This window comes from Argentina anserina, chromosome 4 (genome assembly GCF_933775445.1).
Source record: "Argentina anserina chromosome 4, drPotAnse1.1, whole genome shotgun sequence".
Taxonomy (NCBI): Eukaryota; Viridiplantae; Streptophyta; class Magnoliopsida; order Rosales; family Rosaceae; genus Argentina; species Argentina anserina.
Genome location: NC_065875.1, coordinates 10,361,287 through 10,501,815, shown reverse-complemented (window position 1 = coordinate 10,501,815; position 140,529 = coordinate 10,361,287). Strand labels below are relative to the sequence as shown.

At 37.7% G+C, this 140,529-nt stretch overlaps 14 protein-coding genes, 1 long non-coding RNA gene and 1 pseudogene across 28 annotated transcripts in view; 8 read left to right on the top strand and 8 right to left on the bottom strand.

The window, feature by feature from the left end:
* The first annotated feature begins 578 nt into the window (after nt 1-578).
* Nucleotides 579-2,310, top strand: LOC126791429 (probable peroxidase 26). Its single transcript, XM_050517885.1, has 4 exons — nt 579-869; nt 1,106-1,285; nt 1,434-1,593; nt 1,865-2,310. Exons 1-4 carry the CDS (start codon nt 609-611, stop codon nt 2,287-2,289), a joined length of 1,026 nt encoding a protein of 341 aa, XP_050373842.1. The 5' UTR covers nt 579-608; the 3' UTR covers nt 2,290-2,310.
* A 689-nt stretch (nt 2,311-2,999) lies between these two features.
* Nucleotides 3,000-8,686, bottom strand: LOC126791425 (cyclin-dependent kinase C-2-like). 2 transcript variants are annotated; one of them, XM_050517878.1, is made up of 12 exons: nt 8,320-8,686; nt 7,736-7,817; nt 7,532-7,622; nt 7,347-7,376; nt 7,000-7,109; nt 6,818-6,890; nt 6,617-6,737; nt 6,410-6,527; nt 5,432-5,571; nt 5,262-5,319; nt 4,218-4,288; nt 3,000-4,090 (listed from the first exon to the last, which is right to left on the bottom strand). In XM_050517878.1, exons 1-12 carry the CDS (start codon nt 8,427-8,429, stop codon nt 3,544-3,546), a joined length of 1,551 nt encoding a protein of 516 aa, XP_050373835.1. In that variant the 5' UTR covers nt 8,430-8,686; the 3' UTR covers nt 3,000-3,543. The 2 variants fall into 2 exon arrangements, with proteins under 2 accessions (XP_050373835.1, XP_050373836.1); XM_050517879.1 differs by having other exon boundaries at nt 7,356-7,376.
* A 5,532-nt stretch (nt 8,687-14,218) lies between these two features.
* LOC126792153 (uncharacterized) lies at nt 14,219-15,201 on the top strand. Its single transcript, XM_050518636.1, has 3 exons — nt 14,219-14,311; nt 14,411-14,559; nt 15,039-15,201. The coding sequence occupies exons 1-3, from the start codon at nt 14,219-14,221 to the stop codon at nt 15,199-15,201; spliced, it is 405 nt and encodes a 134-aa protein (XP_050374593.1).
* A 2,475-nt stretch (nt 15,202-17,676) lies between these two features.
* Nucleotides 17,677-25,926, top strand: LOC126790828 (CMP-sialic acid transporter 2). The gene is made up of 16 exons (XM_050517180.1): nt 17,677-17,874; nt 18,365-18,574; nt 19,137-19,253; nt 20,673-20,729; nt 21,084-21,161; nt 21,623-21,667; nt 21,953-22,012; nt 22,281-22,403; nt 22,699-22,776; nt 23,784-23,853; nt 24,167-24,274; nt 24,452-24,585; nt 24,737-24,816; nt 25,132-25,177; nt 25,281-25,341; nt 25,472-25,926. Exons 2-15 carry the CDS (start codon nt 18,407-18,409, stop codon nt 25,329-25,331), a joined length of 1,215 nt encoding a protein of 404 aa, XP_050373137.1. The 5' UTR covers nt 17,677-17,874; nt 18,365-18,406; the 3' UTR covers nt 25,332-25,341; nt 25,472-25,926.
* Nucleotides 25,927-27,695: 1,769 nt separating this feature from the next.
* On the bottom strand, nt 27,696-31,031 carry LOC126790730 (putative disease resistance protein At1g50180). Its single transcript, XM_050517075.1, is given in 2 exon segments — nt 27,696-29,447; nt 29,922-31,031. Coding segments are annotated over 2 exon segments (2,772 nt in total). The 5' UTR covers nt 30,943-31,031; the 3' UTR covers nt 27,696.
* Nucleotides 31,032-35,532: 4,501 nt separating this feature from the next.
* Nucleotides 35,533-37,165, top strand: LOC126791792 (uncharacterized). 3 transcript variants are annotated; one of them, XM_050518273.1, is made up of 3 exons: nt 35,533-35,640; nt 36,330-36,668; nt 36,864-37,165. In XM_050518273.1, exons 2-3 carry the CDS (start codon nt 36,358-36,360, stop codon nt 36,955-36,957), a joined length of 405 nt encoding a protein of 134 aa, XP_050374230.1. In that variant the 5' UTR covers nt 35,533-35,640; nt 36,330-36,357; the 3' UTR covers nt 36,958-37,165. The 3 variants fall into 3 exon arrangements, with proteins under 3 accessions (XP_050374230.1, XP_050374228.1, XP_050374229.1); XM_050518271.1 differs by having other exon boundaries at nt 36,781-37,165; XM_050518272.1 differs by lacking the exon at nt 35,533-35,640 and adding an exon at nt 35,661-35,730 and having other exon boundaries at nt 36,781-37,165.
* Nucleotides 37,166-50,910: 13,745 nt separating this feature from the next.
* Nucleotides 50,911-55,527, top strand: LOC126791079 (uncharacterized). Its single transcript, XM_050517482.1, has 7 exons — nt 50,911-51,714; nt 51,865-51,920; nt 52,119-52,228; nt 52,350-52,509; nt 54,291-54,383; nt 54,820-54,951; nt 55,368-55,527. Exons 1-7 carry the CDS (start codon nt 50,946-50,948, stop codon nt 55,401-55,403), a joined length of 1,356 nt encoding a protein of 451 aa, XP_050373439.1. The 5' UTR covers nt 50,911-50,945; the 3' UTR covers nt 55,404-55,527.
* Nucleotides 55,528-56,556: 1,029 nt separating this feature from the next.
* LOC126790640 (vesicle transport protein GOT1-like) lies at nt 56,557-59,793 on the top strand. Its single transcript, XM_050516963.1, has 8 exons — nt 56,557-56,579; nt 56,721-56,777; nt 56,909-56,956; nt 57,548-57,639; nt 57,749-57,829; nt 57,915-58,012; nt 58,096-58,177; nt 59,496-59,793. Exons 3-8 carry the CDS (start codon nt 56,926-56,928, stop codon nt 59,532-59,534), a joined length of 423 nt encoding a protein of 140 aa, XP_050372920.1. The 5' UTR covers nt 56,557-56,579; nt 56,721-56,777; nt 56,909-56,925; the 3' UTR covers nt 59,535-59,793.
* Nucleotides 59,794-60,016: 223 nt separating this feature from the next.
* LOC126791601 (protein EMBRYO DEFECTIVE 1674-like) lies at nt 60,017-62,096 on the bottom strand. Its single transcript, XM_050518079.1, has 5 exons — nt 62,020-62,096; nt 61,864-61,985; nt 61,691-61,764; nt 61,122-61,266; nt 60,017-60,866 (listed from the first exon to the last, which is right to left on the bottom strand). Exons 2-5 carry the CDS (start codon nt 61,969-61,971, stop codon nt 60,330-60,332), a joined length of 864 nt encoding a protein of 287 aa, XP_050374036.1. The 5' UTR covers nt 61,972-61,985; nt 62,020-62,096; the 3' UTR covers nt 60,017-60,329.
* A 22,398-nt stretch (nt 62,097-84,494) lies between these two features.
* On the bottom strand, nt 84,495-85,797 carry LOC126791673 (zinc finger CCCH domain-containing protein 14-like; annotated as a pseudogene).
* Nucleotides 85,798-86,253: 456 nt separating this feature from the next.
* On the bottom strand, nt 86,254-92,470 carry LOC126790611 (uncharacterized). Its single transcript, XM_050516922.1, has 4 exons — nt 91,620-92,470; nt 90,007-90,244; nt 87,456-87,633; nt 86,254-87,080 (listed from the first exon to the last, which is right to left on the bottom strand). Exons 1-4 carry the CDS (start codon nt 92,452-92,454, stop codon nt 86,526-86,528), a joined length of 1,806 nt encoding a protein of 601 aa, XP_050372879.1. The 5' UTR covers nt 92,455-92,470; the 3' UTR covers nt 86,254-86,525.
* Nucleotides 92,471-93,132: 662 nt separating this feature from the next.
* Nucleotides 93,133-95,519, bottom strand: LOC126791435 (uncharacterized). Its single transcript, XR_007671817.1, has 2 exons — nt 94,999-95,519; nt 93,133-94,140 (listed from the first exon to the last, which is right to left on the bottom strand). It is a non-coding gene; the product is annotated as an uncharacterized LOC126791435 (long non-coding RNA).
* A 1,045-nt stretch (nt 95,520-96,564) lies between these two features.
* Nucleotides 96,565-107,635, top strand: LOC126789887 (MADS-box protein SVP-like). 8 transcript variants are annotated; one of them, XM_050515956.1, is made up of 11 exons: nt 96,567-96,730; nt 97,067-97,258; nt 97,449-97,571; nt 102,353-102,568; nt 105,840-105,918; nt 106,302-106,354; nt 106,445-106,550; nt 106,691-106,732; nt 106,867-106,908; nt 107,025-107,203; nt 107,320-107,635. In XM_050515956.1, exons 4-11 carry the CDS (start codon nt 102,381-102,383, stop codon nt 107,336-107,338), a joined length of 708 nt encoding a protein of 235 aa, XP_050371913.1. In that variant the 5' UTR covers nt 96,567-96,730; nt 97,067-97,258; nt 97,449-97,571; nt 102,353-102,380; the 3' UTR covers nt 107,339-107,635. The 8 variants fall into 8 exon arrangements, with proteins under 8 accessions (XP_050371911.1, XP_050371913.1, XP_050371914.1 ...); XM_050515957.1 differs by having other exon boundaries at nt 97,449-97,596; nt 102,357-102,568; XM_050515955.1 differs by having other exon boundaries at nt 97,449-97,596.
* Nucleotides 107,636-111,463: 3,828 nt separating this feature from the next.
* Nucleotides 111,464-112,466, bottom strand: LOC126791810 (probable helicase MAGATAMA 3). The gene is made up of 4 exons (XM_050518298.1): nt 112,327-112,466; nt 112,062-112,218; nt 111,824-111,987; nt 111,464-111,689 (listed from the first exon to the last, which is right to left on the bottom strand). Exons 1-4 carry the CDS (start codon nt 112,432-112,434, stop codon nt 111,630-111,632), a joined length of 489 nt encoding a protein of 162 aa, XP_050374255.1. The 5' UTR covers nt 112,435-112,466; the 3' UTR covers nt 111,464-111,629.
* Nucleotides 112,467-130,909: 18,443 nt separating this feature from the next.
* LOC126792791 (PTI1-like tyrosine-protein kinase 3) lies at nt 130,910-136,546 on the top strand. Of its 3 annotated transcripts, none has more exons than XM_050519268.1 (8): nt 130,910-131,045; nt 132,115-132,292; nt 133,250-133,503; nt 133,607-133,733; nt 133,823-134,096; nt 135,747-135,879; nt 135,976-136,062; nt 136,203-136,546. In XM_050519268.1, exons 2-8 carry the CDS (start codon nt 132,199-132,201, stop codon nt 136,320-136,322), a joined length of 1,089 nt encoding a protein of 362 aa, XP_050375225.1. In that variant the 5' UTR covers nt 130,910-131,045; nt 132,115-132,198; the 3' UTR covers nt 136,323-136,546. The 3 variants fall into 3 exon arrangements, with proteins under 3 accessions (XP_050375225.1, XP_050375224.1, XP_050375226.1); XM_050519267.1 differs by lacking the exon at nt 130,910-131,045 and adding an exon at nt 131,125-131,439; XM_050519269.1 differs by lacking the exon at nt 130,910-131,045 and adding an exon at nt 131,125-131,453.
* Nucleotides 136,547-138,564: 2,018 nt separating this feature from the next.
* Nucleotides 138,565-140,529, bottom strand: part of LOC126791234 (plant UBX domain-containing protein 11) — a 6,861-nt gene continuing 4,896 nt past the window's right edge. Inside the window, exons 8-11 of one of the 2 annotated variants that reach the window (XM_050517655.1) lie at nt 140,458-140,529; nt 139,617-139,892; nt 138,895-139,113; nt 138,565-138,843 (exon numbers count right to left, since the gene is read on the bottom strand). The exon at nt 140,458-140,529 is cut by the window's right edge and continues 574 nt beyond it. In XM_050517655.1, the coding sequence (XP_050373612.1) occupies nt 138,905-139,113; nt 139,617-139,892; nt 140,458-140,529 (557 nt within the window). In that variant the 3' untranslated portion in view covers nt 138,565-138,843; nt 138,895-138,904. Of the gene's footprint in view, nt 139,114-139,616; nt 139,893-140,457 lie in introns of both variants that reach the window. The other variant, XM_050517654.1, reaches the window with a different exon arrangement.

The following is a 140,529-nucleotide window of genomic DNA, read 5'->3' as shown; positions in this document are numbered from 1 at the left end:
TACAGCTCCTATATAAAAACATAATACAATACATTCACTTCACTTCAGATTCAAGGTCCCAGATCGATCGATCGAAAAACAAGTCTGGGTTGGGGCCGGCCTGTAATATATGGGGTGGCGTGTCTCCTGCCTGTAATTTATAATGCACTTGGCACTTGGGGCGTGTGAATTGCTTTGACGGGGATCACAAAAGTTGTCATTGCAAGACTGAAAATGTATGCCCCAATAAAGGCCAGGAAGGAAGGCCAGCTGCTCAGCTCACTCTCCCATGCAGACTTGCCTATTCCTTGCTCTCTACGTTTGATTAAGTTTGAATTTGGGTTAGGGCACAGCACACAAGTTGAGAAAGAGGAAATCGATGGCGTAGAGTAGAATGAATGCAAGTTCCACAGGCCATGTGCTTCCTCAAAACTCTTCGTTCACACCGTGCCGGCCTTAATTAACAAGACTAGGATGGCAGCATTGGTCGATTTAGGTTCTTGTTCGATATGGTGTGTGTATATATATGAGCTATCGAGTAAGGGGTAGTACAGACTTGTTTGTGTTAAGATACATAGCAGTTCGCAGGAGTAAGTACGTTGCTAGGTTTTTGGTGGGAGAAGAAGAAAATGGCAATGAGAAACCAAAGAATATTGGTGTTTCTTGTGGTCGTCGTCCTTCCACTTCTAGTGTCTGTGTGTTCGTCCGCTCCTTCTCCGCCACCACCACCACCACAGCAAAAGAAGTTGATGTGGCATTACTACAAAGTCACTAACACATGCCGCGACGCTGAACTTTATGTCCGGCACCAAGTCAAGTTGCATTGGGACAAAGATAAAAGCATCACCGCTAAGCTTCTCCGGTTGCTCTACTCTGATTGCTTCGTAACTGTACGTACCCATCAACTCTTTCTTTCCTTCTCCATCGCTCAAGTTATATGTTCATATTCATCATCCCATCATAACTTGTAGAGTCTCACCAAGCTGTGGACCGTAGTGCTCGTGTTCTGTGAACGTTGGTCAAAATATAACGCACTTCCCGCTTCTCTCTTCTTTGAAAAAGAAATTTTATGTAAACAATAAGAGTTTGCTGGTCAATTAATTACTTCAAATTAATTTGAATGCAGGGTTGTGATGCATCAGTGCTGCTAGATGGTCCAAACTCGGAGAAAACTGCACCACAGAATTCGGGACTGGGAGGTTTTGTTTTCATCGACCGGATCAAAAAGGTTCTTGAACAACGGTGCCCCGGTGCCGTCTCTTGTGCTGATCTTCTCAACCTTGCCACCAGAGATGCTGTTGCTTTGGTACTTAATCTAGGGCTAGCTAGTTTCAATTTAATTTTGATTATTTATTTATTTGCAAGTTTAATTATTTGCATTAAACTTCATAAAAAATTCTGGGAATTACGTACAATAAACTATATATAATATATCCATCCATCCATATCTACAGGCAGGTGCACCATCTTATCCTGTGTTTACGGGACGAAGGGACGGGCTAACATCAAGCAAGTCATCAGTCGACCTTCCCTTACCCTCCATTTCATGGCAAGCTTCACTTGAATACTTCAAATCCAGAGGGTTGAATGTGTTGGATATGACTACCCTACTAGGTGAGACAGACTTTTTCTTCGATCAACTATACCTCGACCTCCTACGTTCTAATCATTCCATGCATGCTCTTGTTAGCCATGCAGATGGATACTCCTTTGTTCTTATATACATTCGAAAACATGCATTTGTTACTAATCGTACATGCTAGCAATAAAAAACTAAAGAGGGGCAAACGGAACAAACGAAAACGAAGAACAAATCCGAATGATGAATAAGACTACAGTATATTTACACAGTTTTAAAATTTATGGTTTTGTGTTTAACGTTCAGGTTCACATTCAATGGGCAAAACTCATTGTCGCTACATTTTGGATCGGCTCTACAATTTTAAGGGAACAAAAAAGCCAGACCCAAACATGGATCCCTCATTCTTATCCTCCATGAGAAAGCTATGTCCACCAAAAACACAAAAGGGACAGACCGACCCGCTGGTGTACTTAAACCCTCAATCAGGATCCCATTATAATTTCACAGAATCCTACTACTCCAGAGTTCTATCCAAGAAAGCTGTGCTGGGAATCGACCAGCAGCTACTGTTTGGTGAAGATACAAAAGATATCACCGATGAGTTTGCTGCTACTTTCGAAGATTTTCGAAGGTCATTTGCTTACTCAATGAGCAGAATGGGAGCTATCAAGGTTTTGACAGGTGACCAGGGAGAGATACGCCAGAATTGCCGAGTTCCAAACCACTAAGATGAAGTTGGCATCTGATAAGTTGACAAGAGCAAGGGCAATACTCGTATATTGTGTTGTTGTTTTAGTCAAGCATAAATAATTCATAATGGCATGAAGATCAAAAATATTACATTTCCAATTTTACAAAATAAATTCATCTCAAATTTCAATTTTGGATACCTTCGATCTGTGAAGTACAAGCTTTGTACACGAAATATCACATCCCTTGGCAGCCATTTTGCTCTTACTCTTAACATGCATGAATGGAATGACACAATTGAGAAATAACGTCCTTATGTCAAAAGCTAACCAGGCGTCCATGCACGAAAACATGGAAATTCCTCAACGTCTATTGAACACAAAAACAAAGGTAAAACAGGAGAAAATCTGACTTCCGGCAATGACCAAATAAATGACGGTAAAAACAGAAAAGTGTACTTTATCTTCATGCGGTTGCCAATGTTATTGGGCTAATTATTTTAGGTCTTATTTACAAATGAAACCTATTTACCACATCAATGCATTTTGTCCTAGTTACCACATCAATGCTGAAAGTGATAACAGAAGGCTTATCTATCTACAACCAGACTAAATAAGACGAGCATGATAAATTTAACAAAGCATAACATTACTCCCAAGTGTAGATTCCAACTCACAAATATCAAGTTGAACTGTTAAACGTATTCTTAGAAGTTAGAACTGCTAAAAGCCTAAAATTGAGAAAAATCAACTGGACAAAATGGCACTTGCCTTGAGATATGGCTGAAATATGAGTTCTTTACATTATATAAAGTGCTCTAACAATGTCAGAGTGTGGATATATCGGATTCATCTCCGGTCACAGTTCATCACAAAAAGCAACACGGAGAATAATTGGTTCACTTGATAAATACAACATACTTTCTCATCAGCACCTCATCATCCAAGAACTCCTCACAGATGGTACAGACACAAAATCAGATATGCAAATGTACAATCTTACAATAAACATGACCACTCCTGCATGATTGCCCTAGTACAAACAGAATCCATAAAACAACAGCGACAAGGACTATATTTCCGAACTCAATAACAACCTGATTACAGGTAACAAGTCCAGCAACTCTGACTTTAATATATTTTACATATAAATCAGATATATGTTGTGGCAATCATATAACAGTTGGTCTCTACCGCATCTGTAAATAACATTTCCCGAGCCATTCTGGCTCATACCCCTTGCATCAAGGGTTCAAGTCATGATAGCATAACATCTAATAACCACATCGACAGTTATGGCTGCCAACCATACTGTTGATTGCGGTTTCCACCCATCATATTAGACCCCCGACCAGAACCGGAACCACCATATGGACCATTCTGAGGATAGTTTGGACCACCAACTCCGTACCCACTGCCTCCACCACGTGGACCAGCACCAGGCAGACCACTAGAACCATACGGTGCACCACCCCGTCCTTGTGCAGGATATGGGCCACTGCCGTAGCCACCTCCACCACCTTGACCACCCCGATTGGGGTGGTTGTATCCCCCACCAGGGTTTCCACCAGGTTGATATCTGTTTGCTCCTCCAGAGGGCCCGCGAGGCTTTGCATAATGGTGGCTAGGCCCTCCAGCAACTACAGGCTGCGTACCATGAAGGGGCTGGTTAGGTCCAGGCCGTATTTGGGAATGTGCTTGTCCAGATTGCTGATTGGGTGGAATACGATGTTGCTGTGGGTGTTGCAGTTTCTGACGTTTTGCATTTTCTTCATGTTGCCGTTGTTGCTGACGCTTTTTCTTTGTTTGGAACTCGTGTGATGATTCATATTTAGGTAGACTGAGCCACAGTATAATAAATTATTTGGTTTAGCAAACACAATACATGCAGGACTGAAGTTCTTTCTTTCTTTAAAACAAAAATTGAATTACAGAAGTTATACGCTTGGTAAGTAGAAATAACCAACCTCTTGGGATCACACGGTAATGGATCAGTCCAAAAATACTCAGCATCTAGAGCGTCCTTAGCAGATATTCTCTATTATCAATCACAAGATAATGAGCAGTATGTTAGTACCCATCTTCAATCACAAGAACCTAGCCATATAAATTTTTCTTATTCCACAAAATATATCATTCGATTACGATAGAGGACTGGTAAATTATAGAATTCCAGAGACACATCTCTGAAAATGCACGCAATAGTAATGCAACACGACGACTGGCCATGCGTAGAGAGTTTTAGAAGAAACCTCAATTTGCTCTGTTTTCTAGGCTGTGCATAGAGAGCTTCCACCAAAATTGTTGACGTTCATAAGAAGGTATACAATTATTAACAATAAAAAGGCTATGCCTTGCCAATAATAAGGCCACTCGACCCAAAGTATCGACTTATTGCCATATAACATATAACTGGTTACTGGTTTATTATAATCTAAGTAATCCTAGTTGGGAAGGCATTATATTTAAAGTAAACATTCAGTTAAGCTTCACTGGCTCATTCCTAGTAAGTTAAAACAACTTTTCTCTGTAAGAATAAGAGTTGAACCTAGACGTTACACACTATGTAATCCATGGCTTAAGACATAACTTCACTTAATGCCACCTTTTTTTCATGTAACATGTGGACCAGTTATCCCACTATGTCCATGACTGGACAGCCAAATAAAAAATCATCACATCGATAACAACTGAAATAATTGCTTGAAGAAAATTTATCGTTGAGCAAACTTACCTTTTACGTGTTTATCAATAAATAAACTGTAACTTCCATTCAGGAAAGTACGCGCTAGATATATTTACAATCCAACAATCTACCTCACATAATTCTAGTACAATGCTGAAAACTGAAACACGATGAAATAGTAGGAGTTCACATGATAAGGCATAGCAAAGAACAATCTACGTATGTTTTATAAAACCCACATGATGCTAGTAAAATGCCAGAGCCAAACAAAAGTGAGAAACAAAGACGATAATTTATTTACAAATAAACATCTCAAAGCATGTACCTGAGAAGGATCAAGTGTGAGCATCTTCTCCAACAACTCCAATGCATGGCGGTCAAAACTACAAAGCAAAGAAAACGAGATATAAGGTATGATAAAGAAAAGATATCAGAAATGATAAGGCTCGACTTATAGTGCTGACAATAGATAACAATCGCATTGGAGGTACTCACTGTCTGAAAACCTCCCTGAGTCGTCTCTTCATCGGCCTTGTTGGCTTGAAGTTGTTATACCAAGGAATCTTTGTAACTCCAGGCCAGTTGACCTCATCTGGAGCTCCACACAGCTCAAAAATTTTGTTTAATTGCTCTGGCTGCAATAATTGAATCCAAAGACAAGTTCATTGTCGTCACTACAATAGCATCCATAGGAACACTTTTATTACTAGTGTTTAACAACATATGCCTCATGTGACTTCTTCAGGACCAAAGAGAATTGACAAAACAGGTGAATCCAGAACAATATAGGGCACATCTTTCATCCAGACACAATAAGGCGCACCTGTTCTGTCTACCATAGCAAATGCAGTTAGGTGCCTTTTTTTTATAAGAGTAAATTAATTTACCCAGGATCCACAAAACGCTTTCCATCAAATATCCAGGATGGCAAACATTAGAAATCACAAACCAAAACTTTCATTGCAGGACACAGGGTGATACATAGATTTACATTTACTACCCAAAAAATGAAATAGGAGTTTTTGTAAGCCAGACCTTATAACCATGAGTTTAAACCGGCTGTTCCTAGAAATCAAAACTAAACCATATTTTTGGTGTGCCCTTATATAACCCCCCCCCCCCCCCCCCATGTTACATAAAGGTTAATGAATATCTTATAATATTTATAGCCATTTCCTTGTCGGATGAAATTGCAATAAGCTTCATGGTATTGATGAAAATATATCTTCATGAGTTATTATCAACAACTAACTTACTTTCAAACTCGTCTGATGACAAATTATCATGAGGCATTCCATACTCATTAATTTTCTTGCCAACTAAGAACCAAATGGAAACAATAAAACCTCAATTGAATAGTAATACACATATTATGTACAAACTCAATAAACCCATATGGAAGAATATGAGCCCCAAAAATCAAAACAAGTTAGATCAACTTAAATTATACCAGAGAATGTTCTTTTGATTTACCTCATCTTTACCAGGGAAAATTGGCTTGCCGTGCAGAAGCTCAGCAAATATACATCCAACAGACCACATATCAACAGCTGGACCATATTTGGTGGCCCCAAGAAGTAACTCTGGAGGTCTGTTCAAATGCAATCAGAGTTTGCCTAATACTATAAAATTAATTGAGAGAGAAATGTGCTTCTTGTGATCATGGCGTTAAATGCTCACCTATACCAAAGTGTAATGACACGATTTGTGAGATTGGCGTTGTGATCATTTGAAAATGAACGAGCAAGCCCAAAATCTGCGAGCTTCAGATTTCCCTCATTGTCTATGAGAAGATTAGAGCCTGTGGAACAGATACAGAACATAAGGTAGGCTTCAAAATATCAACCACTAAAAATGGTAATGAAATATGTGTGTAGAAACCTTTAATATCCCGATGAAGTACTTGATTCACATGACAGTAGTGAAGCCCCGTCAATAGTTGTCGCATGTAGCACTGACAAACAGAGGATAGGAAAAGAAGGAGGATATTTCTATTTCAATTTACCAAATACCAATATAATTTTGTTACCAAGTACATTGAAATATCTTGTTATTTGTGATACCTTAATTTGGGGGACCGAAAATCTCATCTCAGGTCGATCAGCTAGACCTGTCAAATCATGGTCCATGTATTCAAAGACCATATAGATGCCCCCCTTATACTTGTTACCATCTGCAACTTCGAGAAAAAAAAAAGGTTTAGTCAGAAAGTTGCTGATATCAGATAAGATAAACGAATCTGAAAATTTTAGTTGATCAAAGTAGCTTTAGGCCTCAAGCCAACCAAAATTAATTACTTCATTTTTCTCATTAATTTTCAATAAGAAAAGATCGTCTATGACCAGCTCTAACCAAGAAAATGTAGATAATCAGAATATGCTAAAACCAGATACAGAGAAAGGTTTCTTGCCTGGCCTGCCTTGCTCATCCTTCTCCGGCCCTGCAAAACAACAGAATTACACATAGCCGTGTGGAACTTGATAATGAATGAAACTATTTCTAAGAACCAAAGCACATTACATATGCATGTACATAGTTGTACACATGAAGATGACATCATTAGTTTCAACTAATACTACTACAAGTCTACACTACCTGGAGATGTAACAATCTCTTTCAACTTGATGACGTTGTCATGGTGCAGCTTCTTTAAAATTTTGATTTCCCGTATGGCGGTTATGGGGAACTGGACAAAAATGTTTACACAAGGTTGCATGTTTGATTATAATTCACTACTTGATGGCATATTTCGTAATCAAGTATAGTAAACAAGTAAGCTGTAAGTGAAGAATGACATACCCCCTCTCTCTCATTGTCCATCCGTATTTTCTTCAAAGCTACAATCTCACCCGTCTTTATTTCTTTAGCCATGTAAACTTGTCTGCATTTATAGATTAATTCCATAAGGACAAACATGCACATAGGCAATACCATAAAAATTAAATGAAAACACCGATACAGAAAGGAAGAAGAAGAAGAAGAAGAAGAGGTATCCTCCTAATATAAAAGAGGGCCAAACATATTGCATGCATTTTCAAAATTTCAGGTACGAAAAGATATCAACCACGACTAATGAAGGCACTGGAGCACCAACGGCTAACATGCGAGTTTAAACGCCATCACAACAATTTGTCATATGAAGAGAATCTACTGCATAACCCATGTAAACAATGCATGCGGCGTTCCCAGTTAACACCCATGCCGAATTCAAACTCTTTCCGACAAATCAATCCTTAACAGCACTTGTGTTCTGTCTCCTCAATTCTTCCATATCTACTCTTCCCTAATAAGACTGATTCTTTTGCTCAGCATTGGGGTTCTCAAACTAAATTGTAAGCCGAAAACAATATATAAAATGCAATTGAAGATGATAGGAGACTGACCCATAGGTACCCTCGCCAATCTGTTCCAATTTCTCGAAGCAGTCGACGCCTCTGGATCCCCATGAAGGGACTTCGCTGAGGTTCAGCTGCCCAGGGGATGCTATTGCCATTTCGCCCCCTTCTTCTTCTTCTTCTTCTTCAGTGTTATTGAAATATCTCTCTAAAACTAAGACCTCCGATGGAGAAAAAGAAGAGCCACGCGAGTATAGGAATCTTGTAGTGAGCTACAGTAGCTGCTTTCTGAGATTGCAGATTTGGGGTGTTGAGCTGAAGAAGGAGAATCGGAGAAAACCCTAGAGGTGCTTGCTTCTTCAGGTTGAGGAAGACAAGGAGAGAATACGCAGCTCTCTCTCTCTCTCTCTCTCTCTCTTAATAATTCCAATCTCAAACCAACAATGTTGATTTCGACTCTACTACCCGACCCGGTTCATACCAAGTCGGAGTCTCGGACCTTTTGACAATTACATATTGGGGTTTCTATTTGGTTACTATGTGTACGGTGTACCTCTGTTACTTAATACACTTCCTTTTTTATTTTAATTTTCAAGAAAACCTAAGCATGCCTCCTCTTTTTTACTTTGATAACCTCCACCTATCGTAGTCGTTTCGTAAGTCAAACTCTCTCATTCTTTCTCTCTGACAATAGCTATTAGAACCATCATCAAACTCTCTTTCAATCTACAAAGATTTCTTTCTCCTCTTAATTAGCTCTCTACACAACATACATGATTAATTTTGTTTCTCTGGGTAGTTTGAATACGAGCCGAACATAGTGAGACTCCTCGCTTTCTACTCTTCAATTCAATACCATTGAATCGACGATTCTACATTTTAAATTGATTTAGATTTTTTGGGTTTTTTTTTTTACAATGAACTCCAAATGGGTATCATGCATTCTCTGGGCATATATTATTTTGGTAACAATTGCAAAATTTTCTAATGAAATAAGAGCGAATCAAAGTGAATTGGTGGAAGAGAGGTGGCCGTGTTACCATATGGAACATCTACAAATATTCTCATATGAAGAATTACAGTGAAGGGAGATCTATAACCTAATTTTGTAATACCGCTCCGTAGACAAACATGGTGATTAAACATTAGTTCAATTTTGATGATGTTTCTTCACTTCAAAACTTGTGAATAACTCAGACTTGATTCAATGGATTGATTAATTTATTCATCATCATTCCCTTTTTAATTCTTCATTCTTGAATAATTTCAAGTCTTCCTTCTTAATCGGATTTAGGTTTTCTGGGTTTTTGGGCTGTTTTAAAGAGTACTCTTGTGGTGAGGCCGTGAGGTACAAATAGTAAAAGAAAAAAACAATTCTTTCTATTTATACATTTGTCCTTATTGGTCTTTTCATATGAGTTTAACAATTCAAACAAAAACAGAAAAATAGTGGAGGTACACATAGTAATTTGAGAGGTGCAAATAGAACCCTTTTTACATATTTTTATATTTACATACCTTTTTTTAGAATAATAAATAACTTCTTTAGCCATCAAATCACGACCAAATATTCCTAAATCCTGCCGGAGCAAGCTCCACTACAAAGACCAAGCTCATTATTACCTACAAACTATGAAGGAAAACAAACCAAAATAAACAAGCAAAACTTGAGTCCAACGAAAAAACAAATTAATCCGCCTCCAATTTAAAGGACATCACCAACCTATCAGAACACCCCCAAAATGCTATGCTCACATCTCCTTTCAACTTCCAAATCCTCTTCAAAGTATTGATCAAAGCATCTATATTAAAATCCTTCGCCGTTACCAATCTTCTGACCATCCAAAATCGCTTCACAGTCACATGTTCGAGATCCTCCAATTTGATTACTTTTAAGTCTTCTGCATTTAAAATAATCAACTTAGAGGCCAAGTCCTCCACAACTCCTTCCATTGCAGTAGAAGCTTTTCAATACATTTCCCAACACCACTCTAATAGGGCCAAGTACCACCACATACAACGACATATCTAGAAAAGACTGAAGATGACGACTAAGAAACCCTAGTGTCCTTTAACCCTTACTCGAGAGCGAGAATGGACTTTTATTCTTCCTTTTTTTATTTTATTTTTCATTTTTTGTTATTCACAATCTTAACCCTTACAACATATGTTTTCTCTCCATCTATTTTTGTCTTAATAATGGGCATTTTGGGAAGAATTATTTATTAGTGAAGTTGTTGACACCAAACTCATGCTTCCCACTATAGTAGTGGACATTAGTTTGGGAAGGAAAATAATTCATTTTCATGTCTTGACATCTTGTTAACCAAAAGGGGCCATACAATTTTGCCCCTTGTAGCTAGCTATTACTATTTACAAGTTCACCCTTTTACCAATTAACTTGTTTTACCAAATTATTCTTGTGGTTTTACAAAATTACTTTACAAAGTCTACTTTGTAATATCTATTTTCTAAATTGACAACAAATTTCGTAGCGTTTACCTTTAGTTATGACATTTACCTTGTTTGGAAATCAAAAACTCGTAAAGTTAAAATTGTGTTTGATAGTATAAATTAAAGCGAATCACCATCTCAATCATGAGTGCATTTGAATCCAAAACGCAGAAATTTACGAGTTGAACTCTTAATGTTTGACTTTTTATTTAAATAATTCCAAACAACATTAAATAACAATTACTGTCATCAATGTAGTAATATTGTTCTAAAGGTTGTAAATAGGTTCTTAAAGTTGTAAATTTTACAACTTGAGTCATTAATTTAGTATATTAGTGTTGATAATAGTAATTTTGCTCGTAAAGTATTACAGTTATAAGTTTGATGACTCGCACTTTGAGGACTAATATTACTTCTTTCACGTTTCAATTGGTAATGTAAAATTTAAATTTAAGGACTTAATTACAACTTTGAGGACAATATTACTAATTGAGTGACTCATTCTACAAGTTTAGGATAAAATTGATGCATAGCATGCATTAGGTCATACTAGAATTTCCTTGATATGTCATTAAAGGCCAGTTTGGCACGGCTTCTGTGGCTGCTTTTGTGCATGCTTGAGCTTTTGGAGATAATTGATAATATTTGGTAAACTTTTCTAAAGCTACTTTTGACCCGGTTTGATTTTCAGAACAGCCAAAATTAAAAAACTAGTGAAATGTGGCTTTTGAAAATAGCTTTTAGCAAAAACACGGAGCAAAACACGGAGCTACAGTATTTTTAAATGAAATTTTACGAGTAGCCCATTTTATCCTCAGTGTTTCTTAAATATCACATGTCATTAAAACTCTACCTTAAATAACGCCGCACACTTTTTCTTCTTCTCCATTTCTCTCTTCATTCTCCACAAATCTCATTTTTCACATATCAGATTCGTCTCTTCCTTTACGTTGAACACCCTAGAGACAAGAACCAGTTCGAAGCTTCTTATTCTCCAAGAAGTTTTGGCGCGAGGCCCCTTGTAATCACCTTCGAATTATAGCCTTCTCTTGAAATCAACACTTGCTTGTCAGGTATTCTTCTTACCATTTTCCGGCTGTTTTGTTGTGGGTTTTGTTCATAGATGAGTGAAATGCTTATTTTAATCTTTGGGGTTAATTATTTCTGCATTCATCGATGTTTCTTTTTTCCCACTTTGATTTTGAGATAATTGTTTACTTGATGTCTTGATTCATGAATGGAGAACATGATACCTGAGAGTAGCCCCACGCTTGACCTATTTCTCAAAAATTGAATCATGTGTTATGATTATTCCTTTTGTATGCAGAGGACACCATCATTAGGTTTTTGCATGCGTCTTTCTCGATTTCAATTTCAAAAAACAACCCCGCCATACAAAAAAAACTAATATACATCATCACCCTTTTTTCTATTTATCTATCATTATTCCATTTTTGCCAACCTTGCTAAAATTTGACAACCTTGCTAAAATCAATTGCATTTTGAATGTAACAGATGATCAACAAGTTAAGATTATGGATTAAAGATCTCGTCAATTACCATATAATTATTTACTTGATGAATCATGAACGGGAGTGCCACTCTGTTGGTTCTCCATTTTTTGTTATTCTAGTGTAGATACTCTTATGTCATTTGATCTGCATTTTGTTTAAACAACTAAGTGGATTATAAAGTGAGAGAACTAAGCATGTCTTATCCTTAGATGGGGAAGAAGAAATCCACCACATCTAAAATCAATGGAAATTGAAAACCAAAGGCTACATGGCATGATGATATAGTACATATATTTTGTTCTTTAGCTGCTAAGGAAGTGGACAAGGGAAACCGGGTTAGATAAAACTGGATGGGAAAATGTTGTCAAAGCCTTTAAGGAGATAACCGGGAGGGATTATGATAAAAAAAACAATTGAAAAACAAGTGGGATTTGCTTAAGAATGACTACAAATTGTGGAACACACTACTGCAAAAGGAAACTGGTATTGGTTGGGATCCCTCTAAGAAGACTATTGATGCGACTTTGGAATGGTGGTCAAAATAGGCGTGTTTTTAACTTCTGGTTGTATCTTGGGTTATTTTTATCTAAGCATGATTTTATAATGTTCATTACTTTGTGATCTATATTATGACATGGATGATTTCATTTTTAATTTGCAGAAAAATTCACAATACAGAAAATTTCGTAATGGAGGAATTAGCCCTGAAATGATGGAACTTTATAATAAAATATTCAAGGGTTGCACAGCTCTAGGTCATTTTGTCATGATTCCATCATCTACTATTGATGTTGCAGAGGTGTTGAGGATTCTGATGATATAATTTCAGTCAATGATGATATGGAACTTGAGCCCGAGCAAAATACTGAAGTTAAGGAAAAAAAACTGTGGAGAGGCCCACCGAGGCTAAAAAAGACAAAGGAGTTTTTAGAGAGGGGAAGAAATGAAGGGTGGGAGGTGCAGCGAAATTATCTATGCAGATTGATCGTATTGTTGAGGTAGTTGAGAGTAGGAGTACTGTGACATCAGTCCATACAAGTTCTCAAGGGACTAGTATTCAAGAGGTGATGCGAGTAGTCGCAACTTTACCCAGAGCTGAAACTGGTACCCATTTGTGGGGGTTTGCAATGGAGCTCTTTTGCTCTCAAGAGAAGAGAGAGATGTTCTCTGTGATGACAGATGTTGATCTTAAGCTTCAGTTTTTGCTTCTTAATAAAAAGAAGGCCGACCCTTCATTTGTAATATGAAATTTGTTGCATTTCATTAGTTAAAACAAAGACTAGGGTACCAAAAACCTTGTAGAATTGATAATGTTTGCTGATGGTACTTCCCTTTATTTGTTTATTCATGGTACTGTTTTTATTGAGGTTGTGCTTTCAAATAAACATGATTTGTTTACTGATGGTACTTCCCTCATGTTTTTATTGAGGTTGTGCTTCCAAATAAACTCGATTCATTGTTTACTGATTACTGTTTTTAGTTTTTATTGAGATTGTTTACTTATTATTGTTTTTTGTTGATACATTGGCTTCTGTTAAAGATATTGATTATATATGTTTTTGTTAATGTCATTGCAGATTTGTTATATGATGGACAGTTCTGCAGAGGAGGAGGAGATGGATCAAATTATATGTGTAGTCGGTCGCCTTATGCAAGTGTATCTCGAAAAATATATTATGAAAACTCCATGTATGACAAGCTCTCATACATAGTACATTTGGTTATTATAAGTGTTAGAAGGCAATGAAACAAGATGTTATAATGCATTTAGGATGGAGAAGTCATGCTTTTATATGTTATTGAAAGATGTTGAAAATGTGTTCAAGGGTTCAAAGCATATTGGTACAGTTGAAACTTTAGCAATGTTTTTTTATATTTTGGGAGGTGGTGAGACAAATAGACACACACAAGAACGTTTTCAACGTTCCAGAGAGATAGTGAGCAGATATTTTGGTATAATGCTGGATATATTCTATAATATGGCGAATGAGCTTATAAAACAATTGGATCCCGAATTTAGGAGCACTCCGAAAGAGATTGAGAGTGATGGAAGGTACATGCCTCATTTTAAGGTATGTATATTGTTATATCTAATACTTGTCACTTTATTATTTATATATATATATATATATTTGTTTAAATCAAGATAACACACTAATACAAATTTGTAGGACTGCATTGGGGCAATTGATGGGGTTCATGTGCAAGCTGTGGTTTCTCCAAAAGATGTAGTGCCATATATTGGTAGAAAAGGGTCACTCACCCAAAATGTGATGGCTGAATGCAACTTTGACATGCAATTCACATTTGTATGTGCAGGGTGGGAAGACACTGCTCATGATAGTAGAGTATTTTCATATGCTACACAAGACCCTCGATCAAATTTTCCACATCCTCCAAACGGTAATTTCTAACTTAGGTCTCGAGTTGTTAGTCATAAACTATAAACTATAGACTATATGTATATATATATATATATATATATATATATATTTAGTCTTACTCTTTTATTTCAGGAAAATACTATTTAGTGGATGCCGGTTATCCACAACGAAAGGGTTATTTTATGACCGTATAAAGGTGAGCGATATGACCTTCCACATTTTCGTAGAGGTGATGAACCTACGGGTCATAAAGAAGTATTTAATCATGCACATTCTTCCCTTAGGAGTATAATTGAGCGCACATTTGGGGTTTGAAAAACAAATTGAGTATTTTACATGATATGCCAAGTTTTTCTTATGAAAAACAAGTAAAAATAGTTATTGCTACTATGTCTATTCATAATTATATAAGAAGGTATGCTCAACAAGATCAAGATTTTGATGAAGATGATGATTACCCAAATGAAGAAATTGGTGATGATATGGAGGATAATGAGTATGAAGAAGATGGTGCGGGGAGACAACAAATGGTGGTGCTAAGAAATATGATTGCACAAAGTCTAATGGATGCATTGTAGTTGCAATTTAAATCGACTCTAATATATTTTGTTTAGTTATTCTATTTAATTATGGTGGATATATATTTTGTGTAATATTTTGGATGAATTTTATTGAAAATTTAAGAGTTTTAACGTAAATTTTTTTATTTGGTATAACCAAAACAATTGCAAACAATTATACTAACAATTGGAATGTCCCATAGTGTATAATTCATATAATTAATACACAAATTAAAAGTGAATGAATCATTTTGTCTATTTTGATAAAACTTTCAACATTTATTAACATTTTGGTAATTATACATACTAAAAGCCATTTTTATTTACAATTTACCAAACACAAATAATAGTTTTTCGCTCCCACAACAGTTTTGAAAACAATTTACCAAACGCCTCAACTGCTTTCTCTCACAACAGATTCAAAAGTCATTTTACTCACAACAGCTGTACCAAACTTGGCCTAAGTCATGCATTAACATCTTCCAAGATTTTATTTTTTCAATGTCTAAGGTTTATTTTCCCCTTTTTGTAAGAGAAAACAAATCACAATGAATTGCCTCAAAAGTGACCTAAATTGGAGTAATCTAAAACCAACGCGATATGACTCGGATACGAACTTCATTAGAGCAAATGCAGCAATGAGTTAATTTCTTGGATTTAGAGTGAGGTGTGCACCAAAATTTACATCCACCGGTGCTAAATTAGTCTAGATTAGGCATGAGTTCCATGTGGGGACATGAGTCCCACCTAACTGGGCTAATGTGCACATTAATCCTTACCCCCATGGATTGGTCCAAAAGTGGCCCACCAAATGTAAAACAATAATATATAACCATCTTATGCACACCTATGTGTGATAAAAAATATTTTTCTTAAATGTGAATATTGATTAGTCTTGAGATTGGTCTCATTATTGCATTGTTGAATCAATGATAAAGACTAATTTGGGCGAATAATGTATTAACCTGGTTGAGAATTGGTCTAACCCACCCAAAATAGGTGCATTTGCTCTTACACCAATGTTGAGTTCGATATGTGAAAGCCTAATGAAGCTTTGCCATCAACTGAGAAAAATTTGTTTATTTGAAGACCTAAGCAAACTTTATGTCTTTGAAGGAATTGGCAAGGGAATGGGATAGCCCTTACACGTTTGATCATGAGAGCAAAGTCATCTTCCACTTTTACAATGAGCGAAAATTCACGATATACATTCGACTTTATTTATTTATTGACGATTCACAATGTATATTGTGATTAAATTTAGGCATAAATACCGATTTGCACCCCAAATTTGGCTGAAATTGTCAATTTGCACTCCGAACTTGCATTTGAGTCAATTTACCTCATAAACTTGGTAAAAATTGCCGATTTACACCCCTAACTTGTATTTGAATCAATTTACCTCCTAAACTTGATAAAAATTGCCGATTTGCACCACATCCGTTAAATTTAACTGTTTCTATCCAATTTTGCGTCATATGTCATGCATTTAAGGGGTAGTATTGTCATTATATATTTAAATTTTTCTTAAAAACAAATAAAAATATTTTTTAAAATGAGGATTATTTTGTTAATCAAATTATTTATTTACATCTTTTTTTCTACCTACTTAACCTTACTTTGAATTATATATTCAATATACACACCCATTCAAATATAGTGTGTTGTGTATAAATATATTTTTATATGTACACATTGTTGGAGGATGAACAAAACGAGAATAATAATGACGTAATAGAACATAACGTAACGTGCATACACCCACGTTTCCCGCTTCCGAAGCGGAACCACTCCGGAAACTCTCGGAAACGCACCGGAAACGCCCGGAAACGTGTTTCCAGAAAAATGAGTTTTTGAAACGCGGTGGAAACGCGAGTTTTTGAATTGGAAACGCGGTGGAAACGCGAGTTTCCAAAAAATAAAGGTTTTTTTTATGTTTTTTTATTTGAGATTTTGAGTTACTTAAACTAAAAATTTGTTATTATATTTATTTTTTTGTATAATTTATATATATTTATATTTTTTTTATTTCGACGTTTCCAAAACGTACCCGCTTCCTAAATTTTTTGAAAAACACGCTTCCGCGTTTCCAAACGTTTCACTTCCACGTACCCGTATCCGATTCCGTGCTGCCTAACTCAGGTACACGGGGCACAAGCTAGTAGCTCCCTCTCGAGTGCGATCGAAATCTAAGAAGCCTAGAACTCCAAAAGGTCTATTTTATTCACATGGATTTTATGACGCCGACCTTTTTCATTTTGGCTTTACTTTCAAAGCCTGATAGAAACACCCAACCTCAAACCGTCCCTCACCCAATCGAACGCTTCAACAACACTCATTGACTCACCCCTTTTTCCACCCAAATCTCACTCCCCATTGGCCCGTCACCGTACATCTGTCACAGCCAATTGTGTAAACTCCAAGCAAAAAAAGAAAAGAAAAGGAAAAGGGTGACAAACTCAGAAGCTGGTTTCATTTCTTCTCTCTAAATAAAGCTCTCTGCATATTCGAATTCCATTGGAATTGATTCGAATTTGAATCCCCACATTCTCGGAATCCGAAGCTCTTTCTCAGCTTCAATCCGACTGTTTGTAATTCGGTGGTGAAATTTGAGCTGTGGCGACTGTGGATCTGAATCGAGCTCTCTCAGATCAATGCTTTGTTCTGAGGCTACATCCTTGTTGTGATTCGGTTAGTTTTCTCCGTTTCTTTTACTTTTTTTCTAGCTCAAACTTATGGTGGATGATGATTTTTACTAAGATCTGAGCTTCCTCTGCTTTTTTTATTTGATTCGGTTCAGAAATTAGGGTTCTTACGAGTCTCGTGATCGGGTTCTGTCAGTTTCTTTGTGATTTTGTTTCGAAGCATTGCAAGATCTGCTTGAATTGTACTGATCTGTGATTGGTGCATGAGTTTTTCAAGGTGTTTGTTGTAATTCAGCTGGAATTTGCTTTCATTGTTATCAGTCCAAGTTATACGATATGATTTAGGATCAGATTACTACGGTTTGGCTAGGTATTGACTATTGAGGTTTGGAGACTTTTTTCTGTAAGGTTTTAGGTGTTCTAAGTATGCTGGATTAGAATATTTTGTGATCATGTGTTGTGTTTATATCGAGTTGTGATAATATTTAGCTGCAATGTGTATAATGTATGAAAGGCCTTTTTTTTAAAATGTGTAGATTCGACTTTGTGTTGAGTGCGACAGAGGGTAGGGCAATTTGATGAACAACGGGATGATAGAATGCAGCGTTTGCCATTCGAAGTTGGTTCCCTCAAATAGTAAAGCTTTCTCCAAGGCATACGACCGACACAAGAGTAGGCTATCGTCCAAGCAGCGTGCTCTCAATGTCCTCTTGGTTGTTGGTGATTGTATGTTAGTTGGTTTGCAGGTTTGTTTTTTCAATCTAGAGCTTGTTTTTCTTTCTATTGCATCACATTCAGCATTTCGAAACCAAGTAGAAAAGCTGAGGTGCATATATTTGTTACTCAGAGTTGTATATGCTCTGGTACATAAATGATGTTTTATATCAGCATTGTTAGCATCAAGACCACCACTAGTCCACTACTAACACTCTTTTTGTCTGCCATTGCTGTATGTGTCTAATGTAATCACCATTGCCGTGCTGATTGCGATAATGCTAACAGTTTGCGCTGCTTCAGCTTTTGCCAATCTTCTTACCATCCCACTACCATCTTTTCTGACCTCATAAGCTCCAGTGGTGTTGTTGATTTGTCTATTGATTTGCCCTATCACTTATATTCTTAGTTTTTGACTCTTAAGAGATTTTGGTCATCAAACTTATATGGAAGTATAGGAAAATCAGATAAAGCTTAGCTTTTGGTGTAGATGAACAGTAAAATTTAAAACTTTTTATGGCTAGCTGTTCTAAAATTACTCAGCTGTTCATTTTTCAGTTATGTGACATTTAAGTTTGTTACTTTTTGTACCAGCCTATTCTGGTTTATATGTCCAAGGTGGATGGAAAATTTGACTTTAGCCCAATTAGTGTCAATTTTTTGACGGAGGCGGCAAAGGTTCTGTTTGCTGTTGTTATGCTCTTGTTACAGGTATATCCAACAACTTCTTTATCTCCCTTAATGTTACTTTATTGTCATTCATATTATAATAATTATTGGAACATTTATGAAGTGTTTTATCAGTACGGAAAGTTTCAGATTTAGTAGCTCTTATTCCTTGGTCTTGTAAGTGATAGATTTCATCATCTGCTAAAATTGAGTCGTGCTTGTGAAAGTGGAATAAGGCGTCATAAGAATGTTAATTCTAATTTATCCACTGTTAAAGATCAGAGACATTATGATGCACTAAACTAGGTGCTTGGTAACCAGAACCACAAACCTTATAGTTTAGGGGTTAGAGACTTACAGATTCTAGGGATTAGGACTCCCTGGCATCACACCCTAGTCCTTCACAGGAAAACTCAGAAAATCTGATAATTCTTATTGAACAAAACATGCCTCAGCCATTCGGCTCGTACATATATTTATACTAGAGTGTATAACTGACATTAACTAGTATTAATATCTCTTGAGGACTTAAATTTCTGAAACTGAAACATAAAAAACCTAATAAAGGAAATCTCTGAACTCCTATAATGAAACAGCAATTTAAAAAGCACAACGGTTGAAAGGACACCAGGGTTAGAGACTTCTCAAATCAGGCTTAGCTTTCCCTCCAAAGAAATCAATCAGGCCCTGTGGAAAGGGAATGATTAGGTGCCATCTCTTTCGCTCATCAACCTTAAAAGGTTTGGCTGTGATGTCCCTATCAAAATACCTTCTTGTGCTTAGACTATCGATTCTCAAAATTACTCTAGAAAGTGCCTTTTTTCTCACCTTTCTTCAGAAATGTGAACCTACATGAGCTAGGAGCTCACCTTATTGAGGATATGTATTTTATATAATAACAAATATATATCTTATATATATATATACAAGAATTCTTAGGTGCGGAGGTCCGCATGTTGCGGATTCGCCGTTTTCGACGATGGCAGGCTGCAACGGCGGGGCGGACCACGACAGCCACACTCTCCGCCTTTCAGTGGTCCCGTCTATGCCGGCCGGAGCTCTATCGGCGACCCACGTCGGCCGGAATGGGTCAATCGTCGGAATTGGCCGAGAAACTTGAATTTTGCAGATTCTGGCCATTCCTGCCGCCGTGGGTGGCCAATAGAGTTCCGGCCGGCCCATATGGGATCGCCGGGAGGTGGGTAGTGTGGCTGCTGTGGTCCGCCCCGCCGTTGCAGCCTACCATCGATGGAAACGGCGAATCTGCACCGTGCGGACGTCTGTAGCCAAGAACGTTTGTATATGTGTGTGTGTGTGTGTGGTGATAGAGAGATGTTTGATAGTTTGTAATATAAGTATATCATAGCTTATACAATTGAAAGTTCACCGGGTACTCGTAGACTGGTTGTTTTGTTGGGCTATTATGCATTTTTCTTATTGAGGTCTTGGTTGATTTTGCAGGCTAAGAATCAGAAAGTTGGGGAGAAGCCTCTTCTCTCGATTTCTACATTTACACAGGTTTTCGATTGATGTTTATTAACTTTTGCCTTCTTAAGTTCATGTATTCAAAAAAGTTTGTGTATTTTAGTTTGAACCAATTGTGGATTGTTGTTTGGAGATATGTGTCCTGAGATTGAAACAGTTCGAATCTATGCCTTTCTTTAGCTAGTCCTTCATGGATTTTTTTTTAGGAAAGTTATCTTCTCCTCTTTACTATATAGGTTGTGACATATTTATATTTCATTATCTAACTGTTTCACATCCATACATGAGTCATCTAATTTAACTTGCAAGCTTTCATTCATATGTTCTAGAAGAGAAACACGGTCATTTTTGGTCGATCCAATCAATATTCTTTTATTCTTTTTGCAGGCAGCTCGAAACAATGTGCTTCTTGCTGTTCCAGCATTTCTATATGCTATTAATAACTATTTAAAGTTCACTATGCAGGTATGGTTGTTATACAGTTATCTTTGCATATGTATGTGGATGTGGGTGGTTTATATGTTAATGCTTAAATATTTAGTTTTTAGTAGAACCTTTTAGCAGTCCTGCTATCTCTGTTGAGCTAAATTTGTCATATAGCCATGTTTAGATCTAAGCATCCGATGCAGTATTATATAAAACGAGGCAGTGTATAGATATGTATGTGTGGTCATGCACCATTCATGAACGACAGGTTATGCACATGCTACAACTAGGTTGCCTGAGATAGAGAGATAGCCACCGTCTTATTTAGATATTTTCTTTTGTATGATTGTTCAGAAGCATGCAAATTACTTACATGCCTTACCACTGTTTAATCAAACTTTAATTATCCTCGCTATAATCAAAAGGATACCCCATTCATTGATTTTAAAGAGCTTTTGTATTTTTTTAAAGTTATTAAGTTATTTAATCCTATTATGCAGCTGTATTTCAATCCTGCTACGGTGAAGATGTTGAGCAATATGAAGGTACATCAAATCTCAAAAATTAATTATATCACCTTTTACTGATTAATATTATTACCTGCCATATCATCATACATTTGTCCTTGTGTGTTTCTCATGGAAATGACTTCTAGTTTTAGTGACTTACATGTATTCCAAAGTATATTTATCGCTCAGTAGTTCACTCTAAATGTTGTACATGTCTGACTTTGGTTTCAGTCCTTTACATGTCTAGCCTGTTTTGGCAAGACATTGTTGTCCTGCAATCATCACTTCTTGAATTTCTATCATTTCACAATGGACATGCAGGTGTTGGTAATTGCTGTTCTCCTGAAAATGATAATGAAACGCAGATTTTCCATAATTCAGGTAAACATGCATGGCAAATGGCCTTTTTATTTTGTTATTTTACTTCTTAAATCAAATGGTAATAAATGTTAGAACTAAGAACAAAAAAGTGGGAAGAATAAAAGACTTAAAAAAATGAAAAAGAGTAGAACTATATATGTGGGAAAGTCCGGATCGGGGCCTTTTGTTAACCTACTATTTTGTCATTTTACTGTTTTACAATTTACACTTATATGTTGTCAATAATGTTCTTGTCTAATGATATCTGACCCATGTTACTTTGATTCAGTGGGAGGCCCTTGCTTTGTTGCTCATCGGAATTAGTGTAAATCAGTTGCGATCTTTACCTGCGGGTGCCTCTGCTTTAGATCTTACAATTTCAACAGGCGCATATGTATACACATTGATTTTTGTAAGAACTTGCACTACTTTTTTTTCCTAGTATTGTTATGTTCATTTTGAACATGAAGCTTTGGGCTTCTATGCTTAATATGATCTCTTCAAAGTGCTTTAGGAAAGTTATCTAAAAAAAAAAACTCTTTTCATTGCATTGGACTGAAAAGTTCTTTTGGGTCATAGAATGTCTTGTAGTGCAAGAAAGATTTGTTTTTTATTATTGACAAACACACTACAAGATGGGCCCTTGGTATGTCCCCAAGACATTTTCATCCATTATGGAAACTTATCCTTATCCTTTTTTTTTTTAGGTAACAGTTCCATCCCTGGCTTCTGTCTACAATGAGTATGCTTTGAAGAGCCAATATGACACAAGCATATACCTTCAGGTAAATTTGATAATTTCTTTCTGATTTAAACCAGTAAAAATGATTGCAGTTAAAATTTGTTTAGAGATTTATATTATAAAAGCTAGTAAATGGCATTCCTTTTTAACTGTATTTGGGATAGTCTAGTGGATGATCTTTACTTGTATATGATTTGTGTTTGGAGCAGAATACTTCTGGTTCCTTCTTAAGTGATACATGGTTATGAAGTTATGATTGTATTTGGGATCAGATTTGAACTATCAATAATGATAAATTTTTTCTTAACTTGACATAGCCAGGAAAGATAATAGCTGAAAGTCAAAAGGTTCTTGCTCTCTAGGGATTATATGCAGTAATAATTTTTTTTGCTCTATGGAATAGCAGTCTGCAAAGAAGCAATACAGAAATAACACAAGTTTGCTTGAAAACATGTTAGTTTCATAAATAACAATACCCATGTGTGTTGAAATGATTCTGCTACCTCCCTAATGCATGATTTCTGTCACTCTCGGCTTTCCTTCCTTTTTATATTTGATGTGTTAAATCCAATACAACCCACATGAATGTTAATTTTTCTTTCAGAGCTAAACTCAGGAAGTAAAAAGAACAAAAAGGAAAACAATCCCGAAAGAGAATATCAATAAGATACACTTGATATCATGGGCTTTTTGCAGTCTATGGATAAGGAGCCTTTTTGGCCTCAAATATCCATTTTAAACTTTGTAAAATTTCAGTGACATGATGGAAAAATATAGCTGAGATAGTGAGATGTTGTTAACAGGCTGACAGTTTCCACCCACTTATATGTCATAAGTTATTGGGAGTTTGTAATATATTTTGGTCAGACGTCTACCTCATTATATCTTCAATTTATCCTCATCTGGCGTATGACTGGGATCACATGTTCTTGAATCTTTGTAACATGTGTCTCATCTCTCTCTATCTCATGTTTTTTTCTTCTGTTATTTAACATCATTAATAATTTCAATTTATATGCTCATTTTAACTCTCATTCATTTGACTTGCAGAACTTATTTTTATATGGTTATGGTGCTATATTCAACTTTCTAGGAATAGTGGTCATGGCCATTGTCAAAGGTATGTACTACAGTATCAGAATTTTGTAGTTGCAGAGAAGTCAGTTTACCTTTTCTCCTTGATAAATAACAGCTTTCTCCTTATATTAGGGAAGGTTCTCATTGTATCAAAAAAAAAAAACAGTGAAGGTTCTCATAAATGCCATGATTTTACCTTGAACTTGAAGTATTGATTGAAATCAATATTCAATTTCGATTGACTATGCTAAATTCCAGTCTAACAGGAAAAAAAAAACAAATAAGCACTATAAAAAAAAGACTTCTAGGATCTATTATAGTAAAATTCTTCATCACCTCATCATTTAATGTTTCAGGTCCAAGTAGCTTTGATATCCTTCATGGTCATTCTAAAGCTACAATGTTTCTAATAGCAAACAATGCAGCCCAAGGAATTTTGTCTTCCTTTTTCTTCAAATATGCAGGTTGGTTATCTTTTTTGTATTAACAATTTAAAGTTTAGATACCAAGCCTAATTTAGACTGCAGCAGTTGCAGTATGACAATTGCTGTTAATAGGTCATTTCTTTCTATTAAGAAACTTACTTCTTTTGCAATTCAAGTTTCTTCTCTCCTTTATTGAAAGATGTTCAATGTTTGCAGATACAATTCTAAAGAAGTACTCATCCACAGTTGCCACCATCTTCACAGGCATAGGATCTGCTGTGCTATTTGGTCATACTTTGACCATGAATTTTGTTTTAGGAATTTCTATTGTTTTCATCTCCATGCACCAGGTAATTATAGCACTATTTTGTTTTTGGTTTTTTATTCATGTGAAGATCAGATTTCAATTCAATAATTTACAAATTAGGGAAAGCTTTCTTTCTATATATTTTCTCCGGGCAGTTCATTCAGTGACACTTCTTGTTTCAATGTTCCATTTAGTTCTTTTCTCCAATTTCAAAAGCCAAAGATGATGAAAAGTATGGGAAGCTAGAATTGGTAGATGTCCATGATGATCACAGGTACGTGCTAAATTTTTTGCTCATTTCTGTTACTCATCACAGTTTGATGGCATGGCATCATTTTGGGATGTATAATATGGAAAAAGAAATGTCATGAGTAACAGATGTCCATAGAAGTTTTATGGCATGACATAAAGTTTAGCTCAACTATCTCAACCAGTAGAGAAACTAAACTCAAATCTATCCCTTCCAAACCCCTCACAGACACCAAAGTTAAAAAAAAAGAGTGGGATGTATAGTATGGAAAAAGAAATATACTCTTCCGCTATGATTACTAAGCAGTTATTTTCTTTTCTTTTCCCCTCATTGGTCCAGGTCAAAGGATGCCTTTATAAATATTGCAGCAGGGGCAAACGAAGAGGTTGGTAACATTGAAAATATCTTTGCTTTTTGTGTAGATGACTTTCAAAATGTTTATCTCATATACTTTTAAAGTTATTCTTATCAATTTCATTGTTATCCAGGCTGATCACCGTGTAAAATCTGACGAAAGACAGCCACTTCTGCCCACCTAGAGTTATTGGAGTAAGTTATTATTTTTCAAGTACATGTTTGCTACATTCCCTTGGTTCTGTTGAATAGCAATAGATTGGAAAGTCTCTTAAATGATTCCTAAAATCAACCAACCGAAATGTTTTTCGTTATTACCTTGCAGGTATTATTCTTTGGAAGGAATTCTTTTGGCAGGCATTAAATGATACATGATATAAATGAGGTTCCTCGAAATCCAATAATTAATCTAAGGAGAAATACTTTACTGTTTTTGGGGATCCCTTTCTGATAACGCAGGGTTTCCCTAAGTTGGTGTGTAAAGCAGTGTATAAATGAACTTGTATTATACATGCCATACAGTGATCCCAGTTTTTGCTCAGAAGATATGGTTAGAGAAAATAGCAACATGGGGTGATCGTGTTGTTGTCCACAGATTTTGGATTCATTCCTCCTTTTTAGCTGCCAATTCTTTTACCTTGGACCACAGATACTCTCACCACATGTAATTTTGGCATTTGTCTAATTTTGTAAGTTTTAGTTTATTTTTCATACAAAATTAGATTTTGTTTGCTCTGGGACAACTCTCTGGAAATAAAGAATATCCTCCTTTTCCCTCTATATGATAGTTTGTTGTTGTCTCATCGTTTTCTTTAATCGAATGTAACATCTCCAAACAGGAAAGCAACTACCCCTTTCAAAGAGGAAAGAAAAACAGTAAAGCACTAGTTTTGAATACAAGTGGACACTTTGAAGTTTAAATCAATGAACCTCAACTTCACAGATCATCTTTGGTGGAGATCATTCTACTGTAGTCTTTTTCCGATGGTTAAATGAATGCTATATTAATAGTACATACTACATAGTCCAATTGTTATAATGTACCAAATTACATGATCCCCAAAAACGATATTTAGGTTCTTTGACCCCCTTATAAGGAGGTGTACAATGACTAGTGATACTCATTACCTATTATATTTCGACACGTGGATTTATTACACTAAAATTATAATCTAACATTTTTATTATTTGTGAAATGACCTTCATGAGTATTGATGATTTAGGGTTTAAGGTTTATGGTTTTAGAAAGAAACCTAAAATAGTCTTTAACAAAAAGCTAAAATATAATTTTTCTGATTAAATCTTACATGTCAAATTGTGATTGGAATGGTAGACCACTGTGTATTGCCACGTGGTGCTACGGTATCACAGAAAAATTTCTCCATGTTACAACTTTGTCCTAACTCGTAAGAAAGGTTACTACAGTACTTTAGTATTTAGAGGAAGAGAAGGGTAAGGTTTTCATGTGAGGATCTAATGGTGGCCAGAACAAGTCTGAGATTAGAAGCAGTGAATGAGCTTGAAGGTTTACACTCGTCTGTAGATATAGAGGCCAACAATATTGGTCCATAACCAATATTGGGTGCGCAGGTATTTGCTTGATTTCCTATGTTTTCTCGTCATTTATCAGAGATTAATTTTTCATTATTTTATCACACTTCTTAATGTAATTGATGAAACTTTTGAATAAATTCTACGCCATCTCTCATTGATTTTTTTTTATTGCGTGTTTCAACAAGCTCATCGGCTGAATAATTACTGCAGATGCTTCATCAGGAAGAATTTACCAATCCTAAGAAACCAAGAGGTTATTGCATGCTCTATGTTGGAAGTATTTCAGCAACGGCTAGCCAATTGTAACTACCACAATGAAGATCAAGTTCAGAGTATTGTGCATTTCCTCTGATAGATCCCTTGGATCCCTTGAATCACCTCTGGGATTGAAATCAATCAAATCATACAAAAAAAAATTGTGACATGGTATAGAGATCAAAACTTGTAGGTTATGCATACTTCTATACAAAATAGAATACTTCATAGTAGAAGCATGCAGATTTTGATCTAGAATAGAAGTTCTGTAGTAAGAATATGTATAATACATGTACTCACACACGCATCGTTGCAATTCTCCTCAAATTAGGTTTGAAAATAGATGCACAAGCAAATGACATTGAGTCATAGTGTCATACAGATACAAGTTCTGTACAGTAATTTCTCTTGATCTGATGATGAGAAAACCGTGTTAGCAATTGCCACTTTGGCCGAATAGATTAAATCTTCATACATTAAAGGAAGTCTGCATGATTTCGGATTGATCAGCAGATATCACTTTGCCATGAAATGGATGATCACCGGCCACATACTCCACACATTTTCTTTTACATTTTTCCTGGACATGGCAATTAGTGATCAGTAAGATTAATGAACGAGCTGCTTGATTATATGAGTGATGAACCAGAAGAAAGACCAAATGGCAGAAGCAGACTCAAAAAGTAGTATAACAGAACTAATGAACAGTAGTGAAGCATGATAGAAGTGAAAATAAGGTACCTAGTCGCGTGCCTCTCCAAATACAAGCGAAGGCACATGTTTGATTTTATAGAAGTCTTCTCCTCCTTCCTGAAGTTTACTAAGGAAGATCCTAGGCATCCGTGTAATGCACAACTCTTTAAGGCTACTGTTATATCTCAAACCATCTGGAAATGTGGTCAATCCTCTACACCGCGAAATCTTCAACCGGCAGAGATTAGGCATGGCTCCTTCCTCCACAGTCCACTCATCTATTTCATCCATGTAATAAAGCGAGAGGAATTCAAGACGAAGAAAGCCTCCTTTGGAGCAGACGAGTGTCTTGACACTGTCCTCAAATGTGTTGGATTGGAGGGAAAGACTTCTCAACTTTGGCAGCTTCTCTAGTACTGACATTTGATTCTCCTTTAGAAAGCAACGACATAACCATAACTTGGTGAGATTTGGATAGCAATGTAGGTTTTTTGGTAACTCTACAGTTGGACCTTTCAAATCAAGCTTGTAAAGGTTGAGACATCTTGAAACTATTTGTGAAACCTCTGCACAACTACGAGTTCCGACCAAGTTATGCACATATAGAGACCTGAGGCGCTCAAGTGTGCCGCTTGTAGATGTTAATACCTTCTCCAAATTCTTTGAGGGGCTCGACAATTGCACAGCCAATTTATTGAGATTGGTTAGGTCAGTAATATCACTCAAATGAGAGTTGCCAACATGTAATAAGGTCTGCAAATTGTGAAGGGTAGATAGTCGCAGTTTACCACTTGCACGGTAGTACAGAGGTAAATACAAGTGTCTCAGTTGTTCCATCTTCCACAGCACATTTGGAACAATATCCAGTTGACGAAATCGAAAATCTAGAGTTTGCATGCTCTTCAAATTCCCTATGGACAATGGCAACCGCTTTATATGGCAACGCCTTAGGCTTAGGAATCTGAGATGAACCATATTCCCAATTTCACTTGGCAGCTCTACTTCTCTACTCATATTTTCAAACTTCAAAACTCTAAGCAGTTTGAAGACCTTAAAAACTGAATGTACCAATCTTTGATTTCGCGGCATCCAGTTTCTTGGTACAAAGTATAACAAGGACCTGAGGTGGTCATTTCTTTCATCTTTTGGTGGAAGCAATCTGTCAGCTTCAGAATCTAAATAAATTGCAAGTCTACGAACTTTACTCATACTTACTGTGGACGAAGCAGAAGGATAGATTGCCTCTTTTTTGCTTGAAAAGTTGACAATTTGATGGAAGTTCTCCTCTTCTGTCTTTAACAGGCATAAGTCTCTCATTAGATCATGGATGCAGCAAGTTTTAATCTTTCTGATTAAACCCCTTTCTCCAACTTGAACCACACACCTTTCCACTAATTCACACAAGTAGCTGTACCCTATTTCCTCCAATGATCCACTGGAACTTTGTCCTTGTTGCCCAAAAGATATTAGACCTTCTGCCATCCATAATTAAGTCAACAATGTCACTGGTATTTCAGAATCCTCAGGAAAGTGACCTAAATACAGAAAGCATGGCTTTAAATGATATGGTAAGTCATCATAACTCAATGCCAAAACCCACGATGCACCTGCATATTCTTCTTCATGGCCTCTTCCTCTTCTTATGTATGAATAAACATTCTTAAGCACTGTATTCCACTCATCAATTGTGTCTTTTCTAGCTAGAAGCCCTGCAAGTGCACTGATGGCTAACGGCAGACCTCGACAATGCAAAAGCATCTTCTTTCCCAACTCTTTCATCTTTGAGTGGATTTCAGGATCTGAAAAACAAGGAGAAAAGGCAATGATAAATTTGCTGCCCTTGTTTCTAAGAGATCAACTCCTCTGAAATATAAAGAAATTACCAATTCTCATATATTCAAATAGATTGAAAAATTCATCTAAGAATACTTGAGGATCAAAAAATTGTTGCGAGAACTTGAGTTTCTTTACTACATAAGTTCATTCCTCTCTAATAATCAACTCTAGCACATATAAATTGTATATCTTAAAATGATGATATACAGCTATTGTCAATCACAATTCGTTATTCAATAATGAACCAAGTATCTGATAATGCTCATGTCTACAATACAATTTGAAAATGAAGTGAAGTATTGAGAGATTACAGATTTGATACTATTGAGAAGAATAACCAAAGTAATATTGATCTCAATTATGCAGATTAATGTGTAGAATGTAACTCAGCACATGAACAAGAAAAGTGAAGTAAAATAGGTGGAGTGGATACATACTTGTTTCTTCCCTTCCAAAAATAGCTATGATCTCAAACAATTGCCAGCTTTCGCAATCATTCAGTGGTCGAGGTTGGTGAAGAAACCCTTTCCTATCTGCGTGTAGAGCTACTCCTTTGTTGCGTGTAGTGAGTAGTATCTTGCTCATGGTTTTCTCATGTGGAAATCCAGCTTTCAAAGAATCCCATGTCTCAGTACTCCAGATATCATCAAGCACCACCAAACATGTCCTTTCTTGTAGAACAAGATAAAGCTTTTTGGCAATTTCATCCTCCTTCATTCTCGCAATTTCTTCTCGTTGCTCATTTGTAGCACAAATTAGTTTAACTAGAATTCCTTCCCAGACTTCCCTTACTTGAAATCTGTGAGATATACACACCCAAGCAAAACAACTAAAATGGCGCCTAACTTCGCTGTGGTGATAAACCTGCTTGGCAAGAGTGGTCTTCCCCAAACCACCCATTCCCCAGATAGAGACAACTTTGTGGCAATTCTCATTCTTCACGAGATGTGTAACCAAATCCTTTATGTTGTCTTGTAACCCAACAACATGAGGTTCAATGATGTGCGAGTAAGTTCGCCTCAGTTGTTGGTGCCTTTGATATGAAGAGATCACACCATCTCTACTCTCTCTTATTTCTCTGACGTTGTAAGTCTGCAAACTCAGCCTCAAGCTAGAGATTCTGGTTGTGATCTTCTCAATTTCTGCAACAATCTTGTGAACACCATATCCTTTAATCAAGAAACAAGCAAGCGTTCTCGTCTCGGAAGAGACTCTAAAGGTAAAGATTTCAATGGCATCCTCCATATCATAAGCAGCATCTCTAACTTTGGCAACCCAAATGCGCACTGTTTCATCATCCTTCTGCCTTTTGTCTGCATCTTTCAAGAAGCCCTGCATCATCTGTAGCTCTGTCTGTGCAAGCTCAACCTGGTCCCTGACTCCACACAAGAGATTGGCTTCATGAATGATGAAGTCTCCGAGCCTTCCGACCACAATGGAAACAATAGCCTCAGCCATATATACCAGTTTTATGATCAAAGCCAGAAACCAGCTCTTGTTAACAATGGAGCTGTCTCTTCATCTATGTATGAAAACCAGTTCATCTAGTCAACTGTATCTCCTCAAGAATATTTTGTGTGGTTATCACATAACCAGCTATTATATCCTCTCAAATAATTTACATCACTGTTATCAATTAGCCTAGTGCTGTCATGTGAAGAGACTTGGTTTCCACATCACACACCCTTTATCTGCAGGAATCAATCTTGCTGGCCTGTTCCAACCAAGACAAATAGCATGTCTTATCACAGTCCCCACATGGCAACAGTAATGAAATCAATGGCAGGAAATCTTGACTAAGAGAATTCAAACCAGAAATCCATTCTAACTAAGAGGGTAGACTTTATGCAGTAATGTCTGACTTATGTATCAATCAGGCGAGGATATTGGTGTGAGTGATAACCTCCACATCAGCAGCCGGTTCCGAGTGGGAAAGAGCTATAGACCTGGCAACCCCTCAAGATATCTTGCAGAGGCTGTCGATGATGGCACTTCGTATACCAGCGCAGAGGCATCATGAGCTTGTTCGACGAAACCCGTTTGTTTAGACAGAGAGATGACTGCACAGAATCGACCCGAGCCGAGACTTGGAGGAGGAATTGGTGGGTTTCCGATTTGATTTATATACACTGTATATGATTGGAATCAAATTTGTCGCTCACCCTTATCATGTCCACCACCCTAAGTAAATATCAAATGTCATTTTTCTTAACAAATTTATAATTATAGTATTATAAAAGACACTTAACATTTATTTAGGGTGATGGACATAATAGGGATAAGCGACAAATTTGTTTTCGTATATGATCAAAACCGGAAGAGAGGAATTGGTTTGGTTCTTGTTAACAATGGAGCTGTCTCTTCATCTAGTCAACTGTATCTTCTCATAGAGATGCAGATATTCAAATCCATATATACCTGGCATGGCTCTGTACTTGTCATTTATAAGAGAATATGGAGAACATGGTTCTAAATGAGGATGTTTCTTGAACTAAATTAATCACACAAACACATACCAGGTTCTAATCTGAGGTTACTAGAACTTGTTGTTACATTCTAGATTGAGGCATAAGAATTGTGGTAATGACCTCCAAATTACTAACTTTTCAAAACAAATAATATACAAACCCAATATTGTAGAGAAGTTTTAAATACACACCCATAAACGTTTGATACACACCCCTATTATTCAATAATAACATTTTGTATGTATGTTGAATGACCAAAATATGTACATGTAATAATTCAGAAAATTAAAAACAAACTAAATTATCAAAACTAAGAATTTATTTTTAGAAACAATTAAAATAAGAAAATTTACAGGAGAATTTAAATTAGTATATATTTTGATGGAAAATTAAGCGAGAGATTCAAACAATCAATTCATTCCTTAATTTTCACCGAAATAGATCATTTCTATTTTTAGAGTCCCAAACAAGGTCATTAATGAAAAAGAATTATAATTTTTCATCCTTCATTAAAGTTCATCTTCATACATTCTTAACAAAGAAATGTTCATCTTCTTCAAACAATCAATTCATCCCTTTCTCTTATATATATATATGTTGTTTATCATTTTTATGATTAAAGAATTTAAAATAATAATAATTACAATCTATATGATTCGTAAGAACAAATAAGAATCGATATGAATATCTAGAAGATGTTAATATACTAATCACGGTAAAAAGTAGCCTTGTAAATCCAAATAATGACGTATTTCGTGATTTTTTAATTCAAGGGTATTTTAGGTTTTTTATGTGGTATATTTAGTAAAAATATTGGAATGAGAATTGAAATATGTGGTGTATTAAGTATGAGTGTGTATTAAGAGATTTGAGGTGTGTATTTAAAATCTCTCAATATTGTAATGCCAAATTTGAAAAGCTTTGAAGGTCATGAAAGGTTTCTCCCTTAATAATTCAAAGCCTCAATATTGTTCTTTTGGCAGGTTGACACAACAACACATTAAATCTCAATACTGACGAGCTCTCCAGTACATATAGTATAAGCTCCCAACTATATAGCACAGATACGGACACGAGTGTCCGTATTTGACACAATTCGATACGCGGACACGGCACATGAAATTTTTGTTGGACACAGACACGTTTGGGACAAGTTAATTAAATATATATTTTTAATATATATATCTAATTAAGAAAAATAATAATATAGTTTTATAAAATAAGTAATATAGCTATGGGATTAACCTTAGGGCACCCCGCAATTCCCCCTCCTTCGCTTAACAAATGTGCCCGAACTCTTGTATACGAGCCATTGTAGTAGATATTGCAAAAACTACATTGCCACCTCCAATTACCTCTATTTGACGATCTTCATGACCACCTCCATATCCAACATTACCACCGGCATTAACTGATCCAACACTAGAACTAATAGGAGTTGATCCTACTGCACTCATACTTCCTGAAAAAGAAAAAAAAAATCTGTCAACACAAATTCAAAATCTGTGATTTTTTCAATGCAGGTCTGCAACTTTAAAAAATGATAAGTAATTGTAGACAAATCCTTTTAATATGATTCAAGTTCCCAATTGTTCTTTAGGATGTCTTTTATAAATGTCTAGAAGATATCATTTGCAAATACCCAACCTAACTACTTCATTTTCAGCCAAAATATTTACTGCACAAAAATCACATATTCAAAATCTATCATTTTTCCAATGCAGGTTTGCAACTTCAAAAAATGATAAGTAATTTATAGAAAAATTCTTTCTCTGAAATTCCAGTTCTCAATTATTCTTTAGGATGTCTATTACAATTGTCTATAAGACACCAGTTGCAAATACCAAACCTAACTACTTCACTTTTAGCCAAAATATTTACTGCACAAAAATCACAGATTTAAAATATATGAGACAATTAAGATTCAACATACTTCATTCTCACTTGATGAAACCTTCAAGCAACTTAAATATACCAACTCCAAAGAAGAACAATCCTAGAAGATCCAACTTTTAGTTGTAGGCTTATAGCCAAACAAACTCCAAATGAAGCATTGAAGCCTAGACTTGAAGAATTTGTGTAATTGCCTTGATGCCAATCCAAATTCATTTCACACAACCCGTCAAACATAACGAAAAATAAGCAACAAATTTCTGGTATATTCCATCTTCCTCCAGTTAAGAATGAACAATAACAATTAAGCAATGGTAAAAACGTAATACACAATTTTCTCCTTCCTATCTTTATTTGGAATGATATTTGAAATTCTACGAATCTTGTGAAATAATATGCTTAGCTAGAAAGAGAGAGAAGCTATATAGAAACATTGAATACCAATAACCCTGAACCCTAAACACACACAATCTCCCAATTGAGAGATTGAACCCTAAAAACAATCCCCAAATTATGATAACAAACAAAAATACAAGAACACTATACATAGGAGAAAAGAGACTTACAGTAGAAGAAGAAGACTAAAAGGTGTTTGGGTGTTTGGGGATGAGAGAAAAGGAAGGAGATGTTGTTGCTGGGTTTCGATGACTTGGTGAAAAAAAAAAAGAGAAGTGAATTCAATTTTGTTCTCAGTTTCTCAAACCTAGATTCTAATTTTCTCCCTTTTTTGTCTTTGTTCTTCCTCTATCACCGACCTAGCCATTTTCTTCTTCAATCTGGGCGACTCAGGAACCACGAGGACTCAACGGAGGCTATGAAGCAGCAAGTTAAGGCTTGGGACGATCTCTGATGTAGCTGCCATGGACCTGATCGAGAAAACTGCGCGTAGTGAGGGTTTTGATCTAAGATTTTTGTATGGACAAAAATATCCCACTATGTCCTTCGTAATGGACACGCGTGTCCAAACCGTGTCCAAAATCAGTTCGCGTGTCCAAGCGTATCCGAGTGTGTCTGTGTCAGACAAGCGATACGCAGCTCAGGCGGCGTCTCCGTGCTTTTTAGGCTCCCAATAAAATAAATAGATATGTACAACTCATAGATAAATTGATGAGAAGAAGAGTTTCCTGTAAACTGGCTGAAGGTGGAGCAAAAAAGTTGGCTATAGAATTTGGAGTTTGGCTCTTTTGAGGAATGGTAATTATAAATTGGTGCTTGGATTGGGAAAAGGGGAATCAACTCCAAGTGTTTTCAGCAAGAACCCTCTCCTGAAAGATCCAACAACAGACCAACAGACCTGGTCAGATTAATCACATTATTCTGCACGCCTACAAGGGCGGAGCCAGGATTTCATAATGGGTTGGGTTAGAAAAAAATTTACGATTATTTATGAATTATATATATAGAAATTTGGGGTGAGTTAATATTTAACATCTAAATTTTAACACTAAATTTAGCTAGAAATGTAAGTTTTTTAGTAATTTGAGATGGACTACAGCTACCGTAGCGTGTAGCTACGTCCTTGCACACCTATATGTTATGCAAATATGATACATCTGCTAGATATTCTATGATAAAATTTATAACTAAAATAAAGTTCTATGAAAAAATGATAAAAGCACTGTCATATGATATTCCATAAACGTGTGGTGCATACTGCATGTATAATAGGTAATAATAATAGCACTTCAGAACCCAACCAACACCGGAATTTATGTCACATCTGCGTTTAGCAGGAAAATCTTGCATTTCTAAGACATCTTGCTACCCGAAACTTATTGTTTTGCTCTATGTGTAGGTAGGATCATCTGCTCTATGTTTTGTTCCTTGTGTTCAAAGATGTTGGGATGATCATTTGATTATTAGATAGATTTGGTAACTCCACTGGGTAGGTAGACATAGTGCACATCAAGTGTTCGCCATATTGTCTCAATGACATAACCAAACCGAACCAGTAGGCTATTCCTTGTTTAACGAAAAACCTAGCCTTCTTACTTCTTTCTCAGTTTTTAACAGCTCAAAATAGACTCTTTAAATATCGTTTTAGTTTTGGTTTCATGCAAAACGGAGTTGATTTGAGAAACTTGTGCTATTTCAAAGTTTGTACTGTGTTTTAGGAATTCTGCTGATTCAGTGACTTTGGATCTTTGTGTAACCATTCATTTGAACTCCAAATGACTTGAAATTTTGGAAGATTGTAGCTTTGCGTGTATATTTTCAGTTCTGGAGATTTTCACTTAAAAATATTGAAATGTCAATTTCTGGTGAATTTTCTTCTCTTGGTACCTGTTTTCTGGAAATTTCTCAAACATGCAGCTCCTTTGTATAAAACAACTTATTTGAGATCTTTTACAACCTTTCTGAGTCTTCAATCATCACCTACTTAAATTAGACTTGCAAAGGATTCTTTGAACATAATTTTCAGCCTATTGGTATAATAAATTGTTGCTGTAATAAAATTTAATGTATAAATGCAATGGAATGCAGGGTGTGAATCAAGGGTGACCATGCTGCGATGCCTCCTGCTAGTGCCCCTCGAGCTGTTGTGAATCAAAAGGTTGCACCTCCAACTGATGCTTTTGCACCAGACCCTCAAGTTGTGCATCAAATTTCTAGTGTACCAACACTCCCAGCTGCTGAAGCAATTGAGGACAGTGCCAACTCTCAAGCATCATCTGTTCAGCCTAACATGGTTCATGATAATGCCAACCAAAATGTGAATCTGAGGTCTAATGTCAGTGCTAATCTTAATATTGACTCTAATGCTGATGAAGGGAATGAAAATATTCCTGAAAACAATTCAATGTGGTGTGTAATGCTTCTGAGGTAAGTTTTACTAGTTCTAGTTCATATGTGATTAATAATTAAGATGAGTTTTTTGCATCATGAATTTTATACATGCCACTGCTAACACACTATCCATTTAATTAATTCCTAGTCCGAATCAATGCATGAGACAACAACTGAAAATGCAAAAGATTCAAGGAAGACATCAAAGAATCCTACAGGGAATGCCATCAGGAAATCACCCAGACTTGCCGCAACATCTGGAACTTCATCAGCATCTATTCAGGGTCCCAAATCCAAGCTTCAGAGGGCTTTGTGGGAATCTTGAATTCAGTTTATGAGGAACCAACATATGGTAGAAGAGGCATGAAACACCACTTGTTAATGTGGCATTTGGTTTGTTTTGTTTATGAGACTAATGTCATGCCATTATAGCTCGTGTAACATAGTTTTTATTAGACTTTTGATTATGTAATAGCCCTTGAAACAATTTACCTCCCATTATTTGGTCATGTATTTTATGTTATTGAACCATTAATTAAGTACTTATTTATTATTTCTATGATTGTGTTACCTGATCATTTTTCTCTCATTTTTATACTTGTGATTTTGTCCAGATTATATGGTTTTTTTTTCAGTTCTTATCCCCCATCGTTAACAATCATTATATTTATATATTCTCTTAGAATAGTCCTTTTTTCACTAGGATGTGAAAATTGTCAAGAATTACCAGGGGTTAAAATAATAATTTGGAGGGAAATTCTGTCCGGTCTGTTTTACCCCTGAAAATATGTCACATATTCCATCAACTAACGGTGTTAGTAACTTTGTGTCCTTATTTTTAGTCGGGCATCAAATGTGATGTACTGAAGTTTATATTTTCAAACATGGTGTACGAATGTTAGTAGTGGCACAAAGTTCATGTACATGTACCATATTTCTTCCTTTTTACCTTAGTATTGTTTAAGTATAAAAAATACTTTAAAAGTTTCAGAGAGAGTATGGTGGAGATTAATTTCTGAATTTGTTTATTTATCATACTAGAAATATATAAATTCATCATCTACTCGAAAGTAAACTGTTAAAACTACTTAATCTTCTCCACCAATTGCTCAATCTCCTTCATTGACTACCTACTGATATGGCTATATCTATGTGAATCAATTATGCTATCTGATTGATTGCTAGAATCATCAGATACATATTTGTATTCATAGCTGTCAACGATTGTAATCAATACTAGGATGTAGTGATTGTAGTCTGAAGTCTATTAATTGTAAATCTTGTATCATTCAGGATTAATGGAAATCATTTTCTACATGGTATTAGTAGTTTAGGTATTTATTGATCCTTCTTCCCTTCTTGTTTCATCCCAAACCTTTCATACTCAATCCTCAAAATCATTCTGATTCTTCCCTTTCTCTGGCTACACTCATGTACTATAATAATCACAACAACTCCCTATCACGGCAACAACAACATTGTATCCCTCCCTCAAGAATTATGATGCCACAAATGCACAACGTAGTGAACCCCTTTGCTTCTCCTCCTTGGGCAGTGCGTCATGAATTTTATGGTCCTCAATGGTGTCCTAATTGTCACTCTAACCATCATCAGTTGTCTCAATGTCCACACCGATTGTAAGACCCGAGATTTCTAATCTCGATTACCGACACTTTAGGAGTAATTAATCTACATTTATGTTAAGTGTCGAAAACGTAGTTTAATATGTCGTTATTAGACTACATGTCGCCACGAGCTCGAAAGTGTTCCCGGAATATTTTTCCGAAACTCGGTTTTGTTTTAACGATTTTCTAAAGTTGTGTTTTGTTTTTAAAATAATTTTCTGTTTTGGGTATTTATTTTCAGGCTTTTAAGAAAAAGCCCAAAATAGCTTGACCCGGGCCCAAGCCTGAGCCCAACTTATTTTCTTTCCTTCTTCCTCGCGTTTACTTTCTCTCTCCCTCACTTTTTTCTTCTGTTTCTTCTCCCTCACCGAGACCGACCGCACCACCACACTTTCATCTTCCTCGACCTAGCGCCACCACTCCGGCGAGCCCAACACATGCATCATCACCATCTTGACCGCCTTTTCATCCTCTTCCAAGCCATTGATAGATCATTGGTTAAAACGTCTATAATAAACCGTGTAAAATATTATCGTTAGTATAGAATAAGCAATGATCGTTCTTTCTGGGGAATTGAAGGGAACTCTAAACTTTTAGTGTGAACAAATAATGGGGGGGGGGGGGTTTGAGATTGATTATTAACTACTAAAATAAAACCCAAATTACTATTTACATGATCGACTTCTATTTAACAAACTTAAACCAAATTTAGCATTACACCACATAATTACAAGTTCGAACCTATCATGCATTCTAATTCGACCAATTACATACTTTTTAAACACCAATACAATTAGAGCCTTAGAGGATCATCTAATCATGCAAGATTTCAATTAACATTTAGATTGACTTAGGGCCTAATCTAAATTTGCATGCAATCGAATTCAATAACACTTAGAGTAAAAATCAAACAAGATTACATTTAAGCACCAAATCTTTGTTGGAGACATGTTGCATGTGTGGCGTCACCCACCATGGTTTCACATGCAAATTTCCAGAATTTTTACCACTTTTAATCAACACAAACCGAATCTACTTAGGGCATAATTCGATTTGTGTCAATATGGTTGATGAATCTAGCACTCAAACACAATCTTAGGGACTGCATCCAAGCACTAAATTCATATGCACATATCTGAAAATTATCTAAAAGTATGAGAAAGATGATTAGAACACAACAATATAAATACAAACTTCAATAATTATAAGAACATAAATTTGGTATAGTCTAAAAAATATCAAATACAATCTGAAAATTCTAAAACAAATACAAAACCAATATTTCCACATAAACAACAACTTACAATCTTCATAGACAAAGAATTGTAGATTAGCACAAATAGACGAAGCCCTGGAGATGAGTTGTGAGAATCACACGTTGTAGGAACCTTAGAGGTACGGCTGCAATAAGTGAAACTCGGTGGAGATGATGATGGTTTTGGGGTGGATGACTTGGCAAATTTGTGAGGGAAGTTTATGGTGGTGTTTTGGTAGAGTTTTGGCTCTTGAATGCTAATGAGAAGTGATCCTATTTGAGAGATGAAGCCATGTATATATAGAGGAAAGAAGGAGGGTAGTTGCATCTTTTCTCATATTATAATGCCATGCTTTAATCCCTTAAATCATGGTAAGTTTTATTCCCTAAATCATGTCATGTTTTATTCCCTAAATCATGTCATGTTTTAATCCCTTAAATCATGCCATGTTTTATTCCCTAAAACATGTCATGTTTTATTTCCTAAATCATGTCATGTTTTATTTCCTAAAACATGCCATGTTTTATGCATTTAATGATCATCTTCTATTTAATTGTTGCATGACTTGGCTCCATCTCTTTTTCTTTAATTATCTCTTCAATCCAATTTGAAAATAACAAAATAAAATCATAATAGGAGATAATTAGTTTCAAAACCTAACAAGGATTCCTAGTCAAACTAGGACTCTAGACCAATTATGCGTTTTTAACTCATGTAAGCATAAAAATGCATCAAAAATAAAGACTAAGCAAAGTACAAATTGAGGTAAAATATGTTAAGAATGTCGCACAAAGTGCTCCTATCAGCCATGTCCCTTGATCATCCATTCGCCCATGAATTGGTGAGATTGAAATCAAGGCAGTGGAACACCACTGAAGGATCTCAGTTCCACCGGCGAGTTTCGACGAGCTTTCCTTCTTTCTTTGGGTAAGTCTTGCCCAATATCTTCTTACCCATTCCGATTCTATCTCAAAGTTGTTCAAATCAGAAACTAATTTGAAGTTCACTTTTATGGGTTTGGCCATTGTGACGCCGTCGTCCTCCTAGCATCGATTTGGACCTCCGATGAGCTTCTCAGTCCAAGCTAGTCCTCCCAAACTCATATTGATGAGCCCAGCTCTCTTCCTCTTGTTTTGGCTTATTTCTCCTACGAATTCCTCCGATTTGAGTTCAACTTCTTTCTTTCTCTTTTTCTTTTTTGTCCTGTCGTGAAACCACCACCTTGGCGGCCTTCATGGTTTCTGGTTTGGATGAGTTTTGGAGCTGTAATAACATGGGAAAGAGCAGCAGCTTGGTTTGGAATCGGAAGAGGAGCAGCAGCCTCGGCTCTGCGTTTTTGACTTGTGGAGGTAGCAATCACCTCTTTTCTCTTTTGTTTTGTCATTTTTGTGGTCATTGATTTGATGAGAAGCTTGTGAGTGAATTGTGTGTTGATTTGTATTGATCGGAAGTGGTTTGGGAGGCCGGAAGTATGATCAGAGTGATAAGGGTGAAAATGGGTTTTTACTATTTTACTTTTGCCCTTTTACTGTGATGTGAAATGACCAAAATGCCCCTGGCAGAGAATAACAATTTTACTAATTACTTTTATGGTTTTATCCTAAGTTACATTTTTACTTTTTACTAAATGATTTTAACGGTTTTACTTTTACCTACGGTAACTTAATGAAAACCGAATTTTAACGAATACACGTAACTTTTAGTTACGACTAATGTTAGTTCTGATTCTCGCCCGGTTCGAGATCGAGAATTATTTAACTTAGAAATGTGTTGGTATAATAAATGAGTCGTCGATATGATGCTGAGTAACTTATATATCCATAAAGTATGCTTATTATCGATCGACTATTGAAATTGGATCATTTTCGGATTTTCTGAGAATTGGTAGACATGGTCAATTCCTGGTCAAACTAGGAAAGACTTGGTCAACAGAAAGTCCAAGGTTGACTTTCCTAGTCAAACTAGGAAAATAATTGAGTCAACCTATATTCGATAGTCAACTTTGATGTTGACTCTTTAATACCTCATAAATTCAGAGTTGACGCTACGAGATCGAGCAGCGGAGCAGCAGCAGCAGCTACTTCAATTGATTTGGATAACGGCTGGGATTCGCACGTCATTCCAGGTAGGGGAGCTAACCCTCCTATGTTGTATTTGGCCAAATAAGTACATAGTCTAGTTCTCGGTTGAATGATTTATGATGCATTAAATGTTGTGAAAACCCGAGACAATGCACGATTTCGAGATAGGGCAAGTAGTGAATCCTCGCGTGTGTTGACCTGAGAGTGACGGGAGCCTAGCGTTTTAGGTAATCCCACGGTGTCGATGACCGTGAACCTCCGGAGGGGAAATGCCCTGTTTATTATTGGATCCACATTCTATACTTTACAATTGAGGGCATTCGTTTAAATGAATACTCTCGCTACTCTGTTATTATAACAGACGTGTAGTAGGCCTCGACTATTTAGTCGCAAGGATCGGTTGAGCATTGCTTGAAGTTGAATTTGCCTTACCCTACCTTTGGATCTCCATAAACTACTTTAGCATGATTGTATTCCCAAACTTGCATTATTTTAATTAAATGGTTTTACTCTGAGTACTCAAAACTATCCTCAACGTTTTATAAAACTTATACTTACCTGATTTTGGTTTTCAAACCTCATGGGCAAGCTGGCCCCTACTGGGCAAGCAAGGACGACGCTCACTCTTACGATAGTTGTCTTGCAGGTCCAATTGTTATTCCGGAGATAGGAGCCTCATTTGAGAGTTAACAAGCGTATTATCCTTCATGCATTTCATTCTTATGTTTATTAACAATGTTTTCGAGTAAAGTTTCATGAGGTTGTTTGCTTAGTTATTCTTGCCACTTTTGTATAAAAATTGGGTTGTCTACTTGTTTAATTTGGGCCGGTGGCATTAACGCTACCTTCTGCATTTTTGTTGTATAAATTTATTTATTTTCGCGGAAATGTAAAATATGATTATTTAATTGTGAACGTGTTTGTCTTGTCGAAATATTTTATTCACTTGTTCACGTTAGTGAGTGTCTGAGCGAAACCTAATCGCTCTGTTTTTGCTAATATCCTTTTTAAATCCTAATATAATATTCATGTTCCAATCCAGGATGTGACACCGATATTCCGGCCCAACCACTATCTTACCATTTGCTGGCCTTCACTCTGTTGCAGAGCCTACTTGGTACACCGACACTGGTGGCCTCCCATTGTCATTGGGTTCTTCTAATTTTTCTCTCCAAAATGTCTTTCGTATTCCTTCAATTCGTAAAAATCTTTTGTCTGTCGCTCGTTTTACCAAAGATAATCTTGTTTTCTTTCTTTTTGCCCCAGATTATTATAAAATCTATTGCTTACAAACTGGCCGCCTCCTGTTTCATGGTCCTCGTCAAGATGGTCTTTATCCTCTCAAGTTATCTAGTGTTTCCACCCTTCATTCCCTAGCTTCTGTTCATTCCTCAATATGGCACAATCGTTTGGGTCACCCATCATCCTCAGTTTTCACTTGTTTAGGGTCGTTTATTGGATCCAAAATTTCCCCTGGTTCTTTTTGTACTCAGTGTGCACTTAGCAAGTCTCAAAAATTATCTTTTCCATCTCATAATAACTCTGTTTCCTCTCCTTTTTCTATTATTCATAGTGATGTGTGGCAGTCCCCTATTGTCTCTGTTAGTGGATTTAAATATTTTGTCCTCTTTACAGATGAATACTCCTGTTATACCTGGCTTTATCCTATGCGTCGGAAGACTGAAGTCCTCACCCATTTTCAGACTTTGGTTGCTATGGTTTGAAATATTTTTAATGGTTTCATCAAATATCTCCAAAGTGACAACGACACTGAATATGTCAATCAAGCATTTTCCACTATTGTACTTCCTTAGACATCCAACAACGATTTTCTTGTCCATATACTCTTGAAAAAAATGGCCTTGCTGAGAGGAAACATCGTCATATTGCTACAGTGGCCCGTTCCTTACTTCTTACCTCTGGCATTCCTCGAAATCTCTAGGTTAAGGCTATTTTGACCTCTGTGTACCTCATTAATCTCCTTCCTACTATCAACTGGGACACTCCTCACTTTCGTGTCATCGTGTGTATGGTCATTCTCCCTCTTATTCCTCTCTTCGCGTTTTTGGTTGTTTATGTTTTGCTCATTTAGGTTGTTCTCATTCCAATAAGTTGTCTAATCAGAGTCTTGAGTGTGTTTTTCTTGAGTATAGTCCTCACCACAAAGGTTATCGATGTCTAGATCCCAAAACAAATCGAGTTTATGTGTCGCGTCATGTTTTATTTAACGAAACAAGTTTTCCCTACAAAGGGGTGCAGGTATAATCGCCATCATCTTGGGTTCATATTGAATTCACTCCGTTACATAATTTTGGTCCAATTACACCTCTGCAGGCCATCCTACCGAGCCAAGGCTCATTATCCTCGGGCCTAAGCCCACCTGATCACTCAGCCTCCATTGATGTCGTTACACTCCCTCAATCCACCGATTGTGTTGACACGATCTCTCCAGTCTTACAGAATGATGCTTTAGTTCTCCCCGAAAGCAGCTTCCGTCAGCCTACCGCCTTTGTTATTCTGACCAGCGCAGCAGCCGTATCGGCCCTAACATCATAACAGGCCAGCAGTGTTTCTCTTCCGACCCAGCCGGCCTCCTCTGCGCAGTTCTTGACTCCGTCTATTTCTGCTCCACCAGATCTTCCGTTTACCTTACCGGTCGGCTCCCTCTCTTCCCGCACAGTTCAAACTCCTCTGGCAGCCTCCATGCCAGCCTATGTCGCTACTCCACTTCTCCATTACTCTCGTCGCCGTCCGTCACCAGTGTAAAGAATCACAAACATTTAACAACGAATTTATAAGAGTTTGAGGATTTTAGGATATAGGATCGGTATCAAAAACAGAAATAAATCCTAAGCTAATATATACATGTGATCAACCAACCAACACATAAGCAATCACCAAATAAATCACATAAGAACAAAGCCATCGAAATCTATTCTCAATTATGTTCATGTCGTAGGTATCATAGTTCATCTTAAGTTGGATCATGCATCAAGTTCCTACTTGATTCCTAATACATGGATACTATCGAGCTCAACTACTTGTCTTGCAACGAAATCTAACATACAAATTTATCATGCAATTACGTATCACATAGAGAAATCAACATGTTTAAGCACCTATCCAATGTCGAACTTAAGATCATAATCGGTGGAAGAACAAAAGACAAACAATTAATCAACTACTTGTATCAAAATCGTTTTTAACTTTGCATCAAGTTTTTACTTGGTTCCTAATACATGGATACTATCGAGCTCAACTACTTGTCTTGCAACAAAATCTAACATACCAATTTATCATGCAATTACGTATCACATAGAGAAATCAACATGTTTAAGCACCTATCCAATGTCAAACTTAAGATCATAATCGGTGGAAGAACAAAGGAAAAACAATTAATCAACTACTTGTATCAAAATCGTTTTTAACTTTGAATGATTAACATATGCGACATCAACTACTTGTCTTAATCACACATGCAATATAAGAACACACCGAAAATTAATCAAGAACATAAATAAACAGAAACTCATGGCATAAAACCTAAAATGATTGAATTAAAATTGAAAACCTTAATTCATCATGTCATTCAAAAGTTACAAATATCTCATAGACAAGAATAAAAATAACTTTAACAAAACCTAAACATAAATCATCCAAGAACAAGAACATAAAAACCTGAAAACTAAACATGAAGACCATAGAGTTACACTTTATAATTCTCCTCCCAAGATTCATTACAAACGTAACACGAAATCTTCAAGAGTATGGTATCCTAGGCTCCCAAGCTTTGGACATAAAATATGGTGAAGGGTGGTGAATTCAGATTCTATGGTTCTTGGTGAATGAAAGTGTTTGGGCAGAGCTTTAGCTATACTTGTGTGTAAGGTTGATGATCTTTTTCTGTGGAAATGAGGTGCTATATATAGAGGAAGAAACCCAAGGGAGGCTGGCCACAAAGTTGAAACCAAATTGGTTGAGGTTTCCTAGATTTTCTCAATTCGGCATATCTGACATTTGTGCATTGTTCTGGCCATACCTTTCTCTAGAAAATAGATATTGAGGTGATTCCAACTGGAATTTGCAATTAGACTTCCATAGCTTTCCATCCATATATAATGCATTGTCTGAATCATTGTGACCTGTTCAGGGGAGCCCGTCAAAGTTGGATGACTTGCACTACCAGAATTCTGATTTCTATAAGGATTGGACATTAATTATATATCTTCTTCCTCCTTTAATGCTGATTTCTTTTGTACAATTTTCTTCCTTTGAATTAGGGAGCCAGCAAGAATCTTAATTGTTGCAGCCATGTTTGATTTTTCTTACCTCTTCTCATTAATTTGCTGCATGCTTTCTTTGACATTCTTTGGTGCAGAAATTTATGGTGATTTTGATATAGATTTGTATTCTATATGTAGGAGAAACAAAGTCCCAAGTTTTCCTCATAGCCTTTGGATCAAAAGCAAATCATTGGCTGAGATAATTCTGCCGAACTCACTGGACCTCCGAGTAATGATTCGGTCATGTCTCCATGTAGGAATAATATATTGATTTGATTCCAAATCCTACAGAAACTAGACTCACACAGATTTCTATCCATATATGGTACGTCTTCTAATTCGATCGGAGCTGTCCAGGGGAGCCCGTCAAAGTTGGACTACGAATCTTGACAACATTTTGATTCTTGCATGGATTGGGCTTTTTAAGTGCATATCTTCTTCTTTTTCCTTGTGGAACTAGGATTGATTTCCTTCTTCAACATGGATTTGTATTTCCTAATAAGAATAAGTACGTTAGAAATAAATAAATAGGAAATGATGAATCCTACTCGAACAAGGAATCATATCTCAACAAGGATTCTTAACACTTAGCACGATTTCATCATCAATTAATTTATAACCGATATAAGCTCTACCTAGACATTTATTTATACAAAAAAAAACTAAAACATACTAAATAAGAGGTAACAAAGAGTAAGAATAGGGCATAAACGCATTAAGAACGTCACACTTTGTGCTCCCATCACTCTCATATCCCTTAATTGAAGTTTTTTTTTAAATTAATCACTACAACTAATATCAATGTTATATATAAGAGGTGATATGATTTCATCAATAGGGTCTGAAATAGTTGTGTTGAAGGTATCTGTGGATTTCTGGTTTGTATTTGGTTTATGGATTTATTCTAGCAAAAAAGTATTTGTTTTTCGATACCTCTATTCGAGATATGATTCTCCATGATAGGTATGTGTTGAATTTTCCTTCTAGTGTATACGTACCTCTGTGTGTTTCTAGTCTTGATTACACGTAGTATGAATGTTTTGTCTTGTGTGGTGTTTTTAGGTGTTTGGTTTTTTTTGTTAGTTTAGTTTGTTCTGTTTAGTAGGTATAAAAGGGAGGAGGTCTTGAATCTATGGAGTGTGTATTGAGTTTTGCTTCAATTTTGGTGGTAAATAGTTTTTATTTATGAGCAGTAGAATCTCATTTAAGGTGTTTACTTTGTTTAATAGGTATATGCAATGTATATATCTGTTTTGTAGGTAATGCAGTGTAGAAATATGTTTCGTAGGTAATGTAGATTAGACATCTGCTTCATAGGTAATGAGTTTTGTATATGTTTTGTACATAGACAACTTTTTCATGACTAACATGATTACATAACGAGCTTGGAGGTAGAAAAAAAAGAGTGTTTAATGCATTCAATCAATGAGTTAATTTTTCGTTTGACTTTTCATGTAATTTCTCTGACCTAATTTATTTTCTTAATTTACATGTACATTAATGTTTATAATTTTGGCATAAATGCCGATTTGCACCTCAAATTTGGCTGAAATTGTCAATTTGCACCCTGAACTTGCATTTTAGTCAATTTACCTCCTAAACTTGGTAAAAATTGCCAATTTGCACCATATCCGTTAAATTTAATTTTTCAATCCAATTTTAGGTCATATGTCATGCTTTTAAGGGGTAGTATTGTCATTATATATTTATTCATATTGAATAATGAAATAAATTAATAAAATTACTTAAGAGGAACACTTGCTACAATGTTTGTTTTTTCGAAACATGTTATTGATTTATATATTTATTATTTTATGTGATATGATATGTTAAAAGATATTAGAAAAAATATAAATAAATAAATACATTGAAAATTAAAAATAAATGTGTGTTCCGAGAGAATTAATATTCTACATTGTGTGTGTCTTAGTCTTATTAGACTTTCTGTTAGAGATAGATTCGCATCTCTGTAATAGATTAGGACTCTGAATCCTACGGGATTGTGGTTATGTAATGCATATATATTGGCCTCATTATCAATCAATAAACGGTTAAGTTCTGTTCTATTACGTCGTTATTATTCTCGTTTTGTTCATCCTCCAACAATGTGTACATATAAAAATATGTTTATACACAACACACTATATTTGAATAGGTGGGTATATTGAATATATAATTCAAAGTAGGGTTAAGTAGGTAGAAAAAAGATGTAAATAAATAATTTGATTAACAAAATAATCCTCATTTTAAATAATATTTTTATTTTTTAAGAAAAATATAAATAGAAAATGACAATATTACCCCTCATGTGCATGACATGTGACGCAAAATTGGATAGAAACAGTTAAATTTAACGGATGTGGTGCAAATTGACAATTTTTACTAAGTTTAGGAGGTAAATTACCTCAAATACAAGTTCGGGGTGTAAATCAGCAATTTTTACCAAGTTTAGGAGGTAAATTGACTCAAATGTAAGTTCATGGTGCAAATTGACAATTTCAGCCAAGTTTAGGATGCAAATCGGCATTTATGCCTTATAATTTTACATGTTCATGCATTTGAAAATTTCTAACGACTATATTTATGGAGTTAATTTCCTTTTTCAATTAGAAGGGTAAAACCACGAATTGAACCAAAAAAAATTAAAATATGTTAATTATTCAATAAAACTCTATAAGGAAAGTTGAAAAATGTTTTGGGCGTAGATTAAAGAAAGAATTGAGTGTGGGCTAATCTTAAAAGAGGGCTTAAAAATGGATTTAACACTAATTTTCTCATAATAGTGATTGAGAAAATTTTAGGTACGGTACACGAACTTTGATCCACTGAGAATTATAGTTAGTTAACTTAATGTACACGAACTATCAAATATGACCCAATTTTAGTACACGTAGTTAATTCCTCCATAATAGAACATGTCATTATCAATTTGATGAAGGGTACAAATGTAATTCTTACACAATATTCTTATCTTTTCACATGAAGAGTGTTCTCCATGACAAATCTCACCAAAGAGATGTGATTTTATGGTGAGCCCATCAAAAGCAGAGCATAGTGAAACATACATACCTTACCCTAAAAAGTTGAATAAACTCAATTGTCCTTCAAAATATGATATTTAACAGGCCACTTAACTGAAAAGTTGACGGCATGTACAAAAACAATGCCGATTTTGATATTTCATGTATTAATATGATAATTTCCGAAGTTGATTAACTATAATTCTTAGTGGACCAAATTCATGTACCATTAAAATTTTCCCTAAGAAGAATTTGGTGAATTGGGAAGAGAGTGCTTCTGGTTTTATTTTAAGTAGTTTTAGGTGAGGAATCGCAATGCGAAAATAGAGCTATTGCGAGCTCTCTAAAGAGGGTAAGTCGTGGGGGAGTGGCAAGGAGAGAGAGGTAGGCGAGGGAGAAAAAGGTGATTAATGAGGACGTATACGAACAAGGTAAATATAATTTGTTCACAGTAACTTGGTAAATGTAATTCGTAAACAGTAACAGGTAAGGTCCGTCGCTTAGGGCTGGGTTCGGTACATTACCAAATCATTTTTGTCATTACCATCTACCAACCAATTGTAATTGGTAATGAGAAAATTTGTACCATTACTGACCACTTACGCCTTTGTACCAAGTTTTCGGTATACCGATATTTTCGGCTGGTTCGATTGGTAATGGGCCTCTACCAAGATATTATATCGGGCCAATTAAATTTAAGGCCCATACCAATTTCTTTGCTGACAAAAGAAATTTAAACAAACTTCATAATTCATAGTTGAATTTGGACCGAACTCCTTAATACAACAATATCCCTCAAATGCAAATGCGATTACATAGTATTATCCAACACTCCAACATCATAACATGAATAAATTAAAAATTGAAGGACTGATACAGAATAGCAACATCGATGACTTCAATATCCTCTTATGCTAGACATTGGTTTGGACTGAGCTCGAGCTTTAGACATTGATTCCCTAAATATATATACTGATCACATCTGTTGGTGTCGATCGACCATATTTCGAACTGGAGTTGTCAATCGCCAAAGTGTCCACTAATGTATCATAACCTTTTATATTAGATTTATAATAAAACCATCGCATGATGAAGCGACTATATGAAGGAAATTTCTCTGAATAGATCAACACCATCCGATATGATCGGTATATATATTTAGTGACCATTTTATAATTTCATCCAATTCGGACCTCGTTTGATCGTCGAAATTTTCAGTAAACCAAAAACACCACTAATATGCCCAAAGGGAGAACCGATTATTAAGATGCGAATATCGGAAGCTGTTTACATATTTGAAATCACCTAATTTTTATTTTTGTCACCAATCGTGCGTGGTCGCAACAAAGAAACCCATTTGACAAAACCCCGGTCAATAAAGTTTTATTATGTCAAAACACATTTTTTTGGTTAACCGTAGGTACAAACGGTCAAACCATGTTCAAAACGGACAAAAATTTTACAGGGTCCCTAAATATATATATCAATCACATCTATCGGTGTCGATCGACAATATTTCGAAACTAGAATTTATTTGTGACTTTTTTTTTAAGAATGTTTTCTAATAATTATTTTATTGTTTCAAACTCTTAAATAAGAGTATTATGTTTTTTTCTTCTTCTAATACAAGCCTGCAAGGCCGGCCCGTTGACGAGCCCTAATTTGACATATATCAACGGCTAAGATCAATATATGTAATAATAAATTTAAAAATAAATAATTAAAATAAAAAACTCAGTTGGTACGGTGATACCAACTTTCGCTAAAACCATTACCATTACCGTCCGAACTTAGAGAAGTCGGTTCGGTATTACCGTACCGAAGTTTCGGTAACTGAAATACTTAGTAACCAACTTACTTGATTTAGTTGATAAGGCTTGGTTCGGTTTTGTTTGATTCATTTTTCCCACCCGTACCGTCGCTCGTGAACAAGTGCGGTAGAAATTAGAATAACAAGGCCGTGAAATTGACCAAAAAAAAAAAAGACCGTGAAGACTGAAGAGAGTGAGCTCCAAACACACAGGAATATACATTTTGGCTCCTTCTACATGAACTCCTCCGCCACCGCCACCTCGCTTGCTCCGTCGCCAATCCACCACCGTGGATCCCGCAACCGATGCGCTCCCAAAGCCTCCTTCTCCTGCTCCATGCCTCGCCCACCCAATCGAAACCGCCGAAACCGCCGACGGAAGCCCAACCCCGCCACCACCACCCTCACCACCGACCCCGCCGCCAAGCCCGCCTTCTACACTTCCTCTGACGCCGAAAAATTCCAAGCCACCTTCGACCTGAACAGCCTCTACTACTCCTCCCACTTCTACCTCCGCCGCTTCCTCTCCTCCGCCTCCGACGCCGTCGACGACCTCCAGACCCTCGTGTCCGTCGACGCTGAGCGCAGAATCGTCGTCTCCTGCCGCCCCTCCACGCTGCGGTTCGTCGGGAGCTTCGTGGTGGTGACCTGCGCCGTCGTGGTGGGGTTTAGGGTTTTGGTTGGGCTAATTAGATTAGGGCTTGGGAGCGGGTCGGGTTACGGGAGGGAGAAGGTGGTGACGAGGAGGGATAGGAGCCTTGGCGGGAAAGAGGTTGTGGTGGCGAGGATAGAGAAGCCAAGAGCAGCTGAGGCTGGTGTCAAGAAGACAAGGGGTTTGGGCATTTTGGATGATCCTCTGTCGTCTGTGGCTGGGATGGGGAGAGTGTTCAAGAATCGGGTTCGATTCGGAGAGAGGCTTCCTCAATGGTGGCCAACTACAACTTCCCGGCCGATTTTCGGAGGGGATAATGAGGAGCACCAGAGAGAAGCTAATAGATTGGTTAGAGGTTGCTTCCTAAACTGAAAATTTTCGTGTTTATATTGATTTCATTACTAGGTTTTGTTTTTGTTGTTGGTGAATCTTGCATATTTCTTAGAGCATCGTAATGTTTTGTGATTTCCATATATGATTTTCAACTCATCCACTTGATTTGCAGCAATCACGGACGATAGAATGAGCGGGAAGGACATTATCGAGGATGATATAATTCATGTCAGTGCTTTTTTTTTCTTTAATCTAGTTCATTGTTCAGTACATTTCTATAATTTTTATTCATGAAAGAAAACGATCTCTTACATTCTGGGACAATATTGGAGTCTAATTGTTATCGTAGTTTGTAATTAGAATTTGGTGCTGTGTTAACTGATAAATTCATCACACACTGTATACTTTGCCTGAGTGGGTGAGCAGTTACGTCAAATATGCAGGACATATGGAGTCCGGGTCTCCTTTGATACTACAAATACACGGGATTCATTGTACCGTGTGTCTGTTGACTTTGCCTTAAATGTGTGCAGCAGGTATGCTTCTGGGGTGCCATGTGTGACATTTACCTTAGTTTCTAATTGCTCTTTTTTTTAAATTTTTTTTTGGGAATAATTTGCTTTCTATAAGTTTTTAACTTATTCAGTACTTGTGCAGGGCACCGAGTGATTCTGAAGGTGTTGAGATCGAGGGTGAAGATGTTCGGCAATTCATAGCTGGGCTTGCTGAGAATATTGGCCTTCAGAATGTTCGTGCTGGACAAATTGTGTCTGCAGCTGTGGCTGCACGGACACGTTCATGTTTTTTGCAGGCTTGGGTACTTTTCTCACTGTTTCTCCATTTACTGTGATCCTGTCATATATTAGTGTATGTCTGGGCACAGTGCAAGTTCCTCCTGTGTCATAGTTAGGCACTTTAACATCATATTCAGTGAAAGGAAAATTGCCAAACATTGTGTAGAAAACTAGGTGACTATGTGGTATGTACAAATATACATCAGAAAGTAAGTGCTTTAGAGGCAGGAGTGAGTGATACCAGTTCTTTGAGGAGTATTGATTTGTTAAGTGATAGTGTTATGCTTTCGGCAGAAGGGGTGTTAGCTTTATTATGGGTTGTTTAAATGGAATTTCATATGCTGGAATGGAAGATTTGTGGGAGAGAGAGTGATGAGGACATCATGCCAACCCTTTCAAGGTTTATGAATGGAAGAGATGAAAAACTAGAGCAGCTGATCATTACCTTTCTTTATGGTTGATTTATTGATCTCAGGATTTTAATTAGCAGCTGAGAAGAAGTCTGATCCAAAGAGTTTTTAGGCTTAGTGTTATTTCAAGAGTTTACTTATGTCCTTTTGTTTCTGTTCAGTTTAGGAGTATTAAGTTTTTATTTATTAGGTCTTTTATGTTTCAGTTTCTGAATTTCAAGAGTCCTAAAGAGTCTTAAAAGCTAGTTAGTGTCAATTATAGAACCTAGTATAAATAACTGTAAAAGCCAATGGGCTGAGATATGCTATGTTGAATAAGAATATCAGTGTCGTAACTATAGAATACGACCCTAATCGAAATGCATAAACGAAATTAGATCAATTTTTTTTCATTCCTGAGGAAGTAATGGATTCTTTAGTGAGAGTTTGAGCTAGATTTTTATCGAGAACTTACTAATTCTCTTTCTCTGAAAATATAGAAAAGAAAAAGAAAACGCTTTCGAGAAGAACAAAATACTGAATTTTCCTGTGATAGGATTAAGGTGAGAAACCTGGGAGAGATTCCCAAATCATAGTGTTTTGGGTGTGAAGCCTAGACTAAGGTGTGAAGCCTGGGAGTGAATCCTAAAATTAGTGTGTGCTTAACCTACAGTTCTTAGAGCTTGTGATCTAGGTTCCTAAGCAGCTACTGTGCTGCGTCAGAGAGTGGAGTCCTGGGTACCTTTGTATTTATTGTTGGGAATTTATAGACAAGTTCTTAGAGCTTGTGAGCCAAATGATAAGCAGCTACTGTGCTGCGTCAGAGAGTGGAGTCCTGGGTACCTTTGTATTTATTGTTGGGAATTTATAGAAAATAACTCGTCTGCTATTCTAAATTGGCAAGCTGTTCTGGTCTTGGTTTCAAACATTTTCCTGTTTTAAATCTAGTCGAGCAATCTATTCTCATGCGCTAGCTCCTTCCTTTGTGTTTCTTTGGACTTCGCATCTGCTTCTTTGTATTTGCCTCTTGTTTTGTTAGCATAGCTGTTTGCCTGTTTCTCAAAAAAGAAGAAAAAGAAAGGAAAAAGCAAAAACAAAAGAACTTTAGGGAACTTTAGATCTATTTTGCTGTTCTCAAAGTTATAATAGAAATGATCAATCTGGGTCTTGGGTTTACATTATTTACTAAAGCAGAGGCATTACCAATCTGGTTACATATGGGGTTGATAAGGAGGAGGAATCTTAGATACATAGACAGTATATCTATTTAATGAATTTTCTCATTTCTTGGTAGAATGCCTTGTTAATTGGTGTGTCTTAAGTTCTCCATTTATTGCATCCTATTTGCTCTATGAATTGTTTACATATAAAACTGTGAAGCTTTGCCACTTATGCTCTATACTTGTTGATTATAGGCTTCAGTAATGCAAGGTAAACATGCAGAAGCAGTAATGGAACTGTCAAAGATATGCCTTGTTTGGCGGATTTTCCCTCCCGAAGAGTCTTCAGTATGTGCTCTGTTTATTCATGCAACAGTTTTACCACAAGAGAGCAGCAATTTTGACTTAAGACATTAGATGGCCTCTATTTCTCTTCTTAGACTGTCTGAGTACTATCTTTCATAGGCCGTTTGCTTTATAGGTTTTTTTTTGGTCTTCACCTGCATTTTTTAAACATTTGTTAGTGTTTTCTGTGGAAAATCTTTTTATCCTTGTATATTTACCTGTTTTGTTTAAAACTTTCTATTCTTGAAAATTTACGTTTTGCTTAACTTCCCAGTACTGTATATAGTTTCATCTTCTTTTCTGCAAACTGACATTGTCAATCTGTAGCTACTGGGATTGGTTTCTGATTAATGTAGACTTGCATCATGAGAAACTGACGTGTCTTCCTAATTTTGTTTTGTGTTTGGGATAACTTTGATGATGAAATTTTGCTGTGCAGCCTGAGATGGAGATGGTGGCCCGAGGCTTGGAGAAACACTTAAAATTGGATCAGAGAGAATTTCTTATGAGCATGCTTGTTGGTATTTGCAGTGAAGAGAGCCAGAGAATAGCAGCAGAAGCCCTGGGTTTGGTAGGTTGCTTAAATCTCTGGACACATTTTTCTTATGCTAATTTAAACTCTGTTAAAATTTAAGCTCCATTGATATAGCAGTCGGGCATAACAAGAAATTTTGTGGACGATCTAAGTCTTGAATAATAGAACTCCATAATTAATCAATATTCAAAGCCAAATGATAAACCCCCCCCCCCCCCCCCCCCCCCCCCCCCCTTATATGGCTTCTGTCGTTTGGATGCATAAATCTATGTGTTCTGATAGTACTCTTTCATGACATGTTCCTTGGCAAATGATGAAAATAAATTTTAAGAATGGTGTTGCAACTTGTAAATTTGGTTATCTGTTATTGTTATTAATATATATAGATATATATATTTCAAATGAAGGTTTTATGTGTTTATTTTCTAATAGTCTTTTCCTTTTGTTGACAGGTATCATCTTTTAAAGGTGTAGGTGATGGACAATAGCAATAGTCTAGTTAGAAGATAACCATGAAGGAAGCACACTGCGAATCCATTATATAACAATCAGGAAACACATTGTGTAGTTACTATTGGAAATCAGCTCTAATATCAATCAATTATACAGTGTCATCGCACAAATAGTTATATCTGAATTTATGTTTTTTTCAGCATTTTGCAATGTAAGTAGTTCACACATTGTTTGGATGTTTACATATCTTGCACTGCAGCAGCTTTCTAGCTGACAGTTGCATCTTCACTGTGCCACCTCTCATACTAGACTTCTACCATGGGTTTAATGTCTTCATTTTCTCAAGTTTAGCTAGCTACAAATCCTACAATCATTGTAGATTTGCAGAGTTGGATAATGGGGAGACTTCTCAATCAAATCAGTGTTTAGAAGTGCTTAGACATTCTAAAATGGTTACTTTTTGCAGTTAAACGTTTCTCACGAAAAATGAATAAATACAAAGTTCCGAGCTTAATACGCTTTTATAATCATGAATTTTCAAGAATCTCAGGACTAAGAGAAACAAAAACATAAAAATGGTCCTTACTCTCAATGGATCTTTTGTTCAAAGGAGCACAAACGCCTATACTTCGGCTCAAACTCACGATATGAGATATTTGAGTGATAGAATAAAAGAGTACTACTAAGTGATTTGTTTGACTGTATTGGTCACACGCCATCACCATAACCATAACCATAACCTAGCTTATAACTTAAAAACTCTTTTCTTTTAGATTAAAGAACTTAGAAGTTTTTGGTAATGAAAAGAACTTAGAGAAGCTAATGAAGAAAAGAGAGGGTTCAACCGAAAGAAGAAGAAGAAGAAGAAGAAGAAGAAGAAGAAGAAGAAGGTTTTATTAGGAAAAAAATTAAGGAAAAGCCACTGTAAGTTAAGAAAGTAGGCCAAAAGCTGAAGTCCTATTGGTCACACAGTATCACCATAAAATGGTTGCATTGACTTAAATATTCCGAACCGGCTAAAAACGGGCACCCAAGGGGAGTATATAATGAGCGAAGCTCTCCCTCTTTGTTTCCTCGGTGTTCGTCACGCGCCCCTTCTCTCTCTCTCTCCTCTCTCTCTCTCTCTCTCTCTCTCCTAACAAGCCCATTTCCGCTCCAACCTCTCACTCTGCTTCGCACACAGTCTCTCTCTCTCTCTCTCTCTCTCTCAGGTTCGCTCTCTCTCTGGTTTGGTAGCGCAGAAACCCTAGGAATATATTAGATGAAGAATTGAAGATGAAAATTAGGGCTATTAGATTGGGTATCTCCTCCATCTAACTCGCTGAGCTGACTCGCAATCTCCTTCTTTACAGGTCCTCGCAAGATCCTCATCGTCCAAATCGAGTTCCTATTCTTCAGATTTCTCTAAGGTACTGTTGCCGCATGCATCTGATTCTTCATCGAATCCCTAATCTTCGTCTGGATTTTTCTTCGTTATGATTCGTGTGTTTGATCTGTGAATTCTTTTCTCATTTCTGTGTTTATTGCTTGCTCTTTGCAGTGACTCGGTCAGCAACAATGGTTTCCTTCGAGATGAATGATCGGAAAAGTGAGTCGAGCTTTGCTATTCCCGTAGAGATTTGGATTCTTTAGTTACTTTCTTGCTTTACATCTTTCATGTTTTAGATATAATGATGTTTGTTGATTCAGTAAATCTGGCACTCTAGTTGAGTCTAGTGTGACAGTAGTTGCTCTGTTTAAGATTTGGTTCCGATTATTAGTATGATAATTCATTACATCTGCCAATATAGTCGAGTATTGTGTGGCCAAAGCTGTCTTGCATAGAGTTTGGTTATGGTTTCTACCAGTACTGCTAATTCACTGAATCTGGCACTATAGTTGAGTGTAGTCACTGTAGTGTGTCCTTTTCCGAGTATGTGTAAAATTATGTGCAGTGAATGGCTGAATTGCAAAAAATGTGATTTTCTGTTGTGGTGAAAATGTGTATGGCATAATTTAACAGAAGCTATTATAGAATGTCGATTTGGCTGTTAAGTTTTTCTGCATTGCTTGTCCTGACTCTTCCTACTTGGGTTTAAATATTATTGAGAACGGTTGGATTGATTGCCAGTTGAGCAGTGTCTAATGTATTTGAATATATGGTGTCACCTCTAATTCATGCAATTATTACATGAGACAGAGATCGGACTAGGATTGACTGGATTTGGTGTATTCTTCTCATTCCTGGGAATGGTTTTCTTCTTTGACAAGGGATTACTTGCAATGGGCAATGTGAGTGCATTTTACATCTACTCCTTTTGCTAAGTTATCTGCTTTCGTTGTATTTATCTTTGTTGTTGGACATGATATGCGTTTTAACACTTCTTATTTGTTTAATCAGATCCTCTTCTTCTCAGGGGTGACTTTAACCATTGGATTTAAGTCCACGATGCAATTCTTCATGAAACGTCAAAATTTCAAGGTTTTTGATCTTAAACTTTTGTCTGGATCACTGGCCGTGTATTTCAACTATCTGTTTTCACTGTTGAATTTCTGCAACTATACAGGGGTCAATTTCTTTTGGTGTTGGGTTCTTCTTTGTGCTCATAGGGTGGCCAATCCTGGGCATGATTCTGGAGGCATATGGTTTCATTGTACTCTTCAGGTCTGTACAATTGTTACTTGGACCCTTTTCATACTGTTATACTCTGTTCGATGTATGTTATTGATGAAAAGTATGTTGTGCAGTGGCTTTTGGCCAACACTGGCAGTGTTTCTGCAGAAGATTCCAATTCTGGGATGGGTGTTCCAACAGCCATTTGTTAGATCGGTATGTTCACTTAGTGGGGTTCACTCCTTTTTGTGTGGTGTTTTTTGGTAGTTATTTACATCTATATTTTGTCATAAGAATTAGTCTAGACATTTTAATGTCCTAAAAACCGAGTTTAAGCATAAAAGACAATGTGATATTCTTTTATGAGTTGACAGGTGCAAACTTGAGACTCTATTAAACTGGATACTATTTTTTAAGAAGTAAATGACTGATTATCTTCCTTTTCCCCCATCCCTTGTTACTGCTGCTGATAACTTCGCATGCACCACACACACATGCTTATGTGAAGTTATAATTGTTATTTTCCCCTTATGAGGTCTCCCTTGTAGAATCTGACTCAAGTGTTTACTGTAATTGTATTTGAGGCCACCCTTTTGTTCGAGTAAGTTGTTCTTAATCATAATATGCTTTGGTATATGCCTAGATGGTTAGCTAGTTAAATTGACATTTTGTAGGAGCAAAATTGAAAGTCTTTGAGCCTTATCTTATATATAACCCAAAAAACAGTACGTGATTATTTATGGTGGCTTTAAAGTATTTGAATACGAGACATCTCTGAATGGGTTTAGCTTTAGTTAGGTAGTGATCAGATTGGTCCTTTCATCAATCAACTAAGGTTGTTTGCTCTTATCAATCAGAAAATTAAAAGTAAAATAAAAAAGCTAGTGGTTATTTGTGTGGTCGATGTCCAATGATTTTGGACCGTGGTGTGGGCAGATCTTCAAATTTGTTTTAAAAGATTTTAGTTGCCTTGGTTGCTTCTATTGGGTTTGATTACTGTGTATATTTCATTAGGCGATGAATTTTTTCATAAGTATTCAGTTTTGTCCAACTATCATGGAAGAAGGTGCCCAGAACTTCCATAATGCGTGAAATGCTGAAAATTTCTGATCCATGAAATCTCTACCACTGAGGTTGCAGTAGGTTATTAGTTTAAGGCCCATGTCAAGGTGACTTATCATTTAACAATTAAAGTCAAATAAATGACTGAAAGACGGCTCTTTTTTGAATTCTGAAAATTATTTTTAAGGGTTTTTTTGTTTTTTGCCTTTTCTATATGTAGACTTGTAGATTACTTGGTTACATACAAGAACTACACCTGAATTAGCTTGGTAGCATTCCTGTGCAGTGACCTTGTTGAATCATGAGGATAACTTACAGATTCAGAGTCATACCACTCTCAAATGCTCCAGGATAATTGGCTCGTGTTCATGTGATTCTTGCTTGATTGAGTAGAATGTAGGGTGAATGTCTTCTCTTTTTCTCCATAAGCTAGTTCTGATCTGATGTTTTTTTATCCCATTTCTTATTGCAGTTCTTTGACCGATATCGTGGTCGACGGGTACCTGTGTAGCCAGGAAACAAAGTTCCAAATCTGATGCGGCGAACCTGTAATCTTGTAATATACGTTAGATGGATAAACTGATTCTTTTATTTTCTGCCCACAATTTGACTGTAGGAAATTACTGAGCTTTATCTTTAAAGAAAAAAGAAGTTAAAGAAAAATAGGATGAGCTTTATCTGTAGCTGTCTGGTAGTTTGATTCTTTTGTTCTTGTCAAGCTTATGTTACTTTTGAATGATTCACTATTCAAATTGTCACGTGTTTATAGTATTCGAAAATTCTCAATGACCTATAGTTGCTTTTGGATACTTCTCAAAGAGGTATGTATTTTGAGTCGACAATGATAATCTTACACTAATGCAGCTTACAAAATCAATCGAAATCAAACCATACTACACTGATGCAAAGAATGAACCAAAAGAATAAAGATTAAAGAATATCTCGAGTTTGTATTTCATTTAACAGTTGAGTTGGATTTTAATCCAGTTTTGCGAATCTGCCAGCCTCTATTGACATGGTTAAGCCTTGGAAGTGAATCAGTAAGGTAATCTGTAAACATGGGCTAAAAAGATCATGGCAAAAACAAGTTCGTATAATGCAAAATATAAGAACAACTGAGCAATTCTTAAACAATACTGACTAAATGATTGGCACACTTGATTATATACAGAACATCCAGAAATGCTGCATTTTCTTGAGTTCTCTCAGTTGGGAATGAGAGATGTGTCTTTCTTTCTGCAAGTTGCTTTACCTTGATTGGAGACGGCAACACCCAGACCTAACGCACCCCTTGTGGTTCTCAGTCCTAAGCTAGATTGCTGATGCGTCTTTCCTTGCTTTCGAGATTCTTCAGCCTGGTACTTGATCTTGTCGGTACAGGTTTCGTGTTGGTCTGTTTTTTTCGGGAAGAGATTCCCTTCTTAGTTTTCTGGCTGTTTTTTGACCAAATGTCTGTACTCTGATTATTTTCACCATCAATCTTAACACTCTTAGCCGTGGTTGGCGTGGCGTTTCGTCCAGCTTCCACATCTTCCGTGTTTGAGTTCATTTGCGGAGTGGTATCTCCATAAACATTTTCCCGGGATGTTCTCAGTATATCATCGAAAATGGTCTTCAGTTGTTTAGAATCTCCAGTACAAGACATTATGCAATCACGTGTAACTGTCATCGGGACATCAGCTATGGAAAATGTTAACGGATTACTTTCACCGTCTTCTAATGACCTGTTGTACTTTTGAGATGAATTTCTGGCTGAGGAACTTGATGTAGAACCTTGACCCGACAAACCAGCCGCATGCTCTTTCCAGTCAAATGGAAATCCAGGCAGATAGCGATTGTATACCTGTCAGATTAGCTGGCACAAGCTTAACCCATTTGGAAGTAGCTGTACAGACACAACCTTAAACACACACACAGAGTGATCAATATTCCCTCATTCATATGGTGATGATTTCTCTTTTCATGTTTTCCATGGAAGCATTGCAATTAGAACATACTGATCCCGAGGCAATAATGTACTCTTGACATAGCATTCAATATCTTTTAATCCTTTACATTTAGGGTTTTCTAGGATTTAGCATAGCAAGGTATGACATACCTCGGGCAGAAAACCGTTCTGACTTGTGCGAGAGATATTTAAGGAACCACCGAGTGTGACAATGACGCCATCTGTTGTCTCAAGACTTGTGGCAGTATGTCTCTTTGAAATTGCTGCTGAGCTAAAAGTTCTTTGTGCAGATCTCCTGTCACATAAAAATCAGGAAAGGTGTAACATGAAGAATTATCTTGTTGGGTACTCTATTTATGATTCAAACTCGGCAGTTTCGAAATCCTAAAAAAGAATGTTTTTTTGTTTCGCTAACCAATGGTCTCCCATGGCCCTCTTTCACAATAGGAATAGGCAGGATGAACAAAATGCTGGTTGAGATTAAAAAGTACAAAATTTAAGAAATTGATGTTTTCTAATCACGAATATACCAAGAAACACACACCCAAAAGATGCAAACTAAACACAGGTAAACGTAGCTAAGAATGACAGAAGTACGATCACTCAATCCGTCGTGGAAGAAATAAAGACAAATATTCCATTTGATTCATCAAACGACACGCGAAAGGAAAAGATTGATATGAAAACTGGAAAATGTGAAAGATGATGATAGGAATTACTGTGATTTAGCGAAGCCTTCAACAGCCAATGCGTTTCCTTGAGCCTTGACGAGCCACCAATCCTCCAAGAATATCTATGGAAATCAAAATTAGGTGGATAAATTGGGGCAAACTCAAATACACAGAGAGAGAGAGAGAGAGAGAGAGAGAGAGAGAGGGGTTAGGAGGATTACCGATTTGAGGGAGGCAGAGACGGTTTTGGGGGTAGAGAATGGGGTTATAGGGTTTCTGGATTGGGTCGGCGGTGTTGCAGGGGCCGACGATTTTCTAGTTGACACCATCCTCTCTCTCTCTCTCTCTCCTAGTGGCGGGAACTCTCACTCTCTCGAAGTCTCACTCGCGCTGTTGCGAGTCTTGTAAGTTGTGACATTGCTGATATATTTCGGGAGTGAAAACATTTCAGTTTAAAGTGTTGCTCCATTCTCAAAAAAAGAAAAAAAAAGGTGTTGCTGGATGAGACCACGATTCATGCTTCCATTTATTTAAAAAAAAAATCTCCCTGGAATTTTACTTTAAAATTGTTCAGATTCAGACATGTTCATTATCTGTGGGTTGTAATTTAAGATGTGCAGAGTCATGAAAATAATTTCAAAAAGTGTGTTTTGAATACGCTAGTCCAAATGCATCAGGGAAACGTGGCTAACCTTTCGGAAACCAAGTGTAATGCTCGTCGACTCAAGTCGGCTTTCTAAATATAGCCAGTTCCGGTCTGAATAATACTTTCATTAAAGAAGAAGAGCTTACAACCAGGAGAAACAAAGACTAAAGCATGAAACAACAACACAACAACAACAAACAGACAACCAAAGGAAACTAGACTACTGATAAAACCCGAAGACATTAATCTCCTGGAAGGCCATCGGAGCTGAGAACATCTTGAAGGGAAGAAGTGGATTATCTAGCTTCTACGTTCACCCTGACGCAGGGCATGGCCACTTTTCTTGGGAGTTATTACGTTCTTTTCCAAGAAATAATTATGAGAAGTGGATTGCATCGGGAGATTTTTATGAGATTATAAATTTTGGGGGACAAATCTAGAGGTCGCTTGAATTGAGATCCATTCACCAAATTACAATGTTTCTCGAAGCTTTGGCAACATGCAACTTCGCAGACATGGGGCAACTGGATTATGGTTTTTACTTGGATGGTGGTAATACCACAAAAATTATGGCAAAAGACACATTTATTTTGTGTCGTTTAGTGGTGTGGTCATTCAAAAACACTCACACAAATCATGCAAATGTGACATTTTATTACCCATATTTTTTTGTAGTATTACGAAAGAGAGATTAAATAGGGGAATAGGAGCATGTTTGCGGGATTTGAATCCTCTATTGTGGTTGCACTCCCATCATGTGCCTTTTCTTGTATATTTGATGCTCATCGTCGATTGTGGATCAGGGAGATGTGGTAACATTTCATGCCTTTTTCACAGTTTTTTTATTTTGTTGCGCTACCATCTCATGCTAAAGGCTTAAAGGGTAATCTCTTTGTGTTGTAGTGAATGCGCTCTCTCTCTCTCTCTCTCTCTCTCTCTCTCTCTCTCTCTCTCTCTCTCTCTCTCTTTTTCTCTCTCTAGACCTTTGAAAGAGAAAACAGACTTCTCTCCTCCCCCTTCTTCCTTGTCTAGATCTAGATCTCTTCTAATTTACATTGAAGATTTGGGAGTTGGGGGTGGTTTCTTTCTCGGCTTTCTGCTCGTAGACACATGAAATTTAATGAAGTAAATTATCTTCGTTAAATGATTAAATCGATTAAGAGCCTGAAAAAGTTGCACACGTGGTCAAAAGTCAACAAAGTTAGTGCGGATCTGAATAAAACTCGTGTCAGCATATAAACGGATCGTAATCAAAACTACGTGATTCCGAAAATTGAATGTCATTGACGATTCGAAATGGTAATCAGACATTTAATTAAATTAATAAATTCCTTAACGGTTATAATTAAGTCAATTATTTTCTGATTAATTTAGTTATGAGAATAACTAATTTAAAATTAATAAGAAAATACTATTGATTTAATTATACAATTAAAGAATTTATTATTTTTAGTGTCATTAAAATATTCTACAAAATAGAAACTTTGACACTATAAATACCACCTTCAACATGAAGAGAGGGAGGGGATTTTTTTGACTTGAGAAGAAGAGAGAATCACTTGAGCAATATCACTCTCGACAAATCCCGAAGTCTCATCAAGTCCACGAAGATCATCAAAATCACGAAGAATCGTCAAGCCACCAAATCGCTCGTTCTTCATCAAATCCAAATCCAAACTCAAGTCCACGAAGAATCATCAAGCGGCCAAATCGCTCGTTTTTCACAAAATCCAAATCCAAACTCAAGTCCACGAAGAATCATCAAGCGGCCAAATCGCTCGTTCTTCATCAAATCCAAATCCAAACTCAAGTCCACGAAAAATCATCAAGCGGCCAAATCGCTCGTTCTTCATCAAATCCAAATCCAAATCAAACTCAAACTCTCAAGATCAAGTGCACGTCATCCTTGAGCCAAGTCATATACGGAGATAGAATCAGAGAAGTTCACAAAGATTGTAACCCCGCGCTTGATATTCAATAAATCACATTTTATTTGTACACGTGTCTGCATTCTCTTATTGGTTTTCAGATTCTCGTCTACAAATTCGCACGCCCAGTGGGACATTTTTGGCCTCTCATCTCCTTCTCCGAAGAAATTTTTCGTTTGTGCGATGGCTTCCAAGAACAACCAAGCCGTTCCATTGAAGAAATCCAAGTCCACAATCGGGAGGTTAAGCGGAGAGGTCGAGCCGGGCAAGAAATCCAAACGAGCATTCTCCAAATCAAAGAGTGAACCGATTGCCCTTGTCACCCGGAACGTGGCTAGGACTCAACTCACGACATTTTTGGCACTTGCTAGCAAAGTTCGTCAACCAGTCATCCCCTTGGAGAGCTTGGGAGCAATGGAGCATGCCTCTCAGAGTGGGAAGAAGTAAGTGTCTAAAGAGAATGAGCCAAAAGAGCAATATCCTCTATCCGTTCATGGTGATGGTCCTATCCTGGAAGACATCTTCTCTGATGATGAATCAAGCATGGCGTCATACCATGGAAGTCCCAAAGAAGATGGCGATAACTTTCATTCTATGGCACACGAATCCTCTTCTGAAAATGCGCAGGTCTTGGTGACAGGGGCATCCACAATCGAGGAGCAACTCTCCAATCTGATGGAGATGGTTGAAAAGCTCACCCGAACGGTTGAAGAAAAGGATGTGAAAATCGCTAAGCTCTATAGCAAGTTGGAAGATCACAATGATGAGAACTCCACCAAAGGGTCGCCTGGTAGGAGGAAAGTAAATGAAAAGGGAGAAACATCCAAGAACGATGGCGACTCGCTTGGTTCCTTATCACTCCAGCAATTGCAGGACATCATCACCAACTCAATTCGGGCTCAATATGGAGGTCCTTCTCGTGACTCCATCACTTACTCCAAACCTTACACGAAGAAGATCGACAACTTAAGGATGCCGCTGGGGTATCAGCCACCAAATTTCCAACAATTTAAAGGTAAAGGAAACCCAAAGCAACATGTTGCCCACTTCGTGGAGACTTGCAGTAACGCCGGGACAAAAGGCGATCACCTTGTCAAGCAGTTTGTTCGCTCGTTGAAGGGAAATGCCTTCGAATGGTATACAGACTTAGAGCCAGAGTATGTTGATAGTTGGGACCAAATGGAGCGCGAGTTCCTTAATCGATTCTATAGTACAAGGCGGACAGTGAGCATGATGGAGCTAACGAACACGAAGCAACAGAAGGATGAGCGCGCGATCGGCTACATCAATAGATGGCACTCACTTAGCCTTGATTGCAAAGACCGACTCTCAGAGGTGTCAGCCGTTGAAATGTGCATCCAAGGCATGCACTTTGATTTATTATACATATTGCAAGGAATCAAGCCTCGTTCTTTTGAAGAGTTGGCTACTCGAGGCCACGACATGGAGCTAAGCTTGGCAAGTCATAAGGGAAAGAATGAGTCCATGGTTGACCAACGAAAAGACAAAGTCTTCGGAAACAAATTTGACAAGGTTGTGAAGAAGCCTTCCAAAGAATCAATGGTCATCAATACTGCACCGGTTAAGATCTCTACGCGGGATAAGAAAGAGTTCAATAAGGTGGAACCTCCTCGAAGCTACGATAGGAATAAACGCACGTTGAAGGAGATGGAGCGAAAGACGTACCCGTTCCCAGACTCTGATGTGGCGGGCATGTTAGAGGATCTGCTCGAAAACAAGATCATAGATCTTCCAGAGTGCAAGCGTCCAGAAGAAATGCATCGCGTCAACGATCCGAAGTATTGCAAATATCATCGCCTCGTTAGTCACCCTATAGAGAAGTGCTTTGTTCTCAAGGATTTGATAATGAACCTCGCCAAGCAAGGGAAGATTGAGCTGGACGTTGACGACGTTGCTGAAGTCAATTGCACTACCATAACATTCGGGTCGCTCGAGCCAGTTCCACTCCCTTTTCACCCGCTGAAAGCACCGTTCTGTTTCACAAAGAATGCATGCGAGCATAAGAAGTCCAAAGAAGTTAAAGAATGTCCTGCTTCCACGCCTACTCTCCAAGTTGCCTCTAATGCCGATGATGAAGGATGGATATTGGTCACTCGAAGAAGAACTCGTAAAGGTATGATGCCAAACTCACCGGTTGCCCGGCCAAGTCATAAGAAATCACCTCCCCGAATGGAGGATAACGGACGAGGACGTTTTGAGACAAAAGTTATTCCATGTTTGTGGAAGCCTCTTCGCCGAAACTTGTCAAGAGAACAGTTGCCGACAAAACAACCGAATGTCACTTCAATGGCCACAAGTTGTGAAGTCAGCTCCAAAGAATACGAGAAGCCTGAAGCAAGAGAAATAGGTGCAAGTCAAGTGTTAAAGAAGAATGAGGTGTTGAAACAATTGGAGAGTCTACCTTTCCAACTTAGCCTCTCTGAGTTGATGCAATTGCCAAAATCAACGAGATGCGCGCTTGTGGAGTTGCTTATCGACGTAGGAAAACACTCCACAAGCATGAATGAATGTGGCGCGTGTCATGCATATTGTGATACCATTCACTTCACAGATGATGACCTCCAACTGGGCTCTAAGCCACATAATCGGCCTCTTTTTGTGATAGGGTACATGCGAGAGCGTAAGTTGAATCGTATGCTCATAGACGGAGGGTCAGCAGTAAATATCATGCCCAAGTCAACCATGTCTCAACTCGGCATCAATGTTGATGAGTTATCAATGAATCGTCTCATGATCCAAGGTTTCAACCAAGGAGGACAAAGAGCGATAGGGATGATCAGACTAGACATGGACATCGGAGAGCTAAAATCAAACACCTTGTTTCATGTCATCGATGCGAAGACCTCGTACAACTTGTTGTTGGCACGACCATGGGTACATGAAAACGGCATCGTGCCATCCACTTTACATCAATGCATCAAGTTCTATCGCGGAGGTGTGAAAACCGTGGTAGTAGATACCAAACCTTTCACGGAAGCTGAATCATACTTTGCGGATTCTAAATTCTACACAGATGAGGAGTCAATGAAAGAAGTCCTCCCGGTCGGAGTACCCTCCATGGGGAAAGCCGCTAAAGTTAGGGAGAATGATGCCAAATTAAAAGACATTGAGCTTCATGGTGAAGTGTCGCAAAAAGTCTCATCTGAAGTGGCAACATCGTCTGCAGAAAGAAAAGTTAGCAATGCCTTTCCGGTCCTTCGCTATGTTCCGAAGTCTAGACGAAGGGAGGAGGAATCTCCATTTGCGGGGACAAAGTCACAAGAGTGCCCACGAAAATTAGAAGAGGATGATGTGAAATTGTTGAAGGAGGAGTCAACATTGCCATTAATAAAGGTGAGCAACCAAAATCCCACAAAGCAGCCATTAAAGGTGTTTGTCAAACCAATTCAAGGTAAGACGGAACATGGATCGCTGCCCAAGAAAAGAACAAGTAAAGGGTTCGATCCTAACGCATACAAGCTGTTAGAAAAGGCCAGATACGACTTTGGTTCATCAAGCAAAAAGGACGACCAGACTGCAGCAATGATGGCGCATGAGCTCGATGAGTCACAAAAGAAGTTAAGAGAGCAAGGGGCAATAGTTGATTCTTCTAAAGCTGGTCTCGGTTTCACTTCAAGCAAGCCAATCAGAATTTCAGGAATGAGGGCGGAGCGAGCCAATGTGCAACATATCAGTGTCGAGGTAGTTGAAGAAAAGAGTCAAGAGGTTCAGTCAACCCCTCGCATTTCGTCGTTCGATCGCATTCGTCCAAATTCCCGAAGAGCAACATCTGAACGTATTAAAGGATCAATCACAAGGGTGTCGGTTTTTGATCGTGTGAAACATGATAGCAAGTAGAGGTTCAGTCTTCAATCGCATCGGTAATATAACCACTCGGACTTCTGTATTCAAAAGGATGTCAAGTTCAGACAAAGATCAGAAAAAGTCAAATCTCATTCCGCGAAAGCCTGCATTGGAAATGATCCAGGCACCTAAGGAACGACAGATATGCAAGAGGAAAACGACTTGTGGTCAAGCGGAGAGCAAGGAAATCCGAAGTCTTATCCCGTCACGCATGAAGAGGCATTGTGTGTTGGAAGTGGATTTCACGAATCAACTCAAAGTGAAGCAACATACCATCATATTCACTGGTCAAAAAGGAGATCGCAACCTCGGTAATGGCGGTGAGGATAACATTGTCCAAACCTCTTATCATGTCATGGTGGCAGAAGCAGATGCCATGCAGGAAGACGATCATGAAGATTTTGAAATTGAAGTAGATGAAGCTCCTCCAGAACTTGTAGATGGGGGGCAAGCCACTATGGATGAACTAAAGGAGATTAACTTGGGAACAGAAGGAGACCCAAGACCTATTTTTGTGAGTGCGTCTTTAAGTTCCGAATAAGAAAAAGAATATCTTGATCTGTTGCTCGAGTACAAAGATGTATTTGCTTGGACTTACAAAGAAATGCATGGCCTGGATCCAAAGGTAGCTGTTCATCGACTTGCTGTCAAACCGGAGGCTCGGCCAACCAAGCAAACACAAAGACGCTTTCGAACAGAGCTTATTCCTCAAATTGAAGCAGAAGTTGATAAGTTGATTGCCGCAGGCTTCATTAGAGAGGTTCAATATCCGAAGTGGATTGCAAACATTGTTCCTGTCAAGAAGAAGAACGGACAAATCTGCGTTTGTGTAGATTTCCGTGACCTAAATGAGGCATGTCCAAAAGATGATTTCCCTCTAACAATCATAGAGCTCATGGTGGATGCGACAACCGGGCATGAGGTTTTGTCATTCATGGACGGATCATCAGGTTACAACCAAATAAGGATGGCCTTAGACGATGAGGAACTCACTGCATTTCGAACTCCCAAATGAATTTATTGCTATAAGGTCATGTCATTCGGGTTTAAAAATGCCGGTGCAACGTACCAACGCGCTATGCAGAAAATTTTCGGTGACATGCTGCACAAGTATGTCGAATGCTATTTTGATGATTTAGGTGTCAAAACAAAGAAAAGAGTTGATCACCTGCAAGATCTACGAAGAGTGTTTGACAGGTTACGCAAATACCAGTTAAAAATGAATCCTTTGAAGTGTGCCTTCGGTGTCAGTTCCGGAAAATTTCTTGGATTCATCGTGAAGCACCGAGGCATCGAGGTAGACCAATCCAAAATCAAAGCCATCTAGGAAATGCCAGAGCCAAGAAATTTACGCGAGTTGAAAAGCCTCCAAGGACGACTTGCCTTCATTAGACGATTCATATCAAACCTGGCGGGCCGTTGCCAATCATTCAGTCGACTCATGAAGAAAGATGTTCCATTTGTATGGGATGAAGCTTGTCGCAATGCCTTTGAGAGCATAAAGAAATACTTGGCGAATCCTCTGGTGTTGGGTGCACCTATCGCCGAGAAACTTCTTATCCTTTACATCGCGGCTCAAGAGAGATCACTTGGGGCCCTTCTTGCCCTAGAAAATGAAGCCAAAAAGGAGAAAGCCTTGTACTACTTAAGTCGGACCCTCACCGGACCTGAGCTGAATTATCCGCCGATAGAGAAGATGTGTCTTGCACTCGTCTTCGCCATTCAAAAAGTTGAGGCATTACATGCAGGCTTACACAATGCACTTGGTGGCTAAGTGGGCGTTGCTATTGAACCAATACGATATCGTATATGTGCCCGCTAAAGCAGTGAAATGACAGACGTTGGCCGACTTCTTGGCAGACCACCCCATTCCAACGGATTGGGAAATCTCAGATGAATTCCCGGACGAGGAAGTCTTCCTTGCAGAGGTCCTCCCTACTTGGAAGATATTTTTCGATGGCTCATCTAAGGCAGACGGAGCAGGGGCTGGTGTTATCTTTGTCTCTCCACAAAAGCAGATATTGCCTTATTCTTTCACTCTTGGGGAATTGTGCTCCAACAATGTCTCATAGTACCAAGCCTTGATCATGGGATTGCAAACAGCGTTAGAAATTGAAATCCAAAGTCTCGAAGTGTATGGAGATTCGAAGTTGGTGATTGATCAATTGCTCACTAATTACAAGGTCAAGAAGGAAGATTTGGTACCTTATTTCCAACTTGCCACACAACTCTTGAAGGGCTTTGATAATGTTACACTCATACATGTGCTACGGAAAGAAAATCAAATGGCAGACGCATTGGCAAACTTGGCGGCGACCTTGGCATTGTCTGGAGATGAAATTTTGGACATCCCAATTTGCCAAAGGTGGGTCGTGACAACAAAACTTCACTCCAGTGTGCCAGTTCTCATGTAGTGTCAGTTCACACCATTGATGTTGAAGACTGGAGGCATCCTTTTATCGACTATCTTGAGCACAACAAGCTTCCTGAAGATTCGAAGCAAAGGTGGAGCATCAAGCGACGAGCACCGCGCTTCCTCTACTACAAAGAAACTTTATATCGGAGGTCGTTTGACGGAGTACTCCTTCGATGCTTGGGAAACGATGAAGCGGTCAAAGCCATGGAAGAGTTTCATTCTGGAGTGTGTGGAGCACATCAGTCAGGACCAAAGTTACATTTCCAAGTAAGACAACTAGGATATTATTGGCCTCCCATGGTCAAGGATTGTATGGAGTATGCACAAAACTGCCAAGCTTGTCAGTTTCATGCCAACTTCATTCATCAGCTGTCTGAGCAGTTGCATTCGACAATTGCTTCGCACTCGTTCAATGTCTGGGGAATAGATGCAATCGGACCCATCACTCCGAAATCATCGGCTGGTCATATATACATTCTGGCAGCCACGGATTCCTTCTCAAAGTGGGCAGTAGCAATACCGCTGAAAGAAATAAAGAAAGAAAATGTTGTGGACTTTATTACTTGAAGCATTATACAACACTATGGTATACCGCGATGCATCATCACGGACAACGCCAAGTACTTCTCGAATACCGCAACAGAAAATTTGAGCAAGAAATTTCACTTCAGGCTTCACTTCTCTTGGATGTATAACGCTCCGGCAAATGGATTGGCAGAAGCATTCAATAAAACGCTATGTAACATTTTGAAGAAAACTGTCAGCAAGAAATTGGGCGAAGCTCTCTGGGCTTACAGAACGACGTATCGGACAGTCACAAATGCCACACCTTATTCTCTCGTCTATGGTGTCGAAGACGTGTTACCATTAGAGAAAGAAATCCCGTCATTGAGAATCGCTTTGCAAGAAGGTCTCACAAATGAAGAAAATGTCAAGTTGCGCCTGCGAGAGTTAGAAGCTTTGGACGAGAAGAGGCTTGACGCACAACAACACCTGGAATGCTACCAAGCTCGGATGTCACACGCCTTTAACAAAGGTGTTCGACCACGGTCATTTCAAGTTGATGATTTAGTCCTTGTTGTTCGAAGACCCATCATTATGACGCACAAGTCTGGCTCCAAATTCAAATCAAAGTGGGATGGTCCTTACGTCGTTAGAGAAGTTTACACCAATGGAGCTTACAAAATTGTGGCGGAAGACGGTTTGAGGATCGGTCCCATCAACGGCAAGTTCTTGAAGAAGTATTTTGCTTGAAAACAAAAAAAATGCTCCAAGTCTGCACGAGCCTAAACTGCATAAGACAAGGAAACAAAAAAAAACAAAAAAAAATGCTCCAAGTCCGCACGAGCCTAAACTGCACAAGACACAAAAAAAAAGTATGCTTCATGTCTGCACGAGCCTAAACTGCATAAGACACACAAAAAAACGCTCCACGCCTGCATGAGCTTAAACTGCACAAGGCACCAAAAAAAACCCTTGAACTACGTGATGACTTGATTCCTTCTTTAGAAGGATACGTAGGCAGCTTGAGAATAACAATCTTAAGTTCAGTCACATCAAAATAAAAAAAGGGTTTTGTCTGCCAATCATAAAGCAAATTCTTATTTCACCGACAATAAGTTGAAGTTCAAAATCAATTGATTACAAGATAATTGAAGAAAAAAGAAGAAGCAAATCCTGAGCATTCAAGTCAGCTATCACATCCATGTCAAACCCTTGAAGCTGCTACGATGTTTTTCAAAATTGGCTTGCAACTTCTTCGCTTCTTCAATCTCTGTTACAATCAGTTCTGGAATCTCTCGGATTTGGCACTTCTTCTGTTCTAGATCAGCAAGTCTTGCATCCTGAAGAAAAATGTCTGCATCTAGTGAGTCCAACGTTTGCTCTAGTTTTTGTTGTTCTTTCTTCAAGTTCCCAAGGGACTCAAGTGTAGACTGATGCTGATCAAAACTATTTTGTCGAATTTCTTGGGCTCTCGTGATTTCAGACTCTGTCTCTGCCAAGTCATATAAGGTAGCACTTGTCATTAACCGCTCCAGTTTTTTTTTTATTGTTGATGGGTCGACTCCATATTTGCTAAGTTCATTCGTCAACATATCAAGCTCATTCCTCCCCGCAATAATCATCTTCACAGAATATGTCGCTATCACGCCTTCTATCTTTGCACAAACTTCCGCAGCTGCTCGCATGCGGATATCGCGGAGCCATTGACTTGTGTCCACTATCTCGATATCGCACACAGAAGCTTCAGGAAATATTGCTTTTTCTAAAGGCTTTGTACTTCCCGCCACCATGGAGAAACCTGTGTATATGAGGGTGAAAATGAGCATAAATTATTAAAGAAATATGGGAAAATAATATATGAATAAATTCGCGTGCACCTCTCTGTTCAACTGGTTGTGGTTCACTCTCCTTTCGGCGTACGTCCTTTTCTGGGAAAATTTTGGGTGTGTTTGGTACAGCTGGGCTTATAAAAAAAGTCAGCTTATGCTGATTTCTGAAAATAAGTGGCTGATAAATAAAGTTGCAGACTGTTTGGTAAACTGGCTTATATAAGTAGCTGTTAGTGACAGAAGTAATGGCAAAGCGTTTGGTAAACTCAAACTAACTTATGCTTTTAATTTGTCAAATGACCAATTTAGACATGTAAGATAATTTTTAGTTAATTTTAGTTTAAAATAATGCCTAAAAATATATTGCATATTAATATTGGATAATTTTAAAATTATCTTAAACCAATATATTCTGATATTGATAATTTGGTTTTGATTAGGATCATGTCAATACATAAATATTCAATCACGTGCATTCATCAAACTTTGAGCAATCATGTCTCTTAATATATCAATTTCTTGTGCGCCATGATGATTTTGTTCATCATCATCTTCTTCTTCTTCTTCCTCATCTCCACCACCTTCCCTTTCTTCGCCTCGGACAAAATGTCTATCACAATGTGCATATCTTCGGATATAATTATGAAGTGTCATAGTAGCGATGACAATCTTCACTTGTTTCTCGAATGAATATCCTTGCATGTCTTTTAAAATCTTCCATTTTTTTTCCAAACTCCAAATGAGCGTTCTATAACTCCTCTAAGTGAAGAGTGTGCTTGGTTAAATAGTTCTCTTTTATTTCTTGGTTCTCGGCCACGATATTGTTGGAAGTGTTGTGGTGACCCTTTATAAGGTCTCAAATCCCCTGGCAGAGTGGGATATCCTGAATCTACAACATAATATTTTTCTACAAAATTATCATGTAATAAAATTTGTGAAAATGTCATTTGAAGCATGAATTGAAATGAAATACTGTTTTTCAAGTTTAATACCCCCAATAGAAGTTTACTAGAGGTAGTAAACTTTAGTAAATTTTTACTACCCCCAGTAAACTTTATTTTTTTGCATCTAAGTTGATTTTTCTCCGTTTTAAGGTGTGTTATGGCCTTTAGAAATACTGTTTTTCAAATTTAATACCCCCAGTAGAAGTTTACTAGAGGTAGTAAACTTTAGTAAATTTTTACTACCCCCAGTAAACTTTATTTTTTGCATCTAAGTTGATTTTTCTCCGTTTTAAGGTGTGTTATGGCCTTTAGAAATACTGTTTTTTAAGTTTAATACCCCCAGTAGAAGTTTACTAGAGGTAGTAAACTTTAGTAAATTTTTACTACCCCCAGTAAACTTTATTTTTTTGCATTTAAGTTGATTTTTCTCCGTTTTAAGGTGTGTTATGGCCTTTAGAAATACTGTTTTTCAAGTTTAATACCCCCAGTAGAAGTTTACTACCTCTAGTAAACTTTAGTAAATTTTTACTACCCCCAGTAAATTTTATTTTTTTTGCATCTAAGTTGATTTTTCTTCGTTTTAAGGTGTGTTATGGCCTTTAGAAATACTGTTTTTCAAGTTTAATACCATCAGTAGAAGTTTACTAGAGGTAGTAAACTTTAGTAAATTTTTACTACCCCCAGTAAACTTTATTTTTTTGCATTTAAGTTCATTTTTCTACGTTTTAAGGTGTGTTATGGCTTTTAAAATACTGTTTTTCAAGTTTAATACCCCCACTAGAAGTTTACTACTTCTAGTAAACTTTAGTAAATTTTTACTACCCCCAGTAAACTTTATTTTTTTGCATCTAAGTTGATTTTTCTCCGTTTTAAGGTGTGTTATGGCCTTTAGAAATACTGTTTTTTTAAGTTTAATACCCCCAGTAGAAGTTTACTAGAGGTAGTAAACTTTAGTAAATTTTTACTACCCCCAGTAAACTTTATTTTTTGCATCTAAGTTGATTTTTCTCCGTTTTAAGGTGTGTTATGGCCTTTAGAAATACTGTTTTTTAAGTTTAATACCCCCAGTAGAAGTTTACTAGAGGTAGTAAACTTTAGTAAATTTTTACTACCCCCAGTAAACTTTAGTTTTTTGCATTTAAGTTGATTTTTCTCCGTTTTAAGGTGTGTTATGGCCTTTAGAAATACTGTTTTTCAAGTTTAATACCCCCAGTAGAAGTTTACTACCTCTAGTAAACTTTAGTAAATTTTTACTACCCCCAGTAAATTTTATTTTTGTTTGCATCTAAGTTGATTTTTCTCCGTTTTAAGGTGTGTTATGGCATTTAGAAAACTCCAGAATATATTTAATAAAAAATTTAAAACCATTCAATATTAATCCTGGACTTTTCCTCATCCGGCTCAACCCTTGAATACTTCTTCTTCAAATTCACATCGTTCCTAATCAAGTACAAGAATAACATTAACATTTTAAGATTGCAAAAACCCTATAATTCAAGATAGCAATGAAATTGAACAAATTTTGAAACAAATTAGAGCCAACCCAGAGGTGCCCATGGGTAGAAGAAGAGAGAAGGAACAAAGCTAGTTGAAGACAGAGGAGGAGGGCCGCCGTCGGGGGTCGAAGGTGGGAGGGAGATGACAAAGTCTTTAGGGGTGTACTGCCCGGAGAGAGGAAGGTCGCCCTTGGCAGTGGGTTTGGCCTAGTTGATGGCATTTCTGTTTGTTATGTGGTGGGTCGTAATTAGTTGAAACCACCAAGGGTACCCATTGGTATTTTGGAATGTTCATTAATTCGCCACTACAGTGCGCGCGTTAAGAAGCATAAGCGGCTTCTAAAAGGAGGGTAGGAGCTACTTCTCCTTTTGGCTTGAAAAAGCCCCAGCTTTTGGAAGTTGGAAGGCAGAAGCCAGTTTACCAAACGGGTTGTTGGGCTTCACTTATAATCACCAGAGCTCATAAGCTCTACCAAACACAGCCTTTAACTGCACACTCCTCAAAAGGAAATCGAACGCCGTCACCTGAGCAGACTTCATCGAAATAACTGATATCTTCGAGCTGGGAGGAACAGAATTGGATTAAGTTGGCAAAAAGTGAAATGTTGAATATGATACATAGCTAAAGGGGAAGAGCACAAAAAAAAACAAATACAACAAAAATGGTTTTAGTGAATACATCAACATGCGCAGGTATGAGTTTTGAAGGACCAGGAACATCCCGAAGAAAATTGCCGCCAAGATCAAAGTCGGCATTAGGGTTGAAGTAAATAGGTCCAAGATCAGCATCATCCCGCTTTTGACGTTTGAAGTGCACGTCACTATGGGTACTACTGCTGCTTCTACTATGCCTTCTGGATGTAGCAACCTTCTCCTTCGACTTGGAACAGAAATCTGTTGAATCTCTGATTCCTTCCAAACTGGAGGAGGTGGAATCTGATAGTTATCAACCGGGGGCAAAGCTTCGGTGGAAAGCAAAATTTGGAGAGGAGTTGTCGCACGGTCGTCTCCTTTAGCTTTTGGAGGCTCTTGTTGTGGAAAATTTACAATGGTTATCTTCGTAGGCCTCTTCGATGCAGAGTGATGAACTTTGGACCACCATTCGATGTAGTCTTGAGTAACCATAAACTTGGTGATGTCACTTTTCATAGGCAAAATTACCTCACCTTTTGTGCCAAGCTTCGTCAAGCTATCCCAAAGCGAGTATGTCCTAGTCAAAGGTATGGGTCGACTAACTCTGTGGAAAAATCCGGGAACACCCTGAACATATCCGAATTGGCGATTGAATCACTAAGGGTTATAGGGTTCGACTACTCGCCAACTATCTTGCCGTAGGGACACAAATCCGGAGCGAAGGCTAATGAGATAGGTGGAATCTGAAGGAAGGGCTTCGTGGGTGTCAACGATCAGTTTGCGCACACTTGAAACTTTGGCGAATCGTCCCATTTGGACATTATCACAAGCGGTAAACAAGGCACGGGCCCGTTCATCATCAAAATTTCTCGCCGAAAATTCCCCTGAAATATGAACCATTAAAGACCTGAAGTTTTCTGGATGTCGAGAGAAGAAATGGGTGCTGAAATACTCCCCCAACCACCCATACAAGTAATGAAAAGGGAGCACAGTTGGACAGCTTCCCGGATCACTCGAGACGGATATGGCATTTAAACCCTGGTATATATTCGCCAATACGGGAACTGCTAGACAGTAGCGTTGACCTCACGCCATTCTGTGAGCGATCTTAAAAACTCCCGGACGAATAAAACCTGGATCACTCTTCGGGAATACGAATAAACAAAGCCAGCACACATAAAAGGCAAAGAGATAAACAGATTCCACGCTTGCTTCTTCTACGCCTAAGTCCTCGAATGGTAAAAGATATTCCAGAGTTCGCCGGCGAATCCCCGGAATGACGCCCGATGGATCATGAGTATTAGTGGGCGCGTCCCTCTTATTTTGTGTACTCTTGGTAGGAGGCCTCTTGTATCTCATCTCGCCTTTGTACCAATACCGTATCCACGTAGCTATCTTCACATTGCCACGCTCTCTCTTGCGCAATCTATGGTAAGCAAGAAACAAATAACGACAGCTCTCGGGGATGAGAAGCTCCCCTTCTTTACTCTTTCAAGAAAACTCGGCAATGGGTGGAACAACTTCGTCATAAAACCTCCCAAGGATAGGCAAGCCTCCAATATGCTCAAGGTCCAAAAGAGATATAGACATCTCCCCTTGCGATGTGTGCAGAGTATTTGTAGCAGGGCACCAATACTCACAAAAATCTCGCACAACAGGAGGAAAACGATCATAGCTAAACAATGACGCAAACACTGCTTGATATAGGCCCGTTTTCTTGATGAGGTCTTTGTTTCGGCTTAAAACGTCTTCTACCCACTCCCAGTAGCACTCTGTGTAGGTAAAACCGCCGGTAGTTCGAAAGGTACCCCATCGCGCAGAGTTGTTGGATATAGAGTCGTTGAGAAGCTTGAATGACACCGTGGGAGCCTCTTCGTCACAGTGTAGACTTCAGCATCAAAACGTCTGAACTTAACTCCTCATTGCCTGACTTAGACGGTCGAAAGCTGGCTACTTAACGGTTCACTGTGTGAGTCCACTGTGAGGCGGGAGTGGAACTGCCATAGAATGGAGTTTTAAAAGCGAATGGCCCAGTAAGAGAGAGATATACGGTTAAAGTGGTGCCTTATTGTTGCTGATCTTCAATATCGTCGAGGATAGTGATCGTCCCGTCCTTGAAACTCTTGAAAGCCACCATGGTGAATGTGATGCGTAAAGCCTAACCCGCTTTTGTTGACTGCCGGCAATGGTCTAAATATCGTTTTCGGCATCGTATCGGTCGAAAGGTAAAACGATATATCGGGGGATATATCGGTTTTATCGGATTTGCTTATTTTCAATAAAATTTATAAAATTATACTTCAATATGTACCAAATAAACTAAAAAAACGGTACTAAGTAAACTAAAGAAAATAAATACTTAATTTAATAACAATTAAAGTACACGAACGACATATAATAATAAAAATAGGTATTTAAGAATGATTAGTTAGACTTGAAATTCATCATATATATTTAAAATTTATATAAATTAAAAATATATATGAAAAAATGAAAAAAAATATAAGTTTTTCAAAAAAAAAAAGAGGAAATAAATATTAAAAAATTAAACAAAAATTGAAAAATAATAAAAAATCAAAGTTTGACCGATATTTGACCGTTGACCATCATTTTTGCGTTGACCGATATGCTCTTATCGTATCGGATTCGAAATATCAGCGATATATCGGGGATATATCGGCCATATCGCCGATATTTCGAACAGAGACTGCCGGCAAGTCTATGAAGTGAGAGCAGTCAAGCGATTAGGTCGTTTACGTTCTTCAAACTCTTGAAAGCCGCCATGATGAATGTGATGCGTAAAGCCTAACACGCTTTTTTTTACTGCTGTCAAGTCTATGAATTGAGAGCAGTTAAGCGATTAGGTCGTTTACGTTCTTCAAATCCGCCGGAAATCAACGCGTTTTGAAAACAGTCAGATGGCTAGATCGACCGCGACTCTCAAATTTGTTGTGAAAATCCTACAAAAAAAGTCAATATCAGTTCATGAAAAAAAAAATCAAAATCAGTCTAAAAAAAATTCAATATCCGTAAAAAAAAAGTCAAAATCGGTCAAAAAAAATCAGACAAAAAAAGAAGAAGGAACCGATTGCAGTTGAGCACAACCACATACAATCAATCAATGATTGAATAATTAACCTACGATTAGTTCATTCTGTTTTTGCGCCTCCTTCTCTCTGCTTCTTCTGCTTCTTCACCAACAGGAGATGTTTAAGGATTCAAGAGGGTTCGCACCAAGACAGTGAAGGAGTCTTCACGCCAGGTAATTGAGAGGTACTACTCCAGGATGACCTTGGACTTCCACACCAACAAGAAGATCTTGGAAGAGGTTGCCTTCACACCAACAAGAAGATCTTTGGAAGAGCTTCAGGTAAACATTCCCCTCACCATGTCTGACAGTGCAGCTGAGCCCTCTCTCTCTTTGTATATCGTTTGGCTTATTGGAATTGATAACGGCTCAAGAAACGATAGAGCCAGTGCAAGGATAAATTGTGCCTGCTTCATCACCAGCCCAATCAAGAGAAACTATATATGCAGTAAAGGATGAGCTTTCTGCTCTTAGAACCGGTCTCAGAAAAGTAAAGATTGTTACTGAATATATGTCCACAAAAAAAAAAATACCTTGCCGTGAAGAGGAGGGGAGTGGCGATGGCTCTGCACTTGGGATCTTTATTCGTGCACTGTGTTAGCAGGAGAAATAATTTGAGCTAGAGAAAATTAAGGGTATGCTCACAGTGAGGAGAGATGCATGATTTTTGGGGATATATATTCCCAGTCTCAAGCAACAAAGCTTATGCGGTAGTAGAAAAATACTTGCCCATAGTGCGCATCTCCATCATGATGAGCTGGAAGTTGATATACCTTTTACTCTCACCAGGGGGTAATCTGAGATCCTGCTTCATCCATCGAAGATTGAGTTGGTTCAAGCTGTGATGGCTGTGATGATAATGATAGCAATAGTCATGAAGACAAACATGCTTATCGTGGTGGAATGTGGAAGTAAAGAGAAAGCCCAATGATGGGAAATAACATGGTAGCCTTTTTTGATCTTGATGGAGTGATGTCGAATAGTGGAGATAGAACGTCCAAAGTTCGTGCTAAAGGCAGGATTCATGGCCTGGATAATGCAGAAGACACTAGGAAGCATGGAAAGTCTAAGGTTGTTAAAAAAAAGGGACAAAACAAATAACAAGCTTTCGGTGGTAGATGGAAAGATTACTACAAAATTTGCGAAGCCTCGGAAGCCAGCTCCACAAATTCTCCAAATTAAAGTGCAGACTTCAAATTGCGCTTTCGGCATGCGACGACGACATGTCTGCAGCGCGACTTGAAGTGGGGGCATTTGTAGACACATGAAATTTAATGAAGTAAATTATCTTCGTTAAATGATTAAATCGATCAAGAGCCCGAAAAAGTTGCACACGTGGCCAAAAGTCAACAAAGTTAGTGCGGATCTGAATAAAACTCGTGTAAGCACATAAACGGATGATCGTAATCAAAACTACGTGATTCCGAAAATTGAATGTCATTGACGATTCGAAATGGTAATCGGACATTTAATTAAATTAATAAATTCCTTAACGGTTATAATTAAGTCAATTATTTTCTGATTAATTTAGTTACAAGAATAACTAATTTAAAATTAATAAGAAAATAATATTTATTTAATTATACAATTAAAGAATTTATTATTTTTAGTGTCATTAAAATATTCTACAAAATAGAAACTTTGACACTATAAATACCCCCTTCAACATGAAGAGAGGGAGGGGATTTTTTTGACTTGAGAAGAAAAGAGAAAATCACTTGAGCAAGATCACTCTTGACAAATCCCGAAGTCTCATCAAGTCCACGAAGATCATCAAATCCACGAAGAATCGTTAAGCCACCAAATCGCTCGTTCTTCATCAAATCCAAATCCAAAGTCAAGTACATGAAGAATCATCAAGCGGCCAAATCGCTCGTTCTTCACCAAATCCAAATCCAAACTCAAGTCCACGAAGAATCATGAAGCGGCCAAATCGCTCGTTCTTCATCAAATCCAAATCCAAACTCAAGTCCACGAAGAATCATCAAGCAGCCAAATCGCTCGTTCTTCATCAAATCCAAATCCAAATCAAACTCAAACTCTCAAGATCAAGTGCACGTCACCCTTGAGCCAAGTCATATACGGAGATAGAATCTGAGGAGTTCACAAAGATTGTAACCCCGCGCTTGATATTCAATAATCACATTTTATTTGTACACGTGTTTGCATTCTCTTATTGGTTTTCAGATTCTCATTCTACACTGCTCTCCACTTGTTTTAGTTTTTCTTCATTCACCCTTGATGGTCGATTATACCTATTCTGGTGGTATTTTGTTTATACCCTTTATGGTTAATTCTACCCAATCTTGTGGTAGTTTTCTGACATATGTCCAGCGTTAGAGGACCATGTTCCTCCATTATTTGCCGAATCCCTCAAAACTCTTGCAAATCTGAAAACCATCGCGTTTCCCTTCACCCACTATCTCACATCTGCTCCTCCTTACCTATCTTTGAAACCCACCTCTTGAAAGTGAGATTATTCAGTTACCTCGTGGTTTATGGGTGCTCATGCATGGGTTTCTAACCCCCCATTTACCTTTTTTTCTTTTCTTTGTTACTGGTTACTGGTTACTGGTCTACTTTGGTGGTTTCAAGTCCTTACTTGATTGAGTTTCTAAGGTGGTGATGAGAAGACTCTTGTGTGGTGTTGGTTAATTTCTTCAATCTTCATCAATCCTGGTTTTCATTGGATTTGTGTTTTGGGATGTTTCTGGCAACAGTTGATCGGTATTCACCTCTCGTGACATCTTGGCTAACATCTGCGGCGGCGGTGGTTGTGACGGTGGCAACGACGGCGATTGTGTTAGCTATAGAGGTGGTGGCTGTGTTGAATTTTATGAAGATGATGTAATTGTAGTTTTATTTTTAGGGTTACTCTCTTTCACCCTTCTCTTGTGGATTGGATTGTGGGCAATTTTCCTCAATCCTAGTTGTAATTTGGGCTTGTTATAGGCTCTTCCATTGGGTTTCTCCTTTGGTAATTATTAATGAATTTTTTCATTAATACCAAAAAAAAAAGCTTATGAAATGTCAAAAAAAAAGTTATGAATATGAAAGAAATGGACAATAATTGAAAAATTATTGGCAAATGAGAAAGGTTATTGACTGAGAATTGGGTGAAAAGCCAGAAATTTTCTAAAACACAATAGGTAATAAATATAGGTCTGTTAAAACGTTTTATTTCTTTCCTTATAAGTACTTTAGGGTAGAGGTGGCAAATGGGCCGAAAAGTCTGGGTCCAGCACGGGTCCGGCTCTTTAAAAGTCGGTCAGTGCCCGTTAGTGGTCTGACCCGGTCCAAGCCTGTTATTGTAATAGGCCGGGCTGGGCCGAGATATATTAGCCTATGAGCCCGACCTAGTCCAAGCCCATTTTGAGCTCGGCACGGCCCAAGTACGATAAATTCATGGACCGGCCCGTTAAACACATAGATTTATATTATTTATATATATATATATATATATATTTAAATAATTATCATTATTAGATTTGAATATTAGAACTTTTGAATTAAAATCTCTTGATTATTTCATTATTTTAACTACAATATTTTAAAAATATTATCAAAATAGTGAAGAAAACGTTATTGTATTGACATACGTAATGTTTTAGAAATAAGATTATGAAATATGTTGTAATATTTTTTTTTACTATTATGAATAGTTATATCAAACAAATATTCTAATCACATAATATATTTTTATTTTAATTGTGTCTTATAATGCTAATGAGCCGGGCCGGGCCGGTCCGCTTCTTGGTCCGGCACAGACCCGAACTCGGCCCGACATAAGCTTGGGCCGTGGGCCGAGGCGCACTTGATGTTTAAGCAAATGGGCTGGCGCGAGCCTATCATGATAATAAATGGGCCGGCCCGGGCATGACACGTGCACAGTTTTAGCCCGTTTAAAATAAGTTGGATCGGCCCGTTTGCCACCTTACTTTAGGGACATGATGCGTATCTTGCGAAAGTGATGACCCGATGCATTTTATTGCATACCAATATGTTTTGACCTAATCAAAAATGTAAAACCAATTAGGACCTGATTATGCCATAATTTTCTTGTTTCTCATTAAAGGTTCAACGGCATTGACCACCATAACTCCTAATTAACTTATATCCTTAGGTACATCATGCAAGTCAAGCCTCATTTGCATTGCACTATAGCCTATATATAGTTGGCACCCTCTTCTTCCAGTTCCACACCAAGTATTCAGTCCAAGTCTGAAACAAGGTTGCTAGTCTAAAGCAATGTCAATGAAAATGGAAGAAGCAGTATCATCGTTGCTACTAGTGTCACTACTCACCGCTTTGCTAGCTCAAACTAGGATAGCAAATGCGCAGTTGTTGCCACCGACTTCTCCTTCCATTCCCGGGGGACTATTTCCACCGGGAACTGCGCCGGATGTACTCAAGTGCTGGTCGTCTCTTACCGGTGTCAGTGGATGTGTTGTGGAAATCTTTCAATCTGTTTTCAGCTTGCAATTCGGTAGCATTAGTGCCGACTGTTGCAAGGCCTTTCTTTCTGTCGAGGACGGCTGTTTGCCCAAAATGTTTCCTCTGACTCCTTTCCTCCCTCCCTTGCTCAAGAACATATGTGCTCTCCAAGGAAATCATGCGCCCCCGCCAGCAAGAATCTAGGACAAGGTGTGATCGAGTAGCATCAAGATGAATAAAGATAGATGAAATCTCTACACAATCTTAATTTGCATGTTAGCTAGTCAAGTTTAATTTGGTTCGATCTGATGATCTAGTTTCTTGTTCAAGCAATAATATATACAAAGTGAGACAGCTGGTGGTTAGATTTTAAGTCGAAATTCCGAATTATTATAATAATCGGACCTTAGTCTAACTGCTGGTCGAATGCCACAGACACAGTTGATGTACAATTATCAGTTCAATACTCCTCCATTTCCTTCAAGATTTGCTAACTCATCACTCGTGCTCAGAAAATTAACCAAAAGCTTTTCGAATTCGATTCTTATAAACACAAATTCTGAGTCAACTTCCACTTGTGGCCGCCGAGAGGAGGAACATGCTAGTAAATCAATGCATAGTCATCTATATACTATGCACCAAATTTCATGTCCCTTCGATGGAGCGTGAACTGATGATAAAATATGAGCAAACGCCCATCGCCGATCCAACAAGTGAATGAGAAACAAGATTATGCAAAAATGGAGTTATATCTTTCTTCCGTAGTACAAAATTTCGTCTATACATATGTATATGACATGCACGTTGGGCGTTATGTGATAACGCGCGTGTGAGTTATAAGTAAAGAATCGAACAATAGATAGAACACGTTTCTACGTACCTCGCCGACCAAGTAGTGGCAAATTAGGGCATGCATATGATTGTTGTCGTAATGAAAGCGGTGATAGCTTTACTCATAATTCATATATAAATATAGCAGAGCATCGCTAGGTCAAGAAATCATATATGATCGATTTTTAAAAACACAGGAAACTATACGACTGTTCTTTATTGATCACATAGAATACTGATTAACATATTTGAGGTTCCTCTTCTCAAATATAACAATTTGATGTTGCGAAGAAGACGTACGTCACAAATCAAGAACACTGTATAAGAGCAGTACGTACAATATATGAACAATTGATAACCTACTGGCCATGCAATGTATTGTTACTATTATTATTCAAAGTTGGTTGGATAATATTTCTTAAATATATCAAACTCATGAAACTGCAACGACGCCTTGATCGATCATCTATATTGGTCGTTAAGGGAGTGGCGGAAGTGGCAGCGGTGGCCGTAGGGACAAGTGCCTCGGGTGAGGACCATCCTGCAGATCTGTGTCTTGTAACGCGGATGCCTCATCACCGGACGCAGCTCTCTAACGCCGTGAGCGAACTGACAGTGGTCTCCATAAGGGCACGCGCCGCTCTCCTGCCACTTGTTGCACAGCTCCGTCTTCACCATACCTTGGTTGTACGCCTTCACTTTCACTTGCTTTGCTCCACTAGTCCACTCTTCCGGTACCTGAAACTGTAATGAATTAGCTATTACTCTATATATAGTTTACGACCAAGCTAGTCATGGAGATGAAATTGTTATATATAAGCTGAACTCACCCTGGCTAGGCCCTCTTGTAGTCGTGGTTGGTTGACACCAAATGATGGCGGATTCATCACCTTTTTGTAACCGGAAGAGAGAACCGAAATGCTTTTCGGGATTGTGAACCTATCGACGTTAAACTGCTTTTGCTCCATGATGACGCTAGTGGGACTAATATCGGAGGCCTCGTCTCCTTCACGAGGACTAAATACTCCGACTCCGAGTGGCTTCAACTCATCGGCCATGAAAGGGTGCACATAACTTGACGCACTGAGGAAGCTCTTGAGAGTTGTAGGCGAGGATATAAGCTTGACCAGATCGGTGTTTGCAGATCGAAGCACAGCGTTCTCGCGACTAAGGGAGGCTACCTCGTTGTTAAGCTCCCGGAGGTGTTCACGAAGCTCCTCGCACTCGAGAACGAGGTGAGCTTGGCCAAGGCGGTGCATGGTGCTGCAGTCGTCGTGAAAGAGGTCGCCGTCGTCATCGGAGAGCGTGGAGGGCGTTAGGGAAAGGGAACAAGGGAGTGTGAACTTTGGCGGGAAAATGGAGCTATACATGGAGCTGGCGAAATCCGATGCAGTAGAGCTGGAGGAAGGAGTGCTAGTACTGTTGGTCTCCATGGCCTGCTTCCTTCGCTTTGCTTAGCTTTGTAGCTTTGTTGGTTACTCGAGAGGATGATCGAATATAATATAATGGACAAGTTGAACCATCAAAACAGTTAGAAGCCATAACAGCATATATATGAGAAGGGTTGGTTGGTGCAGAGGTTAAAGAAATGGTGGTTCAGGGGTTGTTGCTGTTACAAGAGAGAATGTTTGGGTTTGGCGTGGTGTCCAAGAGTTATGTGTGCGTGTGTAAGGTGTAAGGAGACGAAATGAAAATTACAAACTAATCGACTTTGATTAAGACATAGCTATAGGTACGTTGCCAAAAGTTTTACATTTCAAGTAACCTAGTTTCATAATAATTGCATCTTCCTCGTTTGCTTCTTTATCACAACTTTAACTAACTCTATGGCCCCTTATATTGGTAATTGACCACACCTGAAAGCCCCTTTCAGACATTGATTTATTCTTCTCCTTTATATACTAAAAAAAAATAAAAGGAAAAACAGAAAGAAACAGAACTGCAGAAGCAAAATCAAACATAACCAATCCGGTTTCAGATATGTAACTTCATATCTATTGAAAACATTCAAAGCACAACAGAAAATATATGTAATGAGTTATCTACCGAACTGCTGCACTGCTGATACAAGTTCCAAACAGTTTAATACACATACCAAACTAAGTCACGATGGGGGACTATGGCACCACAAACAAGCATGCCAAGGATATATAATGAAATACTCCAGTTCTTGAAAAACGGATGACCAGCTCTCGAGAAAGACATTGCAGCTCTTCAATATCTAGTGTCCCTTTAATCATTGAGGAAAGATGCAGAAGATAAGGAAACAATCAGTGTTCTGACTGCCCAAAATATCTTCCTGATATTGTGGCAAGAATATTCAACATTTCCAACTCATCATCAACTGTAGATTTTGTAGCCCGTAGTGCAGCACACTTCCTTAGCAGACTCCGAAGAGAAGCACTAGTGTCAGCATCCACTGGAGTATCAATTACTGCACATAGTGCAAATAGCCAAAGACAATCATCCCTTGACAGTGTGCTGGTGTCCTCTGCTGCCTTTATGCGTTTTCGCAACATCGATACTCTAGCAACAGAGTCTAATCTAAAAATTACGGACAACAAAGGGGAATTTCTGGAACTATGATCCACAGAAGATTTAGGACTGAAGCTTTCCACAGGGGGCGAGGCGCTGCCACCTTCAGCAGTTGATGACTGCTGATTGAAGGTTTCAGTGCAGTCGACTTCAATAGATTTGACATGAGCAAAAGTTTCAGAAACAATATCAGCCTGCGGCTGATGGGAGGTGCAATCCTTGTGGAGATTAATTTCTGCCTGCGAATTTTCTGATGTGCTGGCACTAGAACCTTCAAAACGAGACAAACCCTGAGAATGAAAGTCAGAAATGAAGTCAAGTTCCCTTACACAAAAGTATGAAGTCCCTATTTTGTTTTTTTTATTAAAGTAGCCTAAAGCATGTAAAATTTGTAGAGATATCAAAGCATCCTGTGTACCAAGCAAATAATAACAAGGACAACGACAAGTAATTAAGACTTCATTACCAATTTGTACCTGGCATAAACATACATATTTTCTAGAAGACACTGGAATCAGAAAAAGGTTTTAAAAAACAAACAAACAAGATACAAATTTTTCTATCAGAAAACCAAGGCAGAGAGAAGCAGCGTTAAGCATGAAACTAACAAACAACAGCAGAAGAGCAAACTAAACAGTGCTATTATGCTCATATCAGGATCATACCAGCCTTAGCTCTGAAAACTCAGAAAGAAAAGCATCCTCCCACTGTTTCAGCGGCAGCAATTGTTCTGGACATTTGGCAATCTCAGGAATTTTGGGCATATAATCACTCTGCTCTCTATTAAATTTGCTTCTATCGACCTTGGCCACCCTCACTTTTGGGATTTGAGCAGCTTCCCACCTTAAAAATGAGAAAGATTACCCAATTGATACATTTAACCATCATCTTTATACAAAGAGCATGGCAAATTAGACATATTATTATTATTATACGAAGGTATGTTGCCAACAAATACAACCAGATGATGTTAGGAAACAAATGTATATATGTACAATATTACAACAACTGAAGTAACAATAAACATCAAGCTCATAGGATCCTCTCTTTTTAATTTTCAAAGATTACAAAAAGTTTCAATTGTCTTTAAATCATGTATATACACCTGCCCATATAATAATCCTTTAATTCTTTCATAATCTTTCTCATATACCCGGACTGATTATGGGAAACATAATATCAAATACAGGTTTCATCCAAGTATAGCAGCTCTAATTCATAAGTTGGCAGTCCTAGAGAACATATGTGAATGAGAACGAAATACCTCAATTACTACCCTTAGCACATTCAAGAATCTGATTCTATTACAAATTTTACAAAACATTTATCTACTAAATTTTTATAAATGGTCGATATTTCACTTACCCTATGGTTCAAACTAAATCAACAGTTCAAGGACTTGGCTTAACCAATAGCTCAATAAATAGATAACGATTTTTTAGTTCAACAATCAGATGTAGGAAGTAGGACCTTAAAAGTCAACAATTTGACCATGATAAGCCATCACTCGGCATACAGATGGCAGAGGCAACCACTCCACATATCGTGTCGCACTCTTAAAAACAAAAGTTTATTCACCAAGCACAAAATCCCAAGTACATTAAAATCTTATAGAGGCACAAAGCACAAAAATGAAAATACAAGAAACTTTTAAATAATGACAATGAGATCTTCATGGTGATCACCAATGCTCCCAACCTTTTTTAGGGTATTCTACCTTTGCAAAACCAAAAAGTAAAAGAATGAAGATTGATTATTTTTCACTGCCTTATATCTTTGACATAACATATTTTTATGCAAAACAACAATCCAAGCATTCTTTCAAATGATGCGTCAGGCAAACATGAGATGCCCGCATCTTGTGAGAAACCTATGTCCCTCTTGTCTTTCTTAAATGCATTTACGTGGCACACTATATGAAAGCATAACCATGCTTCTCCGTTATTAGCTAGGTTTATAAATACCACATTTTTTGGTATAGCCTGTGAAGGTTGAATAACAACAGTGACCCCATGTTGCAATTTTGACTCCAGAAAACAACAGGGAATACAATCCGACATTACAAAACTCATCCACAATTACTAAAATTTTAAAACATCCAAAGTATCAGTGAACCTCGTAAATTCCTTGAGCCTTTATTCCTGAGGGAAATTAATCGAGGGAACCCCAGATTGCTAGCATGATTCCCAATATATACAGTGAGTGCAAACTAGCAGAATGTTAAAAAGCCTTCTCCAAAATAACTTTCTTTTTCTGGATACAATCCCCCAAAGAAACATTTTTGGCATCTAATTTTTTCTCATGCAATCATTTTCTACCAATCCCAGTGGCATTGAGTGTATTTACGAACATCTACGGTCAAACCAAACCAAACATAAAACTGAATGTCCAATCTAAGAAGCTTTTATCGTCAGAAGTACCATAAGTAGTGACTCCCAGAAGCAAGCCTAATCTGTTTTCCCAAACTTTACTGCTCCTAAATTGCTCATTGCCTTCAAATGGCCATAGTTAACTATTCTTGGACATCAAGGCCAAACAACTCAACCAAAAACCACATAATGGATAACTATGCAGAAATCTAGAGCCACTAAGAGTTAAGATATGGGGCCAATATGCAATTTAAATGCAAGCTCCCCTCGCATTGTGTCCTCTAATGGAACTCAACATGGTTTCAGGGTTTCAGTTGTAGGGGGTTTCAAGCCAAGATTCTCCACTCTAATCCATGATAGTTTTTATTATATTGTCTAACTTTCACTTTTTCCCTTTTATTCTTTTTTAGCCAATCAGCAGAATAAATGAGCAACTACACTTTTCCACATCAAGAGAGAACAACAGAAAAAAAAATTAAAATTTAATATGCCTGAGTATTACACTACGGCTTTCTGAAATACTTCCTCTATGTCAGATTAGTCAGGATCAATCAATAGGTTCCCAGACTAATCATGGTCACAGAATTTTTTTTATGACAATCATCCTTGATATTTATAAATGACTTCAATGACATGCCTATTATGCTGATTCAGCGGTCCTCTCAAATTTCATGGTCTCGATTGACGAACAGAAAATTCTACCTAGTACTAATTCTTCTCCCGGTATTTGGTAATTAGTTTTAAAACTTGTCGTTCACTCTTTTCTCAATAAAATTGATGCCACATAGCCAAACATAAACTGCATTATAGATGAACAGATGGGATGCACAAGACAAAAAAGTTATACCTTACACGCCTAAGATACTCAAATCCATCTTCTGGTGACCCAGATTCGAAATTGGGTTCTCCGTCAACCCAAAAGGCAGGTCTCTGAATGCTGGCATACTCGTCGTCACTGTCATCATCTTCGCTGAAGTCCTTTTCTGGAATTGGATACCCATCTCCATTTGTGACATCAAAACTGCACACAGGGTCCAGACCAATATCTTGGGTATCATTATTCACCAAGTTTCCTAATGATTCCCCTGAAAATCATCAAAACTTTTAGCCATATGATACACATGTCGATTCATTTCATCCAGACAGTAAGTATCTGCTTTTATTCTTTCCTCTTTAAATTTCAGAGTTGACATCTATAGCCATTCAAGTATGCAACAGAATAAATGATTTTAGTAAAGAAAAGTCACTTTATCACTTTCCAACCAGAAAAAAGGTTATACAACAGCATCTGCAAGGCCTAGTATATTTCACAATCTACAGAAAGGTTTTCCATGTACAAGGACAGCATACAAGTAGTACACCAGAAGACTATCGAGAACCTAAGTACACAGAGGACGAAACATATGTGGACTATGTTAGACATTAGGTGTTTTGCAAACTGCTTTAGGCCATTCTTCAATGCACACAGACATTCATTGGATTCCATCTTCCTCTTGAAGCACCCACACCTGTGCACAACAGATATTGAACCCATCAAATTGACACCATCAGAGCTAAGAACAGGAGAATAAGGTATCTGAAGAGAATTTAGAAATTTCATTGAATGGACTAGACGGAAGAGAGAGTTGTTGGTTTTGAATGGCCATGTAGAAACTGGGACTTTGAATATCAGGATGGAATGGCCAAATGACTAAATGTGGCTCATTCAAAGAAAGGAAATACTGAACAAGGCACAGTACGAAGAACCAGGGTGGATATAAACCAAAGTATGATTCCTTACTGAAATCGTGTACTTGATGCTGATAATGTCGTATTCTAGGTGCTCCTCAGGTACTCAAACAAGATGACGGGGAGATAAAGATGTCTTATTTTAGCAAGGCCTAAGTTATTCTTATCAAATTTAGTTAAAAACACAGTAAAGTAGAAACTGTTTTTTTTAGAGCAGGAAATGCTTCATCTAACTGCCCTGGTATAGAATGGAACAGCAAGCTGGACGTAAAATAGATGAGATGGGTTGATCTCCGTCCCTTTGATCTCATCGCACATAAGGAATGTAAAGTAAGACCCAAGCTACCAACAGCAGCAGTGAGAACAGCCAAAACAGATGCTACCAGGGAAACAATGTCATAAACGAGGTCACAAAATCAGCTTTCCAACATTATGACGAACATTTGTCCTCAACGCAACAGGTCCATCCAGGGTTCATATTTGCACCCAATTCACCTTTTATTTTTATTTATTTTTATAATTTTCTAAGTTCAACAGATGCTTTTATTTCATACATGAAGAATGTCATACATTACACAACAAAGGAATCAAAGAACAAACTTAAAAAAGAACTCTAAAACAAGCAGGGAAATCACTAGCAGACATAAATTTCACACGAGTAACTTAAGCACATATCATCACCAAACATAAATATTATAAGAATGAACACATGAAGAATATATAAGTACTTACCAAATCGGTTGCGATGATCGGAGTTGAACTGGATGTTCTGCTGCTGCTTAGAGACAGCCATATCATCATACTCCCTTGCCACGGCCGGCCCAAGCCCATTGTACACATCTTTCCACAGCTTCCTCTGTTCTGCAATGCTCACAAATCGCATGGCCTCCAACTCCATCCTCGAGTAAGTGATCTTGTTGTTGTTGTTGTTGTTGTTGGCTCCAGAGCTCACAGGGAGGGTGTTCTTCTCAGGTTTGAACCCATTTGCCAGCTTCTCTTTCCTTCTTTGATTTCTTGCCTTCTTCCCAGTCACTTCTTGCTTTGCTGCACACCTCTGTGGACCAGATTGAGCACGACCCAGACAACCCATTGGCACAGTTTCAATCACTTCAACTTTCAAAGCAGTGACCTTTTCCCCTGCCATGGCTTCAACTTGCTCCAACAATTGCATCTTCTTCACATCCAGCAGATTCTCAGCAGTGAAACCTTTCTTGGGTTCTTGAATTCCAGAGAGACCCACTTCAATTCCCACCACCACAAAATCACAGACAAGGCTTTCTTTCTCCTTGGTTTCTTCAACCAAATTAGAAACAAGGCTTTCTTTCACAAAACCCATGTTGGAATCTTGAAACCCAGAAATGTGAGAGGTTCGGGCGGAGTCAGGTGAAATCTTGAGCTTCTTGGGTGAATCGGAGACGAGGAAAGGAGAGAGCTTGGGGTTGAAATCGAGGTCTGGCTCCAGAGGAAAAGCGATCTCAAGTGGGTCTGGAATCGGAGACACAGTTTGAGTGTCTTCCACGCTTCGCTTGCTGCCGATGCATGTATCGGAATCCATACCATCTGCCATGGCTTTCTGAGAGAGAGAGAGACTTCCGGGGGACAAGGCTTGAGTTTATACAGAAAGGGGTTTAGGGTTTAATAATCTCAACCGTCATATATTTCATCATCACCGTTCATTTGTAATTCTTAAGGTTAAGATAGTTGGTATTATTGGTATTTATGAAGGAACTAAGAATATTTTTGGGTTTTTGGTTCTATCTTGTAAGATTGGATAAGGATGGATGGATAGAGTTTAGAAATCATGAGAGCACCATAATTAATTTAATTTTATGATTAAACCTAGTGAGATGGTGAAAGATATTCAGAACGATTTTTATATTTCTTTTATTATATTAATTTGTAGTTGAATGTTTATTTATCTGTGAGATTATTAATTAAAGTCTGGAAGATGAGATAGACCCGGTCCCATCTTAATCCCAATCCCGGGTGAGATACATTCTTTAATTATCAAATGGGGAATTACCATTGCAAATATCCTCGACGCCTCTAAACCACCTGACCAAGTTTCATGTGCTCAACAAACAGGTAAACCAAATTAAACTCCCTTTATTATTTACTTCATCTTATATCTTATTTTGTGCAGAAGAACTTGAATGTATGCTATGTTGAGGAACATCTGGCTTTCTTATCCTATGTATGTGTCAATGTATGCTATGTTGTCTTGAAATAATTTAGCATACACCAATTAAAGCAAATCATTCATAGCCATAATATACGTAGTAATAGTCTCATCGACAATTAGCTTTCATAGCCGCCAGGAGTACAGAGCAGCAACAGAGATGAACATTCCTCACCTTCTTCATTTTCCTCTGGACATGTTAGCTAGAGTAGTCTTTCCCCATTGGGCAGTAGCACATTGTATATGAATATCATGAATTAAATGCAAACGGCCACCGGCCACCATGAGACTCCCTCCCTAAATATCTAGACAAACTCGTAGGGAAACCATCCAACACTCTTCAATCCTCATCTATGTGATAGTATGACATCTCATAATCAATGCCTACACAATGAACTGCGCCATTGCAGTATATGCCAACTTTGTAATGGATTTGAACACTAGATCTGAAAGAGGAATTGATAAACCTCCAACTTTTGAGTCTTAGAAAAATATATCACAATGTGATAGTACGGACATCAGCGGCCTGCAACTGGTTATTCGTTGCAGTTGTGATAAGGTGATTTGAAAGTGGTTAAAAGCCAAAGCATAAACAAGGATTTGGGTCGCAGTAGATACAGTAACTGAGGAGAACTTGGTGATTTGTGGCCTGGGGATCAAGAACATTAAAAAGAAGTCTAGCACTAGCTGTACGAAACTTAGGGACAAGAGGCCATTGCGTGACTGGATAATCTGAATACCACATATATAGGTTGCGATGAAAACTCAGAGGATTGCAGGTGGGTGGATGTGACCTTGCAGACTCAGGTTTTGGTTCCCACAGGTCCTAGCAGCACAACAAGATCAAGGTGAAGAGGAACGAAACAATATGTACCCGATGTTTCAAAAAAGAATACAGAAATCGTTGTGTGGATTACCAAGTGTGGCGATGAGCCGATGACAGCACTTGGGGTTGCAAATACGAAAGCCAGTGCTTGGGGACGAATTTTTGAAGCAGATCAGTTGTCGAGCTGGCACACGCAGAAGCATTTTCCGCAAGGATATCTTCAGTCTAATATTGTTTCTGCTAAGCTGCTGCAGTAAATTAATGCGTTTTAGCGTCTGCACCATCTTGATTTCTCACACAAGCTAGTTTGGATTTCAAATCAAAACTATGCTTTAGAAAACCAAGAGTCCTCATTTTAATTTTTATTTGAGAATCGATAACAATCCGAACCCAAATGGAAAACAAAGACCAACCTCAGCTCAATTCACAAAATTCAAGGATGAGAAACTCTGACCTTAAGTCAACATCCTGGTCTTTCTAGTTGGGAGAGAGTTAAGACAGCGGCGGATCTAGGATGTGAACATAGGGTGGGCTTGTTGGTGCAAGTGTATAACCATGCAAATTGTAGACGTCAATGAGTATTCAAAAATAAAAATGGGCGTCATTAAAAATAGAAGAATATTATGAAAATCAAAGACATGTTAAAATTACCAACCAAAATTGTCTCAAAAAAATTATATATATATATAGTAAAAAAATATCACTAATGATTGTCTAAAAAATCATGCATAGGGCTGGATCCGCCCCCTGCTTGCAACAAGGCTAAAGAAGAGAGCACAAAATGAATCAATCATAGCATGTATTTCCTCTGCTTCATATGATCTTCATCTCAACCCACAATCCTTTCAAACTCTACACCAATCAAACATAGAACAACAAGCTAATTAAACCCAGAAAGTAATCACAAACTAGCTATGAAATCCCTAGACCAATTTGCACTATCTCTCAGCATAGTAAACGTTCTTGAATCTTAATACAGAGAATGGTACTTCACTCTGTCCTAAAAATCCCAACCTTGAGGCTACAGTACCGTATAGCATACAGAATCATATTCTTGAACCAAGACTACTAACAAACATGAAGGTAAAATTGACTCAAGATTTTACCAAGAAGTTGATGGAACGCAGAATTTCAAGCCATGGCTCGAAGCAGACGCTGAATGTTGAGCTGTTCTAGTCCATCCCCGTATTCATCATCCACAAAGCAGTCAATCGTCATCTCATCCAACGATCCACATTTCTTCATTCCGTCAGCAGCTCCGATTTCAGCACCGTCGGAGTCGGAATCGTCGTCGGTAATCTCCAACAGCAAAGCCCTGCCTCTCGCCGCTACTGAATCGGGAAGCCGGCGAGATCGGCTTTGGGAGCAAGGTTGGAGCCAGCAGTCGACGGCGCCAAGGCTTCGGAGAGAGATCTGTGCGGTTGGACAAGGTTTTCAAGGGAGTGACAGTGGCGGCGGGAGTAGAAGATGGCGAAGGAGGAGTTGGGAGGGAGCGTGAGGAATTTAAGAGTAACCCGACCAAGATTGTAGTACATCATTTTTTATACAAAGTAAAATATAGGACAAAACATTCTCAAACAAACTCGCATTTCACAACAAACTTCAAGATAACACGAAAAGAAGAATATATATCACGTCTACTAAACTGCATGAAATCAATAACAATAAATACAAGCATTATGAACAAACCCAAAGTTGAATCCAATTCAACACTCTACTCAGCCCCAAAACTAGGATTAAATAGTAACTGGCTTCAATGCTCCATCTAAGTAATAACAACTATTTAACTCCCGTGTGGGACTGTATTAACATCTATTCCAACATCTCTCACAGTTCTGCTATTCATACGTGTTAGCAAGTAAAATAATTAAACAACATTTGTGATTCTCACAATTATAAACAGAAAATGGCGTAGGGAGAAACATAAAACTGTGATCGACAACTTTGCAAACTTTGAAAGAACAATGTTATCAGATTGTATACTCCAGCATTGGTCATATATAGTCTCATTAGTCAAAAGTAAATTTCCCCCATTCGCACCTCAACCCACTAATTGGAACAATTTCAATGTTTCCAGCATCTGTAATTGACTTGGGAACCTGTATTATGAAAAACAAAACACAATCCTAGCTTTAAAAAAAAGGCCATTCCTATACCAAACTGTAACCACATCCTCCTGGCTGGTAGCCTAATACCATTATCACCAAGAAAGTCAATTAGACCACAACTTACCAACATCTAATAATGCCATCATGATACAAGGAAGACAAAAGCGCAAATCCAAGACAAACCAACTTCTAATTTCATCCAGTCCAGCTAGGGATCTACTAAACCACATACGCCTTGTAGTTAGCAGAGTGACATTACCACTTCAGATGGCCATCGACTACATTATTTAGAACAGGAGAATATACAAGATCTCTAACTTGTAGCACAAAGAAACCCTAAAAGAATCTCCGCTGATTAAATTTCCTTCAGTCGAACTTTTTTTTTTTTGTCCAAATTTCCTTCAGTCGAACATGTATACAAATAACACAATACATACAACTAAACAAGGTTTTCACTTTTCAGCGTCTTATTATCGTTAAACTATGAACAAATTAAAATAAAGACAAAAAAGAATCAGCAAAAGGAGCTCGTTCACTTTCGGCCACACATATTAAATCCTACATTTGAGAAGGCGCGTGCAGCGCGTTCGGGTTTTCACCCGTTTCTTTTTTTCCATAAAAGGAATACAATTCTGTCCTTTATTTGGAAACTAGCTGTCAATTAGGTTTACCAGTACTCCTTGGGTGAGACCCAAACACCAAGAGCTTCAGTTCTGCACCACCATGGAAGGTAAACAATTCTCCTGATCGATCGACCTTTATCTGTTATTCAATTTTCATGATTTGTGTTTTATATGATTGGTCGGTTTCTTTTTTGGGGATTTCTGATCTTCGTACTGATGAAATCTGGGTACCATAGCTAGGGTTTCTAGCTCGCTCTATAGTTTTTGCTTCAAACTGTGGTCGACGATTCACATATATATATATATATATATATATATCTCCTTTTTGTTCTTCTTTTTTTTTCTTCTTCCCATTATTGTATGTATGATTAATATATAATTCTTCAACCGATTGCTCTAATACTTTAATTTTTGATGGATCGGAACAATTGAGCCACTAGCAGCTAGCTATCAATAAGATAAAAATTGAGAAGATAGAGAAGCTTTCCGGCGAGGCAAGTGACGTTTTCAAAGAGGAGAAAAGGGCCTTTCACGAAAGCCGGAGCGAGAGTTATCGATCTGTTCTTTGCGACGCTGATCGAGGTTGCTTTCATTGTGTTCTTGACAGTATAAGACTCTGAGTGCTCCAGCTCCAGGTACTTCTCCACCGTCTAAGTTTTTTTAAATTTTCTTCCATGAAAATATATTACCAGCACAGAATTACGAGAGAGTCCTGTGCGCGTGTCAAGAGCTTTGTGGACCTTCATGGTTTGCAGTATTATGGAACATGTGTGTGTGTTTTTTTTTTGTTTTTTTTAAAGGGGTGTTTTAATTATCTTTGTTTAGGTTTTCATTAGTCCAAATCCCGTGTTCAAAGTCCCATAGTGTTCGACTGTTCGTCTCCAGTCCATAGCAAAGGTCGTGGGTTCGAAGTCCTCTCCCAAATGCATAGGTCACTCCAACGCATAGGTGTGTCATGTGCGTACCCCTTGAGGTACGTATGGAACGTGTTGATGAAGTGTTTTTGATTGGGACATGTATTAATCTAATCTGCTTTTCCCACCCAACACGTGGAAAACTCTGAAATTAACACACATGCAAAATTTCCAAGTTCCAACCTACTTGTCAAAAATAAATTTTATTTCTTTTTTGTAGTATGTATCAAATAAACTTAGTGGTGAAGGTAATTAAACATAAGATGAACAACACTAGGTACGTTCTTAGATCCAGCATCGTGTATCTCCACCACCATTTTAACTAGAAGCCTGGCTTTGGTGTCCATAACTTCATAAAAAATTGAACTCCCTATATTGCCCATGTGAAGATATGATTTGCTAAAAATAAAAGATATCAAGGAGGGTTAAAATGTAAAAAGACAAAGAAAACAGTAATCTCTAATAAAACCAGTAGCCCACAAATACCCTTAGTATCAAACACAATTACATAAAAAGATAATCATTTAACAAGAAAAATTATAAATGACTTTGATGCTTTTCTTTTATTAACAAATAACACGGATATTTGTTAATCGTAACATGTGCATCGCACGGAAACGAGGCTAGTATATATAAACACGGACAATCAAGCTATTTATATTTATGTATTGTTGTAAATTTTTGAAGTACTATATATAGATATTTTCAGTCAATCATGTTATCATATTATGTACACAAGCTCTTTCAAGGTTTGGATGACAATCATCTGACTTGAAGGGTAGTATCTATAACTGTATGCGGTTTGGTTTACTGGTAGTGTCACACCCCAAAACCAGGGGTGCAACTTATAGGGTTCTCAAACAAGAGAATATAAGAGTACTACCAAGTTTGGCAACAACTTGGCTTCTAGAGATGATGATCGCAGCGCTACTTTGAAATGAGAATTAATCATGGAAGGAAACAAGATTAACTAAATGATAATTGGACAATGGTCAATCAGAGAAGAAAATTCAATCAAGCTTTAAACGTATTGGTGAAAGACCGAATTCTAACAAATAGGATTGAAATTTGCTAAAGATAGGTATAAGTGATCACTGATCAGAAAAGCAAGGCATGAAGAGTTTGACTTTGGGAATTCACTAAAATTTCATTGAGGGATGGTTTTGTAACTTCCCAGATAAGAATTACTGATATGAAAGAGGAACATAACAAAATTTAAGGCAAAACCGAGTTCGGGAAGTAAGGCAAAACATGAACACAAACTGACTGAAAATATCAGGTTTCTGAAGAACCAGGCATCAGTCAGGCCAACTTAGAAAATTCACAAAGAATTCATTTAAAATCTAAATGATGTGAAATTAGTGTTGGAATGACTATTAGGAAGTCTAATTTCACATGCAAAAAGAACGGAAGTTAAATGGAACTAATGGGACCTGAAAACTGAACAGAAAGCAAGGAGGTTCACTGAAAATTTCTGGAAACTGTTTCAACGCAGATTGAACTTTGAAAAATCACAGGTCATTCAATGTTCAACAAAATCAACTGAAAAGTTCCAGATCAGTAGTTAATGGGTAAAATATAAATCTCTCAAAAATTCAGATCATATAAAGGCCTGGAAGTAGAGTAACAGAAAGGGGAAAGTGAGCACAGCAGTAGTTTTCAGAAAAAAAAAACAGTAAATCTGCTTTTCACTTCGAGACTAGAGTTTCAAACTCAAGATGGCTTCTTTTGGTTGCCAAATCATTTTATCAAAAACCTGGAAACAAGAACTTGATATAGTTGAGGTTTCAAGAACTAAATCATATAGAGAATGCATAACACATAAGGAATAACATAGACTAAACTTGACAGAGTTTCTGAATTGAGATACACATGAACTAATATTTGAGGGGACCAACACCAGACAAGTTTATATACTTGCTAACTAAGATATGAACACACAGAGAGTGTATTGGTGATTACAACAATATTACAATAGAAGGATACTTCCCATTAGGATATTCATTGCCCAGGTGAGTAGCCATCCTAATATGTACTTAACATTCTAGTTATATACAGCAAAACACAATTAAAAGATGAGTTGAATCAGCCTAGAGCTCACCAAAAGAGATCTTGCTCTTCCAACCAAGTCTGGTTGTGGATCGAGCAATGTGAGGAAAAGGGATGAGCATAAACAATTCCCAGTAGGGGGTTTTAAAACATGTAGTTGTAGTTGTCGAATTTTGGCCACAAGAAAACACTTCCAAAAGAAATACATACAGGACTGAATTTGAACTCTAACAAGCAATATTGCCAGCAATAAAGTTCACAAGCTTTCAAAGATTATCAATAGATAAATGCATGTACTTATGATATGAGAACAGAGCTTAGGATTTCAAAGCTTACATCACAAAACTTAAAACACAGCAGCCTCTTTTTAACCCAAATCAAAAGATAGAGAGACATGCAATTGATTTCAAGGGATTCAGTGGAATCACAAAGGAAAAAAGCTCAATCAAAATCTTTCTATCATTATAATTTTTTTTTTCTTACAGAAACAAAACCCTTTAGCATGAAACCAATTTTTCCCTACCTCAATCCTATCAGGTGGTTTTTGCATGAGCGATATCACGAGGCTCAACAACTGCCTCGAAATGGATTCCCTCCTTTTGCTTATCTAGAAAATGTAGCTCATTAGATCTCAAATCGAAACAGATCCTAAACATCTCCACAATACTGAGCTTCAGCTCATTGAGGACTTTTATCAAACACTTGGTGTGCAGATAATAAAACTAGAATGCATGTCGAGATTCTTGCTACAGTAGGAATCCCAACTGAATTAAAACATAAAAGACTAATCGTAGAAGCAAAAGAACCCAATTTATGAGATCTTTGAGCTTCGAATTTGGAAATTAATTAAGGTTGTAGTTATGCAGAAACCTTACCTTGACAATGGAAGAATGAAGGCTGGAACCTTCAGTCTCTTCCACTATAACAATAGTACAAACACCCAAACAACAAAAACTAGCTCTAAGGATTCTGGGATTTGAGGGAAGAGAGATTTTATTTTTCCAAGGTAAGCTTGAGCCTTAGTCTGTTATGAAGCTGATGAGTTGATGTTTTCTATTATTGTTTAATCCACCTTTGCCAACTGGTGGGAAACGTATGGCAAGGTGAATTACGCTATATGATATAAGTGTATGATTTGATGATATGTTCAAATACATAGAAGCTTGAAGATATATTGCATGCACTCATGTCATCGATCATGACCATCCATTCATTTTTCAACTTGTTTATGTCCGGCATCACTGGTTTTCTTTGCAAAACTTCAAACTGATAAAACCAACTCTCATAACATGTGCATGCATGAGAGATACATGGAGGCTGAGAATGTAATGTGTTATTTAGATTATGGAATAAGAATTTATGTTTTCCATGTAATTGTAATTCACACCCCTTCTTTCCATTTTTGGTAATTTAAACTTTGTATTTTAATGGCATGTGTCTGTCTTTTGATGAAAATTATTTCCAAAAATGGAAAGAATCACAATTACTGTGTGAATCACAATTTGGGGTCTGGATTTCACTCTTTTTTATGTGAAAGAATCCTTAGAGAATAATTATACTAAAATTTTTAATAGGAACATAATTGACAGCAAAGGCTTGTGATTACAATCATTAAAATCTGGGAAAATTGTTGCTTATGTTGTTATCCAACCTGATCTTCTGAGGCTTTAAAAAATTTATTTTTCTTGCTAAAAGTAATCAACTTCAGTAAATATACTAGTCTCTCAACAGAGCATTTTTTTCATTAGAGAATGGGATATCATATTACTTCTACAGTAACTCCAGATTCAAGTGGTAATTAATAAGCTGACGAATATATGAATATGAATTGGCAGATGTTTATTCATGACATAAGGGAGTATTTTAGGTTGCCCATACACTAGAAGATTCTTGTGAATTAAAAACCATACTGCAATCCAAAGTTGTTTCTCTACTTCTAGATCCCAGTTTCCGCTGCCTAGCTAGCTAATCTATCTCTCTCTCTCTCTCTCTCTCTCCATTTAAATCCCAGCTGTTGTGTGTTAGCAATGAATGGTCGTTCTCTTTGTCCTTCTCTAGACTCCACCAAAATAATTTTTTCATTTCGATCTCACAATGATAGATTGGGTTTCAGCTCCTGGTTTCTGTCTTATAATTATAGAGATCAACTTACGTTTGCTGCTGAAGAGTGTGTGATCAACTCTGCATGATCAAGTCTAGTTCCATACATCAACTCAACCAGCTAAAGCATGGTCTATGGATTTCTCAGGCCCAGTTTAATGAATCTGTAAACATAAACACTATTTCCCATATGTGGTTAAGAATTTGGTGGTCACTTTACTTAAATGTGTTGAGCTTTGTCCAATGTGTCTTAGTGCCGCCTCCCCTCGTTCTTTTTGAGCCAAAAGAAACCGAAGGAAAAAAATCCAAAGCAGACTTAGACGTCCTTGCCCTCTTTACCATAAATGGTAAAGAAATACTCTTCGATCACCTTCTTTGGCTTCAGGTTCCTCAACGCCCAAAAGAGGTTATAATCAAACGAGGAAAATGTTGTTTTACTAATAATAGACTGATAATCTCAGTCTGTTTATCTTTTCTTGATCGTTTTTAATGTGTTCTTTAATGATGTAATTCATGTGCTAGCTGAGCATATGTGTTTGTATGTGGTGAGTCTTTCTGGGGTTTTCTTTTCCCACATAGATCTGGATTCTAGGGTTTTCGCTTAGTCAATGATGTTTGAAATTAGCAGAAAATGCTGATTAGCTGTTGGTTTGATTTTTTATGAAGAAAGTTGAAGGCTAGCTAGCTAGCTAAAATGAAACCAACGAGGAAGAAGATAAAGATCAGGAAGATTGACAACTTGCCGGCAAGGCAGGTGACGTTTTCAAAGAGGAGAAGAGGGCTGTTGAAGAAAGCTGCTGAGCTTTCGGTTCTCTGTGATTGTGAGTATGCTGTCATCATTTTCTCAGCTACTGGAAAGCTCTTCGAGTCATCTAGCTCCAGGTACCACTTCATCAATTCTTTCTTATTTTGACTTCTCATTCTTGAAACTGTAAGCTATATAAAACTTCAAAAGAGAGCTAGAGAGAGGGAGGGAGAGAGAGAGGTGGTATTGATGATTACTCGATTACTCGACATCAATATTTAACCCTGTAAGCATCGTAAGTAGTATAAAGCAAGAGGGTATCGTTCACAAACCGGGGATCCATCCAGGGCTTAGGATCACATCAATTAACACGAATTCATAAAGATATAAAAGATTTGAGATATAGGATCGGTTTGAATCATAAAAACAGTAAATAAAACCTAAACTACTATATACATGTGATCAACCAACCAACACATAAACAATCACCACAACAATTCATACAAAGCTAACGAAAATCAAGTTCTAGTCCTCCTTTAAGAGTCATGCCGAGACACTATCATGAATAACTAAGGTTGGATCATGCAATTAGGGTCCTAAGCAGTAACCTAAACACATAGACACTTAACACATTCGATTCATTCCAAGCGGTCTTAATCGAAATCTAACATACTTATCCTACCATGCAATTCCAAAGCCAAGCATATTGAATTCATTAAGCATGTCACATACTTAACCCCCAATCATGCAATTTCGAAAATCACATAGAAAAGATAAACATGTTCATAGCATAAGTCATAAATCCAACAACCTAAATATCATGCTACAAGCGTATACATAACATAAAGATATCGAAATCATTCAATAACAAGGCACGGCAGAAACCAAAATCATAGAACTAAAAACCTAAAATCGCAACTTTATATAATTTGAAACAAGTAACTATCTCATAGACAAAATTGAAACAAGTTTACTCTACACAAATCGCAAGCTCATCCAAGAACAAGAAAAACAAAAAAAAACGAATTGAAATAAAGAGAGAATCATGGTTACACTTTATAAATCAAGCAATCCACAAGTGTAGCCGAGACTTCTATGGATGAAACCTTCTTCACAAGCGTGTTTGAAGGCTATTGATAGGTGGGGAATGATGGAATCGGTTTTAGGATTTCTTGGAATGGTGAAGGATGAATTCGGCAGAGCTATGGCTGTGTTTGTGTGTAGGGCTGATGATGTTGCTGAATGGAGAGGCCGGCCTCTATATATAGAGGTCTAGGAAGCCTTCTTGCCGTCCCATAAGGAAATAGAATCCAATTGGGAAACTGAAATCCTCTTTGTTATGGATTTGATTTATGTACTCCATATCCAACTTGATGTAGGAAACCAAATCCAATAGGGAAACATATATGGGCTGCACGGCATCTCTCCTTGTTCAACTAGGAATAGCTAGGCCGGCCTCTTCTTCTCCTTCTTCAACTCAGACATGATTTCCTTGTTCAACTAGGAATGCAACTCGGCAACTCTTCTTTCTTTCCGAATATGATTTGTCTTTCCTGAAAAGAAATCGTCGATTAAGAAATAGGAAAGAATGAAAATAGGAAAGTAGAGTCCTAGTCGAGTAAGGAATCCTAGCTCAATCAGGAGTTCTAACACTTAGCACAATTTCATCAACAAATCATCTAAATTCGGCATAGCTCTACTTAGAACATATAAATAACAAACATGAACCTAAAACAACTAAATAAGAAATAACAAAGCATAAGAATAGGGCATATAAACATTAAGAACGTCACACTTTGTGCTCCTATCAGGTATTTAGAGAATCAAGGATGGTTTTCTGAAACTCTTATGATTTCTAGTAGTAGTATGGTGCCATCAATACATGCATGCCTAGTGTTTCCCCTGCTTGCCAACACATGAAATTGCTAAAACGTGGTGAATACCCAATTGATGAGTGTTAGTACGTCGAGTGTTGATGATGATGACATGTTGTTCTTTGTCTACCTTTACTTAGAAACTAACTATGCATGGAGTAACACTAGAGATTATTGATAATTGATCAATATCTAGCTACCTGCCTTATATATATTCCATCATCACTTGAATGCAATTAGTTATCGATTATACTAGTTTCCTGTATACAATCTTAATTATTCAGTGGGGAAAACCTGAGATATAAGGTTCATATGGTTCTTGATTGAGGGAGCATGCTTATATAAGACGATAAGATTATTCTGTCAAAAAATTAGGTACATGCTTAATTTCTTTGCACACATTATTGAGTTTTTCTTAGAACACTTATTTGTGATCGATTTAAATTGAAATGTACATATAGCTGGTCTGAAAATTGAACCTTGTGGTCAAATGCTTGATACGGGCCTTATATCCACATAAAATGATGGATTGAATGAGCTAGAAGAGAACGTATGTCTCTTTCGAACTTTATCAAGGGTTCTATCAACTGTGGTTTATCTATCCACAAATGGGATTACAAAATGGAAATATGTTAGCATTATAGACATTATTTTATATGATTTGAGGTTTTCATACTATGAAACTGCATGATTTGATGGTATGTTGGAATAAGAGTCCATAGAAGCTTGAAAACTTTCAACTGGAATATGTATTATGCTTCTAAAATAGACTAATGTTAGAAAAACTCCGTTCTAAAGAAAATTAAATTTAGAAAAACTCTTTGAAAAACTCTATTGTGGTATGAATCTGGTCAAATATATTTGTAACACTGTCATTTTGGGTTTGGGGTGCCAACTACTCAAGGCCAGCAACACTAAATGAATGATATATCCATACCTAATAACTTTATTTGATTGTTTTCAGGTATTATAACAACTAGCAGATGGTCATCACTTTAGGCCACTGCATGGCCCTTATGAATTTTCAATTATTTTTTTCTCACAATTTTCTTTTCTCAAAAAAGCTTTCTTGATTTGGATAATTCATCCCCATCACTTGATTAATTTATAAATTTAGGGGCAGCTTGTCTTTTGTTAATTCTAATCTAGCCCATGCTGTCAATTACAGAGGTAAAATAGACCCAGAGTTTTTTATATGCGGAACCAAAGAAATCAATTTCTACCAATTAATAGCTCAACAGATGATCTCATTACATAGCTCAATATCCCAATTGACTTAAAGTTTAATTATTTGGAATATTAAATCCTGATTGTTGGCATATAGTTTAGCAATTGCGTAATAGTTGTTTTTTGTTTTTTGATTGGGTATAGAATGAAAAGCTACATAATATCAACATTGTATAAATTGTGACCACAATAATCATGAAAGAAAATAGGACTGATATATATCTGTGTATGTTTACAATTCACTACTAGTTCAAAAGATCGGCCGGGTATATAAAATACTTTAACTAAGTTATTTTGTTTTGTCAAGCACCAAGGATGTCATTGCAAGGTACAAAGAGCACAATGAAAATGTGGAGAAGTTGGATCCGCCATCTCTCAAGCTCCAAGTAATTATTAAATTGATTCGATTAGTTAAATATTCTTTGGAAAGAAGTCTATCAGTTAATTATATAGTGTTGAGATTCTAGAGTTTCAATATGCCTTTTAAGGATTGATTCTTAAGGCCATATAACATTGTTAACAAGACGGTCAATGAAGACTTCTCAGGTTTTAAGCTTTAGATTCTAAATGTTAAGGACATGGCAATAATGGCCTTGAGATAAGAAACTAGGACATTCATATTAATGTGAAGGCTTATAGATATATTGGCGGGTCATGGTGGTTATTGCTTTTGAATTGTTCTCTGTCAATTGCTAATTATTTACCAGTTACAGGGTAAATATGTATATTAGCTTATGAAATTGATAGTTTGACTGTGTTTCTCATTTAGGCTGATTACATGAAGTTAAGTAAGGAACTTGCAGACAAGAACCGCATCCTAAGGTAATTAGTTAATGTAAAGAACTTCATAAGATGTCAGCTAGCTAGAAGGAACATATGGCAATTGAACTACATGCCTTTCGCGTGCAACAGACAGATGAATGGTGAGGATCTCGAAGAGTTGAATATAGACGAGCTGCAGAAATTGGAGAAGGACATTGAAGGAGGACATAGCCGTGTCATTCATGTTAAGGTTTTTGTTAGTAGCTTACTTCTCAAAAGCATAGTTCTAATTTTGGATTATACAGGTATATGTGTTTACACACACAAGTAATTCTGTATACATGCATGCTATGACGTATAAATACATCTTAATGAAGAATTCCACATTCATTGCAGGAAGAAAAGATTGCGAGTGAGATCCTGGCACTTGAAGCAAAGGTGAGCGAGTTAGTCAAAAGTAAATTGTTCACTAGATGAGTATATGAGTTTTGCAATTTACAATATTTCAGGTTTTAGCTTCTATATATGTATAGTTTTTCTTCAATTGTTTTGTTTTTGGTATATAACTACAGGGAGCGGAGTTGTTGGAAGTGAACAATCAGTTGAAGCAGAGGGTAAACAACTTTTTACTACCCTTGTATATTATTTCACTATTAAAGTTACAGAGGTGATTTCTTTACAAATTACTATGAGGTACGTGAATATAGAGTTTTGCATTAATCACCTGCAGATGGGGATGTTATCCACTGCAAATGGAAATATAGCTGGTGTACTCGCCATGGAGTCGGAAACCTCAACGTCAGAAGAAGATTTGTCATCGGAATGCGACACAATTGCCAGCAGTTGCTGCGGTAATGGTTCTTCCCCAGATGATGACTCTGGTGAAGACACTTTATCTCTCAAACTTGGGTGAGCTCGCTCACTTCCTTTGTTGCTTTTGTGTGCATGCATGTTAAGAATATTATCAAATCTTGTCGGATTGAAATGTGTTCATCGATCAGTTTTGCATTTTCATCAAATTTCAGACTTCCTTACCGTGGCTGAAGTGGGAAGATCCTAAGGGTGAAAGTTGCATGGCATTTGTAATAAAATGAAGTACACTGTAAGAAGCTATGCCGGATATTTGTATGTGTGTATGTCTTTGTTACATGGGTACATGTAGAATCAGAAGACATGGCTTGTAGTGTGTGAAAGACGCGAGAACTTGCCAATGTTCTTGGATGATGTCAAATTCTAACCCGAGCCCAATATTTGTTCAACAATGTTTACTGTTTATGGTATGTAAAACGGTGTGTTTATGAGTTGTATGAAATGGACCGACTAATTTGGGCCATAATCGAACATTTTAGTCATGTCCTCTTTAATCTTTATTCCCGCGCGTTAGTAGAAAGATGTCATCTTTAAGGAGAAAACTTAAGTGATTAAGTGACAATTTACCCTAGATCTTCAGGAGTTTTAAACCGTCTAAAATTTTAGCGAGATGACAAAGTTATAGGTATTGAACAAAGATGGTGTTCTGTTCAAATGCCGGATTGTGGTCGAGGAATTGAGCAATGGCTCAAAGCAGTAGTTTTGGGAGAGACAGGAGAGAGACCGAGAAGCCTCGTCGGAAAGATAGGAGATCCGGACATTTTAGCGGTGATGATGATCTCTGATAGGATCGTAATCCATCAAAGAGTTGAAACAAGATAATTAAAGCAACATAAAGGAATTGAAACAAGAAATTAAAGAAAGGAATTAAATTAGACAAGTTTCATATTCATTTCATAAGATCAAGAAATAGAGACAGCCAAGATTATATAGCTCCATCTGCAGATAACTCATAACCTACCTAATAACAGCATGACCCGACCCAAGTCCAATGACCAGCCCATCTAAGTAATTAACACACTAGCCCAAGATTATATAGGGTTGTAGACTAATAGTCCTAACAATCTCTCCCACTTCGTCCATATCCACTCCCCTCTCCCTACCTCTTATCTTTTTTTTTTTCGCTTATGTCGATTTAATCCGACGATTCTAGACCCTTTTTTTTCTATTTTATATCTATTTATTTATCTACCCTGATTTAGCAAACCAATTCCCATAAAAACTCGCAAATATTTCTTCGAATATCTGTTTACCGGTATCCACCGGTTTTGAATATTTCTTCAAATGTCCAAAACGAACTTTACTTAACTCATCTTGATACAAATTTTATTAACTAGTCGTCTGATTAATAGTATTTGAATGAAAATACAAACAAATATATATATTAGTTTACCCTACATATGTGGAATCTAAGTAGCACGGATACGGACACGAGTGTCCGTATTGGACACGATTATATACGTAGACACGGCATATAGAAATTTTTTTAGACACGGACACGTGATGGACACGTTAATTAAATATTATTTTTAATATATATATTTATTTAAAAAAATTATAAATTTGAAAGTATTTAAAATTTTAGATGTATATATATATATATATATATATCAAAGTGTGCATTAAGTACTTGATAAAATGGCTAAGGACTTGATAAGTACCTTGGATAACCAAAGTTCGAATCCCACCACAAGTATTTTTATTTTTATCACGAGTTTCTCTCCTTATATATATATATATATATATATATATATATATATATTAAAGTGTGTATAAATATAACAAAAACTGAATCTGTTGGAATGGTTGAGGAATTGTTGAGTGCCTTGAATGACCAAGGTTCAATTCTCAGCATAAGCACTTTCACTTTTATTATGAGTTGACACGTGTTCACGTGTCTGATTTGGACACTCGTGTGTCCAAAGTAAGTTCGCGTGTCCGGCCACTGCAATGGCGTGTCCGTGCAACCTAGCGCGGAATATTACAAACTCATCCCCAGGGCCGGCCCTAAGGGATTTGAGGCCCAGTGCGAAGAAACAAAATAGGCCCTTACACAAAAAAGAAAAAAAAAATTCAGGGTTGGAACAGAGATTGTGAATTGAAAGCTGTAGAAAAAAAAACTAATCGGCAGGGGTCAGTTGGAGAACACGATTGTGTAGTGTCTGGTTTTATTCCATTAATTATATTAAATTTATTATTAATAAACAAACAAACATAAGAAAAAAATTGAAATTTTGGGCTCTACATAACCGTCACGCTGCACGAAGCGGTAAAATGTAATAACCGAACCGCCGCCCCCCCCCCCCCCCCCCCCCCCTTCTCTTTTGCACAAAGGGATAAGGGAAGTAACCGTCAATAACCGTTTCCCCCAATTAACCGCATAAAGTGGTAAATCGGGTAATAACCAGCACCCTGTAATCACTTGAGGGGAAATAGAAATAGAATATTCGAACTAACACCTGTCTATATTGGCCATACATATATACACAGTTGCGAAACTATAACCACTACTATCAAATAAGCAAAGACACTAGATAAACTCATAGCTTAACTTATATATAAATAACCTGTACTAATTCATAACTAGTAGTCTAGTACTCACCAACATTTTGCATATCAACTAGGCAATACAATTTTTTCAACATAAAAAAAAAACCAATGACTTAAGTTCTTCTAACTATGAATTTCGCTATATTTACCAACTTCATGATTATAGATAGTTGCACATTTAAATTATAGCAAACTACTCAAAAGTACCAGATAACAATTTAGTTTACAAATAACTCACTACTTAATTTGATAAAGCAAATAAGAACCAAAATTTACAAATAAAGACAAAATGATGGCAAATTGCCACATGTCATAAAACATTTTACTTTTTAACCTCTTTTTAACCTCTTTTTAACCCATAATGTTTGCTACTATCAATAGAGGTTATCTATTACTGTCGATTATAAAAACTAACTGCTACTGTCGAGTTAAAAACAAGCTGCTACTGTCGACTTGGAAGGTACATACTACTATCGACTATGAATCTAATTGATATTGTCGACTTGGAATGTACATGCTACTGTCAACTTGGAAGGTACCTGCTATTGTCGACTTGGAAGATACTTGCTACTGTCTACTAAGAAACTAACTGGTACTGTGGTTTTTGGTAAGCAAAATTCAAAATTTCAAAATTTCTCAAAACATATGCAATATGGTACTTAAATGAAAGCTCATGACATAAGGAACAACTTTATATATTGGCTCACTTCCAAATTGCCGGTGGTTTGGCCGGAAAAAAAAACTAAAAAATGAGGATAGATAAATTTATTAAATCTATGAGTGGCATTTTATTTTCACGAAAATAAGGATATTTTGAATATTTTTACATTAATTAATTAATCAATTTTATTTTACTTATTCTTTGAGCTTGGACTTATGTCCTAATTTGTATAAGAAATATGAAAAGTGAGTTTTTAGTTAATTTAAATATGGTTTAGTACTACTAAATAATTTTCCCTTTAAATTATTTTGACTTAAAAAAATGCAATTTCAGTTATAAATTCAAGTAACATAATGCCACCATAGAATAAAAAGAAATGAATACTGAAGGAAGATCTGGAACCATTAGTTCCCCAAACTAAATACATTAACAAATTAATACATAAGCTTCAGTGTTTCTTGCACATTTCACAATAGATAATCACATAAACCGATTGACTAGTTTAGAAGAGGAATTTTACCTGGCAATTACCCACAATCCAGAGGTTATTGCCTTGCTCCTAAGCTTTGATTAAGCCACCTGAGGCTCCAGAACTGCTCTTTTGGATTCCAAAAATTATTGCATCCAGCTGACCTTTTCATTTATTCAATACATTCTATATAATTTCCAGCTCTTTTTGATATCTACCAGAATGTATTACTCATCCAACAAAAGTTCAGGGACTTGTTAGCATATAAGAAATGATATAAGGATCCAAGCTGGAACCACTTCATCATAAACACCGAGCAGAGAACTCCAAATATAATAAGGTAAGGCAACTGAAGAAGATACGAACTACCAAAGAATTAAAAACACTACCAGTTAAAAAGGATTCTCAAATAACTATGTAGGTAGTGTTTTCTTAAAGCCAGTGAGGCACTAAAGTGAACAATGAATTGTTTTCGACATCAGTAACTTTGAGTACATGTACTATCTATCCAGATTATTACCTTTGAAATTTGCAAGAGACAATACACATCTATCCAGATTATCTATCCAGATTATTACCTTTTAGTACATGTACTATCTATCCAGATTTTTTTTCGACATACAACGTTGGGCATTACCTTTGTAACGTGGAAAAGCCTGTCTCCTTGAACATTAGAAGTAACCAATGACCGCACTTGTGCCAGCCTTGAACAATATTGAATGGCATCTGTGTTCAAATCTCTGACCTCCCCGGCCAAAAACATTCGGAGTCTTATAGTAGAGTCTCTACCGCGACTTTCCACCAATGCAAATGCATATTTTTTTATAAGAAGTCTCATCCGAAACCTGTAGCAGCAATCAATGCCCTCAAATAAGCAAGTATTCCAATAACCATACTAAATGTCTAAATCCAACATTGGCATAAAAGAGAGCACACTAACAGAAAATGCAGCAAAGACAAAGCAACCATCTAGTTTTACCGTTGATTTTGACCACACTTTTTTGGACAATAGAAAAAGATCATTGGGCTTGACTTTCTTATGATCGTCGTCGCCCTCATCCATGTCAACACAAAGAGTAGCAATGATAAACCCACCATCCTTTTCCACCCATTTCTTCACCAATGTGTCCTTGCCTGCTCCCACTGCCAAAAACATGAAACATACAAAGAGAAATGTGGAATGAAAAGAAGGGTAGTAAAGAGAAACAGGGGCATACAGCGGTCCTTGTTGGAAGCAATCTCAGATTTGATTTCTTCGAAAAGGAGAGGCTCGTAGGTAGAGATATAGTCATCAACGTCAGTGTATCTGTCCTTGACTTTCGTAATTCCCAAGCTCTCCCATCTTTCCTCCTCTCCCTTTTCCTTGTTTCTTCTCTGATTCATACATTCAATTTCAAAAGCATCAGAATTTCATAGAGAGCAAACAAACAGTGGCTACATACATACATACATACATGAGTGAGAGAGAGAGAGAGAGATTACTTGGGTCTCCTGGACTATGCGGAGGAAGTCCCAAGTGAGAACAATCTTGTGGAAACGGGCTATGCAATCAGCTTCTTGGGACCGAAGCCTCTCTATCTCCACAGTCATCGCCGTCACAAGGGTTTAGCCCACACTGAGTCCCAGGCAGGGTTTAGAGCACTATAAATAAATTAACAGAATGAAAAAAAATGGGGAGATATAAATTTCCCGTCTGTGTGTCTATATCTATAGGTATACTCCCTTCCCTTTTCTTTTTGAGATTCCAGAATATAAATAATTTAATTAATTTCGCTGGACCCCATCACCAAAAATTCTTAAACAGCAAATGAGAACATAAAGAGGGCAAGTTCCGGAAGCCGCCCACTCTCTGAGAGCCCAAATTCAAATTTCCAACGTGTCAAGTAGTTATAGGTCTGTTTAGAAAAAGGGAAGACGGCAGTTATCTTTGTGACGTTAGGGGGGGGGAATTACTGGCAAGCCCAACACGTGAGATGAGAACGCGCTAACCATGTAACTATGGTTGTTTGTTGCCTTGTTGGCTCTTGAAGAGCACGCCCCATCTCTCTGTTCTTTACCCACCAAGCCACCAAAATCCTTTATCAAAAACCCAGTAGATCACTCTCAAGGGACCAAATAATTCACATTGCACTTCCACACATTCCCAGTACCCAACCTCATTTCTCTCTTTTCCCACTCCTTCCTCTCGTTCCCCACATCCTCTTTAATATCAGATCTCAGAAAAAAAGAATTTTACTGTACCAAAAAGCCACAACTGGCTTAACCTTGTCTCCCCTACTTCTCATCTCCTACTACATCTTCAGCGGCACCGTCGAATTGTGGTCTAATGAACTCCGGGCTAAAGAAGCAGCAAAGTGATCGGGTCAGTTCTGTCGGAACGAAATGGCGGCGGGGAGAATGAGAAGCTGATGAGGAAACTCGAAAGATTGGTGACCGGACGCGGAGCTGTGCCGGGGAGAAGACGGAGCAGAGAGACTTGTGCGAATCGGTCTTACTCTCGAAGAAGAGAGAATTGACCTGCTTGGCCTTATTGACTAATGCTTGCTTTAGAAAGAAATGCACGGTATGTATTGCTTTAAAAAAATACACAGACGACGTCTGCGAAATAAAGAGAGGGAGGGAGGGTTTATGTGTCGTTTGAACTCTGAACCAGGACGGGAGAGAGAGGCGCACGAATGGGTGAAGAAGGTGGAGAAGAAGAGAGGAGATGTGATCCTTTAGTGAAGGAGACAAGTACAAGTACTACCCGTCTTTGTTGTTGAGGAAGGTACTGACAGACGAGTTAGCCCCACAAGACCTCCACATAAACCATAAAAACAACAAGCTTCTCGTCGCCGCAGTGCATGCCGTGCTCCTAGACTCCGGTTTTGTCCACTTCCGTTCTGTTACGTCCGTACATGACGCCCTCATTCAGTTGGGTTTCTCCCAGTTCGGTTCCGTTTCTGGTATGTCACATTCCTAAACTTTGCCTGATATTGATCTTATCCAAAAACAACGAGATCGTAACCATGACAAGTGTAGTGGTGATCTTCGATTCGCGTTGAAGTTTGAGAATCTAGGTCAGTTTTCGCATGAGCAGAAAAGAGCCAAACGTGAGGCTCCTTGCATGGTGAGAGTTAGTGTGTGCTTCATCAGTTGTGGTTCTAGGGTTGGGGAGAAGAACAAGGAGGAGGTGTGTGTGAAATTGGATGAGAATAAGTTTGCTCCAGCGATTGAGTTCTTTTGGGGAGAGAGCATGAGGAGGAATGATGATAGTGTGATTGATTAGGGGTTACGTGAGAGACAGGTTTGCGAGTTTTGGAGAATTGTCAAGGATGAGATTGCACTTCCAATGCTTATTCATCTTTGCGAAGAGGCCGTTTGCCTGCTCCATTGTGCCTTATAAGCTTTCCTTCGGAGCTTAAATTGAAAATATTGGAGGTATTGTCGGGTGTTGATATTGCCAAAGTTGGAGGTGTTTGTAAATAACTGCGAGATCTTGTGAATGACAATGAGTTGTGGAAGCACAAGTTTGCTAAGGAGTTTGCTGCCTTTTATGGTACGAGAGAAGTAGAAGTACTACCTTGGCCAAAATTAGAAGACATATATCATCCTCTGTCACACGGGCATAGTCGATCCCAAAATTTTTTTCCTATGTGATGGCGTTAAGCAGCCTATGCTACCTAGCCAACCTACCCACTCTCTCACTCAATTGTCTATTGCACAGCAGAAACTATCTAATAAGTCGCAATGAGTATACAAGCTACACGCACACACAACACAAGTGTTTACGGGGACCTTTCCCCAACCTTTAACTTCATTAAAGGATTAAGAAGATTACAACAAGTACAAAGAGTGCTTTCAGCCTTAGTCTACCCAAACCCAATCTGCCTAGCCACTCACTTAGTGCACCTACACTAATCTCTCAACCTAAGGGTACAATGAAGATACAATAAGGCTTACAGCCTTCGCAATTCTGACATGCCATATATGCCTAGCTTTCTATTGTTTTTCCCTTACCCTTGCTTGTGTTCTCACACTCTCTTGGTTGTGATTGTGATGACACCTCTTACTTGCTTACCAATGACAACCCCATTAACCTAGGTTATGTTGCACTACCATTGTGCATGGCGGTTGACACCCCCAACCGCCTAGGGTGATGTGGCAACCTGCATGTTTGCCAAGCGAGCATAATAACTTCCATGACATAGCCCACTAACCTCACTACCTTGCATGAGTACCTGCTGATCCTATCTTCAAGCATTGGTAACCACCTTGCATGAACAACCACCCACTAACTTGGATAACTGCCCACTACTTGGTAACTACCTCGGATAACTTCCTTGCATGCTTGATAACCACCCACTACTTATGAACTGCTTAGTAACTGACGTACATGTGCCATGCATGCCCTTGTATGCCAAGGGTCACAGCCCCTGCCGTCGACCTACATGCATGCTGCCCGCGCGCATGCATGCTTGCTTGCTTGCTACATGTGCCTGCCTACCACTGTACCCTCCCATGCGTGTTGTTGTCTTGCATCCACGCCCATGATCAATGCTAGTGAGGCTAATCTCTAGCCTACAGGTCTTCTTGCTCTGTGCTAGCAAGGCTAATATCCAGCCCAGTGCTTGCCGAGGTCTGTTAGCAAGGCTAATCGCCATGCCATGTCAGATCTGCCCACTTCATTTCTAGCGAGGTGAATATCCAGCCTACAGGTCTGCTAGCGAGGCTAATCTGTCTGCATCTGCTAGCGAGGCTAATATCCAGCCATGCCCTTGTACTTGTCTCCGCATTTGCCTTGCATGCTAGCGAGCCTAATATGCATGCATCTGTCGAGGCTAATAATTATGCATTACATTGCATTGCTTGACACCTGACTCCGTGCTTGTGAGGCTCCTGCTAGTGAGGGTAATACTCAGTCAACCACCGTGATAGCGAGCCTAATACCTCCGCTACTGATGTGCCTTGCTTCTTGCATGCATTTCCTTACATGTGTGTGTTTGGCTAAGGCATAGCCCAAGGCTCATGTCATGCCCAGCCTATCAAACACTAAGGTTGTAACAGGGGGGAAGACTTTGTAAATGGTATGAACAATGTTCTTATAGTTTGTAGGAGCATGCATTGATTTGTCTGCTGCTAAAGGAGTCCTCTCTTCTCACCGACTATCTAATGTAAGTGGAGTATTCCCATATCATTTCTTATCTGCTATAATGTTGTTAGATGTTGTTACTTTTCCAACTATTAGAAAATTGTCATGGCTAGTTTGGTGTTTGATACATTTCATTCCTGAATAAAGTTTCTGTTTTGACAAGAAGTTGCTCATTTTATTATGTGTCGGAATATTTTTGTTATTTTCCTAGTTGTATTGATCAGTGACCATTTGGCTTCTGGAGATAGTTTAGAATTGTTTTGTAGTCTTAGCATGCAGTGATTGTGATTTAGGCATGCAACGATGGTCACCGAGTTTTCCTTGTGATTGTTTAAATGTGCTTATGGATCTTCATTTTTGTATTTGGAATTCTTTCTAAGCCGCTCCTTTGTTTTTTGTATGATTCTCTGCTACATTCTTGCTTGCATTAGGCTTGTCAATCTAATGCTATTTTAACTTTCGATATATGGACTCTGGTGCTTGAAATTTTAGTCTCTATCTTTTTACTTTCTAACTGATGTTACTGAATCACACCCATGTCATGTCTCTTATGCAGGATTCCTAGTTTAATTATCTGGGTTAGAATTTCATCTAAATCTTAAATATTATCAGTTATTGCTGGTTTCATATTTTACTTTAGGCAAAATTGTCAAAATACACATTAAACTTAGATGAAATTGTCAATTTACACCTTATATTTGAAATTGTATCAATATATTTCCTAAACTTAGTAAAAATTGCCGATTTACATCATGTCCATTAATTTTAACTGTTTTCATCCAATTTTGCGTCATATGTCATGCACATGAGGGGCAATGCTGTCATTTTATATGTATTTTATATAAAATAAATAAAAATATTCTTTAAAAGAAGGATTTTTTAATCAAAGTATTTATTTACATCTTTTTTTTTCTACATACTCAACCCTATTTCGAATTATATATTCTACATACCCACCCATTTCAAATATAGTGTGTTGCGTATATAATTATATTGTATACATTTATTTTAATTTTTTATGTTATTAGATATTTATTTATATTTTTATAATATCTTTAACATACCATATTACATAAATTAATAAATATATACAATAACATATTTCAAAAAACAAAAACGTACATAATAGCAAGTCTTCCTCTTAAGTAATTTTATTCATTATTTCATTATTAAAAATGAATAAATTCATAATGACATGATTACCCCTCACATGCATGACATGTGACTTAAAATTTAATGGAAAACATTAAATTTAACGAAGATGGTGCAAATTGACAATTTTTAGTTTTTTTACCTAGTTTATGAAGTAAACTGACTCAATTGCAAATTTGGGGTGCATACTGACAATTATGACTAAATTTAGGGTGCAAATTGACATTTTTGAGAAATAAATATATATTCTTCTGCTTCTTGTACGAATACAAGTAATTGATTCCATATTTGGATTTTGTTGTTGCTTATGCTTATAATCAGTAACCGTGGTTATTCATTTCCTTTGGCTGGTTGTAAACAACATCGATCATAGTCATACAAGTGTTTCAATTCTATATGAATTTGGCATGCTATGTTGAATTTGAAACACTAGCTAGTTCAAATGTGATCTGCCTGATCAGTAGTTCAGATTAATTATTTAGGAACGTCACCCAAAACCTGTTAAGCAAATCAATCTTACTAATTGTGTAGTTTAACTTGTTTCACATAAATTAGATGAACTATATCCCTGAGTCTATAATCTGTCTCGATCTATTTGTATCCATAATAGTATAAACATTTGAACCAAAATAATATGAACCTGTACATAAAGTGATTTCAGTTTATCTTTCTATTGAAAAATAATGCCGCTCAAATGGTTCAATATCACATATAGTTATATACTGTACTGACATGTTTGCTATTAGTTTAATAATGTCTGGTTTGCTTGGGTTATTTTTATTTATTTTTGGATATATATATATAGGGCCCGAAGAACAATCAAACAAAAAACACAACTAGGCAATAATAGCTACATTTGTAGTTCTGGTAGAATCAAGCAAGTCATTAAGAGCACCACTCATACCTTGTAGAGGAGGTTGAACTCAGATGTCAATCTGCGCTTGAAAAGTATATCAGCAACCATGAGGTTTTCCAATTTGTTCATATGATGTGTACAATATACTATATGGTTCCATATGTAGTATATACAAATGGAATGCTAAGTTGGCAATGGTGTGTGCTCCTTTCCAAACCAAAAGTAATATTGCAAATCCTTCCTCAAAGTAGCACTTTTGTTAAAGCAAATTAATCATCTCCTCATATCCAGCCTCATACTACTATGCTCCTCAAATCAGGCCTTGACTGCTTTGTTTGATTGTTATGATTTAGCTGTAAATACATTTCAATATCTTATACTGATGCAATTATAGATAATTTTCCATTAACTACTGTTGAAAAATGAACAAGGCTAAGATGTTTGATGCTTTTTTGTATTGATAGTTATGAATTACAACTAAAGAGAAGCATAATAAATAGAGCAACGAAACTAGATAATGACTACTAGGTTAATTACAAGATTAAGAACCTGGCGGATAAAACCCTAGAAACTAAATTGAGAAGCTAAATATTGTGAAGTCACTAATTAGCCGAATTAACAGAAAAGCAAACTAAGAAGCAAACTGAGATTGCAGATGGCTTGCACTGCAAGCAACAACTGCACTTGCTTTCTATTAGAACCGCGCAATAAATACACCATTAAATGTTGAGGTTAACAACACTTCTCTTCAACTACTTTCTTGAAACATCACAGTACGTGTATCACTGCTATATAGATGTACGTATGTCTACATAATAGTAATGAAAATCACATCATACTTCACATCTCTTGTATTCTTTTTATCATGGGAAACTTATATAGTTTTACATAGAGGTGGCAAACGGGCCAGGCTGGGCCGGCCCATCCCATTTTATATTGGCCAAAACTGTGCCATGCCGTGCTTAATCTGCCTATTTATTTATCATGTCGGGCTCAGGTCGATCCCTTGGCTTAAACATTGAGCCCGGCCCGGCCCACAGCCCAAGCCATGTTGGGCCGGGCAAAAAAACGTGTCGGCCCGACCCATTTGCATTATATTATTTTATTAGAATAAAAAAATATGTAATTAGAATATTTATCTTATATAACTATTTAGAATAGTAAAATAAATAAAAATATTACAACATATTTCATAATCTTATTTCTAAAATGTTACATATGTCAAAACAATGACATTTTTCTTCACTATTTTGATAATATTTGTGAAATAATGAAGTTAAAATAATGAAATAATCAAAATATTTTGATTTAAAAGGTCTAATATTCAATTCTCATTATTATAATTATTTAAAAAATTATATAAATAATATAAAAGTATGTGTTTAACAGGCCGGCCCATGAAAACGGGCTCGGGCCGAACCAGACCCATGAGCTAAAATATCTAGGCCCAGCCCGATCCATTACAATAACGGGCTCATGCCGATTTTAACAGACCGGGCCGGTGTCAGTTTTAGGCTTTTCAACCCACTTGCCACCTCTTGTTCTACATTACATCTATAAGAGTGAGACTTTCAGCACATTGAGATTAGCTCAGCGCGCGAAGGCTATAAAGAATAAGGCAGTTGTTATGAACAGAGGATGATGTGAATCACTTGCTTGAGGTGATATGACAGTAGTTGTTGGTGTGTGGGGAATAACATTTCTTAATTTCCTTGTACTATCTCATATTGTGATGCATTGTATTACTCTAACAAACATGTTTATATGACCTCTGGACATTTAAACAAGATGAATTACAGCAATTTAAAGAACACATGTAGTTCATACAAATAAAGGTCATTCAGCTTTGTAGTATTGTAGAGCTTTAATATTAAAAAAAGGCCAGTCTTAAGCTTGCAACAATGTTATTTCATAGTGACAATGAGATGACCCGTCCCAAACATTAACCTAATTATGCGTTAAAACCAAAATTAAAACCAGCAACTGAAATCTAATCTAATTTAATTGTGGCTGCACCTAAAATTTGGTTGGGCTGCCTACGTACCCTTTACAAGGGATCAAGCCATTTGTAGTTCAACTTAGTAAGGTAAACACCATTTTGGTCGAGGAAATAAGCCGAGAATCCCATTTTCGACCAAGTCAACCACCAACACATCTAGTAAGTCCGATTAATTAATCCTTATATCTTAGGACGAAAACAAGATCAATCCAACGGGTGGATTTTCACGATTTACAAACCCGATAACGCGTATTTTCAACAATTTCTAATGATCCTTAACTTCATTGATCTAATCTCACAATGTATTCACGAATTCCCTACACTGAGAGGGTTATTTTGAACCCCACACTCTGCCGGATTCCGACGCCACGCGCCGCCGGAACAGTAGCGGCGTCGCTTTACCGGCGACCTCCAATCATCATCAAATTTCGTCAACACAATCTATACAACATTTATAACAACTTTCTAGTTCACTACTAAGACCAATTCGGAGTCTAAACACATCAATCGAAAATCACATAGAAAAATCTCAAATCATGAACTCTAGAATTTCAAATCGTCGATTCTCTTACCTCAAGGCGAATTGGTTCGATTCCTTTGGAGGGTTTGCTATATGGCTCATTGCGCTTCTTTTGGGACTGATTTCGTGGCCTATGGTGGCCGGTGGAGGGAGCGACGCCGACTAGGCCTCTCGGCCTCATGGCGTGGCGACAAGCTCCAGGCGGCGAGAGGGGTTGCGCCACCACCACAGACCTGCGGGGGTCGGCAGCGCGTTTCCAACGCGACCTGTGGCGGCCGGAGTGGTGGTTGGAGGAGGAAGAACCGGCGGGGGGGGGGGGGAAATCGGGGTTCTCTCGGGTGAACAGTGCCCAACGGATTTCTATTTTCCCCCTATTTCTGATATTTACCTATATTTATACTTATTTCCAAAAATGCCCAAATACGCTTTTTGATTCATAGCTTTCTCGTACGAACTCCGATTCAGGCGTACCACGTGTCCACGAATTCGTATCGGCGAGCTCTACGACTTTCGTGAAGGAAGTTTTCCTGAAAAACTTATGCATCGAAAAGTCAATTTCTAGAGTCGTCACACATAGTACGACTCTTGTTCCGAGTAAAAGATAAAACTATTATCGCAACGAATCGTAAAAGATTCGGGTCGTATCAGACAATGATGGAGATGACTCTTTATCACTACCACATTAACTAAAAAAAGGTTGAAGGGTCTCTGGAATGGACTACTCACGAAAGACCTTGAATAGAAACAATACTCAAATGGAATTTTGTGTTCATAATTTGCAAGCCTTTTAGGTTCCTCTTTACTTCTTAATAATTCCGTATGAGTTCACGGATTTTTTTTTGGGTCTGAATATGCATTTCAATAAGCCAAAGAGGCAGCCCGAGGCACAAATTACAACTGAAAGAACAAACCTGACAAGAACAAAAAGAAAAGAAAAACCAGCAAATCAAATACTTCTACAAACACAACGTACGCACCAAAGGATTTGTTATTAGTGATATGTGTTATAAGCTTCTAAAGTACCTGAAAGTTCCAGCACCTTAGGATTGAACAATGAAAAATGTTCCTACTTTGGATGTTTAACTACATAAAAAGCTCTTGTTTTATTTTATTTTATTTTATTTGTGTGTCATTCTATAAAACCATTTATACTATTCCAATCTTTAACCAAATTTCAACAAAGCTTACAAATACAATCTTAAAAAAAAGGTACAAAACCATCCGGTGCCGACCTGGCTATAGGCCTATAAGGCATGCACCTAGAGCCCCCAAACATATAAAGCTTATTTGCATACATATCAAACTAACCAAAGAAAAAGCTTGATTGATCGACCTTAGTAACTTTCCTTAAAATTAAATAATTATTAATAGTAAGTCCAAGTTGTTTTTCATTGGACCCAAATTGTGTTTATTTTTGCTTAGCTCCTTTTTTCCCGTCAAAAGATTAATTTCTCCACTCTACTTGATAACAATTAGACTTAGGTCTATTTCAGCTATTATTCATAGTATTTTGTTAAAGTACATTAATCGTACTCCTACATATCTTGTTGTATTATAGTTTTGAAAAGATTAGAAGTGAACATATATGAAGGTCATGAGCCACATGTATTTTGTTTGCCTAAAGTCTCGAAAAACCTCAGGACCGGCCCTGAAGCCATCTATCAAACTTTACATCAGAACCTGCGGTGAAATGCGAGTATGATTAAAAATAAGGCAAATTTGAAGAACACAGCCTAATGGTTAAGAAAATCAAATTCCAAAATCCCCAGGTGGAGCAATAAGTAAGGAAGCTCATCTAATGGTTAAGAAAGCAGTCAAGTCGAAAAGAATCAAGTTTTTGAAATAAGTATGGCCTCCTTGGCCTTGGCACTGTATATATCATCACTTGACTAGTTGATGTTGTTAGTTGATGAAGGGGTGTAAATGGTGTAATACACTTTTGTTACATGCGGGCATGGTTTTTGACGATGACACATTAGCCTCTAAAATGTAATATCCTCCAATAATTAATGAAGTGTTCCGGGAGAATTACTATTCTATCATTGTGTGTGTCTTAGCCTAATAGGTTTCCTGTTAGGAGATAGATTAGCATCTCCGTAATAGATTAGGACTCTGAATCCTACGAGATTGTGGTTTTGTAATGCCTATATATAGGCCCCCATATCATTCAATAATACACAATTATTTCATCCTGAAACACGTTATCAGCACGTTGCTCTAAAACCCTGAATTTTTAGAGCCCTAGAAATTTTTTATCTTCTCCACCGCCGGCCGCCATCGTCTCCGGCCTCCGGCATCTCCTCGTCGGCGCAGCCCCTGCTCACCGTTGTTGCACCCCCCCCCCCCCCCGCAGCCCCGCGTCCCTGCACGCAGCCCTGCTCGCTGCCCCTGCATCACCCCTGCATGCGACCCCTGCAGCCCCCGCATCGCAGCCCCTACAGGCCCTGCTCGCTGCCCTGCACGTAGCCCCGCTCGCGAACCCTGCAGTCCAGCTCGCGACACCTGCAGCCCCGCTCGCGACCCCTGCAGCCCCTGCATCCTGCCCTGCTACCCCTATACGCAGCCCCTGCAGCTCCTGCACGCAGCCCCGCAGGGTCTCTTCCGCATTCGCTCCGCAAAAACATCTTTTTGCCCCGCAAGACCCCGCATCAGAGGATTCAAAATTGCTCATCCCACATATATAAGGAATATGAACTGCACAAGCAAACTCTTCGCTCAAGAGAAGCTACTCCCGTCTTCTCTACCCTTTTGGGCCTTTAAACTATTTCTCTTTTTCCTTTTTCTTTTCCTATTGCTTATTAAATCGTTTATTTGCACGTTTTCGTTTTCTAACTATGTTTCACGTGCTTGCATAGGAAAAGTGATCACTCGTCGTACTATGGTGATGACATTCATGCCGAGATGGACGATACTTTTGTCATCTACATATGATTTTGATCGTATCCTCCCAAGATTTTTATGTCATTGGACGAAGATCGAAAAAGGAATTCAACAAGCAACTTCATGCATGACGATCGATTTGCAGAGCAATTTACTTATATGCGGTCTATTTGGCAGACCAACAAGTATGTTTTTCTTAAAGTTGCTGTTTTTGAACATATATATATATATAAATTATCGGGCGCTATTAGCCTTTTTCATGTCTTCTTTTCCGGCCTTTCTTATAACGCCGATGAGACCAAAGAGGGATATGATTCCCCTCTTGGTCGACGTTTTTTCGTGTGACGGTCCTGGGGGAGTCACGTTATTATTTACAAAGGAAGATATCGATTTCGTGTGGTCGCCTGAGTGCACCGCTATTTTGGGTGCGATCATGAGAATCGCCGATATGCATCGATTATTTTGTGACCATATACATCACAACCCTTCTAATTCCGGTTACATACTTGAATAGTTTCGATTATTCGAAACCTATACAACCCTCGTTTCTTATGGATGCGTCGCCATCGCGACTATTATTTGAATGTTTGAGTTTTCTTAACCTCATGTCTATAAACGATAATCCCAAGGTCTACGTACTCATTTATTTGAGTTGATTCATTACTCTGATGCAGCACTATTTGCTGACAAAAGATCTCAAAAATAACGAATTCTATGGGACACACTTAAAGTGATTTAATGAACGTCTATGACGTTGTATTATCAGAGTTGACTTTGATGCATACTCCACATCAAAGAAACGCATGCCGTTTTTGGCACCTGTATCTATTTCTTGAGGGAATTTTGGAGATGGAAACGTAACATTCTTCCATTCTCAAGTAAGCACATTTTTGAGCCTCAGGCTAAGGCTCCGCCCAATCCGATATGCAAGATTTTGTTGCTACGGACTTTTGATTAGTCACTCTATTTTGACTATGTTTTCTGCTTACTATTTTTCAAGTATGATGATTGGCATTGCCATGTTTCTTGCTCGACTTTAGCTTAAGTCGTCTATTGAAATTGGAAGTTTGGTTGTGTTGTATTAAATATCGGCATATTCTATAAAATTTCTCGTCTTTCTTGGACTCGTGAGAATTTTATTTGCCTTGGCTTAGCATGCATGGTCAACGTTTGCAACTCACGTGGTTTTTAAATTGGCCACTTTTGGGTTACATGGGACCCCAATAGCACTACATTGTGATTTTGGACCTTGAAATTTGGAAAACGAACCTCGGAACGTCAAAATTGACGTCGTTTTCTCCGGTTACTATTCCGGCGTTTCCGGAACGTTTTCCGGCGTATTCGCCGCCTTCCGGCAATTTGCCGGCGTTTCCGGCACAGGCATCCGGTTCCGGACGGCGTTCCCTGTCGGACCTGCAGTTACGGCCTCCATACCGGCCAACTCTAGCCGCCGCCGGCCGGATTTCCGGCAATCGGTGCCACCGACTCCCGGCGAGTTTTTCAGATGATTTTTTCGTCGTTTCTCGTCATTTTTCCGGCATATTTCAGCAGTTCTTTCTGCCACGTTTTCCTAGTCTAAATTTCACCCGGTTTTGAGTTATTTTGACATGATTTTCCGGTTAATTTTCCGGTTTTCTCCAAGTCGTTTAATAGCTCAAATGATTTTATTATTATTGGTGACCACCCGCACCAATTAGATGGTCTTTACCACCCAAATTGTTTGGTATTCAACTGCTCCAATACCATGTTTTTCCAACTCCTAAGTTGAAGAATGTAGTTCTATTGCCATGTGATACACTCGATGAGATTGCATATTTGTTTCAATCCCCCCTCTTACAATATCCTACGGTGTATTGTGTAGAGAAGTTCACCACGTCGTTGACTCTCTTAATCTTCATTTTGAGAATGTCCCGCCGTGAAATCGAGTGTCTTGCTAATTGCGTAACCACCCACACTGTCCTACGGCGCAGGTAGTTGTTTTACGGATCTCGTGCAGAGATTGTATTCTATATTTTTAAAGGCCATACATGCCAATGCTGGATTTTCATATTGATATATGTGTTAAGAATGGAGAGGAATAAATCTGTCAGATTTCATTGACAGTATCTTTTTCAAGCTTCGACAGTAGCTTTGTTAGCCTGCAGACATAGTTTTGCTTGCCTGCAGCAGTAGCTTTATGTAACTCAAGATTCTTTGAATCATGGGTTCGGTTTTGCTGTCTCCTTGGTTTTGACATGATCATTTTTTGGTCATTTTGAACAAGATATGATGATTCGAGTTCTTTGAAATTCACATGATCATCTATTTTTCATGTTCACGAAGCGATTGGAGGACCACCTCACACATGCTCCACATAGTGAGGCCGAGCCTATATGTGCCAAGCACGGTGAGGCCGAGCCTGCCCCTTTCGGCGGCTCCATGGTATTCATGCCATTGGTGGCGGCATCCCCTCCTTCACAGGAGCTTGTGATGCCTCCCATGTTTTCTAATGCCTCCATGACAATCTCTGATGCCAATCGCTCATTTTGCAAAGCTTGTTCTTTTGCTAGATTTCAAGGAAGTCCTTATTTGCTAAGGCTCCAACCGAGAACATTCCATTCTTACGAAGTATTTAAGGTGACATTAGTGGACCCTATCCAACCGAATGCGGACATTTTTCGGTATAGGTTAAGAGCATCGATGCATTGGTCACACGTCGCTTTGCTTTCCACAAGAAACGCTGCATTCGCTAAAGTTTTTAACTATGATCATCATCCTAAGGGCTCACCACCCTTCCTATCCTCTCAAATCTATTTGAACGGATACCATTGGAGAGTTCACCCCACGACTTTGATGATTTCGTTTTGCATGTCTACTAGGATTGTCGATGAACATATTATTCCTCATGTTCATTCACTGTATGATCTAGCAGAGCTTGGACTTGGTTATAGGTACTAACATGCCGATTTTTGCATGGAGATATGTAATGATGTTGCATGCAACGACACTTATTTGTTTCAGACCCACAACTTGCCAAGCGTTTAGTGCGTACCAGATGGTCATTGGATACGGTCCCAACGTTCTTTTCACTAACGCCTATTTGGTTAAAGTTGTTTATGTGCCTCTATTGTAGTTATCTCAATGGGTCTACTTGAAATGATTAAGTATTCTGGTTGGTTATGATTTATGACACCAACACTTGTCCGTTATTTCCAATCTACAACCGTTGATCTCTATCCTGCGATATTAGCAGACGGTCACTTTGATGAGACATACTTCCCGTCGTTAGGGGGAGATATGGAATGCTCCCATTCTGGTTTTAACGCCAGAAATTGACGTGGTGTGGCACTATGTCTCATTAAGATCCCGCACTACTCAAAGTGAGCAAATGTGCAACGCATTATCTACCTCTAGAAAGTTAAAGATTTGATGCTCAATGACTTTACTGATATTGCGAAAGTGACGAGATCGCACATAAATGCTGTGATGTGCCGGTAAGGTTGGAACTCTCAGAATATGAGAGAATTTCATATGACCTGGTCCTAGCACTATTGGCACCATCCCTGACAGTGGGAAGGAAGCCGACGATGGCACCATCGTACGCTGTGGTGTTGTCGGCGCTCGTGGTATTGCACCACAAAACAAGGGCGGCAAACGCAAAGATGGACTACTAAGGGTTATAGCTTCGGTCTTGGCTCTTGCATAGATGAGGGGGAGACCATTATTCTCTGGAATCAAAACTAGAAAGAAGCGAAGTGCGTAGGCACAAGTATTTCGCCCATCATCAAGAGATATTCTCTAAACATGTGTATCAACTAAGTTTCTGTGGGACGCTACAGACTCCTTTTGTTGATGTTAGAGAAGAATAAAAATCTCACGAATTGATCATATACAGCGCGCGCATGTATTTAATGGATTGATCTCCCATGATTGATGATGTATACGCTTATGCTCTTATTCCGTTGTAAAGCATCAACGATGAGCAACTTGACCGAAGTGGAAAGAATCAATACAGGCTGAACTAGACTTGTTATGTTGGTCGCTGTTCGTAAGTGTAATGAGAAAGATGAAGTCATGCGATATATGCAGGACTTATGGCGCAAAGATTATCTCATTATCCTAGTATTGACTACGATGAGTTATATTCTCTCTTTATGGACATAATTGCTTTCCGCTACTTGATCAGTAGTAGTGTCCATGAAAACTGATTTGCAGCATATGATAGTGGTCATAGAATATCTGTAAATGGATCTTGACGCAGATATGAGAGTGCCAGCGGGACTTTAAATGCCTCCAGACCACGGAGAGCTTATGTAATCAGATTGCGACGTTCGAGAGAACGTAGAACTCAGTGGTCATAGAATATCTGTAAATGGATCTTGACGCAGATATGAGAGTGCCAGCGGGACTTTAAATGCCTCCAGACCACGGAGAGCTTATGTAATCAGATTGCGACGTTCGAGAGAACGTAGAACTCATACCCATATGTGTTCATATGAAGCTAATTCTTGATTCTCTATCCCGTCTAAGTATAGATGATGAAGAGATTCAATGAGTTATACATTCATACATGTTAGTGTTGTTGGGACACTATTTCTTTCATTATGATGTGATTAATTATGCGCCTATGCATTGTCATTAGACTTGCATTGCTTGTTTGACATGGGTTTAGTTCTACACTTAGTGAACCAACACAAATCCTATCCACACCAACGCCGCCAGCGGCTCCAGCAACATCAACATACGCCTTGGTGTAGCATTCGACACTGGTAGCGTAGAGGATGCGTACGGTTCCGTCTTGGACCAAAATCAGTCCTTCATTGGTCCATTCCCCCATTCTTTTCGCGAAAGACACATTAAATGTGACAAATCAGAATCTGTCCAATTTTGTTGGTCAACTTCAACGAGACCTACAAGACAGCTCGCTCAATGAAATATGGTGAAATTGGTACCGTTGGAAAGGTCTATGTGTCTACTTTCCAGGGATATCAACCATTCATTCATAGCTATCATATTGAGTGAGTTATGGCCGTTTTAGCAAAGTAGGACAGTCATGTCCGGAAATTTGCAAGTCAGTCAACTTCGACAAAGCATTGTGAACTACTCCGATCGGATGAGGTTGTGAACCTTATGTCACTGGAAAGCCACGGGTGTCTACATTTCAGAACATTTTACGGTTCGCTGATACCTATTTTGACGAAGAATTATGGCCGTTTAAGTGAGTGAAGGTCATTCTACCCGAGAATCTGATTTTCATTGCAAACTCTTGTTTTGAGTTGTTATGCAATCTTGTTTCCTAAGATCTAAGTTTGGCTAAGTATAGCATGTATGATCTAAGGATGTGTGGCTAGATTAATGATTAATCATTAGCCCAAGACTACGTTTGAGAAGCATGTAATGAGCGTTGTATACGTTGTTTTTTGTACTCCATGATTATGGCACTAATCAGGGGGAGTTGTTTCGTAGACTTCAGGGGGAGTCTAGCTCACATGATGCTATCAAATGTAGACGGTGCGTTGTGCTCTTTTTCCCTTCGATCAAGCTTTTGTTTTTACCCAAGAGGTTTTTATTTTGCTTGACAAGGTTTTTACCGAGGCAACGATGTGTGCACCATGCAACCTAGGCATGCGACACAAGGGGGAGTGTTCCGGGAGAATTACTATTATATCCTTGTGTGTGTCTTAGCCTAATAGGTTTCCTGTTAGGAGATAGATTAGCATCTCCGTAATAGATTAGGACTCCGAATCCTACGGGATTGTGGTTTTGTAATGCCTATATATAGGCCCCCATATCATTCAATAATACACAATTATTTTATCCTGAAACATGAAGGAAGATAAAACTTAAAAAAAAAAAACGTGGCAAAATGCAGTCGGTTATCTAGTCTTTCACATCTCTCTATAATATTTAAACAAATATCATATGTAATTTCTACTAACAGTTTCGTCATGAGTAAACATTCTTAGTGCTAATTTCATATATGTACATAAGTTTTGTTTTTGACTAAAAATGTTAACCCTAAAATAGTAATTCAAGATCAAGAATAAAGTCTTATTTGCTTTAGAAATTCCTAGACGAGAAATTTTAGAAAATGACCCGTTTAGGCACGTAAAATGATTTTTGACCATCTTTTTCTAAACTAATGAAAAATGACTATATTTAGGGAGGAAAAACCAAGAATGTCCTCGCTAAATTTTATTATCAACTCTAAGAAAATATTTAACCAAACTAAAACCTCTAAACACATATAACTTTTCTTCTCTCTCAGAACCCTCGATCGCTCGCTCTCCTATGATAACTGCAATAACTAATGGAGTTGCAGCTACAATGGTAAGAAGAAGGGAGTGGCTTCTACCATTAATTGTGCTAGGGCTGGTTGGCCATCTCAAGAATATTTCATCCCTTGGATCAATAATCAAAGCTGATGAAGTGATATAACCTAACACCTCAAATCAAGGCATATTCCATAAGTAATCAAATTAATCGAAAAAAACTGAAATTTGGATTGAGATGAATTGTACTAATACTGTAAATTTGGAATACAAATTATCTAAAAAATTTATAGGATATAGCATAAGCAACATATCTGATGAAACTGAAAATTTTGGTATGTTATTTTTCCAATCGATCCACCACTACAGTATAGAGTTTCACTTTTAGATAATCAAACGATAATACAATACTTGTGAGTCTACAAAAATTTGCAATAATTCTAAGGAAAGTAAAAGAAGGCTTATCAAGGAGAGATAAAAGGATCGATGCAGGATGAAGGATCAACAACTATGAAGGGTTAGCAAGGAATTATAGGCTTTTGGTTATTGGCCTTCTCGTTATTTGGTTTGTTATTGGGTTTTATCCATCATTTGATTGTGAGATGATTTTTTTAACCAGCCACTTTCAATCAACAATTACATTGGGAATATGGATCATTGACTAGTTCGTCTTGATGACTGATGACAAATAACTTTATCGATGCATTCTATTAGGCAACAGTAATATCCTTCAGGGAAGAAGGGACATCAGCACACTGGAAGCATATGAGTGTTTTCATAAGAACTCTTTTGCGATTGAGAGCTATATATGACTAAAGAAATTAGAAGTCTAGCAAGGATAGTTAAGACTTTTCCTCTCTAAATATGGTCATCTTTCATTAGTTTAGAAAAAGATGGTAAAAAATCATTTTAGGTGCCTAAAACTGATCATTTTTCAAAATTTCTCATCCTAGACAAATAATACTTAGGTTCAAATCATTCAATAGTTGTCAGCAATCAAAAGTTCCCTTCTCCTTTTTTTCCACCGCCCGAGCCAAATCTTGATGATAAAGTAAACAAGATACTATCATTGTATCACAGTTGTTGCATTTTGAAAAAAAAAAAAAAAGAATTCAAGAACAAAAATAAATAAAATATAAATAGACCATCTCATAAAATTCCAATTTAAAATAAGAAAATATTGGAGGAGAGAGAAAGTGATGGCATCATGAGTTTTACTAAAAATAAAAATATTTGGAAAAGAACAACTATGATATCTATCTGTCCAGCCTAGAACCCATTCCTAAAAAACCAACTAAAGCAACCAGCAGAGCCAACCAAACTCCCCTCTCTCAAATCCCACCTGTCAACTAATCTCACAAACCCTAAAACAGAGACAGACAAGAGAGAGACACACACACATACATTCACAGGTACCATTTTCCTTCTTATAGTTTTTTTTTTCTCTTTTATTGTTTTTTTCTTCTTTTTCTGTGTTTTAATTTTGGTTGCATTGCGTTGTTGTATTGTTCCTTATTGCCTGGAAATTCGGTTTGTGATCTGGGGCTGAATTTCATCCACCCTATTCGCTTTTTCTTCTTCTTCTTTAACCCTTGTTTCGTTTTCACATCAATTCCGAGGAAAGATTCCATCTTTCGATACTTCAATCTTTGGGGGTTTGCTTCTTCTTTGGTTAATCGAAGAATTGGGATCAATTTGTGCTTGGGTTTTTGCTTTTCTTCCTTTGGTTGATTGGTTTTGGTCAATTTTCTGCGTTCGAAATTCGTGTTTATGGAGGGCAGAGACTGTCGTAGCCGTGGTTTAGTGGTAAGAATCATTGGGTATGTTTCTATTGTTCTGATGATCTGTATGAGAGAGAGAGAGAGAGAGAGAGAGAGTGTGTGCCCACAATTGGAATTTATTACTTTTATTTATTTGTGTGCAAAAGAAATCGCATTTCGAATGCAATTGTGTTGTTTGATCATATGTTGTGCATATATTGTTCCATGATGAGAGCTTATGATACTCTAGGTCAGAGACCTTACTTTGTTTCATTATGTTATGTCGTTAATTAACAGTATTCAAAGTTATCGTTTCGGCCAGATTGTTTCACATTTACCCTTTGCAAGTGAATGCTAGATTGTTTTTTTTTGGGGGGGGGGGGGGGGGGGGGGGTAAAGATCCGTGGTGTTGTGATAGTATTCTCGAAAAATGTTTTGGATGTTTCGGAAAAGGTATCTTTTTGTGGACTATATACTTGCTGCATATTTAGAGTCAAAGGCATGAAGAGAGAAATCCAGTGTCTTACACACTGTATCTGGCAGTTCTAGTGAACTTTCTAATCTCTAGAGCCATACTTGAATCCAACTTGATTATCTGAATTGCATTCTAGTTTTTTTGTTTCACGGATTGTAATCCCTACTTGAGCACTTTGCCACTATGTCCAAATATTGCAATTTTTGTTTTGCTCATTTTTAACTAGTTCTCTCTGGCACAATGTAGTCACATGCCCCTCCCCCTGGTTACTTTGTAAGACTTGAGAACGCAAGCGTTGACGACGATTTATATTTGAGGAAGAAAGCCAGGATGCGCAGGTGGCTTTGTTGTTCTTGTCATGTGGAGGAGTCATATCCATCACATGAAAGTGAACACCTGAAAAGCCCAGGGAGTTATGGAGATGGTAATATTCTCTTACCTTCCCTTTTTTGTTTTAAATGGAGAAAGCAAAATCAGAAGGATCTGTGTAGGAGTTCCATAACTTTGTTAAAATCATGGTTATAGTACTATACTTTTATGTCATCTTTCAGTAATCATTATTTAAATATACTCTAGTTAGAGTTTAAATTCTTTTGATAAGCCAAATTCAATAATGACAACCAATGCCTGTCAGAATGAAAGTGGGTTCAGATTTCAATATAATGTTAGTACCCTGGTTACATCAGGCTAGCTGGCCACAATCCATTAACAGGTCACTTGATAGTTGTGCATGCATACGGTTTGACTGTGGACTCCAAATGACAAACTGTGTTGCTGACATTTCACTTTGAAGTTTTGAGCTTGAGGGGCCAGAAATAAATCAATCTGTGAATTAAATGAAACTTCTGAATATTGCTGATGTCAATAATTCATCTCGAATCCTGCTGCTGAAGTACAACACTTTGATACGAAAGTTTGGTTCAAATACTTTTTTATATTTATGTTTCAATGCATGTTCATTTCCAAATAATAATAATGTTTCAATGCATGTTTCTGTTATCTGCTATCATTGATTAGTGCTGCAGTTTTTGTTTCCCTTCTGAGATTAGATTTTTTTTATGAGCTGTTATATTTTTGGCCAGTGGTTTCTCTTTTTGTATGAGTTGTAACAAATGTGGTAGCTTTCTGTTGTCAGCCAGTGCCATTTATATATTTATATATATAATTCTATTTTTGTCTTGTTAACTTTATCTCTGTTTCCTTCTACAATAATTTTAATTCAGAACAAAGTAGGAAAAACATAGTGGTGGTGTCTTGTGTCTTTTAGAGGACAAGAGCTAAGAACTACCACTTTTTTTCTGAATTTTGGGCATTCTCAGCTTATATACTTCTTTATTTGTTTTGTTTGTACTTAAAATTGTGTTCACCTTTTCCATTTTAGGGAACCACAAGAGCTCTAAGGTTCCCACTCCTCTGAAGGCTGATGTACAGAAGGCTGCACCACCTATCGAAGTCCCTCCGTTGTCACTGGAGGAGCTGAAAGAGAAGACTGACAATTTTGGATCTAAGTCACTGATCGGTGAAGGGTCATACGGGAGAGTATATTATGCAAGCATGGAGGATGGTAAAGCTGTTGCCGTCAAGAAGCTTGACGTTGCATCTGAGCCTGAGTCAAATGTCGAGTTTCTGACCCAGGTCTGTTTGAGTCTCCTTCGACTTGAAGTATTATCTGAACCACAACTGAATATTGATTTGTTTTTTTAGTCAATCTGACTCATCGTTGTCATTTTTTTTCAAGGTTTCCATGGTTTCTAGACTGAGGCACGACAATCTTGTTGAGTTGCTTGGTTACTGTGTTGAAGGAAGTCTGCGGGTTCTTGCATATGAGTTTGCCACCATGGGTTCTCTGCATGATATATTGCATGGTCTGCAATCTTTTCCTATTAAATTTTGCGTCTAGGTTCACTTGATGTGAAAATTGTGTTCATTGACTTGAATCTGATTGCAATTATAGGTAGAAAGGGAGTTCAAGGAGCACAACCTGGTCCAACACTTGACTGGATGCAGCGTGTGAGAATTGCAGTTGATGCAGCGAGGGGTTTGGAATACTTGCATGAGAAGGTTCAACCTCCTATTATACATAGAGATATCAGATCTAGTAATGTACTTCTTTTTGAAGATTTCAAAGCCAAGATAGCAGATTTTAATCTTTCAAATCAAGCTCCTGATATGGCTGCTCGTCTTCATTCCACTCGAGTTTTGGGAACTTTTGGCTATCATGCTCCAGAGTAAGTTCTGGAACTTGCTTTCTATTTGTGTGAGGTTTACATATAGCTTATGGTAGTACGGTTTCTGCTGCTTCTGCTTGTTTGTTTAGTTCAGACCCTAGCTTCTGACAGGATATTTTTAGGTCAAAGTATATGACAGTATACATTGTAAGAGGCTGTGTTGGGCAGTATGTTCTACTTCTACTTCTTTAGACATGCGTCTAGGTTACCTTATGCCAGTGACATGCCTCAGATCTTCCTTTTGAATAATTTCCAATATTGTCACTTGGCTCCAACATCTTTCTAACCTAGCAGCTACCGGAATCTTAAGCAACTGCCGTCTCTTCTCTTTCTCTTTCTTTCTCTTCCACACTGTTAAGGTCCAGATGTTGCTCAATATCTCGTGGACCTACCATATTGGAGGTCAGCATCCTCTGCCAAGTTGTACTGCCGCACATTCATGATGTTTAAATCAGTTGCTCAAATGCACATTGAAATCTGTGTTTTGCTGTTTGTACTGTTTGGCAAAATAGTATTCATCTTGGAAATTTCGGAAAGTTGCAACTCAAATTGTTTGCACATTGCCATTGAAATATATTAAAACAGGAAACTTGGTGTGATTCCTTTCAAACAATCCTTGCTATTCACTTGTAGCCACCAGAAGAAATGGGTGGCCTTTAAAACAATTATTGCTACTGACTGGAAGAAATGGGTGGTGGTGGTTGGCAGCAGTCTTGGATATCTGGTTGTGTGTTGTATCTCTTTAAACCTTTTTCCACTTTCTGAGAAGCAATCGGATTACTGGGAAATTGCTATCTTGAGAACCTTGAGCTGAAAGGAAATTTTCTATTGATTTCATGGACCCTACATTTCCTGGTGGTCTATGGCTGGCATTCATGAAGGTCTATGATTATCCATGTTAAACTAGTGATGTCTAGTTTTTTTATTATTGAAAGTTCCTGTAGCTTTTTGGCCAAGTTGTTGTACATTAAATTTTCAGGGTTAGATAAGTTCAGACAGTGAGCCACTGTGGCTCTAAAAGGCAATTTGGTGGTAAAATGCATCTGATTTTTACAAGTCTTGGATGATTTATTGTTTGTTGGCCTATGACATTGATGCATATAAAGGTCATAGAATTTTATGGGTAAATGCATCCAGCTAATCGGGGAAGGAATAATTAGAACCTTTTGCATTTTTTTCCAGTACTAATGTGTTATTTTTATTGTTGCTTTTCTTAGGAAACTATATACTTTTACTATGAAAAAGGAACTTAAAAACTTAGTGGGCAGTCCCTCAAATTGTATACCCTCATCCCAACATAGACATTAATTCACTACTTATAAATGGTCAATAGGTAGACCAAATAAAGTATTTGAGTTGACAGGTTCTTCTCAATGACTTGTGTTGGTATACAGTTTCATTACACTTTGATGATTGTAGATGTAATATCTAGGACAACTCGTATTATATGTGGAGCATGCTGTTTAGTCAATTACTCACTATGCACCGTGAGCAACTGTTGTGAAATTTAGATGTTTCCATAAGCACCTCTAATGTAAATGCACTTCAGGGGACCACTTCCGCATGCCATTAACTTCATTTTCCTTTGTTATTAAGGATTGTAGGTATGATCTATTGTACATAATTTTAACTCATAAATTTGTTTTGCAGGTATGCAATGACTGGTCAATTGACACAGAAGAGTGATGTGTACAGTTTTGGAGTAGTTCTTCTAGAGCTTCTGACTGGGAGAAAACCTGTTGATCATACAATGCCACGTGGACAGCAGAGTCTTGTGACTTGGGTGAGTCTCTCTGCTTGCTTGCTTGCTTGGAGAAATATTAGGTTCTTTTCTGTTTTACGTTTCATTTGACCTGAATTACTCCCTCTTTTTGTAAAGGCTACTCCAAGATTGAGTGAAGATAAGGTTAAGCAATGTGTAGATCCTAAGCTGAAAGGAGAATATCCTCCCAAAGGAGTCGCAAAGGTTCTTTCTCTTGCACAATGACTGACATTCATGTGTTGGTTTTGACTTAACATTCACTTTTTATTAAAATGTGTACTTTATGTGTTGGTTTTGACTTAACATGGCAGCTGACAATGGTTCTCATTTTGTCGGTGATGCAGCTAGCAGCTGTGGCAGCTTTGTGTGTACAATATGAAGCTGAATTCCGGCCAAATATGAGCATTGTTGTTAAGGCTCTTCAACCGCTTCTAAAGCCACCTGCACCAGCTCCAGAGTCGTGAATCAAGTTTGGACTTTCTGCATCCTCGATACATTCTGGTTTCAATTACCTGCAGATATCATCATAAGCTTCAAAGATATATATTATTTTTTATTTTTCGTATATGAGATTGGATATGATATGTAGGGTTGGTTTATTGTCATTGCTGAGTTTGTTGCTGGAGCTGAATATTGGTCACAATTTTTCCAGTCATAAATTGATTTCTGGTGTTGGGTTTGGTGGATACGTTCTTCACTGGATGTAGATGTTTGCTTCATCTTGTGTGTTTCTAAATGAGGTTATCGATTACGTTATGAACTGTAAAACAGCACGAAATATAAAGCCCCAGTATTTGTTTTAGGGCGATTAAGATTGTGCATGTGCCCCAGCTGCATTGTTGAGTAGCTCTCTACTATATCACTATCATCCCTACAACAATCTCGCAAACCGGACAACTGAACTTGAGAAGTCCTTTACCAATTTCAAAATCATCATCATAACTAATATGTGCTACCCAAGCATCTTCTCTGAAGCGACATACTACAAAATACAGGCATCGATGTGTGAATTGTGAGGTTAGAAAGGTTCCAGTTTCTAAAGATCAGGCCGGACTCAGGGACATACAATATTAGGCCAAACAACTCGGCTTGAATGGTTGAAGCTGGTAGTCGGCAATGTTCTAAAAATCCCCGCCTAGGCGGCGCCTAGGCGCCCGGAGACCCTTGACCGTCTCAATTTTGATCCGATTAATCCCCGATTAATCCTCTAGGCGCTGGTTTTTAGCTGTCCGCCCGATTAACGCCTAGCGTTTTTTAGAACCTTGACTGGTACCACAATGGCAGGATACAAACAAACCCCCGAAAACCAGACATCTTGAACTCAAATTAGCTAAATGTGCAGCCACTTTACAATATCAACTACGGGAAACAAGTAGTTTACTAAATGTTTAGCCAAATTTGTTTGAGCCTTGCTAATCTAATATTACTGTCTACTGACGACTATTTATTTTTCATTTTTGGTATTCTTTCAAATGTGAAACCCCATAAACAAACAACCCCACCCGTTCAGCTGCTAAATCCATTTTGCGTATTTGTTACAGAAAGTAGCAAATTATGAATATCCAGTAAATCCAACTTGAGCGTCGGAGGGTCGATGTCCTGACTCCTGATCACCCTTATACATCTGTACGTTGTGTTGATGTTATCCTCGTCCGACTAAAGGGTGAATGTTGCACAGGGAGCATTACCAGACACAGCAAACTCTATCATCGAGCACGGCCAGCACGTACGAGGAAGCCCGGTGTTGATGATGATGTCAATTAACGAGAACTTCAGTGGCCTTGTTATAGCTAGTGATCGAATAGTGATGAGTTCAGAAAGATCGAGGATCTACGGAGGAAACTATTCCAGAGAGGACGTACATGCCCCCAAGTCCCCCAACTTTGCATGGCAATTCTGATTCCATTCTTTCAGTAGCTTACCATCAGTGTGCTCATCTTGTATATATGCTCGTGTTGTTCAATACAATTGCTTTTGGAAGTGATGCTTCTCAGACTCTCATATCGATCGGCTGTGGTCACCGGAATTTGTTAACGTTGCTGCAACATATATGTACGAGTTTCGATCTATTGTGTGGATAACCGGGCGAGGACTAAGCAGTAAAGTAGAACTCAAATGTTGATATGCCAGAATATATAGTTGTGGCGACATGTGCACCGTGCAAACTTTTGTTTAAATGGATCCTTGCCAAAGTGGTACGTAATTACGTAAAATGTTGTGATAGTCCTCAAGGAAGTTATATCAGCTGGCTGCTCAGAGCGATCATCACCTTCTGAGCCTCAAGTCTCCTCGAGTCCTTGACAATCTTGTGCCAATTGAAATTCGAGCTCTTCTTCTTTGCTTTCTTCGTGTGTCATGTCTGTTTCTGTTTACTTGTTCTAGCTCGGAGACGAAGATCCCAACTGAGCAGGCTGTGGAAGCAGCATTGGTACTCGAAGAGATTTGATGCCGATTAAGATCACCCATATGGCTCGTTATGCGATGAGCAGGCCAACACCCAACAATTGTCACCACTGTTATTGGTCATGGGTTTTACTGGTTTATTTGTGACGGCCTCATCATAAGCTTAGTACATATCTTTACCTTGATTAATTTGTTCAACCTAAAGATCAGTACAAAAGATGGTGCTAAACCCATTTATAGAGAATGAAAATACAGTATAAATCACCGTTGAAACCTGAATTATAGAGTTTGCACTGAAATTGGTGGAGATTAGGAAGAGACATTCAGAAAATGTCCTGGGAAGAATTTATTTTTGCAACCCGTTCTGTGCGAATAGAAAAGAATTCGATATTACAATATGGAAAAGAAAAGTGTTAATGCCATCAGAACTTTCCGCTATTATCTACTACTATTTCACCAAGAATATTTACTACAGCTCCACGAGACGTTTATCTTAAATCAGTACACTATTCAACTCATGGCATGGAGTAAGTAATTTGACTCATTCACAGCCAGAACTTGAAAGTTTGGAATCCATGTCAAATTAATTACAAGTCGACTAGTGACTAGACATAAGTATTGTATAACAAACAAGAATGCAATATTATTTGCTGTCGTCATTGCCACCATACTGTGTAGAATTACCATTCCAGAACTTGTTTCTATCACTGAATCGTTCATCATCTTCATCATGCTTCAGTGTGTGAATGTTACTCCCAAAACGAGATGCTGGTGGCCGTTTGCGAGTCCCTTCGGTTCTACCACTTTCAGACGTGCTTTGGGTTGAGTTATTTCCTAGTGTAGGATTTGGGCCTAATAACACAAGAAAATTGATAGTTTCAGTATATATACAAAATGCTACCAAAATAAAATTAAAAAATCAGTTTTCCTAGAGAGACATTCATTAAACAGAGAAGTTATTGACAGAAATTAGACAAATTTATTGACATTTAAGAAAAACTAGCAACCTACTCCGTAAAAGTCGGCAGAGCCTTATAAATTTATATTTATTTATTATTTTCCCATACACATTACAATTTGTGGAAACTTCGCCATTGGACACAACACTTTGGCTGAACTATATTTGCAATAAATAATCTTTTCTTACTCGTGTGGCTTTGGGCACCTACACTTCTGCAGACTCGACAGTCATCAGATATAAACTCCTAAAAGGAACAAATGGAAGACCTAACACGAATGCAAGAGGCCAAATACCATTTGATCAAGAGGTACAGTCTTCTCTTTGAGTTGTTTATATTGATAAACAAAAAAAAAATGTAAGAGATATTTAGGTTTTGCGGAAGAAGAATACTCACTATATTGCCGCATGTCATTTTGGGGTTGCTCTCCTGAACTTGATGGGCTAGCACTGCCACCTAGATAAGAAAGGGGATTTATGAAAGACAATACTCTCTTCACATAAGAAAAGTAGCTCCCGTTGCTTCCATCTGGGGTATTGACAGCATTTCTTGAAACTGCTTGGTCTGCGAGTGAAGATCTCCCTCTGAGGTAACCAGTCCCTTGCTGATGCGGAACCACTATCAATGCTTGTCTACCATACAGGTCCAACTCAGATAATGATTTACCTAGATCTAAATGAAAATACAAATCATTATGTCATTCATGATATTTAATACACAATTTTGAATCAACTATGAATTACAATAGTGCAATTGTTATGCCTATATTCTCAGTTCTCATTCATTTTTTCTTGTTCAATTTTTTATGTTTCAAGGAAAAAAATTGGCAATGAGAAGGATGGCACCTCAGCATATTATAGCATTGTAGCAAGAGAAACAACAAGAGCAAGAAATCTATTCTAGCATTTGACAATTCAGAACGAAAATTCTAACAATTGTCAATCGGGAAGGTACGACATAGACAATTACAGTTTGACCATGTAAGAAAGTACGTATCAGACAACAAAAGATATCCTACATTATTAAGAGAGAGAGAGAGGATACAATATAATAATCTAATTTGAACAAAAATGTATACATTTATAATTATGTCCATTGAACATGTGAAAATCAACACCAAATTTATTTTGCACTTGTATATATATAAGGACCACTCCGTTTCAAAGTTTCAAATAAATAATGAAAGTTATTTCTAAAGACATGAAAAAGTAGTTAAGATGTATCCAGCATGTCTTACCTTGCTCAGTGAATACCTTGCGAGGATAAGGGATGGCAAGGTCAAAACTACCAATACCACTTCCTTGGTGTT

What these genes read in the sequence shown, in the direction of transcription:
- LOC126790828 (XM_050517180.1), top strand. Translation starts at nt 18,407, where the DNA reads ATGAACAACGGGATGATAGAATGCAGCGTTTGCCATTCGAAGTTGGTT. An exon ending in AGATGTTGAGCAATATGAAG is followed by an intron (nt 21,668 to 21,952) that starts GTACATCAAATC and finishes ATGGACATGCAG; the next exon opens with GTGTTGGTAATTGCTGTTCT. An exon ending in ACACAAGCATATACCTTCAG is followed by an intron (nt 22,777 to 23,783) that starts GTAAATTTGATA and finishes TTTGACTTGCAG; the next exon opens with AACTTATTTTTATATGGTTA.
- LOC126791792 (XM_050518271.1), top strand. Translation starts at nt 36,358, where the DNA reads ATGCCTCCTGCTAGTGCCCCTCGAGCTGTTGTGAATCAAAAGGTTGCA. An exon ending in TGGTGTGTAATGCTTCTGAG is followed by an intron (nt 36,669 to 36,780) that starts GTAAGTTTTACT and finishes ATTAATTCCTAG; the next exon opens with TCCGAATCAATGCATGAGAC.
- LOC126791079 (XM_050517482.1), top strand. Translation starts at nt 50,946, where the DNA reads ATGAACTCCTCCGCCACCGCCACCTCGCTTGCTCCGTCGCCAATCCAC. An exon ending in GCCTTAAATGTGTGCAGCAG is followed by an intron (nt 52,229 to 52,349) that starts GTATGCTTCTGG and finishes GTACTTGTGCAG; the next exon opens with GGCACCGAGTGATTCTGAAG. An exon ending in CATGTTTTTTGCAGGCTTGG is followed by an intron (nt 52,510 to 54,290) that starts GTACTTTTCTCA and finishes TGTTGATTATAG; the next exon opens with GCTTCAGTAATGCAAGGTAA.
- LOC126791810 (XM_050518298.1), bottom strand. Translation starts at nt 112,434, where the DNA reads ATGACTGTGGAGATAGAGAGGCTTCGGTCCCAAGAAGCTGATTGCATA. An exon ending in GCATAGTCCAGGAGACCCAA is followed by an intron (nt 112,219 to 112,326) that starts GTAATCTCTCTC and finishes TGTATGAATCAG; the next exon opens with AGAAGAAACAAGGAAAAGGG. An exon ending in AAGTGTGGTCAAAATCAACG is followed by an intron (nt 111,690 to 111,823) that starts GTAAAACTAGAT and finishes TTGCTGCTACAG; the next exon opens with GTTTCGGATGAGACTTCTTA.
- LOC126792153 (XM_050518636.1), top strand. Translation starts at nt 14,219, where the DNA reads ATGGCGAATGAGCTTATAAAACAATTGGATCCCGAATTTAGGAGCACT. An exon ending in GGTACATGCCTCATTTTAAG is followed by an intron (nt 14,312 to 14,410) that starts GTATGTATATTG and finishes ACAAATTTGTAG; the next exon opens with GACTGCATTGGGGCAATTGA. An exon ending in TTCACATTTGTATGTGCAGG is followed by an intron (nt 14,560 to 15,038) that starts GTGGGAAGACAC and finishes TTATATAAGAAG; the next exon opens with GTATGCTCAACAAGATCAAG.
- LOC126790611 (XM_050516922.1), bottom strand. Translation starts at nt 92,454, where the DNA reads ATGGCAGATGGTATGGATTCCGATACATGCATCGGCAGCAAGCGAAGC. An exon ending in CGATCATCGCAACCGATTTG is followed by an intron (nt 90,245 to 91,619) that starts GTAAGTACTTAT and finishes GATGATTTTCAG; the next exon opens with GGGAATCATTAGGAAACTTG. An exon ending in AGTTTTCAGAGCTAAGGCTG is followed by an intron (nt 87,081 to 87,455) that starts GTATGATCCTGA and finishes TTTCATTCTCAG; the next exon opens with GGTTTGTCTCGTTTTGAAGG.
- LOC126792791 (XM_050519267.1), top strand. Translation starts at nt 131,404, where the DNA reads ATGGAGGGCAGAGACTGTCGTAGCCGTGGTTTAGTG. An exon ending in CCCAGGGAGTTATGGAGATG is followed by an intron (nt 132,293 to 133,249) that starts GTAATATTCTCT and finishes TTTCCATTTTAG; the next exon opens with GGAACCACAAGAGCTCTAAG. An exon ending in TCTGCATGATATATTGCATG is followed by an intron (nt 133,734 to 133,822) that starts GTCTGCAATCTT and finishes TTGCAATTATAG; the next exon opens with GTAGAAAGGGAGTTCAAGGA.
- LOC126789887 (XM_050515954.1), top strand. Translation starts at nt 102,381, where the DNA reads ATGAAACCAACGAGGAAGAAGATAAAGATCAGGAAGATTGACAACTTG. An exon ending in CGCCATCTCTCAAGCTCCAA is followed by an intron (nt 105,919 to 106,301) that starts GTAATTATTAAA and finishes TTTCTCATTTAG; the next exon opens with GCTGATTACATGAAGTTAAG. An exon ending in ACAATCAGTTGAAGCAGAGG is followed by an intron (nt 106,909 to 107,024) that starts GTAAACAACTTT and finishes AATCACCTGCAG; the next exon opens with ATGGGGATGTTATCCACTGC.
- LOC126790640 (XM_050516963.1), top strand. Translation starts at nt 56,926, where the DNA reads ATGGTTTCCTTCGAGATGAATGATCGGAAAA. An exon ending in GATTACTTGCAATGGGCAAT is followed by an intron (nt 57,640 to 57,748) that starts GTGAGTGCATTT and finishes TTGTTTAATCAG; the next exon opens with ATCCTCTTCTTCTCAGGGGT. An exon ending in TGAAACGTCAAAATTTCAAG is followed by an intron (nt 57,830 to 57,914) that starts GTTTTTGATCTT and finishes GCAACTATACAG; the next exon opens with GGGTCAATTTCTTTTGGTGT.
- LOC126791425 (XM_050517878.1), bottom strand. Translation starts at nt 8,429, where the DNA reads ATGGCAATAGCATCCCCTGGGCAGCTGAACCTCAGCGAAGTCCCTTCA. An exon ending in CTCAGGGAGGTTTTCAGACA is followed by an intron (nt 5,320 to 5,431) that starts GTGAGTACCTCC and finishes TTTGCTTTGTAG; the next exon opens with TTTTGACCGCCATGCATTGG. An exon ending in TTACCGTGTGATCCCAAGAG is followed by an intron (nt 4,091 to 4,217) that starts GTTGGTTATTTC and finishes ACTGTGGCTCAG; the next exon opens with TCTACCTAAATATGAATCAT.
- LOC126791429 (XM_050517885.1), top strand. Translation starts at nt 609, where the DNA reads ATGGCAATGAGAAACCAAAGAATATTGGTGTTTCTTGTGGTCGTCGTC. An exon ending in ACTCTGATTGCTTCGTAACT is followed by an intron (nt 870 to 1,105) that starts GTACGTACCCAT and finishes ATTTGAATGCAG; the next exon opens with GGTTGTGATGCATCAGTGCT. An exon ending in CCAGAGATGCTGTTGCTTTG is followed by an intron (nt 1,286 to 1,433) that starts GTACTTAATCTA and finishes CCATATCTACAG; the next exon opens with GCAGGTGCACCATCTTATCC.
- LOC126791601 (XM_050518079.1), bottom strand. Translation starts at nt 61,971, where the DNA reads ATGGTGTCAACTAGAAAATCGTCGGCCCCTGCAACACCGCCGACCCAA. An exon ending in TCTCTGCCTCCCTCAAATCG is followed by an intron (nt 61,765 to 61,863) that starts GTAATCCTCCTA and finishes TGATTTCCATAG; the next exon opens with ATATTCTTGGAGGATTGGTG. An exon ending in AGAACGGTTTTCTGCCCGAG is followed by an intron (nt 60,867 to 61,121) that starts GTATGTCATACC and finishes CTAATCTGACAG; the next exon opens with GTATACAATCGCTATCTGCC.